General features: G+C 41.1%; 3 protein-coding genes and 2 long non-coding RNA genes across 8 annotated transcripts; 2 read left to right on the top strand and 3 right to left on the bottom strand.

The window, feature by feature from the left end:
• The first annotated feature begins 6,867 nt into the window (after positions 1-6,867).
• Positions 6,868-47,104, top strand: lhfpl2a (LHFPL tetraspan subfamily member 2a). Of its 2 annotated transcripts, XM_034096173.2 has the most exons (4): positions 6,868-7,083; positions 23,026-23,091; positions 38,228-39,026; positions 45,948-47,104. In XM_034096173.2, the coding sequence occupies exons 3-4, from the start codon at positions 38,606-38,608 to the stop codon at positions 46,202-46,204; spliced, it is 678 nt and encodes a 225-aa protein (XP_033952064.1). In that variant the 5' UTR covers positions 6,868-7,083; positions 23,026-23,091; positions 38,228-38,605; the 3' UTR covers positions 46,205-47,104. The 2 variants fall into 2 exon arrangements, with proteins under 2 accessions (XP_033952064.1, XP_033952063.1); XM_034096172.2 differs by lacking the exons at positions 6,868-7,083; positions 23,026-23,091 and adding an exon at positions 34,383-34,478.
• A 3,049-nt stretch (positions 47,105-50,153) lies between these two features.
• Positions 50,154-67,393, bottom strand: LOC117455970 (secretory carrier-associated membrane protein 1-like). 2 transcript variants are annotated; one of them, XM_034095645.2, is made up of 9 exons: positions 67,148-67,392; positions 63,799-63,876; positions 62,915-63,016; positions 59,911-60,022; positions 58,172-58,300; positions 55,197-55,356; positions 54,619-54,720; positions 53,690-53,807; positions 50,154-53,182 (listed from the first exon to the last, which is right to left on the bottom strand). In XM_034095645.2, the coding sequence occupies exons 1-9, from the start codon at positions 67,205-67,207 to the stop codon at positions 53,033-53,035; spliced, it is 1,011 nt and encodes a 336-aa protein (XP_033951536.1). In that variant the 5' UTR covers positions 67,208-67,392; the 3' UTR covers positions 50,154-53,032. The 2 variants fall into 2 exon arrangements, with proteins under 2 accessions (XP_033951536.1, XP_033951537.1); XM_034095646.2 differs by lacking the exon at positions 63,799-63,876 and having other exon boundaries at positions 67,148-67,393.
• Positions 67,394-68,515: 1,122 nt separating this feature from the next.
• On the top strand, positions 68,516-117,999 carry ap3b1a (adaptor related protein complex 3 subunit beta 1a). 2 transcript variants are annotated; one of them, XM_034095453.2, is made up of 27 exons: positions 68,516-68,815; positions 73,781-73,856; positions 73,959-74,033; positions 76,202-76,297; positions 76,865-77,025; positions 79,499-79,565; positions 83,831-84,013; positions 84,598-84,753; positions 85,729-85,826; positions 85,917-85,971; positions 86,055-86,126; positions 86,568-86,630; positions 86,751-86,883; positions 86,986-87,095; positions 87,203-87,379; positions 88,684-88,870; positions 89,706-89,836; positions 90,722-90,881; positions 92,018-92,195; positions 94,056-94,203; positions 96,089-96,137; positions 96,572-96,675; positions 103,252-103,480; positions 106,867-106,951; positions 107,555-107,652; positions 110,322-110,460; positions 117,114-117,999. In XM_034095453.2, the coding sequence occupies exons 1-27, from the start codon at positions 68,694-68,696 to the stop codon at positions 117,265-117,267; spliced, it is 3,306 nt and encodes a 1,101-aa protein (XP_033951344.1). In that variant the 5' UTR covers positions 68,516-68,693; the 3' UTR covers positions 117,268-117,999. The 2 variants fall into 2 exon arrangements, with proteins under 2 accessions (XP_033951344.1, XP_033951343.1); XM_034095452.2 differs by lacking the exon at positions 68,516-68,815 and adding an exon at positions 72,094-72,840.
• LOC117455849 (uncharacterized) lies at positions 98,481-110,330 on the bottom strand. The gene is made up of 3 exons (XR_004553190.1): positions 110,281-110,330; positions 100,550-100,615; positions 98,481-98,515 (listed from the first exon to the last, which is right to left on the bottom strand). It is a non-coding gene; the product is annotated as an uncharacterized lncRNA (long non-coding RNA).
• Positions 118,000-137,226: 19,227 nt separating the features above from the next.
• On the bottom strand, positions 137,227-138,014 carry LOC139434864 (uncharacterized). Its single transcript, XR_011644168.1, has 3 exons — positions 137,879-138,014; positions 137,428-137,488; positions 137,227-137,313 (listed from the first exon to the last, which is right to left on the bottom strand). It is a non-coding gene; the product is annotated as an uncharacterized lncRNA (long non-coding RNA).
• Positions 138,015-139,983: the final 1,969 nt, after the last annotated feature.

Here is a 139,983-nt window from a genome sequence, read left to right as displayed (position 1 = left end):
AATGGGTTAGCAGTGTATTTCTGTTTCGAGGTTGAAAATGTGAGGAATTTCTTCACATGCACTTCACATATCCATTAGGTTATGGCTTCAACAAAAACTCCCACATGCCAGTCATTCATGAATGTGCAGTTCTCACGGAGGTGATTTAGATACAGTTATGGTGATATATCTTATATTTTCTTACTACATCATAGATTACAAAAAAATACTAAAGGGTAAGGAAATCTGAGACTTCCAATTGAAGGATTTGCATATTTGGAAGTTAAACAGTAGAAACTAATTTCCTTGATACATCCACCCTCTTTAACCTTTGGCCTCCTGGTGATTGACCTCCCACTGGCAGCCGCATGCAGACTACCACAGGAAATACTCCCTGCAGAGAGTGGGCAGCCCATCCTAATGTGGGCTGTGACCCTTGACCTGCCATGTATAATGATTGGCAGCGGAGCAAGCAAACAACAATGCTAGTGACCGTGGAAAACATAGCCCTGTTTTGGAGTCAGATGTCACCGACTCTTGTTTCCTTTATAAATGTGTTTTTTTGGAACAATTGTTTGACCTATCACTCTAAAAGGCAGCACTTTGTTGTTAATATTCAAGTTGTCGTTTGTGCTCAGCTGATGGCATAGTTTGATATGAAATCATAAGCTTGATATGAGTCTATCAGTAAAGGAATAATGGGAGTTTTTATTTTATTTACTTTGTTGCCAAGTGTTAAATGTTTAGATACCACTGTTATCTAGAAACGTGAAGCTACGGAGGGTTAGCTTTGACAGTTAGCTTAGCTCAGTGGTTCTCAAAGTGGGGGGCACGAGAGACCAGGAGGAAAAAAGTTTAAAAAAAAAAAAGATTTATAAAAAATATATATATATATCATATTTTGAAAAATTGATTCGAAAATAATATGATACAGTACAGTACTATTACGTCTGGGTCTCTGTGTTTCATTAGAGCTCGGCTCTGTGTGTGTGTGGAACGAGCCATTTTGTGTGTGTGTGCGCGAGAGAGAGAGTGCACCGGTACCAGAGATCGTTGTTGTTAGCTTCTGGTGCTAGCGAGCTACGCTAACGGATATACAGTAAGGAGTTTTTTCAACAACAAAGTGGAGGAGAGTCCTCTCGTGTGAGACTGAGAGACTCAGTGAGCTAAAGGACTCTCTCAGTGTTATCTCAGTGGGTCTCAAACGTTTTGGTCACCATTAATGTAAACAATTATTTCCGAGGCATACGTTTATATGATCATTATAGTTATAAAAAAATAAGAGAATAAATTAAAAACAGGTATGAAATACTATATGACATTAAAAAATGAATAAAGTTTAAAAGGGGAGTGATTTGCAAAATATCCATAAAGAAAAAGTAAATCTGTTTACAGGTCTGTTTCAAATGGATGTTGAGAGATGTATCCATAGACCTCTTCATTTTGCTCTCAAAGTGCACCAGATTGATGCTTTTAACTTCAATATTTAGAAATCTTCCCGGGGGAGCTTGCCCCCGGACCCCCCTATGTGAGGTCCACACACTACCTATAAAAAATAGCACTTTACCCCTGCTTACACCTATATGCCGTGAGCTGATTATCGAGCCTTCATTGTAACAGTCGCGGGTACGTTGTGTATATGCTTGGGGATTGTTGCAGTGGAAAATTCCACTCTAGCGCCCGGTACATTAATGGGAAACCCTAAATGTTTGAGCACCCTATGAAACGTCAAGCTACCCCACAGCACCCCCAAAATAAATCTCTGGCGCCGCCACTGAGCCTGACTATTTGTGTTGGGGGGGGCCCGACTTTTTTTCTCCAAAGGGGGGGCCTGACAGAAAAAGTTTGAGAACCACTGGCTTAGCTTAAGGAAGAAACAGCTAGTCTAGACACGTAACTTTTATAAAACCATAATCATTTTTACACCGTAGAGTTTTTACAGATCAAACAAAACATATATAATCTAGATCTAAATTCTAGAAAGAGCTAAGCTAGCTGTTTCCCTTGTATTGACCTTTTATTCTTAGCTAAACTTACTTAACTCTATATATAACTGGCTGAAAGGAGAGTGTATCTATTTTTCTTTGATCTCAAAGAGAATTTTTGAGTGGTTTGACAAATCAATTTCAACGCAAGTCTACTCTTAGCTTTCTCCAGAGCTTTCAACTCTCTGTCACATGGTCTTCATCAATGTATGGAGTTTGCTCTGTTGACATGTGCGCTTAATTTCTGTAATGATTTAATCCATAACACTTGATGATACAGCTCTAAATAAAGCCATTAAGTGACCTTTGAGTTGGGATTTTTCTGTCAAAAATAATGCTTCCAAGGCCCAGATTGAACTTAAATGCTTAATTAATGAGTGGCTCTTGAGATTTTAGGTCGTATTTCAATTAATTATTTACTTGGTAACAGTTCACTCCATATGGTTCACCCAAGGCAAATGTGTGTTGCCACTCACATGCTTAACATTTAAAATCCTATTCTTGCTTTTTAAGAATAAGAGGTTTCTAATGTAGGCTGTACACTCAAGTGCATATGTCTAAAAAAAGTGGTACCAAAGCGGCTGTTAAATGGAATTTAAACAGGGATGTTGATAATGGGTGACTACCAGAATACCACATGGTTATTTTATGTTTCTGGGAAAGCACTTCTTACATTGCTGAGGCTACAAATTTGTCATTCGCTTGTTCTGTTAGTTTACTCTACAATCAGAACTCTGCATTTAAAGATGATGGGATAGCTCACTTAATTAGATGTTGCCACTTCTTCTTAAACCCGAGGCCTACGAGTTTCTCAGCTCGACAGCTCACCACTTTAGCACTTCTCATACCCCGTGTGTGGTGAACAACCCCTCCTGTTATTCCATCTTGTCATTATGAGTGTCACAACTCATCTCTTCATATTTTTCAAAGTGGATTTGGTGTGTCTTTCACACTTAATCCTGCCTTTTGACTCGGGCATGTGAAGTCTGTCTCACAGAGTGACAAACACACTCTGATTTGCCTCTGCTGAATCAACAGTGGGATTCACCGCCTCTGACGTCGCCTCCACCCCTATACGTTTTGTTTTTTCAGCTGTAACAAAGCTATCTGTGCCACAACTGTGATGCCCCTGAGAGATATGACAGTGTAAAAAGATATGATAGCTGTCGTGTTGCTCTGATGTTTTGATGATGAGCACATGTGGGACACACACTTGGAAAAAACGTCTGCCACCCTTGATTCCTCTCTGGTATGTCCACAGGGAGACATTGAAGGTTTAAAGTGGGACTGGAATTCCAAACAAGATTGTGTCTTTCTGCTGCCTGACTGTGAAAACAGATTAAAATCATACTGACCAGTGCAGCCAGGAATGTGTTGAACCTTGAGGGGGGAAATCCAACAGCTCATCACACCTAACCAAACATGTGTTGGAATTGCACCATAGATATCAAGGAGGCCTTCTTGGTCCTAAATTGTTATGTAATTAACATTTTGTTTCAGATTCACTCTCATATAGCAGAAGGTGCATCTTATCTTGCTTCTTCTTAAATAACTTTTAAGAGTAATTACAGAAGGAAAGCTTTCGAAGATAATAACTACATTCCTTATTTAACATTATGATACCAGGTATTCAGCATGGGAATGGGCTTAGTATACGTCCCCTACATAAAAAATAAGATATTCAGTCACACTTTAGATTAAAACCCGCAAATTACAATTCAAATATTCTGTTAAATATATATAAAATACTTAAAGTGGTCAGATAAAGGCAATAAGAACAGGTGAAAATGTAATGGGACATTAAACAACAAACCAAAGTATTGGACAAATTCAAAGTTTGACCATTGATGAAAAGTCACCAAGTGATGGTAATCCATCCTGATATGGCAATCCATCTGATATAACACTAGTGTCAGTGTCATGGTAGAGCTAGAGGAAAAGTGTGAGGATAACCAAAGTCTGTATGATTGATCCTCTCGGTCCCATGGACACATCTGTACCACTTTTCATGGCAATCCAAACAATTAAGATATTTCTGTCTGCAGGAGGAATAGCTTGCCACACGTCTCAGTCAACTGGTCTAGGTTCTTCAACTGTTCTCTAGAATTGTATAATAATATCATTTTGAATAAAAAATAATTAAAGGCATAAACAGCAGTCTTTTTTCTACAATGTCCTTTGACATAAGTATGTCAGTGAATCATGGTTTTAAGATAAATGATATGATATAATATTGTATTGCCCAGTAAAAGTGCCGTGTCCCCCAGCAACAACCATACTGTACCCTGTAAGTACAAAGTAACTACATTTTCATTCATAAAAAATATTAACTTTTTCAACGTATTTTTATTTAACCCCTTTATTCCCTAACTTCTCCTTTTCTTGCCTTCTGAATACATATTTTTCCAGTTAGGTACCCAGAATAGGTTCATTATTGATCCCTCATATGTAGTAAATCATTATACTGTAATTGGTGGGTTGTATATTGAACAATCTTTCAAATGGCTACCAATCAGTTGAACAAGTGAGAATTTAAAGATCCACATTGGGAAGCTAACACTGTAGCTCAAACTGCATTTATTGGACGGATTCAATAATGTATTATTTGTTTTAAATTATATATTATATTGGTGTTTCCATTGCACTCTTTTGTGAGTTCATTATGATTGTCGAACTGAAGGTCAGTGAGGGGTTAACAATGATCCCAGGAACCAACTGATTGATAACATCAAGGCTGGTATTATTGACAATAACTGCAGAGCTGTTTGGCTCCCGCACAGAGTCATGAGACTTCCCTTGTGTTCTCACTGCATTCAAATTGGATTTGATTGACCGCGGAGCACAACAAAGAGGGCACAGAGGTCCTGGCTCCAGTTGTTCCCTTCTCAGTCTCAACATTCTCAAAATAGTCCATTTACACTCGTCCAGTGTCGTGCAAAGCATGCATCAATATACACAAGTTGTTGTTTTGCACTATTCCTGCACAGAATCACACTTAATTTGTTAAGAATAAAAGATTGGAGAGTGGGAATGGGAGATGGTGCAAGCAAAGACACATGTCTGGAAAGAATGCCAAGTCTGCTCTCTGCTGTGCAGCATATCAGACATGTTGGACCTGAATAGATGTTTAGCTCTCAGAATGTGAGGCATTGCCTGGTGTGAGCTGGGAGACTTTAGCTCAGCTGTTAGCCTCCCAGTTAAGGTTAAGACTCAGATTTAGAGAGAATGTGACATGATACCGACTACACCCAAATGTAAATGCTATGTAAATAGCTTGATTTAAGGGTGAGAGATCCTTAAGCAACAACTGCTTTAGTAGGTGCAGAATATGTTCAATGCTAACTATACATGAAGAGGAAGTAGATTGGTTGGAGAACAAACTATTCAGATTAATGTTGTAGTTATTGTTATTATCGTTTGGTTTCCATAAAAAGTTAACAATATCATCACGATCATCCATGTCCAATTTGATCCCATCAAAATCCTTGTCGAACTGTTTGCAGTCCAATAAGCATCAAGGTAACACGGTGAGGATCCATGCCTAACTATTCATTTGACTGAAGTGGAACACTTTTATATAAGCTAAAGATAACCAAAAGTCTGTAGATGCCTCAATATTGGCAATAACTGATGGAAAGTCTTCAATCCACGAATTATTAAAAGGACTATTCAGTTGATTGCATATTCTGACCATGAAAAGAAAGCCCTTTATACGCTATAGGAAGAAATGGCTAAAATAACATACACATAATGAATCAGGTCTAGCTCTTCAACCATATGGCTGATATGCATATTGTTGGTCCTATGGCAGAGATGTCATCTTAGTCAAATCCTCTTCAATTCAAACATGAATTAATTTGCATGTCATTTATTGTAAATCTAATGCACCTGGCTCTGCCTCTAATGAAACAGCAATTAAGGATGCTGTTTCCAGCTGCTTATAGACAGTTTAGATACAAAGTAAAAGCATCTAAACAAGCTTTAAGTAACTAAGTAAAAGTACTCAATACGCATTACGCAGATTGACCCATTTCGATATCATGTAAACTAATGTTATGGATTTTAGTTAATGATGTATTAATGTTTGACTGAAATGAATATCAAACGTAACCAGTATTTAATGCTTTCAAAAGAAATGGAGTGGAAAGAGAGTTAAGTAGCATTAAATGAGGCTAGGCTACTCATGTACTGAATACTAAGTTACTTTTCTATCACTGGTTAGTCATTATCCATTATGGGAGAAGTACTAGGTCTTGTACTTGAGTAAAAGTAGAAGAACCAGAGTGTACTTTGTTAAAATTAAAAGTCCTGCAATCACTAGGTTACTCAAGTAAAAGTACAAAAGTATTGGCATTAAAATATACTTAAAGCACCAAAAGTAAATAATACTCATTATGCAGATTGGTCCATTTCAGAATAATATATATGCTATGTTTTGATAATAATTATTGATGCATTAAAGTGTTATCAAAGATGGTAAAGGTGCAGCTAGTTTTAATGACTGTATACTGCAGGGCTTGTGAATTTACTCCAGGTGTAACTAATGTCTTATTTAAGTGTTGATTATATTTCACATCATTAATCCAAAACTGTAAGTAAAAGTTGTTCTGAAGTACAGTACTTGAGTAAATGTTCTTACAGTGTAGTTATTTCCCAACTCTTGTCATGATGTTTGCATTGGGCAATAGCTTTTATTGCAGAAATCTTGGTTTTATGCAGCTCATTTTCTGAAAATGAAAAACGAAATATATTTCATCGCCTGCAGCAACACAGCAGTGGCTATACACATAGATTGTAATTGTATATAGTGGCATTAGATAAATAATGCATGCTCCTGAGTGCAGAGCGAGCAGAGGCGATTGGAGGCTGTGGGAGGTAGCTAACGGCTGCAGTCACTCCCATCAGCGGTAGTCTGTCCGGGTGCAGAAGAGAGGGACGGAACCATTCATTCTTCTGTGGTTCCCGGAGGAAAAACGTGGAGGATGAAGAAGACACACTGAGATAAGAAAACAAAACAGGACCAACCACGACAACTGAAACTACACAAAGAAGAGGACACAAAAAGATTCATCTGGATTTCAGAGGCGTCGCTTAAAAAACGCATCGGCAGCAGTTACACGTAAGTAGTGAAACTCTTTTTTAACACGACTTTTCTAGAACAACAGAGACATTTGTTGCCTGTGAAACAAGCCTACGTTACAGAATATCAGATACACGCTTTGTGACTTTTTAACTTAGTGTTTCCACATATCTTATTGGTGTTATTTTCTCCAAGAGCTAATGTGAAGGGGAAACTCGTGGCAGGAAAGCCGAGCAGACTGATGCTTTTCCAGGCAATGCAGCAGCACATATGCCCCCTATTATGGGATCCAAGTGTGACAGTTATCAGTGAGAGTAACGCATTGAAATCGTCCATTATTACGGTTTTAATCAATATGTTGTCTCAAATTATCAATATAAGAACGGAAATGGGGTTTGAAGTTGGACTGTTGTCATCAAGAGTTGACACACATATTCAATTGATCATGATGTTGACAGCAAATCTTCACAACTCTTAATTTCAAATAGGGCAATTGTATTCCTTTCTTTAAAAAGTCAAATATCAACATAGTTGCCAGTAAATTAACAAACTAATCAGCTCTGATGGGAATAGTCATTAATTGCAACAGTTGTATACAAAGTATAACTTTAAACAACTATTTATTTGCTTTTAATTAATCCATTTAGTCAGACCATGTGCATCATTGCTAGAAAAAGATGGAGGGACGCATGTATGCACAAAAAAACTCCTGCTGAGTCTATAAATGTTGATTAAGGTCCTTAAAAGATTTCTCCAAAGCTCATATTACTGTTTCAAAAAAATTCTTGTTTTGTTTGACCAACAGTTTAAAACCATATGTGAACTTTACTATCAAATAAGGCTAAAAAAATAAGCTGAGAAGTAGTTATTGTTTTGTATTTTGTCTTATTACCTATTAAGCATAACATTCTCCCAGCTCTACATACAACCAAGTTTGGGGTGTTTTCCACGGGGGGCCTATCAAAAGCGTCATTAACCTCAAAACACCTGATCCTTGCACCGTGTGACAGCGGATATATTGAAGGTCTAAGGTTGCTCTGCTGTTCTTACTTCAAGAGAAAGTCAGTCACTGGTCTTGACAAAGTGAAACACAGATTCTTGTCTCACCTGTAGACCTGTGTTTGTGTGCGGAAGAGAAAAGGCACCTGGGGGCTTTTCCTTTTTGTATATGAACTCTTTGGACCATCATTTAACCACATTTAGGAACAATGTTATCTTCATAGGAAGAGCCCTGCAGTACTTTGATTTCTCTCAATAAGAAGCTTTTCCACGTGTGATGCTTACAATGTTTTAAAAGGCAAAGTGTTCATGAGGGATGTTGTGTTTTTGATCCAAACCCCCCAGTCACTGATTCATGTGGTAGGAAACATCAGAGCCTGGACTGTCTTTTTCCAACTGGAATTTGCTTTCTCTGCAACTAGTTCAACACAATAGATGGTACTTTAGTTGTTATTGTTTTCTTATCATGCTAATTGTTGTTGTTCAATGTAGTGTTGTCACTTTAGTACCAGCAGCGGTCTCGCTCATGATTCTATATTCCGTAATTAGTTTGAGACATTTCTTTTTTTTTCAAAGCTTCAGATGTTTAATGATGCTTAGGTCATCACTAAATGAGTGACTAGCATTACAGATGGTGGTTTGTTGGAGTTCACTGTCAGGGTTTGCCAGTGGTTTGAGTGTATGTGCCAGTGCACGTGGTCCCTCAGGGCTCTGTGTTTGGTCCATTAAAAAAGGCTGGCCTTCTTTCATTACGACCCTTAGTTTTGGCCACAAGAAAAGCAAAAAAAAAGTTTGTTCCTCTCTCTTGGCAGCATGACAGCGCAGATGCTTAGGGAAAGTTATTTTATGTCTTTTTTTTACTCTCTTTTCCTTAACTAAATGATAAACTTCCAAAGCATGGAAATAAAATATTACCAGCCTCGTTTTCGGTGCAGTTTGGGGAAAAAATAACTACTCCGCCATTCATTGAGACCACATCATCTGCCTTTTGTGCTTTTTCTTGAGCTTTTATGACAGTGTTTTTGTTATTAATCCAGGATGCTGGCTGCAGTTTATGGGATTGGGTCAGCATATGTCTCCTGGTATGAGGACTGTATCATTGGAGGATTTGATCTACATCTTCTCCATGCCTGATGGAAATCAGACCTGGGCACTATCAGTGTGTGCTTGAAACCATAGCCAGTGCTGTGGTGTCACCATGACCAGAGTGTGAAATCCACTAATTGAACGGCTGCTCTTGTGTCAGAGGTTAAACCAGATGACTCCGGCCGGCTGGGACTAACATCTGGAATACAGTTTGTTACACTAAAGCCCTGCTGTGGATATCCTCCAGTTTAGATGGCCCTGATAACAAGGCTGGTTTATATGCATCGTATTTCCTCAGACTACTGTTGGACTCTTACATGGAGTTAGGATAATCGCTACCCCGGCAACATCTGTTTTTGACAATCTGTGCTTTTTTTTATTCATTATTTAAACCCGACAGTATTCGTTTGTTTCTCAGCAAGTGCGGTTAATAAAACCTTCAACAGGAGCATCCAGGAAACCAACACACACAGTTTTTATTTGATAGTGTGTTTCTGTACTAAAGATTGTTTATTTGGCTCTAAAATTGACGTAATGTAAGGAAGTAGTCCTAACAAATCAGACAAATCTTAACTGGGTCACATTACGTTATAAGGTTTTCCATTGCAAACTTCTAAAAGGAGCTGTGTGTCTAAGTTATTAATGTTTTTAATAGAGCTGCTCCAGAGATGGTCTGTTTTACCGGTACTGGAAAAGTCTGTGTCACAGTCTGAAAAGCGTCCGAGAGGCTTTGTTCCCGGACATGTTCCTCTGTTATCCGTCTGAGGGCTGTCACATAAAAAACTCAAGTTTGAACACATTTCAATCTAATGTTATTTTTCTTGATTTAATTTGAACTCAACCTATGAATCCAGCCGAAAACAAAAATGCACAGTAGATATGATGAATGAACAAATTCTTCATCCGTGCCATAAGCAAAGAAATAAAAAAAAAAAGCCTAGTTAGCTGGCAACAGGACTTTCAAGCTGAAGAATGTGCTCATTGAAAAAGATAGTATATCATTTGTTCCCGTCTTTCAAACAGTAGTTCCAGTTTCGATTAAGAATATGAAGTGATCGCAGACAGAGAGCTCTTACTGGTTGTGTCCTTTGTTTATACCTTCTAGTACATTAATTAATGAATTAAGTCACTGAAATTGGGTCTGTTAGTGAGTCGTAATGTTAGTTTTGGTAGCTTTCCAAATTAAATGCTCATCCCTACCCTCCATCAACCTCTGAGTTTCATGTCAGTGAGTTACTGTGGTTTTACAACTTGTCAGAGAGCAAAACTGAAGCTCAAACTGTATCACATCCATGTGAAATGTAACAGTGTCCAGCAGCGTTTACATGATGAGTTTTCTCATGTGGCCTTTTGTTCTGAAAGGGGTCCGACCTATCAGGCAAAAGGCACTTTTTGATGTCTTTTTGATGTCTTTTATACATAAAGATGTGTCCCCGGTGTGTCGGGGAAATCACGCAGCGTCAGAAAATAAAACCCTCTCTCTTTTCCTCCGTACTCAAATCTCTAAAAACGGGGCTACAACGGAGCTGATTCAGATTTGTGTCCGATATGACGTAATATCGGAAATGTAGGCTGGCTTTACACCCACGGCCCTATCAGAAACGTTGCTATCAGAAACAACGCCCGACTGTTTTGGACGTAATATGGTCGGTGCATGTTTGCATTAGCATCTCTAACACTCAGAGCTAACCTGTACTGCACAGAGCATGTGTGTGAAGAAGCAGGACATAAAAAGGAACTCACCTTGTGGTATAACCGGCAAGAGAGAAAGCCTTTGAGCTCCAAACTGTTTCAGAAATAATCCTTGATAATCCATGATATGGCGTTTCATCGCCACGTAATGTGCCGGTAGAATCTCCCGCAAGAGCTCAGCCCCCTCCTTTTTTTTATATAAAAGCTTTATACCCCAAATCAGCACTTTTGAAACAGGAAGTGAAATAGAGGGATATGAGGCATGGCTAGAATGGGTGATCTGTTTGGTATTTTGAGCAAAACACTTCATAGACATGTTTTTTATATATTTGTATATATCTGAGACCTATGCTACTGCCTAAAAATAGCATGATAGGTGCCCTTTAAACCACTGATTTAACTCTCCTAACCCTCCACAGAATGATACGAAACCTTCGTGTTCTCTTTATGTGTGTCTCCCCCCCCCCCCCCCCCCCCCCATGTGGGGCAGTCATGCACACTGATTAGATTAAGCAGCGCTTGAGCTAATCACCCTTCCCTCCTCTGCTTACTCCTCGCCCTCCATTTTCTCCGACTCTCTCTCCGTCCTCTTGGCCCCCCTGTGGCACCCAGAGATGAGCCTCTCCTGGGGGTACATCTACCTCCAGCGGCTCTACAGCCTGCCGTTTACTGGGAAACCAGCAGGGTGTGGCCCTCCATAATAACAAAGCCCTCATCCTACACTTGTCCCCTCTGTCTATTGAGGGTATGTCTGTGTGGAACATAGCCTCTCCAATAGAAAGAGACATCCAAAGAATGACTTGTGGAGGTCAGAGAGGGGGGAGCTGGACCCCCCTGTCGGGTGAAATGAGGAGAAAGAATCTGCAGTGGGTTTAGTTCCTTTGTGGCGAGCGGGGGGTCAGTCTCAGGGGAAAGCACGGTAGACGGACGGTGCGTTTTGCAGCTGCATGGCCCCCGGCACTATATCTAGTCCCTGAGCAACTGCAGGCTCATTAAACTCTGCTTCTTGTGTTCAATTCAGTTTGTGGCTCTTATTCAGCGTTGCATCTCCTGTGTTTTCCTTCCTGCCAAGCATCCTGTATTTTTCTTTTAACCAGCTAGTCTTGTATCAGACATGTTTGAATATTGATTAGCTGGAACCGTAGTCACTCGGGGAGCTCAGGCTCACAGCTGTATGCTAATCATTAAGGGTTATGACCCTCCACAATAGGCAGTCTGTGTGTAATGTGCGATAAGGCGGTATCATATGCTCAGTTTGGCTTAGGTCATGGAAAAGGCTTTAAGCTGTATGGAGCAGAATACACAAGATTGCACATTGTGTTTGTGTAACAGCTGAATGTCATAATTTGCTATCAAGCTGTAGTTGGTTCACAGTTTGTTTTAGAAAAAGACAATCAGCACAAAGAGATTTAGTCTATTCATCAATTTATTTGTAAACGGGGGTTGTAGCTTATTATTTTTCATTGACAAAGTTTCATCTTTAAACAAATAGTTTCACATTTAGGGAAATATATTCACTTTCCATAAACAAGGGCAATACCACTCTCGTATGCTAATTGTGAAACTAGAGCTAGCAGGATGTTAGCCGAGCTTAAAAGCTAATCAGGGCTCTTTCCAAAGGTAAATCAAATAGAGGACTAACACCTCTAAAGCTCACTTATTAACACCCTGCATCTTGTTTGTTTAATCTGTAAACAATGTAAGTATTACACAACGTTATCAAAAACCACTAGCCTCCTGCTTCTATTTTTTCTAAGTTAAGCTACGTATCTGCGTGCTAGGTCTAGCTTAGTGCAAACCTAAATGAGTGTTGTCAATCTTGTCATATACAGTAGCGGTAGCTTACCTCCTAGCAAGAAAGGAAATCCGATAATATATTGAACTTTTGCTTCAATAAAAAGTCTACATTAGGTGGAATTAGTACGGGTTCAATGGTACAAATGATATAAACTGATAAAATAAAGTAAATCCTCACATTTAATTGTCATTTTTGTTAGATAAATGAACTCTTTCTGTCTAAGTTTCATCATGCGTTTAAGATCACTCCACTCTTTCGAAACAACAGACATATGTGTCTCTATCGCTGTCCTTTTTATTGTCTGCTAGTCTAAAATCAATCAACTAAACAACTCTAGTCATTTAAGGGAGATATTGATTGACCTTTTAACTTAAGCCTAGCTCCAAAAATCCCCTTGTCATACTGGTCAAGCTTCCACTTTCACTTGCTTTTACTGTAACTTCTGAGCACAGAGTAATATGGTTTCCATGAGGAGGGTTTCACCAGCACCATGGAAACAATATTGTGTTTTGGACTGGACGGTCACCGGTCATTACCAGCCCTGCCACTGGTAGCCAGAGAGCAGCAGGACCAACGGCTCAACGCTCCCTCTGTCTTTCTCTGCATCCTGTCTTGGCCGATTTTTTAAATAGTGGTAACTCATGCTAAAATATAAAGCAGGTCATGGTTTGACCTAATCCTGCTCACATTACTAACTGTATTCATAGTAGTTGACCGTTTCCCCCATTAGTAACTGTTTTTATAGTTGTAAGAGTTTCCTTTCTCCAACAATAGCGTTTTATTTCACAACGGTAATGTTGATTTTTAAACACAGAAGCAGGCTCTATTATGTTTACACGGCAACCATCAATTCACACTCCAACATCTATACATGGGTAATATCAGAATATCCCCTTTTGTGTTTTTTTGTTTTTAAAAGTCTCAGTTTTGGGGGGAAAGGTTTAGCAGAACGTTTTAAGGGGTGCTTGTGTGCAAAACCCTGGAAACTTCCGTCAGCTTTTCCTCTAATCTCCCCTCTGGTCATTGAGCAAAGGTCTGCCTAATGGCCTGTGCAGCTGTGAATTGATTTGTAGTGTGAGGGCTCTGCAGGTGAGGGTGACTGAACTGGGATGGGATAATGTTACAGCACCTGTGGGACCACACAAACTTCAGCACACAAACTAGCCTTGTTGTGAGAGTTTTTTACCCCAATGTTTTGTTGGTAAATTGGGAGAAAGACTTGGATTCTTCCCTATGATTTTAAAACACGATCAGATCATACACCCCAAAGCTCCAGCCATTATAACAAGCTGATACAAACAGGGGTAATTGAATTAAATCGGCATTTACCCGGCTTGTTTTCCCAGCCACAGATGCATCCTGTTTGATCCAATCTCAGGTATGATCAGCACCGACATGACTCCGGTTAAATCAACAGTTTCAGGTTCAGCCCAGAGTCAACTCTCCCTTCTACACTGAACTCATAACCTTTCAATTAAAGTTATTTACCAAGGGAAAGCATCTTTGAAACAATAATAGACGCTTCTGCAAGCAAAAGTGGGTGTTTCTATAATATTTACCCCCAACTGTCTTGATCGGGTTGACATCTTGCTCAACCGAAGCCTTCATAAAAGATGCATACTTGCAGGGAATGAGGCATTTCTTTGTTTGCTGTTGTCATTTGGGCCGGCCTTCGATAGTTAAGTGGTATTTGCACATCTGAAGACAGCAGGGATTACGCCGTCCCTCGCTGCGAGGCAGAAGGGAGAGTAAACACAGGCTCAAGAAAAGGGATTCACAGAGGGCAGTAATGATAGTCTGAAGAGACAGAGCGGAGCATAAAGGAAAACAAGTTTCAGAGAAGAAAGAGCAAAGAGCAGAAAATAAATGACTGAAAGAGAAGGTTAAGCTTTTGTTTCACAATTAAGTTCAGCGGCTCTGGTCAGACATCTGTGATCCATCTCCCAGGGGCAAGAGTCTGGAGCTGCCTTTGTGCCCCCTTCCTCCCCCTCCTCCCCCTCCTCCCCCTCCTCCCCCTGCTCCCCCCTACACCAGCGCCATGACTTCCCTTTGACATCCTCCGTGCCCCAGAGACCATTCACTCTGTGGGGAACCACTTTTTTAATAGCTGCCTCCGACCTCCACGAGTCATGTCGAATATTTACATCTGAGAGGCTCATATCCACACGGATTTGGTTTTGAAATATTGTTTTTCCTCTGATTTTCCCTTCTTTTCCAACTAAGCTGACTTTTTTGACTATTTAACTGAACCCATTTGGTAAACCGTCTCCAAAGTGCATTGATTTTAAAATATCTGTACTGTCATTTAGGTGCAAAATGAAGCTATTCCAAAAGGCAGACAGACAGACATGTGATACACCTTCAACAAACAGTGCCGGTTGGTTAAGACAACTGCGTGAATGTCTTCGTATTCTGTTTTGGTTTGGCTGAGCACACATTGTACTGTAGCTGTTCATTGTCAACATTTTCTCTCCTGATTTCATTTTGAAAACCTCAAGGCACCGATCTGACTTATCGAAATGAGCCAGATAATGTCATTTATAGCAGAAATGTTACATAATTACAAAGACAAAAAAACAGTTGAGCGTTAATTGTTCATGTCATGTGATTTTAGTTCCATAATGACAGCAATCGATTGATGCGTTGAACGCTTTCATTCTTGGCTAAAACATCACTAAACTAAGGGCACAAAGAGTAACATGTTAAATAATGTGTTATAAAACTTTAAAGGGTGTTTAAAGTTTCACCCAAATTATACTTCTTACTTACCTCTAGTGGGATCTAGCCACAGACCTCGCTGTAAATGTTTTTTTACTGGAACTACTTTTCACCTAAGAAATAGTCCCTATGAAAACTGTTGACATAGTAACCTAGGACACTGTTTCGTTAATTATTCCTCGCTAAAATGTCGCTTCTGATTGCATTTAGCATCACAAAAAAGAATATGTTTACCTTTCTTTGATTAGGAAGGAAGCAGAAAAATCTCAGGGATGTATGTTTTTGTTTTCTGATGAATTGAGCGGAAAATGCAAGGTGTGGACCATAAAACTTTCAACACCTAAACGGCAGCTAAATTCAGGCAGTTTAATGGCCCTCATGCACTTTCCAGATCATGTAAACACTTGGCATCTTCTCAGGATGGTTAGGCACGGTAAAGCAGTCGTTAAGGCTCCGTTACTGAAGGGCCACTAGATTCCTGGGGGCCAATGGCCCGTGACACTAGTGGGAATCTTTATCACTGTGGGTTCACAGGTTCAGAGGCTAGACAGGAAAGATGATGCCTCGAAAAGACAATTACAGACATGATAACACAATCGAGCGAGGCTGCAGCACATATACTTTTGAGAAAGGAGGGGTGTGTGTGTGTGTGTTTGAACTCACGTGAAACCTCTTTGCACATTATGTCTGTCATCATGTCTGGGAGAAACTTGGCGCGCATCCAATTCAGAGAAATTACCCTCCTATCCACATTAAAGGGCACTTAATACACCTGTCTGTTATCATATAAAGATAGAGAGAGACCTTTCAGAGACCTCAAACATGACTTCACCACATCTGAACAAAGAAAATAAGTTGAAAGTCAGTTAAAAGTCATATGTTTTCAATCTCTTCTTCTTCTTTGATTCCATATCTGTTACTTTTTTTTGCCTTAAAAGCGCTTTATCTCTAATAAGAATTATAAACCAGCCTCGCTGAATGCAGCCATGTGTTGTGTTTAACATTCAGCTAACAGACTAATCACTGCAAGGTGATGTCATCTGTGTGTGCGGTCTGTGGTTTACAGGCAGAAACACACACACAAATGTATATGCATGTATGTAAGCACACACACACACACACACACACACACACACACACACACACACACACACACACACACACACACACACACACACACACACACACACACACACACACACACACACACACACACACACACACACACACACACACACACACACACACACACACACACACACACACACACACATACGAGAGGAAATTGGATAGAGAGTGTGGATAATCATTGCATTAGTGCAGAGTGTGTAATGCCTGAGGGAGTTAAGAGCACCTCGTGTTTTACTTCACAGACCCAGGTCTTTTGTAACGGCTTGTGTTAAGTGTTTTTTTTTTAGGAGGTGGAAAGGGGTGTGTGTTTGTGTTTGTATCAAAGAGAATTAGAGAGATAACCAGGGAGATAGAGCTGGACGTTAGTGGTGTGGGATCATCTGAAGATTGATTTTTATGTTCAGATTATTCTTTTAAAGAAACTAATGACCATATTTAAAAAACACATCAGAAGTAAAGCCTTTCTTTTTCTTTAAAAAAATTCAAAGGTACGTGAAAACCTTCAGCATAGATTAATTAAGCTGCAGCAGCTAAGGCTAACATTTTATGCAGCTTAAAGTATAGTAAAATAAATAAAAGTTTCCTTTAAATTCTGGGCCATTTACGAGTGAATACAGCGACTAAAGCGTAGTGTTTTGTTTCCTACTGTAAAAAATAAGTGGAAATGTGCTAGTGTTTTCATACTTGACTCCGTGTCTGCCTTTTTCTATTGCAGCAGTAGCATAGGCTTATGGGTAATGTAGTATTAAGACCTTTCCGTACCAAAATGACACGCAACATGCTTTCTAAGAAACAAAATCAGAATAATTAAACTTACTTTTACAGGTTTGTTAGATATTTTATCCGCCTCTGTTCACCAACATTGAGGAGATCGTTTTTAGAAAGGAAACTTAAATGCATATAAACCATCTTTATGAGCGTCAGCGTTGTTTTTCGCCCCCAGTCACTGTCAGCAGACTGAGCTCGCACCTAAACCCGAAGCGGAAGCTGCACAGGCTCCAGAACCCGACGGTTTCTCCTGCTCTCTTTGAAGAGCTCCTGGCACGGCTTTCAAAGCCCCTCTGTCTCAGCGCTGGCTCCTAAAATAATGTGCTGTAAATGTAATACAGCTGCCCAGCTGAGCGGGAACTGACGATGCTTATTATTCTCCAGAACAATAATTGCTTTTATTTATGCTCTTTTGCGATTTTTCTATTCAACATTTCATGAATTCTACACGACCAAGTTAAGCGTCGTTATCAACTAACACTTTGTGTTTAATTTCGGACTGGAAATATTGTCCCACATGTACGATACTCAATCCACTGAGCGGTTTATGTGGTGCTGATGCAGCAACAGTTTGATAGTCCTGTAAAAAATGTTCCAGTAAAACACACACACACTCACACACTCACACACACTGCCTGCGGAGCAAAATCATGAAGTCATTGTTGGTCGTGTCTGTTTTGTGTTGAATATGAATAGACAGCAGCTGTAATGTCCATTGATTGTTCCAGTCTTTAGACAGGGGGCTTACACTTCCAAAATACGCATTGTATTTCTCTAAACTCCAAAAACAGCTGTTCAGATGAATGTTATTTCCTAAAAATCTAGTTTTTACACTCTGTACTTGAAGTATTTGGCTTTTGGATCAGGTGTACAAACATCTATCTGTGTGTATTTGTACTCTTTAAATATTTGCTCATTCTGCGATTGCTCTAAATCGCTTGTTTGAACACTTTGCAAAAGCAATGCATTGCAGTGATTTGTGTTAGAGAGGGAATGGGTCTGGTAAACTGGATGCTTCCTAACACCTGTGTTTTGTATGTTAGCCTCAGGGACGAAGGGGGGGCTGGTTCTTTTAATGAGAACACTCTGTTTAGCCTCACATACCTCTCATTACTGCCCAGAGAGTGAACAGAAGAAGAGAGGATTGGAGCCACGAACGGTAAACAGATGCTCCCGGTACCGGAGGATGCATTATTAGTGCTTGACGTGTCACAGTTTTAATAAGTCTCCCTTGGTTAGAGATTAAACAGAATCCACAAGTTGCCCCTGCATGTGCTACTGAAACACTTAAAGGGATAACTTTTTGGGAAAGCAGTTGGAATTAGTTTCTTTCTAGGGCTTAAATGAGAAGACCAAGCTACAGTTAATGTACCCCAAAATAAAGACGAAAACCGAAGACAGTTTGGCTGCAACCTCCATTAATAACAATAATTTTCACCATTGATACATGTGCCATACAACCACTTTCTTTATTAAAATTACAATGCAAGTACAACTCTATTTATATAGCAACCTTCTCAACACGAATGTACAAAGTGCTTTACATACAGTACACAATACAAAATGCAATGACTGACCAGACTGACCAGTTTCCTTTGAATGGAAGTCCATGTTGTTGGTTAGCTGTCTGAAAAGCATCCGGGCGGGGCACCCTGATTGAATATGTTTGATTGATGCATGGATTTTCAAGATGATTTGTTTTAAGATACTGTAGCAGGAAAAAATGGTTGTCAATACATACTTCCACACAAGAAAACGTCACTAAATGTCTTGTTTTGCACAATCAAAAGTCCAGAAACAAAAATAATGCAACGTACTATCTGATAATAGGAAGAACACCAGCAAGTTCTCACAATTGAAAACCTGAAACCATCAAAAGTTTGGCATTTTTTGTAAAAAAAACAACATTTTGACTGATATATTATATCATTGCAGCTCTAGGCCAAATGTAAAAAACTAGTGCCTCCAAAGCTCAGTAATTAACATTTTATACCTTGTTTTTTTTAAACTGAAACCAATACTAACTCCATGAAGTTTGTAATCTGGCAATAACCCCCCTGTATAACCACAACTCTATGTATTAAACATAATAAGAGTTGCTGGTAAGAGGTAGGTCCCCTTGCTTTAAGTTGTATCTCTTATATTAAACAGATATGAGAGAGATACCAGTGTCTCTCTTGGCAAGATAGAAAATAGGTTGATAAACCAAATGTTCCTTTTTAAATGTTGACCATCCAGCTCCCCTGTTCCCACAGCCCCTACATACTATAAGAAAGACCCTTTTGTGGTGGGCCTGGCTGCAGTGAGCATACCTACAGACATCCCCCCTGTCCCCACATAATAACCTGCCTCCAGCTGTGGAAGCTTCACCAGCTCCGCTCCACACAACCAGTGCCTTAACTAAGAGGTATTTCCAAGTTTTCTGCATTTTTTTTTTTGGCATCACTTTAAATGGTCTGCGAAGCAGCTGGAATGCCACACTTTGGGAAAATCCCTTCAATTTTTGTATCCACTTCTGTAATTGGAAAAGGCCCAACAAAGAGTTACCCTACAGAGTTTCTCCTCAGGACAAAACTCTACTGAGGCTGTAGGAATATTATTGTTTTTTTTTTCATTCACAATTTACTGTTATGTTTATCCGGCCCTTATCTCTGTGGCTGAGAATTTCGTGGAACTTATCTGTAAAATTGAGGTTCCTGTTTTCATCCCCTGTGCTTCATCAGTTCGCAGCGTTAGAAAAGAGATCAGCCAGTGTGTAAACTACTCACAATAACATGTACAATGACATTTAAACGATCTAACTAAAACACCGCAGATGTGACATCAGGTTGTATAGGGCTCTTTCTCTTCCCCCCTAAGTTAATAAAAGATACAGAAGTCTAAACGTTTCATTCAATGATTTAGAGGCCTGCAGTACGGTTGGTATGTTGTTTATTAGTGTAGGGATCCGTGGGAAGCTTCTGTGGGAGTTTCTGTGTATTATCTCAGGCTTATTCCACGGTTTTTGTAGCAAATTCACTGCTTGCTTTTCCACTGTTTGAACCCAATGCTAATGTTGATTATACCTTATTCGATTGCGTTTAATTTCCTTATCAGAATATCACTTTACATAAAAACAAAGTCAGTGTTTTTCGGAAAACGCCTGCTGCTGTAGGGCAGGCCAGGACATAAGAGGATAGAAACATGTTGTAGCTCTAGAAGTCATATGTTTGGCAGAATGATTTACAATAGACAGTCTATGGTTAATTGATATACATTTTGTTTGTTTATGAGGATGCGCCCTGAGCATGCTGATAAATGAAAAGCATTGTCACAGAAACAATGTCTTCATTGTGACGTCGGTCATCTATCAGTACACACATCCTCTTTTTGAGATGTACCAATCTAATCTGCTCCATTTATCCAAGGGAAGTAATCATGTGCACTGTTATTGGAAGGCTCTGCAATCCTGTACATGTTGTCACTATTGAGTTCAGACTATTGACCTGACTGTTAACCCGGCTGAGTGCTGCTCTGTCTGTACAGTAACCAATAAAAAGACTCAACAGGGTTGGGTAAACCGGGAACAGTCAGCCATTAGTTAATTATCTACAGCGTGATGTATGTGAGTCATTAGTATGAAGAGGCAGTAACCTGACCTGCTGCTCACTATGTTGACTTTACAAGGCTCCTATTGAGGTTTCCTTAGTCAGCCCTTAAGGACAGATTGCATTCTTGGATCATGGATTAATTGATGCTGTGATTAAGTAGTCGTATTTGTAGCAGTGCTTCTGCTAACTGTTGTTATTATTGAAGGGAGATTGCCTCCACCAATGTATGAAGATATTCTTTTGCTTTTTTTATGAAACGCAGCATTAAAGCAGCATGATTTTCTGCCCACTTAGGGCATAACGTAAACAACACTTTGACATTTTCCTTTTAGTGTTGTTTAAGTGAACAAATAGTTGCCTTTCAAATATGCAAAAGGCACAGGGCAAGAGTGTCATTCATTGTTCAATCTCTGTTGTAGCTCTGTTTTTGGTCTCCACCACGTCCTGATGGAAATATCTGGCTCTTCAGCTGCTCAATAATACACTGTGCTTAATAACTTGGGTCAACTGCTGTTTTAGTGCTGGGCAGGTACTGTAGTGTACAGTTAGTTTATCAAAGTTGTTTTTCTGGTGAGATGAACCAAAACTGTACATTTAAACGTCCTGTAAAACCAAAAGAGTGGGCTAAAAAATGTCTTAGTACTTTTTAGAGCTGGGGGGGAACTGTAGAGTTGTGTGATAATTCTCTGTGGGATTATCATTGGGGGAAACCTCATTTTATACATGGTCATTTGAACCACTGCTAATAGAGATGTCCCGATCACGTGATCGGGGATCGGAGCCGATCACGTGATTTTCAAAAAATCGGGGATCGGGATTTTTTTTTTTTTTTTTTTTTTTATAAAATATTTTTTTTAATTTAATGTTACAAAACAAAAATGACCATGTTCACGTCTTAAAGTCATCCTGAGGACTAAGTTTTGGTTTTTCTTTTGGTCTTGTTTTCAGACCTGGTTGCTTATTTCTCTCAAATCTGGCAACAGAGTGGGCGCAGTGTCTAATAGTAGCAGTAAGCTAACGAGAGGCTACGTTCAGCTGGTGACTCGGGAGTCGGGACAGAGAAAATGTCAGGAGTTTGGAAGTATTATAAAATTGAAAGCGAAGGCAGTGTAACAGCCAGATGCAATGTTTGCACGGCGGAGGTTCCTCGTGGTGGAAAGAACAGAGCTACGTTCAACGCGACCATTCTAATACGCCACCTGAGAAACAAACACCAACAACAACACGGCGAGTACACAGCGGACACTCAGGTAACGGCACTGAAACAACCGACACTTTCAGAGACTTTTAAAAGGAAAGAGAAACGGCCCCAGAACAGAGAAAAGGCCAAACAAATAACAGCCAAGATAGCTGAATTCATCGCATTGGATGACCAGCCGTTATCTGTTACCTTTTTTTTCTCTTAATGCATTGCATAAAGATCGGATCGGGAAAAATCGGTATCGGCAGATTGTCAAAATCAAATGATCGGAATCGGATCGGGAGCAAAAAAAGGTGATCGGGACATCCCTAACTGCTAATATATAGAAATATTGATTTGGTTCAACCTACTGTACAAGGAAAAGAGCAAAAGGGATGTATCGCACAACAAGGCCATCCAGGCACTATTTAAACCATCATCTAGTGAATAAATGTGATCATAAGATGAATACTTGCTTAATCAAAACAGCCTTTTGAGTTCTCACAAGTTGAAGTTGAGTAGAAGCAAAAAGCTGAAATGTGTTGTACACAAAGAAATGAGTTAAAGTTAGTTATCCACCAGTTGGACCCATGTTTCAATATCTCTGTTGATTTCAGATTGAAATGAGGTTGTGGGGAAATGGATTGTGGTTTTGAAAGCACCTTTCGCACAGGGTTTACCATTTATCCCTCTTAGTGATTTGGCTGGATTATATAATCCACACACAATGTGTTGTTGTGCTAAACATTATGCGACTTTCCCACAGGGACCCACGTCACATCAAGCGAGGTTTGCAAGCATCAGCGTCTCTTTTTTTATGAACATGTGAAACAGTTTAAACGTTTGTTCTCCAGGTGCAGCTGCTTGTCCGTCTCAGGTTTAGATGGAAAATACCAGTGAGCTAAAAAAAAGATGCTCATTAAAGTTGTGGAGCCACCAATGAGTGAAGTGTGTCTCTCCTGAGATGGGATGGTTTTGTGATTTGGACTCATCGCTGCATTGTCCTGCTGTCTCCACAGGTGGTGAGAGGACTCTAACGTCATCTGGATTCAACTGAAGAACTCGTCTCTGCGTCCACACCAGAGGTATGTGTTGTTTTTGTCTGAGGTGTATTTAATTTAATTGCATCTCCACTCTTTAGTCCACTCACATGTTCCTTTGTGGAGCTTTTCCTCTGGAGATGTAAGACCCTTTGGAGTTGTGTCGACTAACAAAACAAGCAGAAACGTGGCTTCCTGCTTTTCTTGTTATATTATTGGGGTTCCTGGCACCTGCCTCTTCCCGGTGGAAACACAAGCTGTTGTCATGGCCCCTATTGTACCGGCAGGTGTAACATCACTGCGTTAAAGTTAGCTTCTTACTGTGAGCAATTGCTTCCAACACACAGTCATCTGTGGAAGTCACAACCGTTTTGTTTTTCTTTATTTGGCATTTCCCCTGCACTTTTCTCACTTGTTTTAAGTGGATGATGCTCTGTTGAAGAGTTTGCACAGTTACAGTTTTGGAGTTGTTTTGTTTAGTTGTCAAGCCAACGTCAATCAAATCTGATCCACACAGATCTGAATACAAGCTTTTCTCTAAACTCTTTATGTATTAAAAAACTACCACGAATGTATTTAAATGTATCTGAACTAGTTTCTTATTTTGTTGTTGTTGAATTTGACATCCATTGCCTTCAATGTATTTATATAGAAATGGACATGCAGCTAAACACAGGGACAATAAAGCTGAACACGGGTATCACATTTTAATTACTTTTTACACGTATATATATTTTAAAGTGTAGACAACAACAACAACAACAACAACAACATTTACATTTGTAATTAGTAACACATGGTTTGGGCTTTTAATTGGGGCCTCACAATTTGAGATTGATTTCTTTTTTGGATACATTTAATGGCATGTGGAGTTAAATCAACCATTGATTTATAGCCAAACCTCATGCAATTGTATACAATAGCTATAAGCTTCTGGATTTCAAGGACAGCTCAGCATTTGCAATGCTGTTGAATTTTGTGTTTCGCTTAGAAGTGTTATTTATCTTATTATCTTTTCCACTTAACGACCCTATGAGTCATCTTGTGTCCCCCGTGTTCAATCCTGTGGACTGCGGCCAATGTGACCTTTAGTAAACTGAATAGGAAACGGCATCTTAATCAGCTCCAAGTTCATGCTGTTGTATCTTCATTGTCTTCCACGCTGACTGTCCGGTGTGTTTATCAGGATGAACCAGGAAGTTGGGGGTGTTGGTGTGTGGGTGCCTGTTTTTCCAATATGGAGGAAAACAACGTGGTGAGAGATAATGAGCAGGGACCACCTGTGAAGGTCATTTCAAAGTGGAAAGCCCCCTGCTAAGATAACAAACGGAATAATAGTTTGTCACTTTGCTGCTAAAATAGGGAGACTTTATGTCAGCGGCCCACTTCCTGTTATCTCACACTTGTTTTTGACTTCACTTGTTTTTGTCTTTCACATAAACGGGAACAGGCTGCCCCTTAGGTTTAACCTTTGAATTCAGTTTAAACACACTTATCAGGAAGTTTGATAAAAAACTCATGTGTTATATGTTAATACCCTAAGCTGTTATCCAGAGATCATTTATTCTGGAAATATGAGACATGACCGTTTTTTATTCATCCTGCCATGTCAGCTTTTAATCAGACACATTGTTCCTATTGTGTCTGCAGGATACCACAGCGGTGTCCAGTGTGAAGTAATCTTTTTATATGAAAAGCGGGACTCTTTGTCTGCAAGTGAAAGCATTTACACATCTCACTTTACTCCCCGAAACCGGTCTGACAATAGCAACACGCTTCTACATTTCTCAGCTTCCCACCTCTCCGTTTTGTCTTCCGTGTCTCCTTTTCACTCAGCTTCTCTCCTCATTTGTCTCCATCCCTCAGCTCCTCGCCTCCCACTCATGTCGTTACCGTGATTTGCCAAGGGCCTGCGAGCGGGGATGATATCACTTGATACTTTTATTATCCGAAACTCGAGAGAAACCCGGTGCCAACGTTCCTCGGCTGTGCTTACTTTTGATTTTTTAGGAGGGTATCGGGTTAAGCATGGAGTGCCCACCAACGGCAATGGTTCTGCCTCCCTAGGGGCGTTTTGATAAAGCGGCCATCTCAGTTTGCAGGGGAGTTAGGATTAAACTGCACTCATCCCAAGCACAAAACACGGTGAGAACAATGCCCTAGAGAAGAAGGCGAAATACCATCCACCCGCCGCAGCAGAGCGGCTGATTTCCTGAGTCTGGCCTGGAAAACAAAAGGGATTTGAAGTGGAAGGACTTTCCTCCTGCGACCCCTGTGTTTACGGTCCCCGGGGCTGTTTGAAGGGCTAAGGTGGGGCTGGAAATGATTAGGCATAATGGACACAGTGTTAGGCCTCAGGGCCCCCAAACTCCGCAGCTCTTTAACAGTGGGAACCAGAGTGAAGTGCCGGGCTCCTCAGGGCTCCCCAGAAAGCAGCACTCAGGAATTAGGTGTCAAGAATGTAGCTTCACATTTCTTGGTTATTATTCCTTTAACAAAAAAACGTAACCTCTGGCAAATGTCAAATATCTGCAAGGTGATATACTGTCAAATGTATTGTTAATTAAATGTCGCATGGAAGGACAATTTGTAGTTAATGTACTGCTTAAACTGCCTTAGGCCCAGCAGGGATTTAAGCTACATGCTCATGCTTAAAATGATAATGTCCTCATGCTGTTTAACAGCTATAATGGTGACCTTGGTAACAACTTTCTTTGGCGTGTTACCATGCTTTCTTCTGCTAATTGGCACTAAACACAATCACACAGCTGAAGTGTAAAACATTCTTAAGTTTTGAAGGAATTTGAACATAAACAAAGTATTTTTTAAAGTGAATATTTTAATGGGAATGCTGATACACCAATATCTGTTACGGTTCTTCAACAAAACGTTCACATGTAAGAGATGTATCTCTCATTCAGAACAATGAAAAGGATGAAGAATGAAATTACTGCACATCACCATGGAAACCTTTGATCTCTGTTAGCTCAAATATAAACACCTGTGTCAATGAAACACGATGATGTCATAACTCCAACTGAAATGCTCAGAGCAGCAGACTTCAGATAATGGTTAATGGTCCTGCCCTCAACAGCTCTACATCAAATATGATGTTACGTAATGTGGTGTTACTATGGCAACGCATCCCTCGCCATAAAACAGCAGCGGACTTCAGATAATGGTTAATGGTCCTACCCTCAACAGCTCTACGTCAATTATGGGATGTCATCATATGCCGTTTCCATGGAAACGCATCCCTCGCCATAAAACACGATGTCGCTGTAACCCCAATGGACACGGTCCGATCGCCCCCCAAATTTCGCTTGTATATCACCGGTCCATGCCTCAACAGCTCTACGCCAAATCTGAGATCTCACCATAGGCTGTTGCCATGGAAACGCATCCCTCGCCATAAAACACGATGTCGCTGTAGCTCCAATGGACACAATCCGGTCCCACAATCTTCACCTGTGTATCACCTCTCCATGCCTCAACAGCTCTACGTCAAATCTGACATCTCACCATATGCCGTTTCATGGAAACGCATCCCTCGCCATAAAACACGATGTCGCTATAACTCCTATGAAAATGTTCAAAAAGTGCTCAAACTTCACATGTGTGCTAACAGTCCAGCCGTGAAGACATCTACAGGACAGTTTTGAGATGTATTCAAATGGAACGATGCAGCCATCAACACATCTAAGCATATTATGGGGGTGTAATCAAATGCCGTTGGCATGGCGACAGATCATTCGCCATCAAGTTAGTTCAAAAGTTTGCAGTTCAAATATTCTGCTGCTTTTCCAAGCCTTTTTACTTTCTTTTCTTCTCTTATCACACATTCAAGCCCCCAGTGTTCATGTATCATTTCCATCTAAATTCTTCACTTTCTTTCTACACATTACATTTCAGCATAGCAGTTTAGCATCAGCTTTTCAGCCTAAAGCATTCCCACTAGCAATTTCTTCAGGAATTGCACTCTCTAGTTGGATCTGATGCTGGCCCTAGATTAAACTAATGGGATCATCAAATGTTTTACAATTTATCCTTAAGGGAAACATGAGTGTCTTGACTAAATGTTATGTTGATCCATCTAATTATTGGTGAGATATTTCAGTCTGTGATTAGTAACATTATATTATATCTTACATCACTAGCCTGGCAAAATCTGTTATCTACCACAGTTTTTAAGTTGAAACCCCCCGCAGTACTGTTTGTTTTCATGCAGAAACCAGTTCTTCTGTTTTGGTTTCCGAACAACAAACAGTAGTGACAGTTGCCCTGTTGCCATTGTTCCGTGTTATCTCTGTTTTGTTGCTGCTCCTCAGCCTCTTTAATTCTCGGCTCAAACGAGCAGGCATTGACATTCAACTGCTCAGAGATGCCATGCAGACTGAGTCAGACCAAATACAAAAAAACTCTCCTTTGTGGCACAAAACAATCTTTCAGAGTCTGCGGCGGTCCTGTTGGCCACCCACTCTGAGACCGCTGCGATGTGTCAGATGCTCTTTGTTTTCCATCACCCTCTTAACCCTCGTGCTGTGGGCCCGCCATGCGAGGGCTGTTATGGTCAACACGAGAAGATGAGGGATTGTTGACCCCCGCCTTCCTCCACAGAGGCACAGCTGAAGAATTACACCCCCCCCCCCCCCTTTCGCCTACTGCAGCGACTCCTGCTCCACCTCACCACTCAAACCAGACTGACACACAGTCACTCAGATCGTATAAGCAGATGTTGCCAGAGGGGAAACAGTTGACCAATCGCAGCGAGATCAAATAGAAGTGTGCATGTTTTGTGTGCCCAGGTTCACATGTGTGTTTTTATTATGTTCTACGCATGTATTTGGAATATAAAAAGACTCTTGGGAAAGGTGAAACTATTTTCTTTTCGCCTCACACGGCTTGTTTCTTGAACTTTCCCTCTCAGTCGGAGGTGTTATAAGGCCTCTGTGCCTCTGTTAGCTCCTCACCTCTCGCAGGTGTACTCCCTGCTGACCACAAGCCGTGGGATTGTTCCCCGCTCCGGTCTCTGCAGTGTTATTCATTTTCCCCTTCCTCTCTCTTTCCCACGCTCCTGTCTTGCTTCCCCCGGAGCTCCAGTGTTGGGATTTCCTCAGCTTCAACACATCTGTGTGTTTATGCTCCAGTGGTACTCCCCACAGAAAGTTCATAAATTAACAAATATGCCACGGAAATATCTCTCCCACACTAAGAGATGTACATCCACCTCTTTTGACAAGACTGCGATGGATAAAAATGATGTGGCGTGACCTCGCTGGGGAAATGTATCTGTCGGCTGTCATATTAAATAAATGGATCGATGTCAGATATATGAATGAGGTGTTGGCAGTGAAGATATTGTATAGCAGGAAATATGTCATGCAGCTTAACGAGAGGTGTCCTATCAGCAAGTGACTTTTAACACCTTCAATGTTTATGTTAGGATCATGAATGGAGATGGTACAGGGGCTGGATATTGTTATAGGACTGACCCAAATGTGGATGTTGCACATAGTATTGAAACTGACTTAAAACGATCTGGATTGAATCATCACTGAGACCATTTTTTGTACTGACAACATTTTTTATTTATTGCGAAGCTTTTGGGTTTTTTCCCATTCTAGTAGTTTGTTATATGTAAATGGCCTGCAAAGGCTACACTAAGATAAGATGGTACTTTATTGATCCCAATTTGGGCATTTTACAATAAAATAATACAAATCCTTGTGACAGCGGAGCTGCAGCAGTCTGTTGGAGAAGGAGCTCCGTTGTCTGTCCAGCTGCAGGTGGAGAGGATGGGTGGGGTTATCCATGATAGACAACAGCCTGCAGTGTCCTCCTCTCCACCACAGCTTCAAAGGGGTCCAGCTTGATGCCGATGACAGACCCAGCTTTCCTGATTAGTTTATTGATTCTGCTGGTGTCACCGGCTCTGATGCTGCCCCACTAGACGGCACCAAAGTTCTGTCTGAAACGTCTCCATTGGACTCCTTTGTCTACTTCTATAACACAGTGACATCACTATGTAAAACTCTCGCTTCTATTGGCTCGCGCTCCAACAATGCTTAGGGGTGGACCAATCACAACTGAGCCAGCCAGCTAACCAATCAGAGCAGACTGGGCTCTGGTTTCAGACGTAGGGTGAAAAGAGGTTCTGCAGCACAGGCAGTATGAGAAAAATAAAGAGCTTTTTGAACGTTAAAGCATCAAGACATGTCACAGTAGAGACACAACATACAAACATGAACCTGACCTGAGCATAATATGTCCTCTTTTAGTTTATGTATGATGCATGTTGTAGTAGAGTGGCCTGAGACTTAAAGTTTTCATTGACAATAAAGCTTCTGAATCTTGAATCTTAATATGGCTACTTGTTTAAGAGAGAATTAAACATAAGATGACCTTAGCTTCTTTTGATATGGAAAAAGTGATTCATTAGTAGAGAACACCCAGCCCTGCCCTGCTTGTGAGTTAGACGTTAAACATCTGCGTGCATGTGCCCGTTGATGGGCCTGAAGCAGCCGTGGCCTTGAAGTGGCCAGATGGTCGTAGCTGCTCCCAAACTGAGCTCAGGCTTCTCTGATTGCACGGAGAAACACATGTATAGCAGTGAAGACTCCCTTACATCCATTTGTCACTCAGGATCTGCTTTCAGACGGCATATTTGAAAGTTAAAACGGGTAGGCTATACTGTTTACATCCATATGTTACCACCAAGTGTGCTATCGGATGCTTGACTTGTCTAGACATTTTTTATTCACTCTAGAGAGTTTGGCTCTTTAGCTGGGGAGCTGCCATTATTATTATCCTTAAGTGGAAACTCCATAAGCTCTCATCAGGGCCAAATATCCATCTGTCCATCCCTCGTTTCCATCTCTTTCCACACTGAACCCTGCATAGCCTCTTCAGGGTGGCTGGAGTGATGTAACCCTCGAGCAGGCGCAGCTCCGATTAAAAACACGTGCAGATAAAAAACCTAATTTAGATATCTGAGGCACGTCCGGGAATCATGCGTCGACAGTGACACAAGCCAAACATTTGGTTTCTGTCGTATGAAATCACTTTCTTGTTGAGCTTGAATATCCAGCTTTCAGGTTTATAGACTTAAGAACACTTTTTGTTGTTGTAATGTTCATAACTATGTGTTATGGTATCACATGAAATCTACAGAAAGGACGGGGTCCTGACATATGCTGTCTGTACTGTACAGTTGTCAAGCTTACCCCATGTATAAATAACAATCTGTAAGTAGTGACATTTGTAAAGATCTTTGGAGCTTGCTGCTTTGCTCTGCGGTAATATAATATGATACGGCAACACAGAAACGGTGTGGAAAAGATCTTGAAACAGCTGGAAACGTGGAACCGACAAACTATCCAATGCTAATTTGTATTTAGATAAAATGTGATTTATTAGTGGATAAAGTTTTCATCACCTTTTTCCAAACCAATTAAGAATGTTGAAAAGCTTAAATACAACAACATTTTATGTGAAGTAGAGCTGCAAACGATTAGTCAATGAATTGCTCTGTTAATGAATTAAACAAAAAAATGTACAAGCAAAAAGTCATAAAATAAGTGTTTATAATATGAGAACTTGCAGCTGATCTCTTTGTTATATAACTGTTAGACCGACATAACAACACATTTGAAGATGTTATCTGGACAATTCTGGAAACTGGGATTGTTATTTGCAAACTTAATGTGAAGTAAACTAACTGGATTATGTCATTCTATGGTTTACTTTAAATGGTGTGTTTCAAGTAAGAAAATATTGTGAAACAATTGTCATGTTAATGCCACTCCATAAAACACTGTCATCCATATCTTAGCTAAATTGTCAGATGCTTTTCGTTTCCCTGACTTGTTATCTGACTGTTTTCAGCCGGCTTTGTTCCACTTTCTTTAGATCTACGAGATACTATTGATCAGAGTCTGACAGGGTAAGATGAATTACCAGCCAGACTCCACGAGTGCTCTGTCTAATCTGTATGACGGATGATGTAGCCTGGCGTGTAAACATACATATGTGTGGATGTGCTGAGGAGGACTTTCTCCGCTGTCTCCTCTGATCCTCTGCTCTTTGATGTGAGGGCCTGCAATGTGTCCGAGTTCCTTCAGCAACGTCGGCTTTCCATTAGCCTGTAAGATGGTATTTGGTCAGTCTCTGTCTGATCTGCATCTCCAACAACATGCATCTCCAACAACATGCTATCTGGAGACGAGCCGAGGTCCGCTCACAGGCAGGTTGACTTCTGAAACGACTAACAATATAAACAGGGAGCATTGTTAAGATATTTGAGAAGCAATTGACTGTTTGCTAAACATCTTCCTCCAACTGTGGTTGTCCCTTCTGCAACTAAGCTTGTTCAGCTTTGGATTCTTTGGAAGAGTCTTTTTTTCTTTTAGTTAAACCAACTTTCCGAAACCAGAAGAGCAAACAAAATGGCAAAGGTTTCAACTGTTTATCAGCTTGAAGTTCATAAGCTACGAATTACTGCTAACCAGTTAAGTATTTACAGTGATGATAATTAGTGGTCTCCAAGGCAGAGGAGCTGCAGGTCACGTCAAAATAGAAGGTTCGTGGTCCTGGATGGTAGCCTATTGTACAGTATGAATTAAGGTTAAAGTAAGCAGCTCTGCTCTTCATTGGATTTGTTAAAGGGAAGTTTACAGTGCAGCCGCGTTAGCCGCGTTAGCCACGTTAGCCACGTTAGTGCTATGTTTGTTAAGCCCCAAGCCAGTTTTTCAGGTCTCAGGCTCGAAAATGACATTCTCAGAACAAATGACTATATCTTCACTTCTACAACAAGTAAATTAATAATCTTTTTTCTCAAAGCAATGATAAACCTGAGTTGGATGTAGAAAAATCAGAATCAATATATAATTGTTTTATTTTAAATGAAATTCAGATTGAACATAGAAAAATGTAAATTATAATGGACTCTCCTCCACCTTGGCGTAGAAACAGCTCTTTATATCCGTTAGCATAGCTAGCTAACCAGATGCTAATAACAACATTCCACGTTACCGCTCACGCACTCACAAAATGTGCTCGTGCCACACACACAGACAGAGCCGACTTTGAATGAAACACAGAGACCCAGAAGTACTTGTACTGTACTGTATATCATATTATTTTCGATGGCTTTACTGTATAATCAGTATAACAGACAGGGCCGTCCCTGGCCAACATGAGGCCCCACGCAAAGTTATATGATGAGGCCCTCTGTTTCGCGAGCGCCACACTAATTGCAGCGCATAGGTGCGCCGCATTTTCGACTCAGTTGAGGCACCCTCCGCAAGATGAGGCCCCCTCCGCAAGGTGAGGCCCCACGCAGTCTGCATGATCGGCCTGTAGGAGGGACGGCCCTGATAACAGATGAACAGATCGGCACTGGGCTTTGTGGGAGGTCTTCAAGTAACAAACTGTTAATTGTCTGATTAATAGAGGCTATCTATCTGCTGAACATTGAAGAGTTAATCAAAGAGTTAATTCAGCTAACGTTAGCTTGATTGGCTAGCTAGCTCTACCTGAATAAAATCTGTTACTAACAGTTTGGCCAAATCAACAGTTGCTTGCTTTAATGGGGAGGTCTACTACAAAATATTGTGAATTTCGAGTTGTAAACTACTTGTGCTATGCAAGAAAGGTACCTTGACAAAGGTATCAAAGTAGAATTTTGGGAACGGTCCGTTGTTGTTATACTGGGAAAAGGCTTTTTAATGATAGTTTAGACATTTAATGGAGACTTTGTGTGACTTTTAAAATGGCCCATTAACTATTCCTATCCAATTCACAACTGTGTGAGGATAGGTCACCAGGATTTATTGGAAATGGGTCGAAGGAGAGTTTTAATTAGGTTTAGAATATGCATCTGGGTTGAAAGGAACTGTTTTCCGACTGTTTTGTCTTGAACTTCCATTCAAACTGATAAGAAAGACTTCTTCCGCAGCTTTCCACGCTGCTTTCAAGTGATTTGGCCTATCAGCTTCCCTTCCTGCTTGAGCCGGCCTCTTTTTCCGTTCTCATATGGAACTCATTTGTCTCCCCTGTGTGAGGGAATACAAAAGTCAGACGGACACTGTAGCTGACTGCAGTGTTGGCTAAACGCACCCCAGTGCTGCTGTAAGCAATCCTGGGACACTTTGCTCCCATCAGCCAGAGAGTGATCCATTATTCAGACAGTGAATCATCCGCCCTATCAGTCAGATAACTGGTCATCCAGGCAGCTATCTAATCTGTCAGATACTTGTTGTTAACTGAAGAAGAAGGGACCAGATGTAGCCTATGTTGTTCTTGCATTTACTATAAGTGGAATTTTCATCAACTTGTAGGGAAGTTGTAGGCTCACTTTTTTTCACTTGTTCAAACTCTTGCCATGTACGTATGTGTTTTCTTTATGCAGACTATAGGTAGTAAAAATATTACTATAGTGTAGGCTATAAAGAAGTGAATTCTCTGCGAAAGTGCCAAAAACTATAGCTAATGCAATGGCGATTTTAGGCTGCTTCAAAAGAGGAGTGACATTCAATAAAATGCATAACTTTACAACAAACATGTTTACTGTTTGGCACAACATGTTCATGGGGGAATTTTGTTATATGACTTACCGTTTTATTTTCAAGTTAAGGCTTAAAGCTAAAAAATGTAGCTGCCTTTGAGTGACAGGTTGGTGCTGTTCTAAGTTGAAAGCATTTCAAATAAATGTATTAGAGTTAAAGTAGAAGATTGTATTCGAGATCACAGCTAACTAAGTAAAGTACCTACAAATTCAGTACTTCAACAAATAATACAAACCACTATTGGTATAGCATACTTCTAAACATATTTTAAGGTATGCACAAAATAGAAATAGCAATAGTATGCATTTCAAGTATACTAAATGACACATAACTGTGATATGAAGTGTACTTAATCTACTTTTAAATACACTTTTATAAACTAAAATGACGGCCAATTAAGTCTGACAATTCTAAAGCTAGTCCACACAGAAAGTGACAAACGGTGTACATATTTGCAGACTTAACCTTGTGTACTTGAGGTTTTTTTGTAGAGGAAGTGGAAACGTACTTCTCATTTAGGCTGATAATAGGAGGTTGGTCTAGGCTGATTGAAAGTGTGCAGAGAGCAATGAAACAAAGCACGAAGGAAGGTGAGAGAGAGGAGAGACCCTCTGCAGCCACAGCTCGTGTTATTTTAACCCAGATTCACCACTGAAATATGGCCACCATGTGGACCCTCTCAAGAAGTGTGGCTCCAGTATCGGGCGCAGCCAATGAGAGCAGAGGTGGGAGGAGGGACGTGGGGAGGGTCTGGGAGTCTAGAGTCAGAGAGAGAGTAAGGCATTAAAGTGTGTGAGCAGAGGAGGAGAGTCAGGGCAGAGACGCTGCATCTCCAGAAGAGCTGGACTCACGGACCAATGGAGACAGGTTTGTCTGATTTCCTTAATGACCCTGCTTTAGTTTGGTCATTTCACAAACTGAGAGGTGACAACTTCAGTCAATTATTCTGTCATTAGGACTCGTGGCTGATGTGATGGTGTGTAAATATTGAAGTTTAGGTTTCAATCCCAGGCGCCTGGATGCTGAGCAGATGTGCAGAAGTGTTAGGAAAAGCTGGCTCCTTAGCAGTGGAAACCCTGACTATGGTCTCCTTTTGTTATTGGCTGCAATTTTCCTGAAATAATAGACTTTCTTTGTCTCGCGCAACACGTACACTCCAGAGCTAAGACATGACTAAATCAGACTGATGCCTAAAGTAAGAAATGCTGCCTTGCTTGCCTTGACTTATATCTTCAGAGCCATTATTTGTAAAGAAAGTGTGTCCTGACTAGTATTTGAGGTCCTCTGTGACCAATCATCCCCTGCATTCCCTTTCAGTAGCTGCAGGGGCTTCTCATTCAAACAGATCCTCACAGATTATAAGCGCTGCCTTTGTTTTAAAATTGCTTTGCCGTTGGGTCGCATCAGGCAAGAGAGTCATGGGCTGGACTTGCAAGAAAATCAAAGCGGCATCCTTCTGAGTTTGTCCGTGGGTAATATTTAACCGAAGGAGTTGTAGATCCTTTTGATTGCAACAGGTTGCTGAACCTTAGCTGAAGAGGTCTCTCCTCTCAGCATGTAAACCCTACATTAACCCCTCATCCAGCTCTAAACAAACACTCTCCATGGCGACGCGTCACTCCAGTCGTGGCATGCCCATAGATATGTAGATTGTTTCCGGTCAGTGGCAGCGTGGAAAGGCGTGTCCTGCTGTTTTGTGGCTGTGATAAGAGAAAGGCTGAGTGGACACTTTGAAACGGAGGTGGAGAAGCAGCATGGCTGGAAGGATAACAATGTCCACTGAATTGCCGTCTGATCCAACACAGTCCAGTTTCAAAATATCCCAAGACATATTTGACGGACAGAATGACATTTTGTGAAGACATTATTCCCCAGACCTTCTTATTGCCCCAATGAGGTTTTGCCTTTTTAATGATATGTCTTTACAATTATTTGATAGATTACAAGGACATTTGGTGCAGATATTCGTGGTTTCCATAGGATGAACCCTTCCAACTTTGGTGGTCTTCTGACTTGTCCTACAGCGTCTTCATGAGCTTTTAAAGGCAATAGTCTCCACAAAAATGGGATTGTTTGTTGTGAAATTTGGAACAGACATTCATTCCACCCTCGGGATGAATGGTAATAACTTTGATGATCCCCTCAATATTCAGGAGACCCAACTTTTGAAATTTGAATACTTTGTTTTATGACCAAATACCTACAACCAATGACATTCCAATGAGCCTCAGATGATACATTTTGAGCATGTTAGCTTCCCGACAAAGCCTTTTGTTCATGTTGGTGTTAATGCTGTTCCTCTGGGACCAATCTGACGTCTTTAACGAACCATTTAAGTTAAACATAAATTTGTTTTATTGAGGTCTCACTGTGGAGAAGTTTCCTTCCTTCTCACTCTTTGGGGGGCATGTTTCAGATGGCAGGGAGTCTTGTAAGTGTGTGCGGGCATGGGGGATTAGCGTTGGGGGTCAGCGGGGTGCTGGGTGCAGACTGAAGCTTGTAAACCCTTCTGTGTGTGTAAACCGAGCCTCAAATAATCCTAGGTCTCCCCCCTGGTTACTCTGGGACTATAAAGGACATCGTAAATCCTCCTCGTGCCTACCAGGCTTCATTCTATCTTGGGAAACGTCTGTTCATGATAACTTCTCAAATCTGTCTGGGAACAGTGAGCGGACGTCTGGCCGTTCGTAGTGACAAATGCAAGGTACATGAATAGAACCAGACTTGTTTTAGATCTACTTACCCACATGCAGTGACAGCTTTAGACAAATTGAAAGCCACTAGTGGGTACTATGTAACTGCCAGGAATTTTCAAAGGTTAAGTGTCCAGGTCTTCAAACGTCCATATATCCCCAGCTGGTTCAAATTGCTTTAGTTCCAAAGTGTTTTCAAACAATATTTATGTCAGTAAGGATTTAGTATTTGCAACCGGCCAGCAAAATGTTTGACCCTCAAACTAACGACTGCCCGTTTGTCTTAAATCCGAACGTCAAACATGAGTCACGTCAAAGGACCTCTGGGACTTATCTGTCAACGGGAGAGAGTGTGTGAGTGGGAAGAGTTTGAAACAAGTCCAGCGAGTGTTTGTGAGGCGGCATCTGTTACTGCATCTGTTCATAGTGAGGCAACACATTTTTAAAAACTGACTTTGTTGAAAATCTGTAAGTCTGTGCCTGTTCCTATGATCTCATCTGTTTTACACAGTCCAAACACCGTTGACGATAGCTCAAACACACGCACACACACACACACACACGCACGCACACTAAGGCCTGGAAATGAAGGGAACCGTTGTTGATATCTCTACAGGATGACAAAGATCAAAGTTTGTGTAATGCTCTTACTCACACACTTGCTGGGATGTGACCACAAGGGACGACCGTGGGCCCCGTGACCCTCGCAGTAAGGGCGGACAATGTGGGGGTCTGAGTGATGGAAACCTCGCAGTGCGGGCGGCACACGTGTCAACAGCGGCCCCCGGATCCCTTTGCCAAACCCTGCTGGAGAATGACTAACAGACTCCCAAGAGGCGGCAGAGAAAAGAAAGGAAAGGAACAACTGTCAGCTCTGGCTCAGGCCTTTATTTATAACATGAGCACAAAGGCCTGTACAAGGCTCTCCAACGTCTGTGTTGGAGTGCATGTGCTGCTCATATTTGTGTATGTGTATCATAGATCAAATCTCCATCTTTTAAATATAACTTTAATAGAAAACGTTTTTATCTCTTGAGATCTAACAGAAACCCTAAGGGCATTAGATGGGGTCGATGGAAAGGCACTTTATTTTTGTTTCATTTTACTGGAAAAAGTATGTTTTTTATAATGCAAAACTTTTTCTGGCGATGGTTCTGGATTAACTTAATCAAACAAAAATCTCATTCATGGAGTAAATAGAAGGCAAATGATTCTTGTGCTATTGTTTTTAATGTTTTACACGTAGTAATATGTATTAAGTATGTCTCAAATGTGGCTGCTTAGTGTGTCTGTTCATGGTGGACGATGTGGGCTTTTAATGAAGCGACACCCGGCTCCCTCATTGTGCTGTGATGTCCCTGACTCAGCACAGCAGCCAGTTTGATGTCGCTGAGGTTATCACCCGTCATGTGACAGCCGCTGTGTTATCTACTGCTGACTGACCCCGGGTCAGCTGTGTGGGCTGCTTGATGAGAGGCCTCGGGTTGTTTTTCTCTCTGTCTGCATCCGCTTCTCATCCCGCTGCTTCCACGTCTATTTTAACCCTCCCCCTCCACGACAGGCATACTGTTTTTCTAGTTTTCATCTATGCAGCCTCGGTCATGACGATCCGCTGGGAGCAGAGAACACGACAAGTGCCCTGATCACAAACCCTTTAACATAAACACAGTGAAAACAGAAGAGGCCCACTTCAAATGACCACGTACCCACACAACTCATTACACTGATGATCTACACCAGAGGCCCTCCTCCTCCTCCTCACTCTCCTCTTTCTGCTTCTCCACATATGACAGGGGAGAAACAGGAGATCTGCACTTCCTCAAATAAAACAACATTTACTTAGAGTTTCCTTTGTACATGCAATTACATTGTATACATGCAATTAAATCACTCAGTGTTCTGCGTCTCTGTTTCATCTCTTAGGTGTGTCTGATGTGACGCCAGCGGGCTGGCTCAGGGAACACAACTTCAATACAATGTAGACACCAACAAGCAGACAGAATAACAGTCTGAACACCGAGCCAACAGAAGGAGGTTGAGTTCAAGGAGGAGGAATAACAGCTGTGTCGAAGCAGAAGATAAGAAGAGAAGGAGAGGGAAGCAGCAGACTGTGAATCATTGACTTGGACCTTTTGAGTGCAGCGGTGTCACCGACTCCTTCCTGTGAAGTGTTCACTCGCACTCAGATCTTCACCGGAGAAGGATCACAACCTCAGCTCTCGTCTTTGAGCGCCTCTCGCCCCTCTCTCCCACCTCTCTGCTGAGTAGTAGTCTGAACAGAGGGAGACTCCAGCCGTCAGCATGTGCCATGTCATCGTCACCTGCCGCTCCATGCTGTGGACTCTGCTGAGTATCGTGGCCGCGTTCGGAGAGCTCATCGCCTTCATGAGCACTGACTGGCTGGTGGGATTCCCCCGAACCCCCGATGCGGTCTACGGCCCCCATGGGGCCACCACAGCCGGAGAAGCCTACAGGCCCACTTTAGGCATCTACGGCCGCTGTATAAAACTGCCCCACCTGAGGCGTGGAATACTGTGCGGACCCTACGCCATACACTTTGGGGAGATTGCCAGCGGGTTCTGGCAGGCTACTTCTATCTTCCTGGCTGCAGGGATCCTGCTGCTGTGTGCCGTGGCCTTCATCTCAGTCTTCACCATGTGCTTCCAGAGCATCATGAAGAAGAGCATCTTCAACGTGTGTGGACTGCTGCAGGGGATCGCAGGTGAGCACATGACATGTCGTTTTTAAAGTGAATGTATATCCAAAGCTTCCTGCCTGCAGAAGAGATCAAACACTCCCTTTTGAGAATTTGTATTTCTGTTTCAATATCAAAGGTTCAGAGGCATCAGACATCAGGTTGTCGTTACACTTAATCAGAACCGTTTGTTGTACGGGTGAAGAGCTTCAAAAACCCACTCTTGATGATGTTCCCGTGTCTAAAGATATCGGTTACCTATTGCTATTGTCCATCTGACCTTCTTACTCAAAGATGTGCATGCGTTTTGCACAGTGACGGGCCATTTCATATGTGCATTGCAAAGACGCATCCCATGCACCCGTATCTGCTTGATCTCAAAGTCCGATTTAGAAAATACATTGTGCTAATGATGATGCAGCCAAAAAAAGGCCCTTAAAATGTCTGTAGCTGATCTTAAAATGTCCCTTTTAGAATTATATTTGAATTCAAGTGGCAATACACTTTATAAATGTAGATCCAGGAGGTTAAACAATAGCAAAGAGAAAAGTAAGAATGCTTTTGCGATCCGCCCCTCTCTGAACTGATCTTCCAGTCATCTGAAAGCTAACGTTTGTCAGGCCTCTAATTGTTTCTCTTCATTCCTGTGGCGTCCAGCGTTCATCAAGGTAAATGAAAAGCTCTACTTTCAGCTCAACACAGTCATTACGAGCGCCACAGCTCCCACCACCAGAATGATGTGTTTGATTTGTGTGGAGCCTTATGTGAACTTTACCCGAGCAGTCAGAAGTTTAAAACCCACGGTGGCTTGTTTCCACCCTCAGAGCCGTCACAGGAGCGACTGCCACCCACATATTTACTCGATACCGTCAGCTGCATATTCAGATTCTTCATTGGCCTACAAAAGGAGTTGACTGCGCATGCGTATCTCTGTTGGTGTGAGAAGGATGTGTATCCATGGCTGTGTGTTCAAGGCCAAATCTCATGACACTTTGACTCAGTGTGGTGAGTTATGAAAGGGAGGAGGCCATGAGATCATGCTGGCTGAACCTCCTCTTCCTTTCACAGACTTTAACTCTGGCCTCTGTGGTGATTATGGCTGTCCTCCCCCACAGTTGTTTATTTGGTGCCTGCCCAAACAGAAAAAGGTGGGCGTGTTGTGAAGGACATGCCAAGCTGTAAACCCAGCTCTGAGCCGGCCTGCTGACCTGAGAGACTGCTTAGAAGTCTAAAGGGAACCATGAAAGACCTCTGGAAGGCTCATGTGAGAATTAATCGGGGCACAAATGGCCATTGTCTTCGGTTACATTTTCTTCACATATCTGGCTGTAGCTGCATTAGTTACATGTAGGATTGAGCAATATGACAATACTATTGCAATACAATGTTTGGCCTTCAGCCATTGATACCAAGGTTACTAGCCCTGTAATACTTGAAGGTAATCATGGGCAATGTTGCAAATCCGTTTTGTGTGTGTACTCATTTGCCTAGACACACGGGGAACTATGAGTTCTCTGAACATTTTGTCACGACAGTCAGGACTGTTTTTGTGGCTGGGAGTCTGGGTTTCTTCCTGGATTTATTGTAACAGTGTGAGTGCAAGCTGAGCAGCTCTTCTTTTACAAGCAATTTTCTAAACCAGAGCCAACTTTCAAGCCTCCAGCGAGGCAAGCAGTTGTTCCTACTCAACAGATTTTGGTGGAGTATTAAGTAAGCTGAACACTTACTTTTGCCTTTTGCCTTCATAGTTACTTTTGATACATCTGTACAAAGTGAGGCATCTACCTTTCTCATCATCTGAAACATTTTTCTTACATGTTTAATCGGCAGCTTTTGACTTTAAAAAATATTTAACATCAGCAAACTACTGTACTTTATAATCCATAATTAATACTCATACTTTTTTACTTGATGTGTTTTTGGTCTCGGAATAGAAAACAAAACCAGATTCCAATATAGTTCTGACTGGATAGAATCCCGATGGCATGAGGAGCGTTTAGCTTTTTAGAAATGGTGTCTGTTTATAGACACATCAACACAATACAGAAATAGTGTTACTCAACCTGTAAAGCCCTCTGTTTACATATCTATATAAAGCACCGGGAGTCTGGCTAAGGTAATGAAAGTGGGGAAATGCACCGCTGAGTCTCATTGTGGAGAGGATGAGGATGAGGAAGAGGAAAGGGGGCGAGAGGGGCTTCAAACAGACATTGAGGAGTCGGGAGGGTTCCCTTTGTGCCTGCTAGGCTAAAGGCAGACAACCTTTTACTCATTCCAACGGCAGGACGAGATAAGAGCCAGAACCTGTTCACCTTCTCCAACGTCAGTCGGTTCATGAGAGGCCTCGACGTGTCGTTTTGTGAGCCCTGCGAAGGATATCACTTTGAATGATATCCACCACACTGACTCTCTGCTAATCACTATTTCCACTACTCGTGCCGACCCTCCGGTAATGAGAAAACCGAAGCCAGACGGCAGATGTTTGGGGAAGAGATTGACCTCAGATGGGAAGATTGTGATGCCGTTGCCAGAGATGGTCACGTCATTGCACTTGAGTCTCCAAAGCCTATTAAACTAATCTTCTCACAGACTGATGTCACTTGTACTTCTGACTCGTTTGTCCCCTACGACACTCTCCCTGCTGGACACAGCGTCTCGGGTGCCATTCCACTGACTCAGTTTCAGGTGGTTTTAAGATTCCAGCTGAAGGTAAATCCATTCCTTTTGCTTTACATAATCGAATGGATAAAACAGACGGTCTCTTTTGCTGAGGGTCAGTCTGGTACACTTTTGTATCCTGCAGCGCACACTTGGAAATCCCCCTTAATACTTCTTGTACCCTTTAAGTGAATTCTCTGTACGTGTTTATTTAATCACCGTCGTCACTCGCGTCGAACTTCAGCCAAAAAGGATTAGAGACAAGACGGCAAACAAAGTTGGCCGTAAAACTGTCTCCAGTTCTTGTTGCGTTGGGTGTCGAATGCTTTTATTACCTGCTGTAAAGTTTCCTTCCAGCCGTGAGTCAAACCTCATCACAGGTTTCACCGTAGACCGTGACTCAGCCCGGGCTGGAACTGAGGGAAACGAAACCAATGTTTTACAGGAGTGACGACGATTCTTACATAAGATAGTGTTGCTCAAAAGAATAAAGCTATGGCTGATTAGACATGGGAGTCACATGCATGCAATAGCTTGTACTGGATATCTGTGTGTTCGCAGAGGATGTGGGGTTGTTTCATCATCACTAATCAATTGAAACGTAAATGGTCCATAAAAGGAAAGCTTTTGGGATTTTTCCACGGCAGCATTTACGGTCAAAGATCTCAACAGCTAGCATTTACAACCAATAAACCATTATTCAATTGTGACACTTAAATCAAACACCCTAAGCCCACTGTGCATTTCCTGCTCAGCCGCCACAGAAGGAGACTAGCTGCTGAAGGTAAAGAAGCCTTTAGAAGCTAAAGGGTACGGTATTTAACTGTTGAGACCAAAAACAGAGCTCCAAGAGAAGGACAATGACAGAGAAACACTCCTTTTCAAAAACAGAACTTTTTGCCTCAACAACTTGGTCTAAATAAAGCAAGTAACTCCTGCTGTATCCTCCTGATCTCAACAATCAACTTCTAAATCTCAGTTAAAGTATGACGTGATTAGGGCTGCACGATATTGGAAAAAACTGACATTGCGATATTGTCTTCCCCGGCGAGATATATTGCGATATGAAAAAATACAGGAATTGAAGAAAAGACCGTTTTTTTTGTCCACAAACCATCCTTTCTTGAACTTTAATGCTATACAATTATTATTGTATTTTTTGAACTATTTAACCGGATGAAGGATTTTAGTCACGGACATCTGGATCTTAAATTATCAGAGCAACAAGCTGAGCTAGCTCGGTTATCCTGCTGCAATCTGATCAAGAATGGTTGTGATTGGTGGTTTGCTGTCACTCACTCAAGTACACCTGACGTGAGAGCCGCACGAGTTTTCCTTTTGTAGCAAGCAGCAAAATAATTGTAACATGACGTGTTTGAGTTCATTTGCCTACTTAATATCACACGTCCTGTGATGTCAATATCGCGCATGCGCATAACGCGATTATCGTCACGACACGATGTATCGTTCAGCCCTAGACGTGATGCTTAAATTCAAGCCAGTGTCTAAACTTTGAACCTGAAATAAATGTCCATCATTAGAGACTTATTCTTCGTTTAGAATCACTTTTTTGATTTCACAGTATTTAGATTAAAGTTTACATCACTTGTCCAATCAGGAAACAGTATATCATGAAGTGAACCCCTTTATCTGCAGACAAGTTCTATTCTTGAAATGCAATAGTGTATTATATAGTTTGTTACAAAGGCTAAAGTCACTGTGTTCCCTCAAGAGGAAGTTTCTGGTTTCAGACAGAGGGTGAAAAGAGGTGCTGCAGCACAGGCAGTATGAGAAACATAAAGACCATTTTGAAAACTAAAGTATGGAGACATGTCCCAGTAAAGTCACAAAATACAGTTTGAACCTGAACATGAGCAAAACAGAGCCCCTTTAAAACGTTTTTTTTTTTTATTAAGTCATTTTTCACACAAAATACAAAACGGTTGATAAGTCTAGCTTTCTTAAATTCGACTTTTTCTACTGTACTTGTACTTTTTGAACTAAACCAAATAATGATGAAATCGTTGCCAGTACTTCCCTTTGCCCCCGCCCCGTCTCTTCTGCTTATTTTCTCTTCCTTTGGATCCCAGAGCTTCTTTTTTCCTGGAAAGAAAAAGATGGTCCTGATTTCCTGGAGCTGAGTGCAGACCTGCTGTGCTATATTACAGGGTGGAGGCTGTGGGAGCAGAGGTTAGAAAGGGGGAGGAAGGGGAGGAGAAGGGGGGGTGGTCTTTGGTGGCAGCTATCAGACATGGATTGATGGTGGAGAAGTGACAGTTTGGAAGTTAAGGGAGACAAGAGCCAGTGCAGAGAGAATAGTGAGGGTGGAGTGCGGTGGGATATTAGGTTAGAAGGTCCAGCTTGTGTGTGTGTGTGTGTGGGGTGTGTGTGTGTGTGTGTGTGTGTGTGTGTGTGTGTGTGTGTGTGTGTGTGTGTGTGTGTGTGGAGTTGAGAATTAAAACCATACCTTCAATCCATCACTGGAGCTGGTCTGGACATCAGGGCAACATGTGGAAAGAATTTATGACCTAGTTTTAATTTACTTGTTTCATACGATATTGGGCGCTTTAAGAGGGAGAAGAAAGGAAGGAGAGGGAGATTAGGAGGGAGTAAAAGAAGAGGGAGACAGTGTTACCTCCACATTTGTTTTTATGTAGCAGAGCAGCGAGAACTGCTCATCAAAGGAGAGTTTAACGACTAGAAAATCTCATTCCCTGACTGCTTCATTTATTGTCTATAATTACATTATTGTAAATGTTTCCTCCTGAGCTCTGATTGGTGGAAGGCCCCTTGTCTGGTCAGCTGACTGATCAACTGCAGAGCCGAAACCTCATGATTTAAATTAATGTATGAAAGAAGGTTGTTTTTTTGTGTATTTATAATCAGCTGCATCTATAAGATATGGAAGCCTGTTTGCGCCACGGGAAAAATAAATGAAAGTCAATATATTGACTTAGCTATCTCAATATATTGAGTTATACATTTTTTTTTTATTTAAACAATTATGTCAAATACAGAATAAGGCACATAGACATCAATGTTCATCATATAAGCGGTACAACTTTATATTAAGGTACACAAATTAATCATCAACTAGTTGTTAATTAACATGCATATAAGCAGTATATTGGCAATTTATTAGTCATTATAAAACACTTGTGTCATCACTTTAATATTAAAACTTGTAATTATTATATTTTAATAAATTGTAGAGGGATCAATAATGTTTCATCTTAATCTTAAACCTCGCAGCTCAATTATGGAGCTGATTATATTTAGTATTTTTAAACTTAATCTGCAAGTACCTTAAATTGTAAAGAGGAGTTGAACTACCTTAAAGTAACGAAAAAAATGTGCTGTACTTAGTTACTTTTCCACCACTGTTTTTTCCGGTGTCGTATAAAGCTGTTGAGGATAAGTCACGGCGGTAGAAGTGGGTCACAGTAAGACAGGAAGTGACCTCATCCTTCCACTGAGACGCAGGACACCGGGGGTCAGCCGGTGGCGGGAAAACCCTTCAGGTCCCTCCTTCCTGTTGTTCTCCTCACTCTGACGGGCAGGAGGGTCTAGACCCAGGTCTCTACTTCCTGCCTCGGCAGCTGCCGGTCCGGAGGTCTTGTTGTGATTAACTTCACTCACATGTAAGGCCGATGCAGGAAATCACTTCTGCTTGGTGCAACATTTGTCTTGTCCTAGTGGGATGCTTCGGATGCTACGATGGCACTGATGGCAGGAAGTGTCTTCTTACCAGAGAGGGGTGATGGTTAGGAAAGATAATGATAATTATAGATAATGCTGGATTCATTCAGAAACTGGAGCACTTTTGATCTACTGTGGGGTTTTGCCCTAGAGATGTTGATGTTGGTCGGTTCTATCAGGTATTTTGGTTCAAAGGAAGGTGAAGGTAGTCTGTTTTTAAATGTAGGTTTTCAAGCTTTGAAGCACAAGTCTGACATTAATTATGAATGTGGAGAAAACATCATAGTGCCTTTTTTTTCAAACTGTCTGGATACACCAAACTAACTAACTACAATTTAAGTTAAACACCTTGTTATGGTTTATTGCCTTAAAGAGGCCTTGCTTTTAGAAGGTGGCACTTTAAACTAGTTGTCAAAAACGGAGTTTGACAAACAATCTTAATTCCAGGTCAATGAAAAGAAAAGCCAGTAAGTGGGTGTGAGTAAATATTTCCACGGTCAAGAATTTACTTTCGCGCTCACCAGTACGTTGGTACTCAACAGTCTTATTGTCTATCAGTTAACACACCCTGTCATGTTTCCCTTCCTGCAGGTCTGTTTCTGATCCTGGGGCTGATGCTGTACCCCGCTGGCTGGGGTTCAGACAAGGTGCAGCTGTACTGCGGGGCCGACGCGGCTCCGTACCGGGCCGGGCTGTGCTCCATGGGCTGGGCCTTCTACACCGCCATGGGGGGGACCGTGCTCACATTCCTCTGCGCCGTGTTCTCCGCACAGGCCGAGATCGCCACGTCCAGCGACAAGGTCCAGGAGGAGATCGAGGAGGGCAAGAGCCTCATCTGCCTCCTCTGAAGCCCAGATACTTTTGTCCTGTTGGGAAATGAAGAAGAAGAGGCGAGAGACACCTGCCCTCCTGTAGTTTCTCAAAACACTGGCCTGTGACATGGAGGCCCCTGCGTTGTTACCACTAGACCGGACTCTGTTTTGTGATTATGTACGAGGAATCTACAAGTGCCAAGTTTTTTTTCTCAGTGTTTGTCTTTCAGCCACTAAAGATGCTGCGTCTGTCTTTGTATTCGTGTTTAGCCGTGTGGACGCCCAGGGAGGCTTTGTCTGTCTCCACACGCTCTGTAAATAAGTGTGATTATATATATTTTGTACATAGTAATGATCGCAGAATGATTGGTCAGCTTGATCCAGGCTGGGCTGATGATGACACTCTTGCCTAAAAAAGAAACACAGCCTGCAAAACCTGGATGTGTAAACTGTGTGTGAGTATTAACTCAACAAGGGAACCACTACTCAGTCAGAATAAACTACTCGCCGAATAAATGGCTTCAGCTCAGAGTGGATGTCCTGTAAAGCTTCCAGAATGTACTGTTATTTGAATGATAAATGTGTTTCAGAATCAGAATACCTTTATTAGTCCCACAGAGACCCTTGAAATGTATCGATGGAAGTTCTTTTTCACACAGACTGCACAAGGACGGGCAGAGGAAGCTCTCGGGTCCATTTTGTTTGTCCTCTATTCTGCAAAACCCTGACAATGAAGTGAGCGTTATCTTTGCCTGAGCTAAAAGTAGACTTGTGAAGGGTCTGTGTCTGCTCCTCTTTCAGGAGACAACTTGGACATGAATGATGAGGACACACATGAAGTATTGCTGTTAGTAATGTCTGGTTTCAGGGAGTCGTAGATAGTGTCCTATCTGTTCCCATTTGTTTCTGCCAAACGAATAAAGAGAAGGGAGACAAAAACAAGGTTTGGTTTCAGTTTGTATCCAGTAGAAGCTTTACTGTGGGTAAGGAGCCGCCATCTTGGTGCTGAGACCTCGGTTTGGCCCTTGAGGTGTGGGTGGGAATGTTTTCCAGCCAGTGGGTGATCAGTTTTTCCACTGATGCAGAACTTAACTCTGTAAGTGTGTCTTTTTATACGTGTGCTTCATATCCAACCAAATACATTTACTTAAGTACTGTACTTTAAACTGAAGTGCTTGAGTTTTACAAATAAATGAACACCCGTTACAAGTCCTTACAAACAAGTTAACACAATGCTGATTGAGCCTTTTCCCTTCAGGGTATGCTCTCTGTTTTTCACATTATACCTGAGTTATGGTTTTGCAATGGTGATGCATTTTACGTACGGGATATAAAGCGTAACAGAAGCTGGGACCAATGCGGGAACTCCTAAGAAGCACCCAACACGGTTATTGGAGTATACACTTTATGTAAAAATCTAACTTGCTGTTAGAGGAAGGATTGAAAACCTCCCTGGAGGTGGAGGGAGCAGCAGACTAACCTGCATATGGCAACCTTGTTATCAAAACAGATTCTTATTTTAACACCAAGCAGTTAGCAGGCATGCATTACTTTGGAAGTCATGGTTCCACCTGAGGCCCAATATGCACTCTCTTTGAGCTCAGCTGTTAGTCTCCACCATCTCCAGAGGGAAACATTCGGCTGCTAAATGCTTCACCAGCTTATCTCAAACTGTGTCTGTCAGCACTACGAGGCAGTGAGAGTGAACTAAAACGGTACAAAAATGTGAGTCGATCAGCTAAACAATCCTAAAAACCCGCTACAATGCTCCATAAAACCACAGGACCTGCAGATCCGGGATAATTCATCACGAGGACCCCTTCAACTGCTTTCATTTGTTTTTCTCATCCTAAAATATCAATTATGGCTCTTTCAAATGAACAATACATTTCTCTTCTCTTCCTTAGGAGCTACTAAATGTGTGTGTGTGTGTGTGTGTGTGTGTGTGTGTGTGTGTGTGTGTGTGTGTGTGTGTGTGTGTGTGTGTGTGTGTGTGTGTGTGTGTGTGTGTGTGTGTGTGTGTGTGTGTGTGTGGTCTAGCATTGCTATACTTGTGGGGACCTACATATGTTTACATAGTCACGTGTGGGGACTGGCTTCCCTTATGGGGACACATTGGAGGTCCCCATAAGGGGGATCATTAATTTTAGGGTGAAGACTTGTTAAGGATTAGGGTTAAGGGTAAGGGTAAGGTTAAGGGTAAGGTTAAGGTTAAGGTTAAGGGTATGGGTTAGGGTTAGGGTTAGGCATGTGTTGGTTATGGTTAAGGTTAGGATAAGTCTCCAGGAAATGCATGTAAGTCAATGTAATGTCCCCTGAAGTGGTGTGTGTGTGTGTGTGTGTGTGTGTGTGTGTGTGTGTGTGTGTGTGTGTGTGTGTGTGTGTGTGTGTGTGTGTGTGTGTGTGTGTGTGTGTGTGTGTGTGTGTACACATCAGAAGAGTCGCTCCCCAGATGTTCCTCCCTCCATGTGGACTACAGAGCAGCCTCTGGCACAACCCTGTGGCTCCCTTCCTCCACTAGCAAACTCAAAACTAAACACAGCGCTTGATGATTTCCAGATTAGACGCATGACAAATGTGACGAGTGCAGCAGAAACTTTTGGCCTCTTTCGGTGCCAGAGGCTTTGCGTTTTCAGGACTTGCTGTAGAAAGAGTTCCTTTTACATCTCGGACAAGAAGAATGAATGTATTCTCATGGTGATGCCAGTAAATCATTATCTTTTAGGATACAAGAAATGTACTTAAACGTTTAAATTAATGATTTACACTGTCAGTTCTCCAGCTGATGTTTGCAAATCAAAGTAGATGGAAGCTATTAAAAGTTTAATCCTGTATGTCATCCACGGTAATCCACTTCCTGCGCCCACTCAGCTGAATGTCTGTGGCAGCTGTGAGCGCAGCAGCTGACAGCAGGCTGTTTTCACACACTGTAATGTATGGAAGGCATTTAAGAGGAGCAGCTCTGGGGTCTGCTATTCCTCCACTCTGCCCCTTCCTGTTGGCACTGAACTGGGTCTGCTTCCAGCTCCCTGTTAAGTGAGAGTGTTGCTTTTGTTTCATTTCACAGGTTTGTTTTAGCCAATCAGCACTTGGCCTGCAATTGTCTTAAAGTGTGAGTGTTTCTATGCTGCCAGCTTTTGCCACTATGAATAGTACTTCAAAAAATCATATCATGAATTCATATCAAAGTCAGGCATACAAGATTAAAACAAGTCAAGTAAAGATAAAGAATACAACGAAAAATGTTGTTCAGTTATGGATAAGTATTGGGTTAAGATTAGTTAGTTAAAGCCTATCTTAAGATGTTAACATGATCCAATGCAAACAAAACTTTCAAACCATTTTCAACAACAAAGTATACTATACTAGCATTACAGAAATACTTCATTACATTATTCTTTAAACATGGTTTTTACTCAAAATAGATGTCTGTATGATGTGTTTTAAAAATATTTTAGAAAATGAATGTTATCAGACTCAAAACTGACTTTTGGATCGGGTCATATACTTACTGCTTTTATTAAGAGTAGGAATACCAATGCTAAAGGCATCAACCATTTTTGGGCCATTTTGGAACAGCCTACAAACGTAACATGAGTTCTATTGCTGACACTTCCCATCCATATGTTATGTTTTTTTTTCTTGGTTATTTGAATGTTAGTATTAAGCCTTCTTCATGCTCTATGCATGGTGACATTCTCCTTTGCCAAGTTATTTAAAATGTTTGCCACCTTACCGTTGATTCTATATGAGAACTGACTTGTTATCTCTAATGATCATTCCTCCAAACATTTGCAGTGAAGGGAAACTATTCTGTTATTTGATGACTACTGACCTCATCTGGTTATTAGCTGCTGGTGCACGCCCACTCACACCCTGCGTTTGCCTTCTTAAGAGCATGGACCCTTGTTTTGTCTGAATGATTTCCCACATATAGTACAAACATAGGTATGAATATAAACAAAAAGAGAGAGCTTGAAACACATACAGAAGAAGAGTTTAATTCAGTGTTAATACAATAAATATACAAAACTCAAGTTACTCAACATGCGATTGAAAGTCCAACCAGAGTGCATCTTAAAATGACAACGAAATCAAGAGCGAACAGCCGGCCATCTCGTGATAAATCTTACAAAATATACAAACATCCCTTTCTATTTTCTTTTTTATCATTTCATTAAGAGTTGACTTCTTCGAGATGCTTCTGAATTGATTTAACTGTCAGTGTTTCGACTACAGTCCGTGTTGATCATGATGCTTAAGCCACAGCCCATCTACAGCACGTCACACAGTTCACAATCTAAAGGCCATTCTCACATATATCATGTTTTCTTAAGCAAGTCAAAAATAACAGCAAATACTGTAAGTGCCACTCCGTTAGATTGTTTTTGAGGAATCATCTCACGTTGATTCGTACGTACATGTACTCAGGAATACACATGCACTGGTTCAACTCAACCGGTGTGAAGAGATGAGATGTGAGCAGAGAGCAAAACAAGGCATGTTGCAGGAAGCTTTAAATAAATCCAGAAGGATCACAGACCCACAGCCAGACTCTGCCCTGCACACAGACTTAAAGGCCAAATCCTCTCGATTTACACTCCAACACATCAAACACATACAAAGGCTTGACTGGTTTGAACATGAGACACAACACACAGAACAGATCAGACACATTCAGACTGTGGAAAAGCTTTGCAGCTCTTACTAAAGAAACATGTAGAAAGAGACACTTTAAACGCATTTGAGCAGATCAAATACATTTGAAAGTCTAAATAACCAGGGATTTTAGGAGACTTCAAAAAGAATGATCGATGCAAGTCTTCAGATTTGAGTTCAGTGATCGTCAATCCACAATTGTCTAATTATAACTATGCAAGCAATTATCGGAGCATTACATCACCTTTACTGGCCCATTTGTAGCCTCTTTTATATTGCAACATGTTGATTTACAGCACATATATTTAAAAACAGGGTCCAGTTAGTGTTTAATTTCATGTGTGTAACCTCATCATGCTGGTAAAGAGCACGTCCTGAGAAAACTGAGGTAAGTCTCCGGGAACACAAGAAAAGCTGGAGACGAGTTACACTTCCCCCTTCACAAAAACTGTATAAACATGCATCTGTACAGGAGAGTGGATGTTAACGGTGTCAGTATTTGCTTCTGAGGAGAGGACATGACCAGGTAGGCTTCATGTGTGAACGATATTGAGCTCAGCTGGTAGTTATGGACACAATGAGCAGGAAGGCGAGAGGTCGTTTTATAAATATCCTTCCTTTTGCACAGTTTACAGTGTGCAGACAAAGATTTAAAGTGCAACTTGGCAACATTTCACAATGGATATGTAGACCGTTATAAGCTAAATATTTAAAGCGGATAACAACTCAAAAGCGAACTTTAAAGTGACAGTTCACCCAAAAATACTTTGAGTATCAAACACTGTTGTTAGCGGGAAAGGTGGCTTTTAAAATGTTACAAAGTCTACATCATACAGCAATGGAGCTTAAACGACTAGTCAGTTGGTTAATGGACAGGCAGTTATGAATATTCATGAATGAGTCCAGTTATTTTTCAAGTAACACGACTAAGACTCTACAGAGTAGCGATGCTTTGTGCTAAATGCTAACAGCGTGCTAAATGCTAACAGCGTGCTTGTAACATGCTTGTAATGACAATGCTAGCAAGCTATTGCTAAACCATGTAAGCTTAGCTTGTTAGCATGCTAATATTTTTTTATTTGCATTAAAAAGTACAGCTAATTAGAATGTCATTAGTTTTGATCAAACATCTAATTTCACAAATTGAAGTGTAGACCTTTAAAATGATTACTTTCATCAGGAATGGGACGTGCATGTATGTGCTAAAGTTCATGGCCATCCATCTGATGAATGCGAATATATTTCAATAACCATAAATGCAAACCTCACGATGGGACGAGAGTTAAAGTCAGGGGATCATCCACGTAGGTAGGATTTATCCTCTGAGGAGCATGAAGGTCTGCACGACATTTCAATAAATCCAATGATCGTTAAGATATTCCTATCAGGAGCAAAGTGTTTTTCCGGCTTGAGAAAACAAAGAATTTGAAGATTTTTTACTTGATATATTATTTGATAAATAAAATCACATTAGCCCTTGAGTCTGTAAACAAAGTAGCGTGTTTGATACTGACATGTTTAAATGTGGGTGACCCTTCACTCTAAAGAAAAACAAATTCTGAGGCAAGCAGAAAGTAGAAGGCGAGGCAGTGAACTGGAATGCACGGCATTCATCTTCAACAGTTCATGGTCAGTCCACCGTGGGGCAGCAGTGATTAGTTATTAACTCACCGCAGATCCAATCAGAGCGTGCTGCTGCTAGAGATTTGTACTATTAATACATTAATTTAAAAACAGGAAGGAGAGATTAGGCTTATAAATCAAGGTAAGGCTCGGATGGATGGTAAACCAATAATGCTGGGGAGCACCTGCAGTGAGAGGGACGTTAGAAAGACTTGGTTCAGCTACATTAGAATCTGTCTACGGAGGACAGACGGACATTTAAAGAGGCACACAAACATTAATTCTTCAGTTGGCCACACACACAAACTCACACAGAGAAAAATGGTGGAGTGGTAGGAGTGCAGAGTCTGTGATGGAGCCGTTTGGATCCTGCCTGCAGTGGGTGTTTTATCACTGAGATTACAGGTCATGGAAGGCTAGCCGTAGCGCCGTCACATGAAACACTTTGATATTGTCAGAAGGCTGGGGGACTCCATGTGTTCAAACAAGGACAGTTGGCTCAAGTGGAAGCTGGGTGTGAGGCTGTGAGCAGAGGGGGAGGGAAAGGGAGGGACGGAGGGTTGAGCGAGCTCTCTAGACCAATCAGATCTGCTCCTTGAAGGCTCCTTGTGCCGCCCTGGTGGTGGCGTTAGCAGCGGCCGTCTGGACCGTCTTGTTGGACATGACGCCGGTGGCAAACTCCTGCTGGGCCTTCTCAAAGCTGGCCCCGGTGGTCCGGTACATCCCGTGGACCTGATGAGGAAGAGGAGGGCAACAAGAGATGCGTTACAACTGAGCAGCAGAGTACAGATACTCGTGTTTAAAAATACTCTGGTAAAAGTACTGACTAAACTTCTTTACTCAAGTAAAAGTAAAGAAGTATGGGCTTTCGAAATGTACTTATGTAAAAAGTACCCATAACTGTTTTATAGAGTACCTGACCTCCCTTTATATGAATAGAACAATAATGTCATTGTTAGCTAATGCTGAACAACGGCAACATGACACGGATCGTGTTCAAATCAATGACTCTAAATAATAATGATCACACCACCAAACACACATTAAAACTAAAGTAACAAACCTGTTTTGAAAATGTAAGAAGTAGAAAGTAAAGGTATTTGTGTTAAAAATGTAAGAAGTAAAAGTACAAAGTCGTACTGATACCAGAAAAAGTTACTTAAGTACAGTAACAAAGTATTTGTACTAGACTACTTCCCAGACTTTAATGGCAGCTTCATTGTGTTCCTGTGAGTCTACCTTTTTGAACATGATGAGGGACATGACAGCCAGCGAGGTAAAGAGAGCAGCGATGAGGATCATGATGATGCCCACCGGGACGCTGCGATTCAGGCCGGTCAGCGCTGAGATCCACCCGCTGAGAACCAGGAAATGAGTGATATTATATATTTTTCGTCAGTCAACAATGTGGCACTGTTGATTTTTTGACACCACCCTACTGTTGTAAATACTAACCAGAGCATTACATGTGTAATGATCCATAGCTGAAAATAGTCCCCAAAAAAAAATCGCTTATTAGCACAATCTGTACGGAAAGCTTGTATGTCCAGCTGTTTTGGGTATTCCTAGGGATTTTAAATACATAATACATGTTTGAGATTTGTCTTCAGGATAGAAAATTGTTTAAACTCCAAATGGTTGTAATATAAGAAAGTTGGAGATGGAGCTAATGAATGTTGTCCTATTTACATATATTTCCCGTATTTAGTGCGTCAAAATGTCATTCAATTCTTTGTTTAGATTTCCCTTGCAGTACATGAAAGACAAAAAAAGATTTCGAACAGCCCAAATGGTGTCTTTAAAGAAATCCTCCTCCAACTCCAACCTTCCTGTACATGCCTCCTGGGGGTCGGGATTGTGTGCGTTAATAGCTTGCATCCGTATTTGCTATACTGTTTCAATTGCATTCGGTTATTTCTGCATTCTTATCATGTTTAAAAATAACTGCCGTTGCTGGATTTGAGATAAATATAACTTATGTGTAATATAACTGATTTGTTACCCCCTTTTCTGCCAGATCAGCAAACAATGATTAAACAATAAGAAAAAGAAAGAAAATAAAGGATTGATCTGGACATTTCATCCTTAAAGAAACTAGATGTTAAATGAACTTCAAGGTTAAGAAAACAAAAGTAGAATTAGTCACATTCCTTAATGATTGTTCTCACCTGGCGCCCCAACCAGCGATGCCAATACACTGGAGAACGTAGACGCCAAACTGACAGATGTACACGAAGAAGAAAGCAAAAAACTTGAATGAGCTGTCACTCCTGCAGAAAGAGAGAACATCTGGTTAGATGCTAGAAATAACCTCTGTGGTTATCACATACATCAGAGATTTCACGTTTCATTCTACGGCATTAAATAAGTCCGTTAATACCCACTGTGTGCATTATAAAGCTTTCACTGAAAAGGCTATTGCTAATAAGTGGGATTACTAAACGTCATCATGCCAAACACAACTTAAGCCATTTGTTCGTGGTGCAGTCCGTTTGTAGTATAACATTAGCATTTTACTTCTGGTGATTTGATTCCATCTTAAAAATCACAAAAGTGTTTTCCCTTTGTGAATATGACCGTGTCAGTTTCTATATGTATCACTAACTTCGGTTTGCCACATGTCTTTTTTCCAGGAACAATCCAAAATCCAATTGGAAGTTCCTTCTTCCCTTTTGTAGAGGTCAAATGTTCTGTGCTGGCCTACCTAAACACGTCGTTCCAAGGTCAAGACATCCGTGTTCTTTACCTGAATGCTCCATAAAGGGGTCTGTACCAGCAGACGAAGGAACACGGAGTGAAGAGCAGGAACCAGAGGATGGACAGGCCGAAGTCCACTCCGCGTGATGTGTCCACACAGAACCAGGCCAGGCAGCCCACCAGGTTAGCCAGCAGCGTCCCAGTGTGAACTGGAGAGAGAGAGAGAGAGAGAGAGAGAGAGAGAGAGAGAGAGAGAGAGAGAGAGAGAGAGAGAGAGAGAGAGAGAGAGAGAGAGAGAGAGAGAGAGAGAGAGAGAGAGAATGCAGTCAGGGTATGGATGGGGCTTTCAGGGACAGTGGGACAGTGTGGCAGCCTCAAGGTGTCACTGTATATGTCAGAGCTCAGAAAGCAGGCTGGTGTCTGGCTACTGTACAGATAGTGTCCAGTGTCCTCACACTGCTGCACACTGACACTGAATATTTCAACATGTGCAGGATGGAGAACTACGGAAGCCCCGAGAGGAAAGTTGTCCATGTTGTCCATTTATTTTGTATGATCCGAGTCGTTTGCTTTCCTGTGGTCATGACTTTTTTGAAAAACAAATGTTTTGGATTATCTGGATAATTTGGCTGTTTCCTGCTGTAATACTTAAGTTGCCACAAGAGGCTGGCATGCACCACAGCCCCCATAGCCGTCAAATAATGACTCGCCAAATAAAACCGTTGGAATAAGCCTGCCATTGTACTACTAGTATTTGCATTGCACACAGCATTCCCCTCTCTTCATGCTATCTGTGCTCCTCCTTCACCCTGGGCCTAGCATCACCTAAGACACTTGTGATTGGTTTGTAGAAATACAAACAAGCAAGTGTGTTTTCCCCTAGGCTTTGATCCTGTATAAAGTGTTTAAGTCATGGATGTTTAAAGTTTAACTTCTTCTTATTTGACTAATATTAAAGTTGACTTTTCATTCAGGAAGTATGACGCTGCGCTGTCAGTATGCTTCTCCATGTTTGTGATTGGTCGAATGCTCCAGATACCACCCCTTTCATGTGAACGCGCACCTAACTAGATAGGACACAGCTAGCTTGAGCGATCCACTTGATAACCCGCGTCGTAGGACCGTTTAGCGAGAGCGCGTATGTTTTGGATCAGGCCAACCGGCTAACTCAAACATATCCAGGTTAGGTTGAACCAGCTTCGTGGTACAGGCCCCTGGTTAAGTCACAAACACAAGAGAACACGATTTTGATCAGACTAGGAAATGGGATCTCGAAAATTCTTTGTCTCTCATTTGCCTCAGAGCTTCCAATATAATACACACTGCCTTCATTGTCATGGCCTTGTACAGTAACAGAGTGTAGGAATGAGTTGATTTGACATCACAGTGTGAAATATGACAGGAGCCTGCTTGTTGACACAACAGGAGAGTGGGGGGTGGGGCTGATGTGTGCTCAAGATCCGTTTCAAGCTAAAAGTATGAAATTCTTTGCTTATCTCAGAATAATCTGCGTATGAACTCAAACTGAAGGACGGGGGATAGAGACATGGTTTCTACTGCTCTCTGAAGTCTGTATCCAAACTAACCTTTAAGCAATCATCTGACCAATACTTCCTCAGACCACATGCCTGCACCACGTGCCCTCGTCATGTGCCGAGTGCCACTCCAGGCCATTCATTCCCGGGATCCCAGTGAATTGTAATTTTTGAGCACCAGTAGGAACCGCTTGTGAAGCTTAAAGGGGGATACAATGCAGTTCTTCTTATTCAGGGCATTGGCATAGGCTCACTGTTTAAACTAATGCATTATCTTGTTGATGAAATAATATTGAAAATACAATTTGTCACCAATTTTTTTGTTTTATTCAAAAGATAATAAATAGCCTTTGTTAAAGTTTCTTCAGAGTTCAGACCAGCTTTATTTGCAGATCCAAACGTTTGTAGACGGACTTTAACCCTATAGTGTCGTACAGTAGTAGCTATGAAGACTACATCTTTTTTATTTCACTGGAGAGTTGGAAGTGTTTCATTTCGGCAACAACGTGTGGGTGGATACAGCACGTGTGAACAGTGAGTGTGAACACCTAGAACAATCTTCCATAAAACAGATATTGCCATCTGTTCCCCAGAAACCTTGACCAAATTAAAAACAAGCTAAGTGACAACCAGGCTCAGTAAAATGCTTTCATTCTGCTTTGGTTGTAAAATACATATAGTATTACTTTACATTCATATACTAGCAATACTACTTTCCCACAAGTAGCAATCTAAAAGAACTTCGAACTAGGAAGGACACATGTAGGAATTTTACAGATGTTTCTAAAAAAGTTGGTTCCCCAATTTTGTGATAGAACCATCTATGTAAGAAACTCACGGTATGAAATCAAACATAATTGTTGCATTAATTTCATTTCAGGCCGAACAAGCTCACCTACACATGGTGAGTGTGGAGGACACCAGGGTTCCTGCTTAACAGTGATCTAGTACGCTTCAGTGTCTCCTCCATGATTTCCTGTTTGTGTTTTTATCATGTTCTGTTGCCTATTAGCGTTTTCTTTTTTAACAAATTGTCCTTTGGCGCCTAAAATAAAATGAATTATTATTATTATTATTAAAGGTGAAATTGCTATTGAGCGTCTTTATCATGTCTATTTTTAAGAAATGGATGAATTAAGGTTACAAAGATGGGGATTTATATGATGAATAAAAGGCTGGAACTAGCTGTTCATCCCCCACACATGATCTATGGTCGATCAAATGTACCACACATGGATGTTTCAATTAGATGATCTTATCCAAAGTACCAACAGCCACATATATTGACTTTATTATCACATAAGACAGAGAAAGCAACAGATCCTAGGGGAAGGTTTAACTAATTGTTTCAGTGCTAGATGACTGGAAGCAGATTATTTTGGGTTCATCTTTTACGGGTTGATTCTATTTCTTCATTTTCATTACAATGCAGCAGCACAGACATTCTAAGTATTACGGAACAACATTTGATTGAAAGAAAGCGACTCACACATCCAGAGGTAGTACATGATCTTGAGGGTCTTCTGGAACTCCACAGGGATGTCCACTGTAATGTCTTGGTAGAAACAGGGCCCCACGGGGAACTTCTCTGGGAGGGGGGGCCAGTTGTTTTTCCTGCCTGCAGGACAAGAAAAGACAAAAAGAAACGTAGGTTCATGTTCGACACTGAAAGGACAACTTATCAGTAATAGCCTGCATGTCCAGTCACTCTGCTGCATTAACAGTCTGTAGTCGTAGAAGCTCAACAGTAGACATATGGACAGGGATCTGGAGAGAAGCTTTGAGAATCTGCATGAATGTTTACACCTTATGGAAATATGCTTATTATATATTATATGTGCTTTTTCTGCAGGGATACATAGGCTGCATTTCACTTCGGTTAAATGGATTCCTTGCGTCCCTCACTTGCGTCGTTTCCCTGCGACTAGTCTCTCCCACCAGGGAAGCATGGAGAGACGCAAGGAAACCACGAGAAGCAGGGAAATGAGTTTTAAGAGCAATGGGACGTCCTTTCCTCCTGAGCATCACGTGAAGCGACGTCCGTTTGTGATGACGCCGCACAGCTGATCGCCTGACAGCAGCTCTGTCCCCGTTATTTTCACACAAATGTATAAACGAACAATAGTTTGAATATTGATTAGAGTGCACAATAGAAATAAAATAATTGAGAGAAGAAAAAGAGATATGTTATCTATCAAAACCCAGTTATATTAACATTCATTGGATTGCACACTTTGTCTGTTTGTGTGGATATGTAGCACATTAACATTTTAATAGCACTTAATGACTGACTGAATGGAAATGAACATAAATGAAAATGTAAAACGAAAAAAGCGATCATGAAAATGTTTCCGATAAATGAATAAAATGATTTTTGACCACTTTGTTGTTCAGATATATCACATATTATTTGTAACTAAATGAAACATGAATTGAAACAAACCACGGTATAAACTGAGGAGTGACTCTCGTGAGTTTCATGTATTTTCTTCACTCTTCAATTAGTGAGCGATACGCAGTAAGATTTCACCGGAGGATGGTCTGGTGGTTCCTCGGTTATCGCTCCTCCATTATCGCTCCTCGATCCTCCGGCACAAATAAGGCCACTGGGACGCTACTCAAGATGGCGCAGACAAATCAACTTCCGGTGAGACCGAGGAGTGAGGAAATGAAAAATAAGAGAAGTGAGACGTAGCTAGAGTACAAGTTGACTTAAGTGTGTGTGTAAACAGCTCGTCCCAAGCTAGACCTCTGAATTCGACTTATGTCACTATTACTATTAGTACTTATTATTACTACGGTCTTTTTCGGGTATTTTCTTTTTTATCACTACTATTAATGCCATTTATTTGACAGGTGCAGTATCTGCATGGAGTCTCCGCTGGTTGCCTTGCAGTCCCGTGGTGAAAAAAGACTTAAGTCACTGCAGGTAGGTTACAAAATCATTTGTAACATTTAGACGTGCTTCTTTTTTACCTTTGTATTGACCCATGTTGTCTTTTTCTCCCTGTACACAGTCTTTATGCTAATCTTCTATTTTGTCCATCTTCATATTTACCTTACAAACATGAGAGTGGTAGTGATCTTCTCATCTATGTATTCAGTGTTTAGCAGAATTAAACAGATCCCACTCTGGTCTCAATAGCAGGAAAAGCTGCACCTGGACCTGGAGCAGGGAAAGGTCATTTTGAGCCTGTTTAGATTGAGGAACATGTCCCTGCTGCTGACCTCCTGAAGCGCTGAGCGACTGCATCTCTCTCTCCCTGCGGTCCAGCTCCGCCGCCTTCCTCTCCAGCTCCTCCTGCCTCCTCAACAGCTCAGCAGCTGCTCCCGACTGCTCCTACACACACACACACACACACACACACACACACACACACACACACACACACACACACACACACACACACACACACACACACACACACACACACACACACACACACACACACACACACACACACACACACACACACACACACACACACACACACACACACACACACACACACACACACACACACACACACACACACACACACACACACACACACACACACACACACACACACACACACACACACACACACACACACACACACACACACACACACACAGATACAAGTACAGAAATATGTTTCTTCAGCTCTGTTTTTACTTTTGGAATAAATCCAATTCTCTACAGGGGAAGCACCGGCAGGAGGAAAATACATCACAACAACTTGTTTCCCAGGAGGCTGCCGGCAAATGAGATGCACCATCAAAAGTGATTTCCTCCGCCTGCCTGCTTTCTCTCCGACTCCGTGGTTCCTATAGCAGCTACAAAGCTCAGTCCCAGACAGAAACAGCCTCCTGTGGAGAAGCTCTTCTGTGTGCAAGCGCAGCATGACGCCTGCTGTCATGTTATGTATTTTCTGCCTTCACTACAAGTCTCTGCTGGTGATACAGGACTAACCTAATACACCTGCTATTATATTCTGCATGCTGATGGAGAGTATAAAGATGTGTCTGTAAAATCTACAGTTTCTCAAGGGAACAAGTAACAAGTAATAAAGTTGAAGAAATTCCAGTTTGTGAGATCAGGGTGTCATGAATCACCTCTGTGAAACCACGATTGGGTGGAGACTCACCTGTCGATGCAAAGGGGAGGAGTTTAGAGATGGGAGGTTATTTAAGGGCTGGGTGTGATCGGTTCGAACCCTTTGACTGAGGCCATGCTGCCACTCCTGTGTACAGTAGGGATGCGTACCGAGCCCCGGTATTAAACGGGCCCCGAGGCTGAATTATTAAAGACCGTTAAGCTCCGATGTTATCGGTCTTCTTATCGGTACTGGAGACGTCTAAAAAATATATGTCATGTATTATTGCTACGCAAACATTATATTGCAGTTTTAGTGTCGCCAACTCCGTTTCTAATATGCAAAAAGACTGCAAAATGCGTCTTTATTATTATTTATTTTTAGTATTTTCGATCTTTCCAATCCAGACAAGAGATCTCTCTCTCTCCCGTCTGTGGACGAGGGGGCGGGGCAGTTTACACACACGCAGCTGCTACATGCAGCCACACACACACACACACACACACACACACACACACACACACACACACACACACACACACACACACACACACACACACACACACACACACACACACACACACACACACACACACACACACACACACACACACACACACACACACACACACACACACACACACACACACACACACACACACACACACACACACACACACACACACACACACACACACACACACACACACACACACACACACACACACACACACACACACACACACACACACACACGGAGGAGATGGCGGAGAGAACGCGCTCCAAGGTGGTTAAACTTTACCCGTCTCGATGTGGAGAATGCTCGTTGCTAAAAGTGCAATAAGAGTTTAGCATGTAAGGGCGGTAACACGAGCAATGCGTCTAAACATTTATCAAAAGTGCTCCAGATCCAGACGGAGGAATGCACCGGGTTCCACTGTCTTTCTAGCAGCTCTGTAGCCCCGCCCACGAGTAACGTTTCCACGTCAGGTGTTATGTATGCTAGCTGCAACACACAGAGTTAACTACATTCATGGGTTAATGATTAGAGGTTACTGAGTTATTTATTTTGTTAAAGTTTCAGATATTCTGTTTACAGTTCTGTCATCACATTATTTAATACAATTTGTTAAAACACTGTTGTTTCTTTTGATGTGAAATATTATTTATTTCATTTAAATAAAAAGCAATGTTAGTTTTGTTCACAATTTGTTTAGTTTTTTCTCTCCAAAAGAACCGATAAGAGTACCGTTAAAAGACCGGACCGATAAGCGGTATCGATGAAAGTAGTAGTACCCGATACTCCATCATTATCATTCTGAATGAATGTGTTCACTACTGTAGCGAGATGGCTGCCTATAGAGAACCGCAGTGACGCGTCCTAAAGCCCGGAAGTAAGTTAGCCTTTACCACGTCCGGTTCCTTCGCCAATAAGCAAAGCAATCTCTCCAGAGGGTTTTGGAAAATATCTCCAAATAAGGTCTGTGGTTGAGACACGCTGAAGAGACGGATCACGTTTTGTTCTACGACATTAAATCCATCAGCTGTGACCCCGCTGGTGATTTGTGAAGAGTTTACGTGTCTGAAAAACGATGGTTGTTACCGAGTGGCTGAATAGGACTACAGAAGTTGTCCGGGCCGTTTTACGTCATTACACCGAACACGTGAACACTCTAAGTTTGTTTGCCCTGTTCTGCTTGAAAGCAAGTCCCTGCCTCCTGCAAAGTGTTCAAACACACACTTCAACTCGTACCATTTACAATCTGAATGTTTGAATATGGATCTTAAGTTGGCGTGACGTTGAAGCAGCGACCCTGCTGTAGTTCCTTTATAGCATAACGTTAGCATTTTGCGACTAGATGCTTATGCGTGGAAAATGATAAAAGTAGGATAGATATGTGGAGATTATCCGGCTGAACAAAACGTGATCCGTCTCTTAAATGTGTTTCAACCACAGACCTTATTTCCAGCTATTTTCCAAAATCCTATGGAGAGATTGCATTGCGTTTTGACGAAGGAACCGGAAGGAGTTTACTTCCTGGTTTTAGGACGCGTCACTGCGGTTCTCTATTGTGACAATGATAAGGAAAACTACATCACATGTCATGTTTAGGATACACATGCTTTTCTACACCAGGTGTGGTCAGTGTCACCTGTGACTGTGAGTAGGCTGGAGGCTCCTCTGTGGGCTTCATGATGGCGGGCTGCGTGTTGAGGGTGGGGGCTGCAGTCTTGGGCGCCACACCCCCAGGTGTCTGCGGAGGAAAAATAGATTCATTTAAATGTGGATGTAACAACAATTTAAATGAGAATGATATGGCACAAAACAAAAGAGAGTAGCCTTCGCAGTATGTAACCTTCTGCATCAGGCTCACAGTCAATTATAATTAAAACCACTAAAGTTGATCAACTGTGAGCATGTTTACCAAAGGCTGCTTTTCTCTCATAAAACCTCTTGGATCAATTCATTTAAATAACTTTTAGAGGACTGAAGGGTCAAAAAATATCCAATATTTTACAAGCAAAAAAAGGCAGAATTTCAGGGAAAGTCAGAAAAAACATCTACATTTCATTTAGGGAGGCATGTGGCGCAGTGGGCTAGTGCGTTGGTGTTGGGATCAGTGGGTCACAGGTTCAAACCCCACTGCAGTCAGCATGTCGTTGTGTCCCTGAGACTCTTCACCCCAAAGTGCTCCTGTGGGGATTGCCCACAGTATTGAGTATGTAAGTCGCTTTGGATAAAAGCGACTTACAAGTGACGTGTCATGTAATAAAATACAGTTCTAAAGCTCTCTGACAATTGTGTGTGATTCTTACTCTTTGCTAAGTGTCCACTGCTGGAAGTTATACTTGTGTTATTTCCCATTCAACACAATTGTTTGGCAACAGCAACCATTCTATTATCCTGGATCTTTTTTAGAATTAAATCAACCCTTTCAATCCTATTAATGTTTTTCAAATGTATTTGATGTATTATCCTCATGGAATAGATTTGAATGAATCCAGCGGCCACTGGATTATTTAATAAGGTACTCACTGGTTTGCCATCTGTGAAGGGATTGTACTCCTCTAGCCCCGGAGGAGCAGCCTGTCGTACTTGTGTCACTGATGGATCCTTTAAAAATACAAAAGATATAAACATAAATCGTAGAAGAAAACATAAAAAGGAGGGGGTAAATAACTCAAATGTTATGAATAGTTTTGGTATGAAAATAGTCATTTTTCAAGTCTATCCTTGTGTTTTCTCAAGGACAGGAGTGGAAATGTCTGAGCTCATGCGAGAATAAATCCCCTCCATTATTCTGTCAAAGGCCAAACAACCCTCTTTATTCAAAATGCAACAGGCCTATAATTCAATACTGGCAGGATGATTCCAATCATTTCCCCGAGAAGACTTCTATAAATAGTCCTGGGTGTTCCAGCTCCAAAAGACATAGATAAAAAAAGACTTTTTTTTTACTATGCTGCGCTCTGCACAAAAACACTTCCCGATCCTTTTAGGCACATTCTGGATTTGCAAGACAAGCAAATTCAAACAACCTTGTTCACAACATTTGGTGAGTAACAGTTTTACTATATACGATGCAAACACAAAGTGAAATGGAGGATCAAGCTTACACATTAAGCAGAAGCCTTTTAAAGGGTGACACTGGAGTGAGACCGTTTGCTTATAGGGTGTATTCAACTACCAATTGCCAGTAACCACACACTTTAAATACATGTACATCGTTTAGTATATTCTGCCTCCGTTTGCATGTAAAAGTCTGTTCCTGCAGGCATCAGTTTATCACACGTTTCTTATTAGAAGCTTACCATCAGCTGCTGTCAGTCACACTCTGCTTTCATTCAAATAGCTGCTGAAGATTACCATCCACTCTGCGTATTCATGCAGCACTCCCTATGCAGTCTCAGCGCGGTGCGCTCCCTGTCTCTTACGACACACACACACACACACACACACACACACACACACACACACACACACACACACACACACACACACACACACACACACACACACACACCCACACACACACACACACACACACACACACACACACACACACACACACACACACACACACACACACACACACACACACACACACACACACACACACACACACACACACACACACACACACACACACACACACACACACACACACACACACACACACACACACACACACACACACACACACACACACACACACGTCACCAGACCGGGGTCATAAATATTTGAGGGTATGTTGCGTTTAAAGTTTAATGTCGCCCTATTGCACAGCCAAGGAAACACATGCGTATTCACAGAGTGTTCATTTTGAAATCTAAAGTTGGGAAAGAGGGAAAATAAGATAATTCACCTGATGCAGATCTCACTGTATAATTTAAGAAGGATGTATTTCCTGACACCTAATAATGCATCAAATTGTACCTTTCATGATCCTAATGTACAGATTTTATGATGCATTCGCTGCAAAAGTCCCACTAGCTGATGACACATTATCGAACACGATGCCTGCTGTATGGTATTCTGTACGTAACACACTGCTGAGTCAACAGGATGAAAACCAGTTGGAGTCCAGGCTCTGTACGACATGTTATTAAGCTGTTTAACCTGGCACAACGTGAAATCCAAGCTTCCTTCTATGACATTGGAGCGTAATGCTTTTAATAAGCCTACATTGAGATGAATAGGCCAAATCCGAATGAACAATCTATGCTTAACTGGGAGTGATGAAATGTAGCTGCCAGCGGGGATCCTAGCACCACATGTCGCCATGACAGCACCATATGATTTCATGAAGTATTGAAGATAGCTCAAGAGCAGGGAACAACGCTTCATTTTTCCTCAGGCACAAAAAAAGACAGCCAATAAATGACAGGAAATTGGCAGAGCAGCAGGGGTTCACTAGTCATGTCAGTATGTTAATGAGGCCCCATGAATAATTCACCTTTCATGCGTCTGTGCGGGTCAAACTGTGCCAAGGACTCGGCATCTTTTACTTTCATACACTGAAAGAGCAAGATTTGGAAATGACTTTTTAGAATGAGAAGAATTATTTACTGTGGCCGTGTAGGACTCATAGTATGTGTAGGAATATTCATAATGTTTCAGCCAATTTATATTTCGTCATTCAAATTTGTTCTGGTTTTATTTTTGTTGACATGTTAATCTAAAACAATAGATCTGCAAATAATTGTAGTTTTTTTTTTACTCTTAGTCTTCAAATGAACCTGTGCATTAGTGGAAATACCAATCACATTATACTAAAACACAGGGAGCAGTCATTTGATGTCCCGTTTTGTCCGACCAACAGTGCTTCAACCCTGCTCTATTATCTTGGACATGTTACATTTTAATTGATGCTTGTTAATCCATTAAAAAAAAGAAAGAAAGACACGGAAGAATAAGAAACAACACATATGTACGCTTAAGTAGCTGAAAGCATTGGTATTTCTGCTAAAAATGTGTCATTTATCCGAATATTTGCTTGGTTTATCAATTAATCACATAAACGTGTCATCTCTAATGAAATGCCAAATAGTAAGTGTACTGCCAACGCCAATGATGAGAACACCTTTACATGCCTGCTGATGGAGGGAGGCACTGAAGGGCTAAAGAGCACATGATGCTTTCACATTACAAGACACTGTTCACACAAGGCTGTCCATTCGTTGGATGTCTAAATACAGCATAATGGAAACCTTGCAGTGAAACAATATAGTTACTGACCTAATGTATGTCTCTATAATTTACTGACAAATCACCAAAACCCTGTTATAGTAGCCTTTTAAATGGGTTCTATGCAAAAGCATCCCATCAAATCCTTCCCCTCGCGTTGAGTTATTATTAGCACATGTCGTTTGGTATAGAAAAGCCATTAAGGGTATCTAAAGCGATGGAACATCAACCTAGATGCCCATCAAATCAAATATGCATGGTTACAGGAACCTTTGAACAGCATATAAGTGTTTAACAGATATGTGCTTTTAAATGTAAAATGTGATGGAAGGGAAGGTGTAAAGACGGTGGATAGTTGTATATATCACAAAGAATAATACACCATACACCCTGCAAGTCACAAATAAGGCTAAATAGACATCAAGCTAGCTAACACAACATTGCCTGGTTCATTAACGTGTTATGTCACACCGAAGTGAGCCATACTAAGTGACAGAGTGTAATTTAAGCTTGACAAGTGAATTAAAAACGTTTTGCTAATCACTGCTATTACTTGTTTTAAACACATGTAGCTTTATCACAGCTGCATAGCACTGAGCAACCAGTGTCTGATTTGCCAGGATGTGTAACGTTGTTATTAATGTGAAATAGTGCACAAGCTAATGCTAATGGCGCTAACGTAGCTAGCTAACGTTACCTGGAATGGGTTGCTGATCTCCGGGTCCGCGAACGGGTTGCTGTCGAATCCTCCTGACATTATCCAACCAGGATGGTTTTAGTCGTTTTAAGACTTAATAATTATATATACAGTGTATAAATCCGAGCAAACTGCTTCCAAAATACCGACTCGTTTTGACGTAGACGCAAGAGATGACAGACGGTCGGAGGTGAAGTGTTGACTCAGTACAGAGATACTATCAGGCTGGATGGGATTGGTCACCAGCAACGGATCACATGTGATACAATACTGACGTATACGGAAGTGAAGAAGCGTCAGGTCACATGTTTTATTTGTGTGTTCGAGTTTCTTAATTGTTTTAAACCCCTCAAATTAAAAAGCAATTAAACTGTTGACCGCAATTAGAAAAATATGATTGATGTAAAAAGCCCTAGCCCTCCATTTTTGTAATGTGTATTCTTGACTTCTGTATGCATTTGCCCATTTGTTTCCAATTAAGGTCTATAAAAGAAAAATAGGCATAATATTTGTATATATATAGTGTGTATTTGTTTCTTGATAAGTTCGAAGTAACCAAACAACACCACTGGGAAGAAGTAATATGTTACAAGTTAACGCACAACATTACAAATATAACTGAGGCATAAGTACAACAATATTTGAATAAAAAACAATTCAAATTGCCCACAAAAAGTAAAAGTAATCATTGTGCCCATTTCAGAGTATGAGTATATATTAGAAGGTCAACGAGGTTATGAATATCTGTACAATACTGAACATTCCATTCTTGTACCTTTCCACAACTTTTTCAGTAAACACATCACATTTATTAATCCTTACATAATAAAACCAATCATACTAATTTCAAACGACCAATGCTTAATCCTTTGTAATCTGATTTCTTATACACACATAATCAGACAATCCTTTTCTGCACTTGTGGCCTCATGCTTTATAATCAGGGAGTATAGCTCAATTTACGTGACGCCTCTTGACAATACAATTACAAAATGTGTCCTTTGGAGGCAAAGAAGAAGTATTACAAATGTACAATTCTACCAATGTACAGGAAGTTAGTACATTTACCAAGTAACTTTATTTTTACACTTAAGTGTTTCTACTTTTACTTTACTTTTCTAAGGCATGGGCAGCAGGTTACTTTACGTTAAGTACGTAAGACAAGTACGCAAAAATATTCACATCTGATAAGAACTATGGTGCCGTTGTTGCCTTGTCAACGGGGGCGTTATTTCACATAGATCTATATATTCTAAATGAGATAGCAGTGACAGCCGCTCTGGGAATTAAACCGGTAACAGTTAACTGTTGTTTCTAGATATTCCAGATCTATGTGGTCTCTGCAGCCCTGTCATGTGACACCAACTTGTCCAGCTCACACTTCCGCTACTGCGTGTAAAAAAAAGTTGAGGGGAATCTCGGAGAAGTTTGCCTCTGCAGGAACTTTTTGTGCTACGTAACACTTACACTTTCGTACGTTAATGCGCAGTTTTAAAAGCCGAATTCGCATTTAGTTATCGAGGCAAGTCTTGTTTCAACGCTGAGCATGTCGACGATCGCCTTGTACAATGACCAAGGAGGAGCGGAGGCTGCGATGGAAGCGGGGCAGGAGAACTCCTCCAGTACCGCCGGAGCTGCCTTTGGACTCTTCAGCTCTGACTTTAAAAAGTAAGATAGCTTAACATGTGTTCCTTGTGCTGTCAATAGTGTCATTTTGTGGTAAAGTTAGACGGTTGTAGTACATTTTGTGATGCTAACTCCCTGTGTAGCTGACTTGAAAAGTAGCCCCCAGCATCATCAACAAGCTAGGCAGTGATGGCGACCGACTTTATGCCATGGCACTGTTACATGTGACAAATACATCATTTTTATGTGGCTTGTGGGGGGTGTTCGTCCCTACTGCTTTGCTTAGTTTTCAGGTTATTGACTTCAGTAGAATTACTAATACCACAATATGAAATACCACCAAGTAAACAACTCTGGTTATCTTTTAAAACTGGTAAAACATATTTAAAACCCATACATTTCATTTAAGTGCAAGAGCTGAATGTATGTATTATCAGCTAAATGTTCTCAAAGTATGATGACATGTAAATTAATGTGTGGAGTAAGCCCTGGTATACACATACAATAACACAAAATAGTATCCATATATACAATTTGCAGTAATGAGTGGACTTGGAAACAAATTATATTGTAAAAGGTATAACCTCATTTAAACAACAACGACTAGTCTTCATGACGAGCTTCAGCAAACACATATTTAACCAGTCTTTCATCATTACACAGTGTTTCATCAAATGTGTACCGATTGTCTTCAAAATATAATTAAGGCTTCACTGAATGACTTACACTAGTGTACAGTGTTAATAAATGGACACACAATCCACATATTGGCAATCAAATTAAATGTGTACCCATCAATATTTTTAAAACATTCTATTACTAAAACCATTCTGCATAAGCATAGCATGTGCCAAAATGTAGATAACATATGGACAGGATACTAAAACACTTAGTCTGCTTTCTGTTTAGAGGAGAAAAAAGGCATTGCAGTTGAACTTGAATAGTGTTGCCTGTTTGAGTTGTTATTCTGTAAACCACCTGTTTTATAGCTTTGCCAAGTCACACTTTGTGCTTTATTAACTTGAACGGTTTGGGATACTTTCAGGAAACTGGTAAATGGTCTGTACCTAAATGTACACATTCAGACTGTTTGCTACTAGAATTTGTTGGACCTTTTTGGACATAATACACCAAATCAGTTTCTGATAGCTATGCAGGTGCCCATGGATGTCTGTTTTATTTCCAGGTGACATTCTTTAGAAAGACTTTGGGAAATAAGTTTCCTAGTTTCGGTTTTAACTTCACGTCTCAGACTCAGTTACTGTCTACACATAAGTAACCTTCCTCTTTTATAAAAGTGAAAATGGATTGTCAGCTTGTTTTGAGTTTTATCTCAGAAACCTACCACTAGAGGGCAGCCAAACATCAGTGGAACCTTGCTTTCTATTTGATGGTCAAGACGTTTTTCCTGCAGCTCAGACCCTCTGATTTAATCCTCTATGGGTGAATGAGAAGCTTCACACGGCAACAGCCTAACAGTTGTAGAATTACGCTGCCCTGTCTTCTTGTTTTTAGCTGTCAGTGTGAGCTTTAATTTGTTGATCCCATCAAGAAATGCTGTAACTAACCTTAAGTCATCAGAACAGTTGTTTGCGTATTCTCTTCAGCATTCAGGATTTGACCCATCATTAATGTCTTTTTGAATGACATTCTCTTGCCACAGTGTTACATGTTGCTTAGTGTGCTTAAGTGAACCTCTAAGCTGTCTCACATGACCATAGATCTACTCACTTAGGCAAGGCTAGGTCATAAGTCCGCCTGCATGTAGGCCAAACTGGGAAGAGCAGAAAATGCATGAATGATGCTTTTGTCTGTGTGTGTCTGTCTGACTTAAGCCTGTGCATCCTACGCTGTGTCCACATAAGTGTAGCACGCAGGCTTTGTCTTACTCAGCATGTATGTTGCATATTGGTCAATTCTGTCGTTCTGCTAATGTTTAATCAAGTTATTTGAAATTCCTGAATGTTTGTCACGTGTGCAGCAGCATTCCTGCAGTGTTCTGTAGTGTTATAGTCCTCTTCTCACTGCCTAAAGGCTCTATGAAAGGTTTTAGCCCGGCACAAATACATGTGACTTATTTATTATCTCTGACTAAAGAGAGATTTTGCTGCGGGCAAGTGGTTTGGTTGTATAAATGTTTAAATTATACGTTTTTGATCTACGTTTAAAGTTAAGATTTTGGATCTTTCACTTTATTTTCAGAAAAGTTGTTAGCTGTTAATTATGTCCTGATCAGGGCACATCGAGCACTCATTTTCCTCATAACAATACTTAGTTCTACCAAGAAACACTACCATTTAGATATTTTTCAGTGTAACATATGCTTTTTTTCCACATAATAAAAGCATACCGTTTTTTATTTTGGTTTTCTACCATCTATAAAGGCCTTATTTAATTGTAAAGCTCTTCTACCGTGAGGCCCTTTTGTCTTTTTTCAGATGCTATATCTGCTAGATATCTATCTAAAGTTTGTTTTTGTGACCAGTGTCAAGAAAGATACTTTTAATTCAACATTGGTGAGAAGTCATACACTACTAATCACATTTGCTACAGCTACTAAATGGACCCTGTGTTGAGATTGTTTTGTCTGTCACAGATTGTCACTGTGAAAAGGACATTGGCAGGGGTAGTGGGGGGGGGTTACTTGTTCCTATTTTAGTTTAGGCTTAATATAGTAAAAACATTTATTAAGTTCATTTTTCTTTCTACATGAATAGAGGAACACATGCAAAGGTTCAGAACATACGTTTTCTCTGCCCCGTTTTAAGTCATTGTTAGTTAAATATAGCATGATAAAGTTCCTTACAGTTATTAGTTGTTTTATTATTTATTTGGCCAATTCAATTCATGGTCGAGATCAATGATAAAGTCCTAAATGAATGTGAGCAGTTATTCGGGAAGCAAAAATAATAATAATAATAATAATAGCTTTGATTTATATAGCGCCTTTCAAGGGACCCAAGGTCGCTTTACAAGTAATAGGGCAAAGAAACATAACAAAACAAAAGTCAATCTTTTTACAAAAGTAAGAAGTGAAAAAGTGATTATTCTATTAGCTTGTAAAAGTGACTGGGGTTGTTGGTCCGTCAGTTTCTCCCAGAGAGAGTAAAGCGCCTTCTGAACCTTTCAAATCTTAAAGGGTATTTCCTGACATTCAGCTCGGTGCTGTTATCTTTCATGAAGGCCTGTCCTGTTGGCAGCGCATTGTATGTGCGCTCAGCGGTGTCGGGCTGAAGTTGACTATTGTGCAGTGGAGGTGATGAAAAGTAGCTCTGTTTACCCACCAGTGTAGATAAGGCCCTCCTTTTCCCCTGGAGGGAAGTGACCACAGTCCCACAGAGAGAGAGAGACACACATACAGGCAGAGAGCAGGTGAGAGGTCTGAGAGGAAAATCCATGGAACAGAAGCAAAGAGAAATGTAAGAGTGGACCCCAGCTGACCAGCAGGTAACTTCAGAAGAAACGTGGACTACAGCAGAAGGAGAGAGGTCTTTCCCAAGTTAGCAGGCACTACCCTCAAGCATGTCTTGCCATTAGCGGAGCTGACGGCGCATCTTGTGACTTTTTTTGCCCGTGAGAAGAGGAAGGGAGAAGTGAATGACAGGCACGAAGCCAGTGGAGCCCGAGCCGTCCCTCCACTCTCCCCAGCTTTGACAGTTATGAACAAGAACGAGTCAAGAAGACAACTGTAAATAAAGCCAGGGCACACAGCCTGAAGGAAAGTAATTACCACAGCTCCGTTTCACTCTTCAGTTACTTGAAATACAGTCAGTTGTGCAACTTGTGTGTGTGTTTGTGTGGACTCTATTCTTTTAGACAGCACACACACACACACACACACACACACACAGCGAGGGCTGGTTGTTGAGTGGACTCCAGTGACTGCCGTGGAGGAAAGCCGGCATGGATGTTAGTTTCTCTTCTCTGCGCTCGGAGGCCGTGGGAGCCATGAGGATGGCGCTGGTGTCGGCGGAGAACCTACAGCTCACTCTGAAGCCTGAGCCCAGTCAGGAAGAGCAGGCACTCACACACAGCACGAGTAGCATCGAGGAGACACACACAGCCGGGTACTGTACCATCACAGCCCTGTGACGCAGACATCTGTGTTTTTAGCTTCAATTAAAGGATGTTGTTGCATTGTTGTATTCTTACTAAATGGACTTTGTTATTTCCGTTCCAGAGACAAAAGAAAATGGAAGTTTCAGAGTATTTTAGGAAAGATGAAAGACTTCATTCATTTATTTTTGACTGAAAACAGGCATACAGTCACATGTCCAGAACAAATCAGTTTTCTGCTCTCTCTCTGAAGTTCATGTTAGTTAACTTTATTATCCAGAGTTTTATCTTATTCCCAGAAATACAAACCTATCCTTTATTTATTTTCTTTCACCTATTTGTATGAAAACAATAGCTACATTTTAATGTTAACTCTTGTACGTTTTTGTTCTTCTTGCTTTAGCTGAATAACTATGTTTGTGAATGTCAGTGCCACAGTAACGAGACATTATCTCTAAGTGTTTGGCCTCTGTGTGTAACAAACAACCCGTGTTGCACTGTAACAATGTGTGTTAGCATTAGCCTATCATGAGCATCGTCAGATCTGATTGCAAAGCTAATAGCAGCTAGTGGCTAGCGTTGTGGACACCTATGCAATGTCTTTGGCTGAAATAGATTTGATTTTCTTTTGGTGCTTTTAACATTTGGGGGTAGGTTTATTGTGTGGCAATCAAAGATGAAATGTTATCTGTGTGTATTGCTAGATTATTCATTTACTGTTAGTCTCCTGAAGAGCAAATAATGTACACAATGTTTGGCCTATCGGAGCAAATGTGACTGCTCGCATGTTAACCCTGTAATCTGTGGAGCTGACACAGATGTTGTGTCTTACAGCACCTTTGGTCAAGCTTTGACCCTTCAAGCTGATTAGTCAAGTCGCCTAGCAGTGTTTGCTAGGCTTTTTCTAATTTGACCATAAAACGTGGAAATAACACTATTTTCTTTCCTAAGGAACGAAGACCTTAAAGAGATGTTGGAGAGCAACAAGGAGTCGCTCAAACTGGAGGCCATGAAAAGGGTTGTTGGGGTGAGTCTTTGAAATATGTGTGTGTCTTCTCTCAGGTGTTCAGTTTACTGTCTGTGATAAGAAAGGTGGATAACACTCTGTATTGTCTGATTTCTTTTTCAGCTAATTTCCAAAGGCAAAAATGCATCGGAGCTGTTTCCTGCTGTCGTGAAGAACGTCGCGAGTAAGAACATCGAGGTATGACCTTGTATATCACAGAACAAATTCCTCATCACTGTTTTCCTCTTTGCCAAAGTCGTTTTTTATGATTCATTAAATTCTCGTGTCACACAGCACGTTGGTGGGAACTTCCTCACTTCAATATTTCAACAGACACACTTGGTCAGATAAGTGTAAAACCGACACATAAATACTTTACATTTAAATACATTTTAAATAAAACAAATAAAGTCTCTTTTATGCAAGTTCAATAAAAAAGTCTCTTTTATGCAATTTAATAATCAATGATATGCTCCACCATATGCAGCTCTAATAACAAACTAAGAGATACTATACACCAACGGCATTCATGCTTTTATATTTTTTGGGCAGTTCCCCACAGGTTACCTCAATAAAAAAATGGCTGAATTAATGAATGAGAATGAATATATAAAAAATATAAATAAAATAAAAAAGGGTATTACAAGTCTTTATAGTAGCTCAACTAGTGTTATTTCTTCATCTTAAACAGTGGCTTAAAGATACTCTGTAAATAGTACTGCACTAAACCACAGCAGAGTTGTGCACAGCCTCTCCCAGTGAATGACCAAACACTAAGCAGCAGCTCAAGAGGGGTTCCCATGCCCGTAGCCTGTGAATATTGATTAGCAGCAGCGTTCTAATCAGGTAGCACGAGGGGCAGCATGCTAGAGGTGCTGCTCGGAGCCCGGCGCTGTGCAAGGCATGCAGCCCAAAGCAGCTCGTGGCAGGGCGGGGGAGCAGGTGGGAGGATGTAATTGGCAGTAGAGAGCCCACAGTCACGTCTCCTCTCTCCACCCTCGTACACACCAGCTGCTAAGGTAGTGCGGTTTCTTCCACACTTTACTCACCTACAGTATGTCTCTCTAAAACACCCTCATCTCTTGTCTCCTCGTCACTGTGAGCTGCTATTGATCCCTGCTAATTAGAGATCAGCGCAAGAGCATGCAACTTATTGACAGTGTTGCGTGATTTCATATTGGTGCGCTTCATTTGCTTTAATTATGGCTGCACTTCAGTTAAAAAACACACTTCATACATGCTTGTAGCTTTCTTTGGCACGCTTGTTTCAGTCTTTCATGTCATGCAGAGACATTTTATTTTTTTGTTTGATCAAATTCATATTTCTTTAAGGCAGAACAATTGTATAATTTACATACATACCACATAAAGGAACATACAGACAACTCCCTTACAAATAAACTAACAAAAAACTAAAATCTCATAAGATAAACACCCCCTAAAAAGCAAATTCTTAAGAAATGAAATGTCCTTTTGATGCTGAGCAAGTTTTAGAGCCCAGACTTAACGGTTCAAAATGAGATCAGCCGTGAGCTTTGTGGCCAACGAAAGCAGCCCCGGGGGGCAGATGGGTTGCGTCTGCTTTTATAGTGAGTAATGCCGTTAATTCCAGCAGTAATGACCAGAACGATGATTGAGAACTGTGCTGCACTGCTGCAAGTCAATACTCACTGCATTAGGAGGCATGCTGCTGATTACCTATTACACTCTTGCCGATTGTACCTGAAATGTAACCTTACCCCTGACCTCACCCTTAAATCAGTTCCTAAATGAAATTATAAATAGATTCTGGATTAAATCCTAATTTCTCCTAATTTCTATTATCCCAGTTCCTGTAGTTATGATCCCACAGGCGGATAGAAATCAGTTAGTCTTTTTCTCTGACTTAGCAGACGAGCAACCTTTGGCCTGAAGTTAAGCTTGTCAGAAAACTGGACAAATATTATCTCAGGCTTTCCTGTGAAAGAAGAAGAGGCATGGAAGCCAAAACACAAGAAGGGGGGGGGGGGGGGGGGGGGCACATAATTCAATAGCCATTTCTGAAAGGGAACACAAACTCATAGCCTCCTTCTGTGCCTGAAGCAACACTGAAGCACATCTGCTGCTGGAGATATCAAGACAGGAACACTTTCTATACTCAAACACAAACACACTGAGCCCCATGCTTTAAGTCATTAGTACTGTTCATGTTATTCCTTTGATAGCTGCAGTGATGGATTTTAACACGCAGCACGTCCTTTCACACAACCCTTCTAAAGTTTTATATCACAGCTGGTTTCCTAGATTTTTTTGAAAACCCAAGTGCGGCATTAATTCCCCTTTCCAGCTGTTAATTGATTGCTGTTTTATGTAATTGTCCTTCGCAGCTTAAGAAGCTTGTGTATGTGTACCTGGTGAGGTATGCAGAGGAGCAGCAGGACCTGGCTCTGCTCTCCATCAGCACCTTCCAGCGGGCCCTCAAGGTAACGTTTCGACCCCTCGACTTTCTATACTTATTATTCCCGACACTGTGAAAAGCTGCTATATTTGAGTATAGATACAGGCTTGGAAAAACTGATATTATTTATCATTTAGAAAAAATGTATGTTATCGAGTGTGTGTTCCTCTTGTATATTGACTGTGTATTTTCTGGCCTTTGTACCCTAATAGCTGCAATGTTAAACATATCGTTTTGTTAGAATCGACATTAGAGGTGCAACTAACGATTATCTTCCTATTAGATCAATCTCCAGATGATTTCCTCAGTTAATGGATAGGACTATAAAATGTCAGAAACTAATTAAAAATGTCAAATTCAGTTCCTCAAAGTCCGTAATCTCCACATTTGAGAGGCTGTAAGCAATTTTCTGCCAATTTTGGATGAAATATTGATTTAAATAAATATAACAGTTGGTGATAATTTGTCTATGTAATCAGACGATTGGCGATGCTCTATCTGCCATGTTTCTTCATTATCTCCACCAGCTTACCAACATTTATTAGTAGGCCAAACTGACAGATTTCTTTCTTTTTCTGTATCTCTTTGCCAGGACCCAAACCAGTTCATCCGGGGCAGTGCGCTGAGAGTTCTGTCCAGTATCCGGGTCCCCATTATTGTCCCCATCATGATGCTGGCCATCAAAGAGGCGGCAGCTGACCTGTCCCCGTACGTCAGGAAGACATCGGCCCACGCTATCCAGAAACTCTACAGGTACACTTCTGTGCTTCTGATGTGTTTGTAAATATTAAGGCTGCAACTCAAGCTGCAGGTGGAGCCAGTATCTGCTCCTCACCTTGACTGGCTCTCCTTACCTCTACTTTCTGAGCAGTTAATACAGAAACGTTGGGTAATGTTGATATAAGGAGGTTTTTCTTGCAGTTATCTACTCTTATCAGCTGAGTCTTTCTGAGATTGGCCTGAATCAAAGAATGAATGAGGACTTGACATTTGAGCAAAGTAGTAAAACTGAACCGCATAGCCCCCGTCCGCGGAAACTCAGCTAACTGACGATATGAACCATTTTTACCGAAACAAAACACAAAAGCCAAGCGTTTTTAAAACTATTTTTGTATTTACTATTTACTTGCACTATATTTCTGTTTATCTGTATTATTGTGTTGCACTGTTGGAGGAGCCTGTGACCTAAGATGTTCATCGTCATAACTACTCTGTAGCTATGTTCGTATGACAAAATAAAAACCTTGAACCTTCTGAATTAGCACATAACGCACTTAGCACATAACTCACGGTAGAAATATTTTATACTTCATCGGATCTGCACATACAATATATCATATGAAAGCTGAGCTTCCACAGATTCCAATGGTATAAGTATCATCACTGTGCGACCAGACCTCAGGGCAGCGAAAGCCAGCAAGGCAACACAGAACTTCACTTTACTGGGCCAAAACAGCAAATACGTCTTACCTTTGCTGTGTTCTGATCAGAAGTTGTGTTCAAGGGCATTACAACGCATATAAACGCTGCTGAAGGTTAATCCAATGTCTCTGTGTCACTTTGAAATGATTACTGATAATCCACCATAACATTTATGTCAATAAGAGTAGTTTTCATATATAGCTGCTATGAGAGCTACGAGAGCTTCCGGTTTTGGGTATGCTGGCTGCGCATCACTCTCATTCACCAATGGTAATGTTTAGCTGTATTTAGGAACTCCCGCTCAATTCTATTGGCTCTAACGGTTCAAAAGAGGTGTCAATCACCAAAATCGACCAATGGGTTCCAGAGATATGGCAAATCCACCCAAATGACCCCAGAAGTGTTTTTTTTTTTTTAACCTCTCTTAAAAAGGTCAAATATCACTTGTTTTGCATCAATCTTGATACAGGTTACTTATTATATGTTATAGTTTGGATTCCTAAAGCTATTCGCCTACTATCCCATCATCCAAGGGTGGTTTTCACTATAAGTAATGGGGGTTTTTTCAATCTGATTTTACTTTAAAATAAAAACATCTATATTGATTCTGACTATTCTACATCCAACTCACAGGTTTATCATTAGTTTGAGAAAAAAGATTATTAATTTAACCCTTTTAGAAGGGAAGGTATAGTCATTTGTTCTGGGTATGTCATTTTCGAGCCTGAGACCTGAAAAACAGGCTCGGGGCTTAAGGGTAGGGTAGGTAAGTTTGAGAAACCGGCTCGAGATCGCTAGAATTTGAAAATACACAACCGGAGAAAATCTGCCACTTCCTTACAGAGCCCCTCCTCCAACACACACGAACGTGCACATGACCAATGAGGGCACGAGATAAGTTTGTGCTCCGATGGAAGGCTGACAGGCAGGTAGCCCATCCAATCCAGGCCGGCTAAACGGATTGGATGTACTTTTTACAGTATTACGGCTTCTACAGATGACATTTTTTTATGGATTTTTTGTCAAAGCACTTCAGATATTCATTGCTATCGGGATGTTAAGAGCATTCCATGGAATATAACAAAAAGTGTATCTCGAGCCGGTTTCTGAAACTTACCTACCCCACCTTTAACAGGTTAAATTAATGGATCAGTTGCATATGTGATTTAAAGTCTCACCTATTAACTTTAAAGTGCACTTTATTGATTTGGCATATTTGTATTTAAGTCTTGGAGTGTATGCTCTATTTAGTGCCCCAGGTAGTGACCATGGTAGAGCTGCAACTAGCCTTTATAGTTCTTATTAAATTATAGTTTCATCTATAAAGTGACTGAAAATTATGAACATTGGACTTCTTTAATATCCTAAATCCCTAGAAGATGTATTCAATCAACAATCCAATACCCTTAAAATATTAATTTCACCCTCGGATATGATGTAAAATCACCAAATCACCAGAATAAAGAAACTTCAACTAGAGAATGTTTGGAGCTAAAAAGGACTAAAATGATGAATCGATTATAAAAATAGGTGCAGATGTCTTATATGCCAATTGACTAACTGGTAGATCAACTTGTTACAGCAGTGTCTGTTACATAGGAATCATTGAATAGTACTGGTCAGTCACAGTCTAGATCAGAGTTTAAAACATGCTCATTGTCAGTTGATGTGACACCCAGACACCGAAGTATTCAGAGCACACAGAGGGGACGTCATTTCATTTGTAAGTCCATCAAGTGTTCATGTTATGTGAATAATTGCCATTCCTTAGTTCTCTCTCTCTCTCTCTCTCTCTCTCCCTCAGCCTGGATCCAGAGCAGAAGGAGCAGCTGATCGAAGTGATAGAGAAACTATTGAAAGACAAAAGCACAGTAAGTACAAAGTGAGAGCTTTACAGTAAACGTCCCATGATGAAAAGCGCAGGCCACTGGAGGGCGCCCCAGTCAAGCAGTTCTCCTCTCAGCGCTCCATCCCACAGCTCATTCGGCAATGCCATGGTTTGTTAACACCCACTTAAACCCACACATCTTCAGATGCTCCTTGTTAAGTTTCCATTTGGAAGGAATCTTCGCACTGATGCTAGTGTCAGCTTAACTTTCTCAAAGGCCAACTTCTTCTCTTTCCCCCCCCCAAAATGGACCGTAATGAGTCGGAGTCTCACATTTGGTGTTTAGGCCGTCCCAGACACAATACAGGCAGCCCATTATAAGTCAGCATGCAGCACATTAATTTGAGGAGGTCACAGTGAATACTAAGGGTGTTTAAATGTCAATTTCAAATATGTAGACGTTGGCTACAAAATGGGTTTGTACGTGCGAGTCATGCACAGTTTGTCGTGTTTATGTATTCATAGGGTATACCTATCATTATACAAACAAAACAAGGCAGCTTAGGCCAAGGGGGGATGGAAAGCCCAGTACCAGATGCATAGCATATTTAGCCCCGGACGCTAACGAAGACAGATGACTTCTCCCCCGTTGGAGCCCACATTGTGAGGCTGGGGACAGGGAGAGAGGGCACTATCATCACACAGATGCACGAGCACTATCAGTCGCTGATGAATGGGGGGGAATCTAAACATAGTGAATACGTAATGGCTTTCTAGCTATGCATTTTTAAAATGCTAAGTCGCTACGATGAAGCATTTAGAAGTCCCGCAACAATGGTCAGTCCTCTTGCCATTTATCAAAGGCTGAACATGTCGATGGGTCACAGATTTGACTTATATATTTTCAGTTCACCAGTCATGAGGAGAACTGCGCTGCCGAGGAAAGTGGTTGTAAAATGTTTTACATTTGAACATGTTTTTTTCTTCTTATTTCGTTTTTTGACAATCACCAAACTTGCTTTTTATTTTTGTATCTTTACCAAACACCAATACAAATTCCTTGTGTATAAAAATATACTAATTCTGTGAGTTGTTGCATTTTCTGTGTGAAAATGACTCACACCTACAAGCAATTTACACCGTAGTTTCTGCATAGCTTACTTCATGTTTTAGATACTGGGTAACTACACTACTTCTACCGCTTTCTTTACTGTAGCAGGAAAAGCGTAGCTAATTCTGATAATGATTGTTTAGATCCATCAAGTGTCCTAATCCCAATGTTATTAATTACACCTGCTTGTGCTCTAAAAAAAATGCTGTAAAAGCTTTATTGCCACCTTAATGTATCAGTTCATCACCCATATTTCCAGACTCTGAGTTATGTGTTAGTGGATCGATTTAACTGCAAATAAGTGAATTAATTTAGGAAACTGGTACTTAACTGATGTCAGTGTGCTGCCTGTAGCACACGGAAACATTTGCTTATTGTTCCAGTGTGTTTCTGTCCGGGCCTCCTGACATTTACCTTTACAGATGTGCCTGTTTGGTTAAATGGCTGTGACACGCGGCGGCCTGCTTATAGGCAGGATGGTTTAAAAAGAAAATGGGACGGGCCCGATGACAGAGACAACATAGGAGTTTGTGCAGCTGTTTTACCGTGATGGATCTATTATCCAGCCATTACAAGATAAATGATCGATCCCTCCCACCACCCCGCCCCCCTGCACCCTCGGCAAAATTGAAATGAGAACAGAAAGGAGGGTGACGGGGGGGGGGGGCTATGATAAGGGGCTAGGTGTGATGCCCATTCATTTAAGAGGGGAAAAAAGTAGGGAGGAAGGAGAGGAGCGAGGGAAGGGAGGATAGGCCGACCCCACACCGGGCCATCAATCAAAAAGCCGCACGTTGTCTCTGGCGTGATGACCCAGCACTTTCTGCCTCCCTGGCACCCTAATTAGAATTCATAGCAAAATAGATGCAAGGAAACGGTTTGGGCCCCTTCATAATTTTATAGGAAATTTATTGTTATTAGAAGAACCATTTGCTTAGTGTGATTTTTCCATTACCGGCTTGTCACGCAGGCTAGATAATACGGTCGAGGAGGGGGGAGGCGGCGTATGAGCTCCATAGATTGGGGTGTCAGTTTTGTTGATGGTGCATGTAGTTTACCTTGGAGCTGTGTCTAATGGGGGAAGCTGGTGGAGAATGCACAAAGCCTTGCAGCAGGATCCACATGCTCAGAAACACTGCTGCCTGTAATAGCCTCAGAGACGGGGGGAGAGGCCTTGGGAGAATACCAGGGGAGAGAAATACATGCTGAATTTACTTTATGTACTCCAATTGACTGCTTTGAGTGTGTTTATTGGCAGATATATTAACTAAAAACACCAGCGTTACGTCAAGCTGCTGCAAAGCCACTTTAACATAGCAGTAATACATACATAGCATAGTAAAGCCATGATTTTGTTTAGTCTATACACTGGTACCTGTGAACATTTGTCATTGGAACTACTTCCCATTACTCCCTATTAGGCCTGCAAATAATGATTATTGTCATTTTCCACCTCCTTAATATTTCAAAATGAATCATTCGTCTATAAAATGTAGGAAATATTGAATAATGTACATCTCAGTTTCCTAAAGTCCAATGTGATGCTTTTTAAATGTTGTCATTTTTTCAGTCGAAACCCCAAAGATATTCTATTTCATACGGAAAACAATCGTGACATTTCATTTTGAAATGCTGCAAAATGTATTTATTATTGATTATTTTCTTCTCCTATTAATAGACTAATCCATACTGCTGTAGTTACCATAACAACAGTTTGTATCACGTTTTGTGGATTATCGAGAATGATTATATAAATTGGATGTCTAGGCTTTCATAAATAAGCTCTCAATTGCCAATTTATTATTTATTATGTAGTTTGCTAAAAGAAATGCAGTCTATTAAAACAATAAATCATTTTCAGTACGATAATAATGCGTCGTTTAGATGTGTGCTGATCAAATCCTTTGAAGGATATAGTGTTAATTTAATCTGTATTGCACACAAAAGGAGGTATTGTCTGTTATATAATAATTTAAGTTATTGTTGATATAAATAGGGTGGACATAATATTAGAAACAGCTATGCATATAATGCAACATATCTCAAGAGCATCATCAACTGCAGCCTCCAAAATGATTATACAGCTGAATCTACACCTCCTTTATCTTTATCATAATATGCATTTTCATGCCAGACTGTTGGTATTACGCTAGCTTGATCATGTTATTACACTTACTGGATCTACCTGCACGTGTCACTGTTTAAATGTAACTGGAATTGATGTGGGTTGTTCCATATATTTAACTTCATACATCGGTGCGATGCCATAAAAAGCAGTTGTTTGATCCTGCAGTGATCCATTCATCAGTATTAGTGTGTCGATGTCAGAAATGCTAATCATCACTCGGATTTAAGGTCCAGATTTCTCAGAGAATATACAGACGGCAGCCGTGCACACACACACATATCATACACACACTCACACACACAATCAATGCAGGCTCATGACAATGCTGATGGGTAAATGCACCGGGTTCCCACAGGGCCAGCGGGGCCAGAAGGCTTTAATTGGGAAGACCAGATTCTGCTGCCTCTCTCTTCTTCTCCACCCTCGCCTGCCCATGATAATGCTGTTTGCATATTAATACACCGCCATGTCACTCACTCAGTCTCACAGGCAGTCAGTGAAGCCAGCACGCAGTTGGGTGGTGGGGGGGGGGGGGGGCAGCCAAATGGGTTAAAAAAATATAAATACATTTTCTCTCTCAGCTGCTGCTTCCTCCTTGGCCGCCTTTCTCTGTAAATTGAACATAAAGTGGGTTTTGTTTGTGAGAAAATGTTAATTCGTGGGGAAAATAGGTATCATTGATGGATTTAGTTCACAGGGTTGAGTCAAATAAATGAGTTAAAAATTCAAGTGCAAACTTCTTTCCTTCTAATTATCAACTACTTAGAGGCGGAACTGTGCGTATTGTAATGAATGGTTTAAATTGGCCTTTTTCTTTTTTAAAGAGGAATTCTCGTGTTTTTCCTTCTTCCAGGGTCATATCTGTTAACCAGTCTTTATTTCTCTAGAGTCTTTAAATTACCACTTAGTTAGAGTTAAAGTATTTGTTCAATTTGTCTGCTACATATCCTCTCAACTTCCATTAACTCCAATGCTAATACTGGAGAGGAATAGATACAAAACAACAGCATTTCCCACGAGTTGTTTATTTTTTACATGTTTTTCTACTTGTCTCCGTTCCTTTCCGTAGCTGGTGGCCGGCAGTGTGGTGATGGCTTTTGAGGAGGTGTGTCCGGATCGCATTGACCTGATCCATAAGAACTACAGGAAGCTGTGTAACCTGTTGGTGGATGTGGAGGAGTGGGGCCAGGTGGTCATCATCTCCATGCTGACGCGCTACGCCAGGACGCAGTTCACCAGTCCCTGGAAGGAGGTGAGGCACTCATCACCTGAGGAAGTGTATACTTACTTGTGTATTTATCTACTTTCAGGAAATAGTCATCAACAAATGCACTATATCCAGCTGTTTGAAGAAACTACTAAAATGACAACAGGAAGACAGGCTGGGAATTTCCAAAAGTATTTAGAGAATAGCACCTCCCTTATCCAATTAAAAGTATAATTATGTAAATGTTTATACTGACACACAAATCTGGGGGAAAGTTGAGATTTGATTTCTGTATTTAGATTTAAAAGATTGGGTATTTAAATGATTTTCTTTTTTGACAAACAACATTTTTGAATTTGAAATACATTCAGATATTATCTGCACAAAAATGATTTCTGGGTAAATGTCAAATGACTCCTCTATAGAAGAGAAGTTAAAAGAATAATTAATTATTGTAGCACTGGAAAAAAAAAGGTTACTATAAGAGAAGTACTGTCAATATACTGTACAACTCTGTGTGTCACTCAATTTGCTCAATCCACCTTGGCGTTCGGGCAATTGTATCTCACAAGAATCCTCTGAAAAACATTGTGCTTTCGTGTGTAATGTTTGTGCTGTCTGCGTTTCAGGGTGCCACATTTGACGAGAACAATGATAAGGCGTTCTATGACTCTGATTCGGAGGACAAAAAAGACAAGACGGAGGCCAAGCCTTACACCATGGATCCAGATCACAGACTGCTGCTGAGGAACACCAAACCTCTGCTGCAGAGCAGGAACACTGCTGTGAGTGAGCTGGACATTTACACACACATACAGCCACATTCAAGTAGTGTGTGCTGCTTAAACCTGGATGAAGGTTTCTGAGTGCTTCCTCTTCTCGTATCTCAACACGGCTTAAGATAAAAGCTACTCTGTAGTCTTATACTGTATAGATGAGCACACGCTTTTAAATCCATTTCCCAGCAGTAATGCATTTCAAAATACCTTTTCTTTCTCCAATACAACACCGACCCTAGAAACAAAACACACACACACACACACACACACACACACACACACACACACACACACACACACACACACACACACACACACACACACACACACACACACACACACACACACACACACACACACACACACACACACACACACACACACACACACACACACACACCTGCCTACCATATTGTAACAAACAAGATAAAACACACCGTGAGTGCAGATCTCCATCACCCAGGAGCCTCAAGGTCTCTGTAGCTGTGTAGCAGCGGGAGGACAAATGCTCCCAAATGAAAGTGTTGATTAAAATGTGACATGCTGTGTCTTTACTCGCGACAACACAGTGACATCCTCCATCTTCATAGACGCCTGAACCTCCTTCATTCTGCCTGCAACGATGGACACACGTGCGCCTGCTATTTAAAGCTCCGCTGAAAAATTACCTTTTATACTGTGAAGTCGGGTCATGAGTGCTTTTGTAGGGCTCTAAGAAATGAGTGTGAAAGTATTTTATTTTAGCATAGGTAGACTGGGGGTACGATCTGGATGGTGGTGTAATAAAAACATGGAGCTTTCAAGTTACAAGGTGCGTTTCTCAGATTTTATTAAACATTAAATAGAGGAGAAGTAACATAAAGTGGGCCGCACTTCACAAACCCCCAAAAGCATAAAAGGACCTCTTTTCAAAGACAGATCTTGGAATGTATTGAAAGGTTAAAATGCAAAGATATCCAAGTGAATTCCTTTGTGTTTTAGGTGGTGATGTGTGTCGCTCAGCTCTATTGGCATTTGGCCCCTACGCAGGAAGTCAACATTATCACCAAGTCACTGGTTCGACTGCTAAGAAGCCACAGGTAATCCAGAATAAAATGTTCCCTTAAAAAGAAACGACTTCCCGTGACACAGTGTATCCATGTCTGATTATTTTCCTTTCTTTCGTGCAGAGAGGTGCAGTACATTGTGCTTCAGAATATAGCCACCATGTCCATTCAGAGGAAGGTGAGTCTGCTTGAGGACTTCAGAACAATATTACTGTCTTGATTGATGCAGTCTGCCTAATGGTCCGAATGATCTCCAAACAGGGGATATTTGAGCCCTACATGAAGAGTTTCTATGTCAGATCCACGGATGCAACACACATCAAAACACTGAAGGTAACGACCAGTTTATCTTCTGCATTACGGCATACTGTTACACACTATGGGCTCAAATGAGGCCAATGAGACATTGAGATTGGGGAAATGATGTTCATAAATGATTTCACACTGTGGTTGTTTATCGCTCATTAAAATGCTATCCAAATATCTGCTGGAGACATTGAAGTTTGTAATGTGTAGAACATATTGGTTGTGGACACAATGCGCTTGCAAATCAAAGGGGAGGTCACATCAAGATAATTGCTGTCATGAACAGAGCAGACGTTTCAAAGTTTGAATTTAAGCCGAACCGAAAAGTTGTTCTGCTTTGAAAATGACACATTTCTACATGTTTAGAAACTGTAATACTTTTTTGCAGTTGTTTTAATAGTTAATAATGCACAATATGCTACATTTCACGACTTAAAAATCCTACTTCTACATTCCTCTCCTTTGTAGTTGGAGATCCTGACCAACCTGGCCAACGAAGCCAACATCTCCACCATTCTGAGGGAATTTCAGGTTTGTGTTTTCTTTCTAAATTCTCCCAGTAATTGACATTAAAAGACCAGGGTTACTATTTGGGGTTCTACGCTTCCTGCCGTCTCCTCCTCCTCCTCACTTTCTCTTGCCTTCCTTCAGACCTATGTGAAGAGCCAGGACAAAGCGTTCGCCGCGGCCACCATCCAGGCCATCGGCAGGTGTGCCACCAACATCACCGACGTGACGGACACGTGTCTCAGCGGTCTGGTGCTGCTGCTGTCCAACAGAGACGGTACGAGACTTTCAGTCATGATTACAAGTGTCTACCTTCCTCTGTATATTACGGTTCTCTGACCGTCTGCTGTCGTGATAACTCGTTGTATTGTCTTTGCAGAGACCGTGGTGGCTGAGAGTGTGGTGGTGATCAAGAAGTTGCTTCAGACTCAGCCCACCCAGCACAGCGAGATCATCAAACACATGGCCAAGCTCTTCGACAACATCACTGTATTACTCTTAGCCTGCATGGAAGTTTAGAACGTTTCCAAAAATGGCATTGTGACACCATAATGTTTCGACTCTAACGGCTCCTTCTCTTTGATTGTGACGTGCAGGTCTCCATGGCTCGTGCCAGCATCCTGTGGCTGATGGGAGAGTACTGTGACAGGGTGCCAAAGATTGCCCCCGATGTCCTTCGTAAGATGGCAAAGACTTTCACAGCCGAGGAGGACATTGTCAAGCTGCAGACGGTCAACCTAGCAGCCAAACTCTACCTGACCAACTCCAAGCAGGTACATTTAATACCGTGTGTGTGTGTGTGTGTGTGTGTGTGTGTGTGTGTGTGTGTGTGTGTGTGTGTGTGTGTGTGTGTGTGTGTGTGTGTGTGTGTGTGTGTGTGTGTGTGTGTGTGTGTGTGTGTGTGTGTGTGTGTGTGTGTGTGTGTGTGTGTGTGTGTGTGTGTGTGTGTGTGTGTGTGTGTGTGTGTGTGTGTGTGATGACGACGACCTGCACATGTAGGAATAATGGAGCGAACGAACGCTAATATCTGAAATTAGCATCTGCATGATTGTAGTAGATAAATCAAATCCCTGTTGTCTAACTGTGCGCTTCTGATTTGTCCTTTTTTTTCTTCACAAGACACGGCGTTGTAATATCACACTTCTGGAAGTAAATGCTCAGTTTAAATATACAGCAGTGAATGAGACAGCTTTAACGTAATGGAGCATCTCTGCGCACAGCTTGGTGTCTATAGGCCCATTCAGGGAAATGGGGGTGATTTTGGCCTCTGAGCCGGGTTTATGAGCCCAGACGCTGCCTCCTCAAACGATCATCATTACACCTCATGCTCCTCGTAATGTGTCGGGAGAGTAGAGAGGAAGAGAGGAAGAGACAAAGACAATTCAGGAAAGGGTTCAGGTTATAATGTGGGCTTCATGGCGGCAGTCATTTTATGATTTTATGCCTGCCTAAATAATACATGTCGAAAGCTCTGTCTTGCTGTTTTTGGGCCAGTGGAAGGGTACTTAATTCACCCAGACTGTGGTAACGAGGAGACCTTTTCAAACTGGTGGTATACCAGGTATGTGCCTACTATTTATCCTTGTTTGATCCATTTCTGGGAATAGGACAATTGTAAATAATTCACTTTTTGATGATTAGATTGATACCAATCATTATGTTCCTTGAGTACAGAGCTGGAGCCAGAAGACAGTTATATTAGCTTAGAAGACTGGGAACAGATTGAAACAGACTGACTCTATCCAAAGACCAACACTTTAAAAGCTCTAAAACAAGAACATCTTAAATCTAGTTTGTTTAATCAAAACAAAGACAGTTAAGTAGAAATGACTTGATGTGGTTTTAAGGGGAATGTTGTGCTCCAGCTTTTGTTCTTCTTTGCAAGAAGCGAGCTGGGGCGTTGGCTTCCTGCAACTTCAAGAATGTCGTCATGATGTTTTCTTGGCCAGCAAACAAATAAGTGTCTTTCTTAAGCCGGATCATAAACCACCAATCCTTTCCCACATATGCTTGCCTTTTACTCCCGTCCTCCACTCTCTTCACTTTCACCCCCCTTACACATCATCTCTGACCCCAGACTAAGCTGCTGACCCAGTACATCCTGAACCTCGGCAAATATGACCAGAGCTACGATATCAGAGACCGAACACGCTTCATAAGACAGCTGATAGTGCCCAACGAGAAGAGCGGCGCCCTCAACAAGTACGCCCGACGCATCCTACTGGCCCCCAAACCAGCCCCTGTGCTCGAGTCTTCCTTCAAAGGTACTAAACACACATTACATCCTCTAAATAGGTAGAGGTTTTAAGATAGAATACCATTCCTCTCACGTTTGGTTATTCATCTAAAGCTAATCACTGAATCCATATTAACTGGACCTCTATTTCACATCTAGTGACTCTATTTCCTGTAGTATGCAAAGTGGATTTAGACAGTAGTTTTATTATTCTGGTGTGTCTTTCCCTCTGAAGGGCAGTTAGGTCAGACCCCTTTACCTTGGACTAATGAGATGGGTAAATTATTGAGCTAATGCTCACCTTTTTCAGACATTGGGAGAAAAAAAAATCTCCTCATTTAGCTGTCTCTTTTTTCTCTCTCTCTCTCTCACTCTCTCTCTTTTCTCTACTGAAGGGACAGAAACAGCCTTCAACACCATTACAATTCAGAAGCAGTCTGCACCTACTGGATGTTTATGGAAAGTGTTAACCACCCCTGTCATTCTTAATATTCACAAGAGAGAGAGAGAGAGAGAGAGAAAGAAAACACTAAGGAATGGCAATTATTCACATAACATGAAAACTTGATGGACTTACAAATGAAATGACGTCCCCTCTGTTTATGTGTGTACAAAAGCAGAGAGCTGATTTTCAAACCATGATACCTATAACCTATTTCTTGTATTAAAGGTCTCTATATGGACACAGTGACATTAGGTGGCTTTTCTTTTATCCTCCATATGGCTATTTCTTGAAATATGCTTTGTTTTTGGTCGTACCTTTTAATGTTAGTCTCCATTTCACTAAAGTGACCTCCTCCTTGCTTTACACCACTCTCGTATCTTCAACCCAGTGCTTTTTTGTCATTTCCCTGTACTTGCAGATCGAGACCGTTTCCAGCTGGGCACTCTCTCCCACAGCCTCAACACTAAAGCTGCAGGATACCAGGAGCTCTCTGATTGGCCAGCTGTTGCTCCTGATCAGTCTGTGAGGAACGTGGAGGTCATTGAGCCAGTAAGAAAACCAACCTTAAGGCCACTCTCCTTATCGTAGTTTTACCTCCTTTGTGTATAATTCTAACACACAGCTGTTTGTGTATCCTCTCTTAACTGTCAGCATCCCTGCAGAACGAAATCGTTCTCATTATGTCTGACAGACATTATTGAAGCGCTATGGTTTCATATTGTTTTCACGTTAAAGCAGTGGGTGTTAAAAGTGCAAAAATGTTTCCTTTTTATATTACGAAAAATATTGTTTGCTGGGTTTGGATTGGGTTCCATACTGCTCACAGGTGAGAACTTTTTCAATCGTGAACATTTTAAGAACCAAACATTTAAAAAACGTAACGGCTTTGTTTTTCAGTGAGGGATATTATTGACTGTGTTGTTTTTTCTCCGAGCACCAGCTTTATTATTGTTATTTCGTAGCACCTAATGGGGATCCTAATAAAACAATTAACAACAACAAAAAACTAACACAACAAAGTTTATTTCGAGCTTTAAGTATAAGGTTGATTTAACAGAGAACAAATCTGGAAACTTGGGAAAAACGGATTGAAACTGACTCAATCTGGCTAATTGACGAGTTCCATTGCATCCATTAAAGCAAACAAGAGGTATAAGGCGTTTATATCCAACTCTTTGCAGACTTCTAATGGCAACACAGTTTATTTTGTTAGTAGTTTTTTGGCCCGTTAGTATAGTTTTTTTTATAATAATGACATCGCAGTATAACTAGTTATGTTTACATTAAACACCTATTAAATAAAATCCTCACAATTATTACAATACTTTAAAATCTGGTTATTCTACTAGTATATCTCATTAGTCCAATCCCTAAATGATAAATCTCAGATGCTGGAATTACTTTAGCTCACATCCTTTCTATGTATCTGTGTAGGTGCAAGAGTGGGCACCATCGGTTGGGAAAACCAAGAAATCAGGAAAACCCAAATATGCTGACAAGTTCTACTCGGACGATGAAGAGGAGAAGAAAGAGGAAGGATCTGAGAGCAGTAAAGACAGCAGCAGCAGCAGCAGCAGCAGCAGCAGCAGTGAAGGTTTGTTTTCTGTCTCTGTGTTTGAAAGCCCATGTTTTTGTCTCACAGATTTATTTTGACCAAAAGTTTTGTTGTTGCCTTTGTGAAATAGTGTATAGTATATACTTGAATTGCCTATACTATATACTTTTAAATCCAGGCTGAAGACTTTTCTTTTTGTCGCTGCTTTTAATTGAACTATTCATATCTTAAACTGCACTGTAACTTTTATCCATGTATTTTTCCTTTTAATGTTTATTTTATTAGCTTTTCTTTTTTAATGCTTAATGTCTTTCATTTTTTGTAAAGCACTTTGAATTGCCTTGTGTTGAAAAGTGCTATATAAATAAACTTGCCTTGCCTTGCCTTGCCTTGCCTTGCCTTGCCTTGCCTTGCCTTGCCTTGCCTTGCCTTGCCTTGCCTTGCCTTGCCTTGCCTTGCCTTGCCTTGCCTTGCCTTGCCTTGCCTATAGAAGTTATGATCATTAAGGTTTGATGACACGTTTGGTCACTTGTGGATAAGTCAAGTGCAGTTGAATACTACAGGTCCAAGAATTCAAAGCAGTAAACACACATTAGGCAGCTACAGCTAGAGCAACTGATGTGTCTGTTTACAGTGCAACCAAACAAGAAGTCAGTTAATGATGGCCAATCTTATCAATCTAAGGGGGGATTTAGTTAGTATTGGCAGTAAAGGAATACAGCTCTGATGAAATATTAGGAGAATTAACAGTGATATCAAAAAGCCAACATCACAACAGAATGCTGGATTACACGCATGACAAGGCGAAGCAAGGCAGGTTTATTTATATAGCACCTTTCAACACAAGGCAATTCAAGTTGCTTTACAAAAATGAAAGACATTCAGACAAAGTTATTTAAAAACAGTCATTAAAAAGATAATCATTTAATTCTTTAATTTAATTGAATTCTAAATCCTGCGTATATTCCTGTGAACTAAAAACATGGACAAGAATTTCGTACTCTGCCACTCCAAAAATATACAATATAAAAAGGTAAATTCAGATTGTTAATTAGTTGATTCTACTGATAAAATGCCGACTATAGAAGTTATCCAAACAGTGTTTGATTTCATGAAAATATCGAACTTAAATTCACCAGTCTTTGATATACTGTTTATACTAACGTTCTGTACAGAGTCCGGCAGTGAGAGTGAGGAGGAAAGCAGTGAAGAGTCAGAGAAGACCTCCAGTGATTCTGGAAAGAGTTCCAGTGGATCTGAGAAAAGCTCCAGTGAATCTGAATCTGAACCAAAGAAGAAGAAAAAGACCAAGAAGGCACCACAAAAGAAGAGCAAGCCACCTGCTGCTTTCAGGTACGGTTAAACCCCTCCCACCTGTGTGAGGCTGGAAGCAGGATTTCTCTTCCCTGCGGTTTGTGTGTCCAGAATCCAGATGTTTCATATTTTTCTCTTTTTCCTCGTAGTTGATTAGACAGCCGTGTGAGAGGAATCAGAGGCGTCGTAAACAACAGATGAGCTTTGCTGAATAAATAAGCTCAAACCCACTTTTGTTAACGTCTTTCGCTATTTTATAATATATACCACAACCTAGCTTCTTGCATTTTATTACCTTCTGTTTAGCTAGTACTTCATCCAATATGTTTAACAGGAAAGTGTAGATTAGTTTATTTGTACCTGTTGCTGTCTGCACCTACAGCAAGGGTGAAGATTTGGAATCACATTACACATTAGTATTGTTTTGTCTTCAGTAAATCCTGTGACAAATACATTAGCATTTTTGTAATACAATATGACAAAATCTCTTTGTAGATCTTATGCACCAAATAAAAGGATACATTTTAAAATATGTTCATCGTATACAACCACAATCAGTTTCAGCAAAAAGTTTGAATTGCATGTCCTTTTTAACAAACAAGACTCTAGCAGGAGCAGATAACATGTTGTAAGTCCTTCGGGACATATACAAAACTATAAACACTCAGTCGAAAGGTTCACCACATGTAATTCAATTCAAAGAACAACAAATCTTACCATCTTTCTCAAAGGAGATTACAGTATAGTCAATGAGCCATTACACACCTATTGTACTGTACATACACCTTCTCTGTAACACACACACACACACACACACACACACACACACACACACACACACACACACACACACACACACACACACACACACACACACACACACACACACACACACACACACACACACACACACACTCACAGACACACGTATACACACATACCAGGCTGGCAGAGCTGCTAGAATATCGTTAGTGTGATTCCATTAACAAGCTAATCAAGGAGAATTTTCCTCCAGTAGCGTAACCCACATTTACATGGCTAATGGATAATGACTTTTGATTGGTCATTTAGCAGCCTGGTGTTGCCAATGAATGAGATTTGAGTCATTACTACTGAATATGCTCACGTACACTCTCGAACACACTGGCACATTTTTCTTATGCACTTCTACTTAATTTGCTCACGGACACACACAGTCACACACATTGTACCTGAATATGCTGTGTGACAGGCCGCCGGCTGACCCTGTTCTCTCCATTAGAGAGTATAATTAGAGCAACTCACCCCAATGCTCAAACACACACAAACACGCACACACACACGTACACACAGTAATTAGAGCAGCTCACCCCAGTGCTTCCACAACAAACACAGCATAATGCCCTCATTATGGCCCAGTCATTTCAGGCAGGGCCTAATCATGCCCACAGTGATTTATATCACTTTTTCCTGTTCGCCGCAAATGAAATCTGTAGGCCAAATTAATACTGGCTTTTCATCATCGCCCAAGTTAAAAAGCCAGTTACCGTCACAATTCCTCTCATTAATGTAATGGCAGAAAATCCCAGGCAGGCGGAGTAAACACTTATTATCGGGACAAATTGAAGAGGGACAGAGCAAGTGAAAGAGAGAGGAGGAAGATGGAGAAAATCTTTTTGAGTGAATACAACATTGAATTAGCTTCACAAACAAAAACAAATTGATCGTTGTTGTTCTGGCCACGCCACGCTCAAGCTTTTAGTTCGGATGGAGAATAAATTCAAAAAAGTTTGTTTGCCTAATGGCTTCCAGACAATTTGTTCAAACTGAATCAATGGAACCCGTGTGAGTTTTATGAAAATACTAAGCAGTCCTTGAATTCGCATAAATTCCTATTTTCTGTTCCTATGTGTGTTTCAGTGACTCGGATGAAAATGGAAATGGTCCTGTCGCTCAGGCCAGCAGCTCGTCAGCTGAAAGCTCCTCCGGGTCAGAGACAGACTCCGAGGACTCAGACCCCCCCGCTACACCACAGAAGAAGAAGAAAGACGTTAAGTCCAAACCTAAGGTGACTTGATTCAGTGCCGAGAAATTGATTTCATTTTGATATAAGATAAACAAATGGTTTTACAGAGGAGATCAGAAGAATCATTTCCTAATGGACAGCAATGTGCAGACTAGAGTGAGCCACACACATCCGGATGTCCCAAGAATATAAGAATAATATTTTTCTGAACTGCTTTGATATTTTTCTATTCTACTGTATAAAGAAACCTGGTATATTCCCCATGTGGCGAAAACGTCAAATCACAATATATATTACAGGGTGCTAATTTTTCTCCTGTGGTATCAGGTTTATTTAGTCTCTAATTTATTTGTCCCCTTCCCGTCTTTTTCTTACCTATAATACTCATTATTTCTCACCCGTCCCTTTCCTTTCCTGCACTATGAAATTCTCATTTCATACATTTTGTCATTTGGACTCAGCCTATGAATTATGCATCTTTCTCCCCCTCTCTTTCTAAAAAGCTCTCTCTTTCTCCCTCTCATTTACCAACAACATTTCCGTCCCCATTACTGCCACCAAGCGTCAATAAGAGACCATCTCATAAGATACGGCTTCTAACTTTATTGTTTGTTTTAATTCCTCACTCCCGCCACTGTTTTTGATTCTCCTTCCTGTCTGCTCAGCCTAGAGTATGCAGAGTGGAGCCCTGGTTGGTTAGGAGGGTGTGCAGAAAGGTTGATAAAAGTGCTTGCATGTTTGAATGCATTTGTATTGGCCCTGTTCTGTTGCCAGCTACACCCCTTGGTTGTAATTCCCACAAGTCAACACCTGACAAGCCGCTATAGTCTGGGACACGACACTGTGCATGACTGGTCATTAAAGATTTCTCATGTTGTCAAGTTCTTCTGGGTTTTGGCCTGTTTTCAGTGTTATGCCCACACTAGAGAGGCTGGAGGGCAACAGAGGTCGCTTGGACAACTCGGATCCTTTCTTTTTGTCTTTCTTTTCTGCTCAGCAGTTATTTTTATGTGACACTTTTTGTCAGAATCTCATCAGGTTGAAAACCTTCAAACACAGAGGACAAACAAATGTTAGTTCACATGCATACAAAATCACAAACATTTTGTATGCCTCATTGCATTATTTCTAATAATAATAATAATGCAGTCACATTCCATTCTCAGGGTATTATAGTTCAAATGATAAATTGTGAGTTATTCTACAAAACATCATTAACTTAAATGAATTAATTAGAAAGTCTCTTTCTCTACTTGAAACCAAGCAACCCAGAAAACCTCACTGAACATCATCTGCGCTGTCTAAAAATATACACTACACAAAAGGAGCGCACACAAACCACGTAAAAGCCGTCGATTGCGCAACAGCACTCTCACACAATAAGGCAACAGAACAAAATACATTTAACAACGCAGAAACATACCAACGGCGTCTCTGGAGCCTCACACACACTGTCGCCAACTTCTCCCTCCCTGGCTTTGGCAACAAAAGACCGGCCATCACAATTCCTGCCCCTTTTGTTGCCGTGTTACCGGAAGCAGCATTAATATGTTTTAATAACAGCGCGCTTCTCATTAAGAAAAGAAGACTACGCGATTCAAAATAAAACAAATACCCCCTTGGTGTTGAACAATCCTATCACAATAGTCACCTAAACGAAAATACATACAAATAATTATTTATCAGTCCGTTTTTCTCAGATATTATTATTTTTTTTTCAATATTGACTTTCGTCTTGACAGATGTGTTTTATATAAGTGCAGAGGATTAGTTGTTAGAGTGAACGAGAGACACTGCCTGAAGAATTGAGCCAGTCTGGCTGCTGAATAACACTTAACACATTTCCGTACTTTTGTTTTTAGGTGTAATGTATTTCTGTAATGTCCTTGTGATATGTAACTCATCATCACGTTCCTGTGTTTTCCAGGCGGAAGTGAAGTCCAAGGTGGAAGTCTCCTTACTGGATCTAGTTGACTGTGAGTTTATCTTTTAACCGCTGTAAATCACGACATATTTGTTTGTAATCCAAGCTTCTTTTTGTAAAGTTTTTATATACACACAATCAAATGCCGGATCTTAAAATGTACTTATGGTCACAGACCCAGCTTTGCAGTTCAGCTTGTTTTAGTTTTATAGCCTGTTCTCTCATTAAAGCCTTTTTCAACAGACCAAACACTAATAGGTGGTTTTCTAGAAATGATGTGCTGAAATAGATGTATTTTCTGAGGCCACAATAGTAACAACAGTACACTTTGGTATATACTTTTTTATCAAATAAGTTTTACAGTAGTTGTAATGTCTTTGGATGTCTCTCTGTGACACTATCAAACATAACCTTTGATACTCATTAATGCAAGTTGTACTCTATTCGTTGTTGGCTTTGACATGTCTGCTTTCTGGGTCCTTTTAGTTTCTCCTGCTCCCACAAATGCACCACCGTCTTCGGTCATCTCCTCCAGCCTGCTCTCGGACCTTGAGGGCCTTTCTCTCTCCAACATCTCCTCCACCATGCAGGTTAGTGGTGGTATACTTGGTGTGTGCGTCTGCATTAGAGAACACACAGGATGACATCCCCTTCATCGCCGTGCCTTCAGAGTCATTTGTTCCTTCCTGCGTGACACTGATATAGCAGCGCAGCAGCGTGTGAGATGCTGGAATGAGCCTCTCTCTCCCCTGTGCAACATTTCTGCTCCAGACGCCGACTATTGACCTTTTCTGCCTCCTAATATTTATAGCCAGTCAGCGCGGCACAACTGCGCTTCCTGTTTCCTGTATCTCTTATAGTCTGTCTTTCTCACCCTCGCCGTCTTTTGCTCGTCCAGACCCTTGAACTCTATTTCTGCGTCCATCTATAAGTCCACCCGCTGTATTTCTCTCCCCCTTATCTCTCTCCTCCTCTCTGTCACCTTCCATCTCTCTCTGTCAGATGTTGCGTCCCTTGTGTCTCGGCGTTGTGTATATCTGATGGTTGACCTTTCCTAGTGTGACGGCTCCTTTCTCTCCTCAGTGTGTGAGCGACTCTGCACGTCTGTTTATTTTGTATCTTGTCTCCCCCCCCCCCCCCGTGAGGAATATGTCAGACCATTCTTCCTGCGGTAGCTGTTTCTGTTGTGTCTCACAGCCAGGTCTGTGCTAACTCTGCTGTTTGAATATTTATCAACAGAACACTAATGGTGCTAATATGGTTTGAATACGTTCAGCATTCACACAGGTGTGACATTTGACTTGAATTTGATGTATTCAAATAGATTACTCATGATGATGAAGGTGGGCTTCAAGACACGACAATGTGTGATTCATTCATGATGAAAGATTCATATTTTTTACATTTCTTTGATCGATCATGTGATCAGTTATCAATTAAAATGTCTTCAAGAATCCCATCACAATTTCCTATGGCCATGATGGAGGCAAATATGAATATATATATATATATATATATATATATATAAAAAAACAAATAAACAATTACCCTGCTATCGATATTTTGACAATAGTGTAGTGTGTAGTATGTTTGTGAAAGCTTTCCCTTTTTTGTTGGTGATATTCATCAGTAATATAATAAGGTAGGTGAAGGCAAGTAATAGAAAAGCTTGAACAGTCTGGTAAGACATTCAGAAATCTCATCACTTAACTGTAATGCCTTGAAAACCAGGAAAAGACACATTTGCCATATAATATCCCAAATCTAAAACCATATTGTTTATCTTTGTTTGTATGAATTATACTTTTTTTTCTTTTTTGGATGAATTAGTAGAATAAATAAAAAAGATAAAAAAATATTTAGTCTTACTGTATATTATGACATGAATATAATATTATTTAACAGCTGATTCCTTCTGACATAAATGTCAGTTTCAAACTAAGTTTGTACCGCGTACATTTGCTTCTTTGCTTTTCTCAGTTACATGAGAAGATCAATACAACGCTCACTAATACACGGTACATTTAAAGTTACAGCCAATGAACACATTAAGACCTGAAGAATGTGGAGTCAGGAAGCCCGTTTGATCGTAATAATATATTAAGACAAACTCCCTTGAAGTTAAAGAGTTTCAGGCAATCTTAATGTGATGAAACGGTTCATTTATTGTCCAATTAATTGTTAAATACACGATGGGAAACTTCAATTCATCATGTTAAAGATGCTTTAAAGTGACTGATTTATCCAAGTCTGTGTTAACTAACATTTTTCAAACAAATGTCTTTTCACAAGCAGTCTGAACTCCAGCTCCGGTGGTGTGCTCAGCTCTATATTCTGTCCACCCATCAGTCCTGCGCGCCTGTCAGTCAGTATGATTGACAGCTGCTCTCAGGCCAGCATTTATTCAGCCTTGTTAGTCGCTCTCTCCTCCTCCTCAGGTGAAGGCCATGGAGTAATAGAGAATAGAAATGCAGATTAGAACAGGGAACTTTTTGCACATCAACATCTGATTTAGAGTCAATTCTATGCATAAATACATGATGGGCATCGGGATTCATAGACTAGGGTAAATAACCTCACCTTTATTCACACTCGCCCCTCCCCACGCATGCACACGATTACATATCAACACACACACAGTAACACACACACACACATATTGGCCCCAGTGTCATTTCTATTTCTCAGCAATCTGCCCACAGAGGCAGCGAGTCTGTCTCAGCTGAGCGCTCGGGCCCTTTTAGAGAATTACTGCATGGTTATCAAAGGCATTTAGATTAACCCTGGTCACTGTCTGACCCACCTCCTCTCCTGCCTCCTCCTCCTCTCCCCAGTTTCTGCATGCTACCGCTCTCTCTAATAACATTTTGACATTAGGATCTCTCACAATGCCTCTTAAATCCCCCCCACCCGAAACCTCTTCCGACCGCTGTCCGTGTGTGCGGCGGGGCGGCTGAGGCTGATAACTTTTCATTCATAATTAGCAGGCAGCGAATGGGGCTGCGTTGGGGGGAAATTGAACTGTCAGTGGCGGGGCGCACGCCGTTTGACCCCATCACGCCCAGAGGGGGCCATCATAATTTGTTCATTTGGTGTCCATCAGGCAGGCGCCAGCTCCTCCCCCTCCTCCCCCCTCACCCCTCTGACCTCCCTCGTAGTGGGCGCTCTGGGTTCACGTCTAATTATGAATCAGCAGAAGGACCCCAGGCGCCACGAATATAGCAGCCCCTGCCCTCCAACCCTCCCGCTGCCACTCAAACTGCGGAGATTGCCTCTTAAAGAGAAATAAATGCCCACACAGTTGCTGCAGGTGCCCGGCGCAGTGACTGGACGGTTTGGGAAGTGTTTGTGTTTTAATGCAGCTGTAGCAGCATTTGTTTTCTTAGTTGTGTGTGTGTGTGTGTGTGTGTGTGTGTGTGTGTGTGTGTGTGTGTGTGTGTGTGTGTGTGTGTGTGTGTGTGTGTGTGTGTGTGTGTGTGTGTGTGTGTGTGTGTGTGTGTGTGTGTGTGTGTGTGTGTGTGTGTGTGTGTGTGTGTGTGTGTGTGTGTGTGTGTGTGTGTGTGTGTGTGTGTGTGTGTGTGTGTGTGTCACTGCCAACATTGCTGTGGTATAATGCCGCTTATGTATTTGTGATGAAGGGAATATTCAGACCCTGTGCCAAAGCATAATGAACAGTACTATAGTATAAATATACAAATAAAGTGCTGCATCAAAACATACATCTACTTTTAGATTCTAAAAAGTAAGCAACACTAGGAATTACAACGATTTGAAAAATGCATTCTACAAAATCCATCAACCAAACTAACTTCCACATATGAAAATAGTTTTTTTATTAACTTTTAAGAACTCAAAACTGGACTTAAAGTATATAAGTATATTTTCCTTTAAAAAAAAAAAAAGTGTGAAGTAGCAGAAAATGAGAATTAAAAAAAGTATACATTTCTTGGGCACTTACCGTATGTTTATTATACTGTCACAAGTGAACTAACAATATTAAAGAATCTCTTAACATCATGTATAAAACAATATTTGTGAAGTTTAATTATTTTCTAACATTTGAAATGACAAACCATGATAATTCTCTTATTATTCAATAATTGAAATAGTCATTAGTGGGTTCCTATGTTCTATTACATATAATGCTAAGACAAAGAAACTGTTAGCAACTAAATGAAGGACAATGCTGTTTCTGAATAACAATCCTCTATTATTGCTAATAGAAAATGTCAAAATTAATCATTTTAAAATACCTAATTTACTGACAAATTGGCATAAATTAAGTAACCTCTGTCTATATGCGCCGGAGAGACTTCTTGTTACATTAAAGTAGTTTAAGATGGCTGTAGTAACATTTATTTAATCCAATTTGTAGTCAAGGTCCTTGTGACGCCCCCTCAATTAATTGTCATCTCCTGACTGAGGGGAACAATTAGGGCCTAAAGTCAAACATGTGTCCCTTACCTTAATCCTCACACCTCTTGTAGAGCATAATGAAATCCTGTCCCTGGTGCTGGAGACAGACGGGCTCTGAAAAACAGAAATGGATTTTCAATATATGCCCATACATCTCTCACCACTTTCTTTTCAAATTGGCCCTCTTATGCACACGGCACAAGGCTACCACAGCTCCAGTTGAGCCCTTTTTTTGAATATGTCAGCTGGATTTTCAGGTCATTTGCGATTGAGGATGCTGGGAGCGTGGCGTCCGGGCTCTGAAGGTGACTGGTGTCTGTGTCATCCATCACGGGAGCTTCCTTTAAGTTGATGCATAATAGAGCCTCTCAATCAACTTCCTCGCTCATTGTCACCTCCCTCCTTCCTGTCCAGGGTGGAGAATGGGAGCCAAAGAAAGAAAGGGGGGGGCCTGACAGAGAAGTCAAGGTTACATCCCCCTCCATCTCTTATTTACACTTGAGGTGTTATGGGCTTACAGGACAACAATGGATGGAAGAGTGAAGGCGCTTGCTGGGGCGCTAGTGTCAGGCTTTAACTGTCCACTGTGTCCAATTGGTGATAATAAGCAGTTTGAAGCGCTGTCCTGTCTCTGTGCCTTGCTCGGTTGAGGCGACAGACAGGACCTTGAAGCCGGATGTGTGTGTCAGGGAGGTAAATCTCTGTTGTGATGGTGTGGCCAACATTATGGTCAGCTTTATCGACACCGACTGCTCTGACACATCCAAAAGTGGCCCAATAAATTTGCGGCGGCGGCGTGACGGGCGCCACCGCCGGCACGGCAACAAATGTTTGTTTGACCTCTTTCACTGGTCTGGTCACCGGAGACACCGCTGCTGCGTCAAGGGGACTGAGAGATGGTGGTGGGATCGGACAGTTTAATCTCCGCCTGATGCGATGCGGGCAGACTGTAGTGTGGAAGTGTGTTCTACTGGTGCCAATATGAGGCCTATTCTCCCCTAACTTGACTTACATATTTGAAAACGGGTCATAAATGCATTTAGTTTCCAGTTTATAACATACACTGAGCTATGTCTTTGTTCTTTTAATAAAACTATTAAAACATATTGTAACCTGGCAACAAACGGTGCAAAGCTACTGTCATCACAGCATCACCAACGGAAAACTAGAACATTAGTTTTGGTCTCTGTATGCGTTCCTATTATTGGTCATACGTTCACTGTAGTGACCTGTTTTCTCTAAATCCGCACACGCACGCATCACGTCAGTATTCAGATACTTCCCCTGCTCACAAAGCGGAGGTTCCTTTATGCTTTGACTTATTTGTAGTTCCATTTCTAAGTAAAAAAACCTAAATGTAACATTCTGGACAACTTCACTGTGAAACCTGTTGGTTTTCGAGGTCTCGCTGACGCATGACAAAGTAGCTGAGCGTTTTACGGCGTGTAAAGTGAACACATTGAATCTCATCTCCGCTGCTCTTGTCGTATGTCAAAGCGATTGTTCATCCTCACACGGCACATGACACGTCGGAGGAGGACGCCTCGTACATCTCTCACTCGAGTCAGAACACGCTGCCAGTGTGTCCGGCTTCAATAACACAATGTACCCTGACAGCACGTCTCCACTGTGCTTCTTCACATCATGAGTCATATCATTAGCATAACTATTGCTTGCTATTAGTATTTACAGAACCTGGTGTTTCATATAATCCTTCAAGATCTTTGTATTTCTCTCCCTTTTCTCCCTAGTGTGACTAAACATGTGTTAAAAAGTAAAAAGCTAGTTTCTTAGTCACTGAACTTCCTCATTCGCAGCAGTGTTGCTCCGTGTCAGCGTGTGCATGCGTTCTCCGCAGGTGCCGAGTGCCGCATCGGGTGTGAAAAGGCTTTGTTCGTTGTGATGTTTTGAACTCATTAGTGCCGTCTCTCTCATGCTTTTATTATGTTTCACAGAGCAACATGTTCAGTGCGTGTGTCGCGTTGTGTGAGCCGGACCACCTCATCTTTCTCACGAGAGCCGACACGTGTTACAGTCAAGTGAAAAAACTGAAAGTGTGAACAATGGTCCTTCCAAGTAATGTTCATTTGAAAGAGAATGAAAACACCAGCCACTAAATGCGTCTCCTTTCTTCTCCACGTCTCTCAAAGGTAATTCAATTTCCTGCCTCTGAAAGGGTAAAAGCTCCCTTTTTAAAAAGACCTGCGAGCGGCAACTTTGCCCCATGCAGGCACTTGTGTTTCTATTCATTAGAGGTTGTTTTCATTCCGCCTGGTTTGACGGAGCATCAGCCCATTTCCATCTAACTGGGCTGATTGAGGACACGTCTTAAATGGGCTCCTCTTTACCCCACAGAGTTAATGAAGGGAGGGGTGGTGGGGACTTATCAGCCAACCCTTGGTCCCACTCCACTCAGAAGTGCCGCACTCTGCCTGCTGATTGGACACGGTGAATTGCATGAATCGAGGATAGAAAGAGTGGACATTCTTGTATTAATCTGTCCTCTTGTGTGGATGCATTTGCACCGTAATGTACAAGGCGTCCCACATAGTGTGTTGACGTGGAGAGCTTCTTTTCTTTGCAATGTTCTCTCGTCTTCCTGCTGCTCTCAGTCTGTTGTTCTTCCATTCATCCAGCTCATATTTGACTTTATTCTTCTGATAATCGAGGAGTAGCTGTCCACGTAAAACCACCATTAAAGTCAGTCATTGTTGAGGTGTATTCATGTCTTATTTCATGTATCCTTCTAGGTCACCTCTCCATCTTTCGGCCCTGTGAAAACCTACGAGCTGCTTCACCATATGACCGGAAAAGGCCTGTCAGCCAAGTACCATTTCCCCAGGCAGCCCTGTTTGTACGAGCCCAGCATGGTGGCTGTTCAGGTCATACTCACCAACGGCTCAGACCACAGCCTGGAGGAGGTCCACATAGGAGAGCGCAGCCCAGCGGGCCTGAGCATCCACTGCTTCAACACCATCGGTGAGTAGCGCCCGTGTCACATACTCCAGGTGCTCCAGGAAAATCCAATAATGCTAATTGATTTTTACCATCTATAAATTGATCTTTGTAACTAAAGTATAAATAGCCTTATATGTCTTCTTACTTTGTGCATTAGAGCTCCATTGTTATCCAAAAACTATAAATAAACACATTAATGTTGCGTTGCGTGGTTTTAATCTCACATAGACGGTCCCGTGGATGTATCTGCTGCTAAAAACAATTAGCATACGTTTGGAATGTCACCAACCAGATCCTTATAAATAGTCCTTTTTTATTTTGTATATCAAATACATCTGATTGTTGGAGATGACGGATCATCATATCATGCAACATTACTTCAACCAAATGCTTGCTAGAATATAAAGCTGAGCAATATTTCAAAAAGAACAATGAGAATTATCCACAGTTACATTTTAAAGTATACTGTTGTATTAACAAATTCAATCTGTGTACAAATACTTTGTTCAAAGGTTCATCGCCATGGTTCGTCAGGTTTTTAGATTGAATCTTGTTTTCCAGTTGCCCAAGCCTTGCAGGTATGGACGTGAAGTGCAGCATGTGGCTTTAGACTTTTTAAATTTTAATTATTTGGCTACTGGCCAATAATGAAGGGACACACGGAGCTCAAACGCCAGCCACAGTAGTTTTGCAGATTTCATTTGATATTTTTATTCTCAATTATGTAAAGAACCACATTTAATACGACATTTACAAATGTGTTGTCTCTCCTTTTCATTCATGATGGCCTTCTGACATTTCTGCAGCTCCACCTACAATATGACTGTTTTCTCAGACAGATTTAACTGATCATTAAAGCCTGTTTGCTATCAGCTCAGCAAATAGCCCCGTCCCATTACTCCCACCCTGAAAGCAGCCGATATCACTCCAGCTACCCTGTTCATTAGTATCCATCAGAACAAACAAACATGCACCATCTCCATATTTCTCGTCACACTGCTGCATGATTTCTACACTCAGTGTAATATAAGATGGAGGGAACAGTGCTCCCTCAATATGTTCTTCCTCATGCACACACACACACACACACACACACACACACACACACACACACACACACACACACACACACACACACACACACACACACACACACACACACACACTCGGAGGTGGTGTGCGGTGGAGCACGTTGAAACAGTCGATTGCAGGCGATTGATTGGGCATTGAAGGAACTCAAGCAGCCAAACAGTGGGTAATTTGGATCGATTGAGCTCGGCTACTGGCGAGTTGTTCTGGATAAGTTGCAGAGGATGAATACGGACAATGCTGTGTGTGTGTGTGTGTGTGTGTGTGTGTGTGTGTGTGTGTGTGTGTGTGTGTGTGTGTGTGTGTGTGTGTGTGTGTGTGGTGTGTGTGTGTGTGTGTGTGTGTGTGTGTGTGTGTGTGTGTGGTGTGTGTGTGTGTGTGTGTGTGTGTGTGTGTGTGTGTGTGTGTGTGTGTGTGTGTGTGTGTGTGTGTGTGTGTGTGTGTGTGTGTGTGTGTGTGGTGTGTGTGTGTGTGTGTGTGTGTGTGTGTGTGTGTGTGTGTGTGTGTGTGTGTGTGTGTGTGTGTGTGTGGGATAATAAATGACAGGGTTTATTATTTGTGTTAGAAATGTTGCGTGTTGGCCCAGCAATGCATTCATTTCCATCGGTGCTCATCTCGATGCGAGTGCTTTTTAAGTTGGCCGTTTGAAAGGAACATGTTATTTGTGTTTTGAGCACTGTTTGTGGCCAGTGTGTGTCCCTAAATCATTTAATATTTGTCCTGTTAACTAATTAGTAGCACCTAGTTGCCGACATGTCCTCTGCCTATAATATTGTTAACACACCAAATTAAAACACTTCGTTATGTCACTGTGTTGTCCTCTCTATTCCTAACATTATACCAACAAAAGTAATTGCTAGGATCTGGGGACAAAGGGACATAACAGGAAGACCATAACGGTCGTTAAAGAAACAACTCGGTTGGCTAAATGGAGGACAAACTGCTGAAGATGGTACAACACTGTGAAATCACTTTTTTGTGCCATTTTCTGGCGCATATTTTACGTTTTACCTTGAGATAAAATGTCAAGAAAAGTCTATCTCAATCTCAATCTCAATCTTTATTTATTTATATAGCACATTTAAAACAACCTTCGGCTGACCAAAGTGCTGTACAGGGCAGGCAGTAACTACAATAGTGAATAACCCAATGGGAATACGATAATAACAACATAATAAAAAGCACAATAACTAGAAACATATACAAAATAAATAAATAAAAAACACATACAAATATAAAAATGTAATGCTCAACTAGTATTAACAGTTTTCAACCCGTCTGATTATCTTCGCCGCTCCTCTCTCATCTCCATTGTGACACTATTGTCCCTGCATTCCCACATGGCAGACAGTACTTAGGTCAGTAAAGGGTTAAAACAATTAGATGGATAAGTGTTTAACCCAAGTTGATCAATTCTCATTTAAAATGATTAGTATGACAGTTTGGGGAATGTGCTTCATTTATTTCCTCCCTAGAGTTGAAGGAGAACCTGTGAAAGTCTTGCCTCTGGACAATAAGGTCAGCCAGATGTTGTTAGCTTAGCACAAAACTGAATAGGTGGAAACAGCTAGCCACGATTGTAACATAAAACTGGCTGATCGTGTTATACCTCTCTTATTAAATTGGTTACATTGTGAACATCCTTTGTTTGTACACATTATTATAACTCACTATTTGCAGTTAGGGTGTGTAAGAGAAGCCGGGAAGGCTGGATTGGAAGTGAGTCCATGATGGCTCTGTTTTCCGAGGCTTTCCTCTGGAGTCTCTCCTCCGTCTGAGGAAAGAGTTGTACAGTAAGATAGCCTCGCTCCACGGAGAGGGAACACAGGCCGACTGGGGATGTGTCTGTCTGTCTGTGTTCTTCTCATCCTTAACCTCCCTCCCCCTCCTCCCCCACTCAGCTGTCCAGACTCTCTCCTCAGCATTTTTTGCCTTTACTTAACTCTGTGTCGAGCTTGCATTTCACCCGCTCCGTCTCCCTCCCTCACCTCGTCTCTCTTGATGCTGATGCTCTCTTTGACAAGCCTGTAGTTTTGGAAATATGCTAGTCCTTCATGTGTTGTTTTTTTTCTTCTCCCGAGGCTAGAGGTGTTGGGGGATGAGATTGAAGGATAGATTTCTCACACACGGTGGCCTTGCTTTGTGAAGTAGAAAACACAAGTGGTGTGGATGCCTGTCTGTTCCACTCTGCTGCTGCCCTCCTCCTCTTCCTCCTCCTCTTCCTCCTCCTCTTCCTCCTCCTCCTCCTTTCCTCACGTTTCACACTGTGCCCTTGTCACTCACTCTTCCTTTTTTCCTCTCCCCTTTTCCACTCTCAGAGCGGCTGGAGCCAGAGGCCTCGGTGACGGTTTCCATGGGTATTGACTTCAGCGACTCGACACAAGCTGCACACTTCCAGTTGTGGTAAGACAACCTGACACACTCGCATCAATCAAGCTTTTTCTCTACATCTTTTTCACTACCTTTTCCTGCTCCTGCTCTCCCCCCATGTCTCCACATTCTTCCTCACATCTCCCTTAAGTGGCTCTTCCTCTTACCTTTTTCCCTTTCTCATTTGTTGTTTGGTAATTTTCCTTTTCCTACCTGCTCTGTGCCGGCACTCCCAGGTGAGACATCAGCCACGATTGATCCGGGTTCCCTGGGATAACAATTATTCCTCCAGTAATCAGGCCCAGCTCAAATTAACCTGCTGAATGCCATCGGCACCGCTGCTCAGCTGATCAATAACCTTATCAGAAAATCTGTTCAGGATGGGGGGAATCAATCTGGCCCAACATGCCATTCACAGAGCGTGGTTTGCGAGGCAATCGGAAGAGAAACGTCTAATACACAAACAAAGTGCACATAACACGCACACTACCCCACACATCCTAACCCGGTCACTCAGACTAAGAGGAACTCAAATTTCATAGCATATGGGTCCTAATTTACAAGATGTCTGCAACATGTTAGATATCCTGTCAATAAGTGACACTTAAGTAATTGTTCTGGTGTTGTCCTCTTCAGCACCAAGGAGGACCAGTTCAGTGTGTCCATACAGCCGGCTGTGGGAGAGCTGTTGATGCCCAGCAGCATGACGGAGCAAGACTACAGCAAGGAGCAAGGTGGGTTCCATGAGCAAAACAACTTTAATTGTTGTTCTACTTATACAAAGTCTCCGAAGCACATGAGCTGTTCGGAATACGTGCTTTTACTACACATGGCCGTAAACTAGGATAGTTGAAATAGGGACTAAGCAGAATGGCTAATAAGTGACACACTGCTATTCTAATGTCTTAATAACATTTATTAATGTAAATGTAATTTAAGACCGTTTGGTTACATTTCAAATAGCTTTCATATTTGCGCAATTGAGTGGTATGATTAAAGTTGAAGGCTATATTTCTGGTATTTATAGCAAATCTTACACAACCTAAAATGTGTTGTTCCATTTCCTACGTGCATTGTCAACAGCTTAAAAATATATAGTCTGATTTAAAAAGAAAAATGGAAATGATTTTCTACATTTTTGGGTTTTAAGTCTTCTTTTGCAAACGGTGCATTTCATGGGGATTATGTTCCACTGCGGGTGAATACACATGAAGTGCTTTAGTAGGTATTTACAACAGCAGTTAATGTGGGATCGACTTAAAGTAAACTACAATGCACAGGTTCAATATAGTTAATGTAGCCTGATCAATAATGGATTTCTGATGTCGATAGAAATAGCACATTATGCCCTATAAATACATGGATGACGACAACAACAAAGATATAGAATATGCCATTTAAATATTCTTTAAAGATGATTTAATTGTCAAAGATGAGTCTTAAATACATTTACTGACCTAATAATACCTACATTTTACTTGACAGAGGTTGGCCTTTTAATCTTTAAATTTGATTTAGTGTTTTTATATTGTATGTAGCATTCATAAATTAATTTTATAAAGTGAAATAAAATCCTAGTAGCGTGCAGCAAATAGCATTTTCCTCACCATCCTTGTTATTAAGGCACAATGCTTCCCTCCTCTTATGAAGCACTTAATGGTATGTCACACACACACACACACACACACACACACACACACACACACACACACACACACACACACACACACACACACACACACACACACACACACACACACACACACACACACACACACACACACACACACACACACACACACACACACACACACACACACACACACACACACACACACACACACACGTAGAGCTACATTCTGAGCCATCAGTGTGTTGTAAGTGGCTGCTTAATGCTGCTTCCTCCTTAATTAATCTTCATTCGCTGTGTTTTGAGCTCTACTGAATACACCTTGCACTCAGACACAAAGCAGAGGCACAACTTCCTTTGCTTGAGCCTTTTTCTCTCTCTAGCAAATTGCAGCTTTATACCATTTGTGTTAAGTTGATTAAGTCTTTCATTTACAGGTTTTTCATTATATTTGCCTTTTAAGACCAACTAACTTGTACATCTTTATCTCCATTCTTATTCTTAAATCATTGTATATTACTAAGTGCACATGAACTGGCCAGTTGCCTTGTCTCTTTCTGAAATATTGAAAAGAGCATTTTTTTTTTTATGTTGGGGAAATATTTTCCAAGGTCCATAACTTTGACCCAGTTGATCAGTTCATGCTGTCCTGACTGAGCACACGCACCTGTAACCTTGGCTGCTGTGCTCTCAGTGTTCTGTCTCCCTGTTCCTGCCTGCTGGCGTCAGCTGACAGAGGTGTTATGATTCTATCCTGTTATGCACAATGTTGATTATTTGCTCTGAACTAGCTAAGTACACGGGTCTGGGGTAGAGATCTTCAGAATTGACGAGGCAACTCTACCGTGAAGTCAGAACCTCTGGCCCTTTGACTTGTCTTGTGAATTCTCCGGCCGAAGCTCCAAATAAACCGTCAGTGTTTGCCATCAAAGCTCCAGCTCTCCTCGTGTCTCTCTGAGTCCTGACTCCTATTGCTTCAGAAGTTTCCCCCACACTTTAAAGTCATAATCAAAATCTATTTTATATTGATGTCCATCCAGCCCTAAAACCAAGTCCTAAATCCTCTGTATACAGCAGGTTAATGGACCTCTTATAGCCATAACACTCAAGTATGGAATTGTACACCCTTTAGTAAATAAAAAATACTGCTATATATGAAGTCTAGGTTTCAAGCTAAAGTCTTAGAATAAATATTATTTCTCTTGTAATGCTATTGTCTCTTTCCAGAAGTGATGACCCTGATTCTGCAAGATAATCCAAACACATTATTGTGAGCAGTTGCATGAAGGAACGATAGGCTTGATTTGATACAAAGCCAGCTCACGTCAGCTCGCCAACGTTACACACACTGTGCCATTATTGTTTACATCTCTGCTTTCAGCGTAAAAGTCTGTTGCAAATTAGTAGATTATTGCAGGACGCTATGGTAAAACTAAATACGTCCAACAATAAACTGTTCACACCCAGGTCTGTGGATTATCTCGAGTAACCGCGTCGTGATTTCTGTGAGTAGACATTGCTGTTGAGTTTTTAAATGTGTTTTGGAGCTTTGAGTACCAAAAGGCGAGTGACATCTTGTTCCATTCAAATTGACAGATATGGCAGATATCTCTTACTCTTGGCAATTCAAAGCAGTCATAGTTAAGATATAACACTAGAATACTATAACACTAGAAGAAGAATATGTATTTCTGAACAGTCCCTTTGATTGTACTGTTGTACCAGAATTTACCTTCGTTTTTTGTCCGTTGAACATTTATTGCCTCCTCTCAGGTAAGCTCCTGGGCATGAATGAGACCTCGGCAACCATCACCATGGCAACAGCAAACACCTCGAGACTGGCGATTAGCAAGCAGGTCCTGTCGGTGTGCAACGTGGGAGAGGTGCCATCCAGCCAGAACACCGTCCACAGGTGAACTGTCCACAATACACACAATATCTTTTATACACTATGGATATGTGAGGTTTTCATCGTCTTAAGAGACACTACTGTCTTTCATGTTGAATCCTGGAGCAGCCAAAGACTGAGAGCTTTTATAGAGCATTTCATACTAAATGTAATATTTTGAAACCTACATTTTAATAGGATTTTTAAAAAAAAGGTTGTTTGTGTTTACTTGAGTTTGTTCATTAACATTAAGAACTATCTGATATTTAGTTGAATAAAGCTTAAGTTATCCCTACCCTCTATCCCCTAACAAGTCTTGAGCACAATAATTAGTGCTGCAACAAGTTAATCTAATCTGTTGATCACTTCCATAAATGTAGTGTCTGAACAATAGTTTAAAATCCCTCACTATTTAATTATCAGTCGGACAAAATCAAGTACCGTACTTTTCGGACTATAAGCTAACGGCCACTAGGGAACCTCCTAAATCTATGGATTTTACAGGTAAAATTAACCACCTTTAACCCTATGGGCTCTATGACCGGTCCGCGCCCGCCACCTCTAAGGGGCGGGCTCCAGCAAGAAAAGCTGGAGGCCGGAAAAGAGTGAGACAGGTCGCGCGCCAAAGTAAAAGTGGAACCGAGAGACAGAACGAGAGCAAGACAGATGGACAATTTAGCTGCTGCGGCTTTTATGCAGGTGCGCTTTATAGTCCGAAAAGTACGGTATCTCCTGTGTTTAATTGAGTTTGGGCTCCGACATTAAGAAATATTAGATATTGATTATTGTATCCTTCTCAAAATGTCATTTTTGGTCAGGCACTTGTCCAATAATATGGATACAAAAGAGGCCCATAACCTGCCAGGCTGTGTCCTCTTTATTCAGCCTTACTGTCTCAGCAGTCCTTTGAGCGTTAATCAAAATCGTACTTATACTCTATTTTAAGACTTTGTTTGTTCTGTCGACGATAGTGAATGTCCTCTTTATAATCTAATGTGGACTAAAGTTTAACTGTGTGTGTGTGTGTGTGTGTGTGTGTGTGTGTGTGTGTGTGTGTGTGTGTGTGTGTGTGTGTGTGTGTGTGTGTGTGTGTGTGTGTGTGTGTGTGTGTGTGTGTGTGTGTGTGTGTGTGTGTGTGTGTGTGTGTGTGTGTGTGTGTGTCCCAGCATACAGACATGCCAGGGGAATGCCCTGAGAAGCCTGGCTGTGTAATTGGTGTACACAGAGTGTGCTAATGAGCTTCCTCCTCTGTCACGCACACCCGAACACCTGATAGATAATTACACCTCCCTCTCTCCCTCTGTTTCCTGCTCTGTCTCTCTTTCACTTCATCTCTGCGCCCCCATCTGTCTCTCCCTCCGCTCCGCCATCTCTCCTTCACTTCCTCTTTGTCTTTCACTCCATCCCTCTGCGCCATGAACCGTCCTCCTCCTTATACTCGTCCCTTTTCTTTTATCACGACATGTCTCCTGTCTCCTCGTCTCCTCGTGTTGGTGATCATTTCTTTTTCTTGGAATAGAGGAAGCATTTAGGATAAGTAAAGGACAGTAAGGAAGTCAGAGTGACTGAATACGAAGGAGGTGGTAGCACAAGGGCACCGAGCTGAAGGAGTGAGTGGAAATCGATGTGAGGCAGTGGGAGAGGCCTGCGTCCAATAAGCCCATTCTCCATTCAGAATAACCAATAGCTCAAATGACTCCATGCTATCAATCTCTCTCCTGCCTCCGTGGCCCATTGTTTCCCCGCAGCCTCATAATAATGAAGACACCATGTTGTCCGCTGGTGTCTTGAGGATGACCGCCTCTTCCACACTGCCCTTAGGAGGTCCATTTAGTGGAGACGATGGAGTTCCTTGCTGGAAACAATCCTCAGTCCTTGTCTCCTCAAACGCTACGAGGCGGATTTGACAGCCTCGTCTTTGAGAAGTTGTCTCAAAGATCTCTAAATATGTCTCTTTATGGTTTTGAGTTTGTGCTAGGGATTGCACAAGTAGGTCCTATGTTTGATTTGATAGGATTAACAGATGTGATTATTGCTTTTATTCCATTAATGCCGCAATAGTTATTTGATTATTGCATAACGACTAAATCATTCAGCAGCCATTTTAAATAAAAGTGTCAAAAATAGTTAATAGTTTCAGCTTCAAATGTGATTATTTTGGACTTGTAGTTAGACAAAAGAAATGGGTCATCCAGTTACTTTGTTTGGATGCAGCTTTTTTTCTCCATTTTCTTTACGATATCTAAAATAAAGAAAATGTAGCATTAGTACAGTAAGCACAACTGTATGGTTAATTGACACGATATTGTTTCGATACCCACACATTCATTCGGATCAAAAGAATGGTGCAACAATATGGCTTGCAAATAATTATCTTTTAAATTATTAATAAATCTTAATAAAATGATAAAAAGCTTATCCCAGATTCCTAGAGACAAATATGACATATTCAAGTGTCTGAACAATAGTTTACATCTTTACATATTTAATTAACAGTAACTAGAAGAGCAGCACACCCTCACACAAGGAGCTGGGATTATTTGGCCTTGTTGTTTGATAACTAACTAAAACAATTAATTATTATTGATTACATTCCTGACAGTCAACTAATGGTTTTTGCACTGGTCATCTTAGCAATGGTGTTTTAGTGTGTTGGACTGTGCATCATTTGACACACACACACTTGCAGAGCAGAGGGATCGATCTGATCGGATACACCCACTAAGAGCTTATCGTGGAGGTCACTCTGCATTACATGTGATGTGTGGGGTGACCTCCTCCCAGGACTCCTCCGTGTTCTCCTCTGATCTCCCAGAGAAAGTCCTCTCTAATCCAGTTAAGGACACACAAAGTATCTGCCCTCAGAGGGGTAAGAGTTTGACTTTAATGTAGAAATAATTTACGGGGTTTATATCCTAAGACTAATACAGTTCACAGCTCACATCTCCTGTGATTTTAGGTGACCTCCTGGATGATGTAGTGCAGTGAACACCGGCTCTGTTTAACAAAGCAGCAGCAGCAGCAGCCTCTGCACTCCTCTCGCTTATCAGCAGGGTGCAGCACTGCTTCTCCCAAGCAGGCGCTGAGGCCGGGCGGAGGGGGATGCCACTGAAACACAGAAATTGATTGCTGGAAAGGAGGATGGCAATAAATCAAGCAGGAAAGCAAATGTAGAAAACGCTGTTCTTGTTTATGTCTAAACAGGCGGAATAGAATAAATGTGCTCTATTTTTCAGTCCGTTTGAAAGCAAATTTGATCGAATTTTGCATGCATTGCCAATCCTTCTGGTTAGAGCCTAATGTGGAGCGCGTTGATTTATAAGCTATGCTTTCTCTTTACTTTACACTTTGATATAATTAAATGATGTTTCTTGAAACACTGCATTTTCCTTTTTTACAATTAAGTTGAGTTCTTGTTCCAATTAAAAATGTAATTGACTATCATTTATAACCTGGGCAATTAAACGTGTGCTCTCTTTATCATTGATAGCTTCAGCAGACAGTGTAGCTTATGAGGCATCTTCCCATGATACAGAGAAGGCATTTGTATTTGTTTTTAATGTTGATTATTATTATTAGACAACAATATAGAGGCGATATGCCATCACATTACACGTTCAGGTAACATTTCCTTGGATCTTAGTTTAATTAAATTCTCCTCTTCCCATCTTGTTTCCCATCATCATCCGAAGTCTGTTTGTCCTCTCCTTCATTTCCCGTCCGTCTGGCCCCCCGCCCTCGGAGTGCTGGCTGCAGTCTGCCCGTATGGCCGAGCTCTGGAGATGCGTGGAGGGTTCCTGGTTGTAATTGGGGCTAATAGCTCTGGCCATCTGCCGGAGTCTGAATCTACCCACATGTGTTGGGCTGTGGTCTGGCCTCACTGACCACTCAGTTGAAGGACACTCCTCCACTTGTCCACCTGGCCAAGAACCAGCATGGGGCAATAATATCCAGCTGCAGCCACTGCACATATGGCCTCAGCTTCCCTGATGCTGCTGAAAGGCATCATGCACAAATCAAGAGAACCGTAACACTTAAGATGCAGGGGGCTTGTGTGCTCGCTGTGGGTTAAGCCCTGCGTTTTCTGCCGCAGAATCCTCCTTGTGCCGTGTCTTCTCTGCGTGAGAGTGAATGTAAAGGTGAAGCCCACTTTGTGTTTGCAGTGGCAGGGTGGAGGGGAGGCAGATGGCACACACAGGCTCTCTGCACTGAGGAGAATCACAGATAATTGGAGAGTGATGCTTAGCCGCAGCCCTGCCGATCGATGCCAATCCGCCCGCTCTAAGTCCAGGGGTTATGCTTTGCTTTTCTTTCCATACACTGCAATTAATCCAGTGTTTAGCCCTGAATGTGAAGAGTGCAGGGGAATACCAATGACCCGTTTAAGGCCCGCTTGTCCTTAATCTTTCCCTTCTAGTCCCTAAAAATGCACAGATGTTGTGTCAGGTGGGATGTTGGTCTGGTCACTGCACCTGAACATTCACACGACCACAAAACGCAAAGGGAGAATAGCAAACACGCTTGGAAATCCAACACGATCAAAACACATGCTTGTTTCTTTCACAAGCTCCCATTACAACACATCAACAAAGGCCCACAGCAGCGTCTCCTGAGACGGAATGAAAGCAGCCTCGGGGTAGTGTTAACTGGCTGAGTAAATGATAGATTTATATCCTAAATCCATTAGCAAAGCCACGGGGACCACATAGACACCTTAAGCTGCTGGCGGAGGGGGGGGGGCTTAGGGAGGGGCTGAAGGGAACCGGATGTTCCCTTGTTTGTTGCTAGTAAATGTTTTAATGATTTTAATAGAAGCAACATTGTTTGTGTTCACTTTGGTAGTGATTTTAAGGGTGTAATGGATTATGAGAGAGGACTGATCCTAAATTCATTTGGATTGATGTGCAACCCCCTGAATTATTTAACGAAGCAAAGAGGTGGGTATCTTTGAGGGAAATGAGTCCTCTTCTTGAATGGCTTGTGTTTCCTGCTGAAGTGGCTAATATTTTAATTAAGCCTGAGGAGGACTCTCGCTCCTCCCTGAGAGCCCCCTGATAAACTCCCTCTCCTCTGTTGATGGTAATTTAGCGGCTCCCCGGAGACGCTCGCAGACACGGTGGGTGAGCCAGCGCTTCATTGTGTCCCCCCCCCCGCGCCTCTCGGTCTTTAACGTGTGCGTGCTAATTGGTGGACGTGCTAGCCGCTCCTGCCGCGCAGCACGCCGCTCTGTCCACAGCCCGTCCTGGGGGGCCCTTCACAGGCTTTAGTCAGGCCTAAGTGGGGCTCTTTGTGGGCTGTTTGTCAGGCCTAAGCAGGCTGCCACGGGGGGTCTTTGTTGCCGGGATGTAGTGCTAAATGGAGGCAGATGGCTGGGAGTTGGCCACGTGAGGCTCCGAGATGCAGAGGGGAGCGGGAGAGGGGGCCCGGCTCGGCTCTGTCGCCCTCAAAGAGAGGGTCACACTGGGTCATAGCCCCTGTCTGCCTCTTGTTAGCACTCTCAATAGGGACCATGTGTGCCCAGATTTGCCCCCTAGTCTGCAGGGACAGTTTCCAAGGAAACAGGGGATGGAGAATTGTCCCGATGGCCCGGAGGGAGCCGGTGGGACGGGGCACCCCCCCCGTACTGGTGGAGAGGCTCCCACACACTCATAGACACCCAGAGTCCATAAAAAGCGGCTAAGCGCAGTTTGACTGGCGTGGAGGGCGTGTCCCCGCCTAATGGCTCCTTAGTCAGCGGGATAATGGCCTGTCTGTTGCTCTGCTCTCTGCATTTCCTGTCACAACGTTTTCTCTCTTTGTCTCACGCACTCATATAGAGCAATTACAAGGTGTGAGGTGTTGGAGAGTTTTCTAACGTGATGATTTACGGGGTTTGGGGGAGAGATGTGAGTGAAGTGTGTTGGCCAACATATTTATCAAATGAAGATGTAAATAGCCTGATGCTATTTACACGTTTTTAATACCCTTTTTAATGACGTAGGAGTCAACCACAGGCTGCATATCTCGGGGTTTTATCTGAATTATGAAAAGGAAATAGTGACATTGTGGCACTGTCTTCCTTTACTGTATAACACCAATAGAAATGTTTCATAGAAATAATTAACTAGGCTTACTTCAGACTAGAAATGACTTTAATTCTACAACAAACTGATGTTTTTCCTACTTGCAGAGTGCTTATCTTTAGTTTATATTTTTGAATACCATGACATGCCTGACACTAACAGGCCCCATCATCCTAATGATCGCTTTGCTTCATTCAATCAGGTTGATGGAAATACCACCATATTCACATCATCATTTATGCACATTCTAATAAATACTTACATGTCATATCATTTTCATAAGGGTTTAGGATTTCTCTGGGTTTCTTTTTGTCACCTTTGTGTCAAATGTATGTTTAGATATCTGTCTCCGTAATGTCAGCTTCCACCCGAACACAAGCGAATATAATTGTTGGTGGTTCTCAAAGCACAAAATAAGTTACCAAAAGTTAGTTTTCGTTCCGGGAACACTGGACCTGTCTCCGTAGATAAACCCCACAACATTCTGTAAACAGGTTTTTATAGGAACGATTTATCTGGAAGAAAGTAGTTCCATGGAAATCTGTTGGATGAACGTTCTCTTTAAGGCCGTGCAGCTCCGTGTTGAAGCTGACCCGTGTCCTCTCTCCCTTGCAGGTTTGCGGGGCGGACAGTCAGCAGTGGAGCTCTGGTGCTGGTGTGTTTGGAGCTGAAGGAGTCCTCCACCGCCCTGCTGACCATCAACACAGAGAAGAGCGTCATGGCATCCATGTTGCTCCGAGACCTCAAACAACCCCTCGTCCAGGCGTAGACTCCCCCTCCTCCCTCCTCTCTTTAGTGAAGGTACAGGGGAACCACACCTCGTAAAAGATTCAATACATTCTATTCCTCTGGTTTAGGACAGTTCAGGCAGATATTGCAAACCCATGGCACTTTTATCTGAAATACAGAAAAGACAATATAGCTGGAATAAACTGATCATACAAAGAATTAACTGGAAATACTTAAGAGTTTTTTATTTTGATCTGATTTGGGAAAAGATTGACCTGAATGGCAGGAATGTCTAAGACTTGAATAAAGTGATGATCCTCTTTGAACACACACAGAAGGCCTAAATATGACATTACTACATTTAATTATGTCCACAGTGGTGATTATTTCATATTCATGCCCTTTGTGGTTTTTTACCAAAGAATATTATGTACAATCAGCTGTACAAAGATGTTGGGAGAAACTGTATCCTGCAGGAATATTGTTTGCTCATTCTTTTGTGCCAAAAACTGAGAAAAGGAGGATTTTTTTTTTTTTCAATATTGAAGCCCATATATAAAGATTTGAAAATCTGAGCCAAACCATTAAAGCCTTTCTCCCTGATGTGGTTTTACATCCCAACCGTCGTGCTGCCCCCTGAATCACATGTTTTAAAGTGCCTTCTTCGTGAAAAATAATGTTATTTAGAAAAGTAATTTAGACTTAAATCAACAAGGTCGTTTTATTTGTATCGCTTTTGCTGAACAATAAAAAAGTGAATTTATTAAAACAATAACCTTTTATTTATTTGTGTTTTGCTCGTATTGCTGATGGCGCCTCTTCAACATCTCTCTGCTGTGATTTATGGTCCTTTTAGAGGATCGTGGCTGAATCACAAAGTCGTTAATGATGAGTTCTGCTAATTGGGAGGCTGAGGCGCAGACCGTGTACTCATAATTTTGATGAATCTGTCACTCCACCTGCTCACATATCTTCCTCCCTCTTTTCTCCCACGTTTCCATCAACAATTAACTATTTGTATCCAATGAACCAGGAAGTAGTGACTGCACAAAGAGTTCTCACTTCCACACTTTTTCATAAATAAACTAACGATAACACTGATAATAAAAGAAATCATGCAAATCATAATAAATATGAACTTGTAAAACTGCTGATTATACGTAATACGTCAAATCAGTACTCTGTAAATACAACGTTATTTAAATCATAACAGATTCATGTCTGACACCAACAACAACAATTAAAACATAAGCTGCTGTATTCTATACTCATGTATTATTTTTTACATTTGAGTCATACAGTTAAGCATCTTCTTTTTTGACTTTTCTGAAAAATAAATACCTGCCAAACCCAGAAGGTTTTTAATCAACCCGAAGCTTCAATGGTTCTGCCCATTCACTTTGAATGGGGTGACGTCACGCTTTGCCGAACTGCATTGTGGGAGCATTGCTTGCTTCAAAAGTTGAGCAATGTTCAACTTTTGAAGCTTCGACGAAAGCGTCAGCCAATCAAATCATATGCCAGTACAAGCTCTAGTCAATCAAACCACGTGCTTGTGTGTCCGGGGCGGGAGATTCATGTGATTGGTTGTTGGTCGAGTTTCAGACAAGCTTCAACGCACGCCGCCGTGTGGACGCTGCGTTACTGCTGTAATGAAGAATTTTCAGAAACCTCAGTGTTTAAAAATATAATACAAATATTATGTCTGCTGCACGGGAAATACAAATTAAATCTGTTTCTCAAGTTGCATCTGTATTAGCCGGAAATGAGCGAATATGTCTTTGCTTAATTTGAACGTGAACCAACTTGTACCCATTTTACAATCAGTAATGGCTGTCTTTATTGAAGTTAGTCTCCATTATTTCATACTAACATATCAAATAACTTGCAGAAAGGACATATGTCTCTGCTGTCTTCCCGGATTAGGAACTACAGTACCATCACCACTTGTGTGGGGAAAATGTATTTTTCATGCAGCCTAATGACTTATTTCTTCATCTAGATCAGGGGTTCTCAACGTTTTGATGAGTGAGAGCCAATTTAGGTACCCAATATTGGATTGAGGGCCGCCGAAGAAAAAACGGAACACAAAATAATTCCAAAACAAATCCTTTCTTTATTGTACTAACCAATTACCGCAACTCGCGAGATGCCTAGTTGCCGTGCAACCAGTAGTCTAGCAAACTTTCCACAAGCTGTCATTCATAATTTAGGAATGACAACCCAGGGGGCGCAGTTTTACCATTCTTAAATTCCATTCTAATTCTTACTAGATACAACCATGGAGGATTAAAAGATAACGCATGCATTTCAGCGTGTCACATTAACTATCGCGGGCCGCCAGAAACATTTCCGAGGGCCGCCATTGGCCCGCGGGCCGCACTTTGAGAACCCTTGATCTAGATGGTTTGAAGATTCTCCAGAACATCTGTACGTTTTGCTTAAACACCTTCTGAGCTTTCGAACATATGAACTAAAAGCCATGGGTGCTTAGCTCTTTAATTTGAATGTAAAGTAATGCAGAACATGAGAGGCTCGAAAAAAAAGATGACATAAATTGCATTTTCTGATTTAGATGTATTTACTCTAGGTCACATCCTGGTATTGAGAATAAAGCAAACCAGCAGTTCAGCAATACAAAGTGAAACCCCCAAACTGCTGGCCCCTTCAATAAACCAACAACATTAATATTTAAGAGAGTCGATGATAGCACTTTGTGTGCCGCAGAGCAGTGCTAAGAGTCAACAGCACAACCACGTGATTGTTTCTTTGCTGCAAACTGTAGAACACCTCTTACGATACACGATCAAGTATCCGTGTACACTGATGTATTTTAATATTCAGTAGTAGATATATGAGGACTGTGCTTTGAGAATGATGTACAGTAAGAGTTTCAGCTGGTGAGTAGAGAAGCTCTTAGCAAACTGAAGCCGCCTTAGACAGCTGTGCAGTGCTGCTTATTGTCGGGTAAAGTAGTGCAGATGTACGTGATGTGTTGTAGCTTTGAGGCGGCCGGCGGCGTAGTGCTTTGCGTCTGGCTGTCTTTTCCGGCTCATAAATAGCGTCTCTCTGAGGGTTGTGGTGAACACCTGTTAGCTCATCTGTCACAGGAGCTCCACTCGCATCCATCACCTCTCCCTCTGTACTCATTCCCTCAGCCAGCTGTTCCCATCTCACACACAAACACACACATGAGCTGTGTCAGGCCTACCAGATGCACACACACACACACACACACACACACACACACACACACACACACACACACACACACACACACACACACACACACACATGCACATCATACAGATCCACCGCCACAGAGAAGATTTTCAAACTTAACTCCACATTTCACAACTTACTTTGAAAAAAAGAAACTCACCTACACACATCGTTTCACCATTTAAGGTAGCGACACAGATGTTATCTAATCTTTGTCACATTTTAAGTACTTTTTTTAAATGTAAGCTTCCTTCCTTTGTATTAGATACAAAAATAGTGTAGAACTGCACAGGGTGATCTGTGAGACGACGTCTGTTTAGCTGCTGATGCTAACATGCGGACATGTAGCAGTATGATATTCACCGTGTTCATCAGCTTGCTATTGAAGCTGAGAAACACAAAGTAAAGCTGAATATTACGGCTATGTTATTTTATACAGTATTTGATCATTTGTTAAACTATAAAGGAATGCTGGCAGAGAAGTGAAGCTGCTATAAATGATGTGAAAATGCCTCGAGTGACATGTAGAAACAACATAACGGTGTGAAGGAGGTAGCTTGTAATGAAAACCTTCAGAGAACTATCCCATGAACCTCAGCTCCGCTTGGCTTCACACCGCTTTACAGTTGGAGCCTTTGATTTGCTCTCCGGCTCACATCTTTACAGTTGTACACTGTTACTCTCACTTGCTCTCATAAACTCCTTTCAAGCAACATCAGACATCTCTTCTCAGAAAATAGCTTTAAATATATATAATGCTCCAAATTACAAAATGATTCTCTAAAACTATTTGTCTAATACTTTTGATAAAAACCTTTCAGTTCTTTTGTTTTTAGTGCTCACTGGCAAATGTTAGCATGCTAGCACAGTGAAAAGAGATTGTAAACATTACACCTGTTTGACTATTATATATGTATTTTAGCATGCTGCCGTTAGCATTTAGCACAATAACCTTACAAAGCTGCTATCATGACCTTAATCTTGTTTGTTATTTTTATCATGTTTTATATTTTGGACCTTCAGGAGCTATGTAAAGTAAAGATTAGGTTTAAATTAACTCAGCATAGGGTGGCTTCATACTGATAGATGCACAAGGAGGGTGTGTGTGTGTGAGTGTGTGTGTGAGAGTGTGTGATCCATCTCCCGGTGTTGGCACCTGCTATAATAGGCTCTGGGGAGGGAATGGGAGAATAGGGGGGAGCCTCTCTCCCCCCCCCCCCCCCCCCCCCCCAGCTCTCCCTCAGCATTGCTGTGCAGTGACAGCTTGATTTCTCTCCCTCTCTGGGCTGCAGCGCGGTGACATGATGGGCCTGTTCAGCTGGTCTTATTACGCTCTGTGTTTGGAGAGAGCGGATGGAGGGGACGTTATGGGGGAGATGCGGGGGGGTAAGGCAGAGGATCCCCAGCTGAGGAAACGCCTGTCTGACCTTACCGCTGAGAGCAACTTCTCATTAGCCAGTGTGTCTCTGATCAGCGCCTCTGACATGCAGGCTGAGATACAGGCACATTAATGCTAGCAACGTATGGATTTCCTCCTTTAATATAGAATCATTTGAATGGTTTTGTCATAACAATAATATCTAAATTATTTGCTTTCAACTGTTCATAGATTCTTGCACTTCAGCTCCGTCTCCTACCGGATTATCAATAACATTTCAAGGAGCGTTAAGAGGAAGACAGTAGCCGTTTTAAACGCTAAGCTAACGTTGTCAATACAAATGAGACGTCCTGGTTATGCTAGGGCTACAACTCTTAGGTTTATTATAAATAGCTTACAAATATTATTTCTAACTCTATGAAAAACTGGATGTCACATCATTTCTTGCTCCTTCATTTAAACAAACTCCGATGCCGACCCTGCTACAAATAAACACCAGTTTGATCAAGTTACAGTAATTCCCGACAGCTGTGTGACTTCCCAAAGTTTGACAGTTCATTTTTAAACATTACTTTTAATTGGCATCTGAAAGAAACCGCCCAGACGGCTTTTTAACCAGAAACAAAATTAGTTGTTTTTCTGTCCACGGCTTTTACATCTCGGTTTTTTCTTCTTGTTTATTTTAACGTTTTGTTTGTCAGGCAGATTGTTCAGTAGGCTGCAGCTACTAAATAACTCAAACTACAGTAGGACATTTAGCACTTGTTCCTCTTCTTCTTGAGCTTTATTTGAAAAATGTTCCTACTAAGGTTTTTCTAGTATGAGTTTGGTGTTTTTTCCTATCCGGACAAGGGTCTAAAAACAAGGTGGTGTAAATAACACATTTGATTTGACTTTATAAAAATCTCCTTATTATACTTAAAAGCAAAACATATTCCTAACCTTCTTCCTTGTGGTTTGTTTCTTTGGTAAACTGTAGAGATGTAACGATATATCGAATATCGCGATAAATAAGTGTCTCAATACCGTCGTGAGACTGACCAAATATACCGCGATTTTTTTTTTTTTTATTAAATAATTTTTTTTTTTAGAAACCTTTATTCAATCTCTTTTTCAAGGGAGACCTGTCCAACATGGCAGCAAGTAGGTTACAACATGAACATAAAACAACAGATAACACAAAAGGACATCGTATTTACAGGGCTACATGTACACACCTAGAGACATTGACAAGTACCAACAGTATATTTATATCTCTGTCAATAAGCCTCACCTTCTTGGCAAAAACTGTATTGTTTTTGAAGTGGTGGAGAGACAATGCACAGTTTGACCCACTGCTGTCGCCCATGGCCAAAGCATATCTCTCTGTCCCAGCAACATCAGTACCAAGCAAGAGAGTTGTTTCTACAGCAGGGGATTTTGTAAACGCCCAAACATCCCAGCTTCTACCTGGAAATGTGGACATGCTCATATTCCTAACAGATAACCTTGATGACGCTGAGTGAGTGAGTTAGAGTTGAGTTACTTGAAAAACTAAAGTGAAACTTGATTTATTCTATTGCAGGGTCTGATTATTATATTGTTGACACTTTAAAATACTACTATCCTACTAAAATGCTGTACAAATCAGATGTATTATTTAATTTAAAAAAAAACTGGAAAAAAAATAATTACAAATTCACATTTTGTTCCTTTATTTTTCAATATCGCGATAAATATCGTACCGTGGACTTTTTATCGCGATATTATCGTACCGTGAGTTTTTGGTATCGTTCCATCCCTAGTAAACTGCATCATCTCCCGGGCGCCGTACATAACAATGGCAGCCCACTGCTCCTAACACTAGGACGGGTCAAATGCAGAGAAACCGTTGCGTTACTAGTACCTGTGCTATGTAATGACGATACAAATAATTCTTCTGCATGTAGTGGAGATTTATCAGGACATTGTTTTTAGACAATTGTGAACCTGCCCTTTCAAATGTTAAGCTTGCTTTACACGTGCATCCCAACTGATTTCTGTCTGAAACTGATTGTTGAAGGCTAATAAATAAATGACAGATTGTGCAGCTGATCATTTCACAAGTCGCTAACACAGTTAATCCTCTGGAAACACAAAATGATGTTCCCTTGACGAGCTAAACACAACCTGCTTGATAATGGGAGGATGCATGACATCTGAGGGAAAGGTGTCATATCCACACAAATACGATTTCTCCCCCAAAACAATCAGTGAGTCACTCCAGCAGACCCGTGGGAGCAGTAATTGTGGTGATTATGCTTACGTTGATGCTTCACGGCTATTTCTCCGTCTCCTGTATTGTAATTACATTTTCTCTCCTCTACTGAAGTTTCTTTTGAAATGAATGCTTCTTTGGAGCATAGAGACTAATGACTACATGTTCCCCCGCTGAAATGTTCAATCAGCGGCTCATTAGAGGGACAGACACATCCAGCTCTGCTGATTTGATTTTTCACTTTCCTTTTTGGTGTCCCACATTTATCAATCTCCAGTCCAGAGGAGATGAGGAGGGAGAGGCTTCTGACGGGGTTACAGGCGCACACTCCAACATGTACTTCATGCTCTGAGTCGTAAAGGTTAGAGTAACAAAGCACTCAATAAATACTTCCTCAGTTATACAGAATACTGGGAATCCTGTTGGGGGAAAGGAAATAGTCAGTCCTATGTATATTGGTGCTGTGCTGGAAAAGGTACTCAGACCTTTTACTTAAGTAAAAGCAGTAATGGAATGTAGTACATTTACTCAAGTACTGTACCCAAGTAAGAAATGTAGGTACTTGTACTTTACTTGAGTATTTTCACACTAAACCTTTACCTGACTACATTTTGAGGGCAAATGTTATACTTTTTACTCCACCATTCTTACATATTTAGTTATTTGTTATTTTGAAGATTAAGATTACTAATACAAAAATATATTAAAAACACGTGTGTATGTATTATTAAAGGTTAAGCTACCCAGTAGTTCATGAAGAAGTTCAAATAAACTCCTACTTCAATAAGTGCAACATTGGAGTGATGCACATATAAATGCACCAATAATATAAATACTATAAGTAAAACATATCTGGTTCTTAAAATGGCCATTTTGCACAAGGAGTACTTTTACCTTTGTACTTTGTACTTTGAAATGCTAATACTTTTACTTAAAGGTGGGGTAGGTACGTTTCAGAAACCGGCTCGAGATCGCTAGAATTTGAAAATACACAACCGGAGAAAATCTGCCACTTCCTTATAGAGCCCCTCCTACAACACACACGAACGCGCACATGACCAATGAGGGCACGAGGTAAGTTTGTGCCCCGATGGAAGGCTGACAGGCAGGTAGGCCATTCAATCGATTGGTTGTACTTTTTACAGTACTACGGCTTCTACAGATGACATTATTTTATGGATTTTTTGTCAAAGCACTTAAGATATTCATTGCTATCGGGATGTTAAGAGCATTCCATGGAATATAACAAAAAGTGTATCTCGAGCCGGTTTCTGAAACTTACCTACCCCACCTTTAAGTACAATTATGAATGCAGGAATTTAACTTGTATTTTTACACTTAATTATTGCTACTTTGACTTAATAATCTGAGTTCTTCCTCCAACTCTGAGTAAAAGGAGCAATTTTTCAATTGTAAAAATACTCTTTTACAAGTAAAAAGTCTTGCATTCATAATCTCACCTATACAAAAGTATCAGAATCAAAATATACTTAAAGTACCAGAAGTCAAAGTTATCCGTTTCAGATCACATTATTATTGATGTGTTTTCCATGGCTGGTTATATAGTAGAGCCAATTCATATTGTTTCATATACTGCTGCTGGATATTTTAACCTATAATTACAGGTCAAATGATATTGATATGTTTATAATCTAAATCTATAAAGAAACTAAAGCTCAGATAAATGTAGTCAGGTAAATATTAGCTTCTAAAATGTATAAAGGTGCCATACAAGGTGAAATACTCCTGATGTGTTGTGATAATGACTGAATCATTTCCCTTTTACAGCGCTATAAGCGGACTCTCGTGTTGACGGAACACTGGCTTTATGCACTCATCCGCTCTGCGCCGCCACTCGGAAATCTTGACAAACTTAGCGTCGGAAATGTTTTGAAAGGCTGTGCTTTCATTACATTGTTTACCTTTCATTGTGTGTCCTTTAAAGGAGACGGGGCTCACTGAGGGCCATCTTGCAGGTGCATTTAACAATTGACTCATGCGTATGTTTCCCTAATAATGAAAGCCTGCACAAAAGAGCATTTTCGGTAGCCGGGAGAGAAAAAAGACCCACCAGCCTTTCATTAGCGTTTGATTGCACTTTAAAAAACACTCAAGTGCATTAAAAAGTGATCACACAGTCAAAATGGAGATTGGCTTCATTAATAGTGACTCGGAGGTAAAAAGCTTGTGGATTCACACAGCAGAGGTAAACACATGTTACGCACACACTCCTCTACACACACACTGCTGTGATTTATTTGTGATACAGATGCAGAGCTGTTGACAGGTTAAAATGAGTTAATATAAGTTAATAAGTTAAAAGGGGTGAGGAGAAGGTGAGTGCTGTTAAAGTGCTCCGCCGTCCTATTCAGCACCAATTTGGCCCCATAAAGCCTTGCACTAAAACAGACTCCACCGACAGAGTGGCGTGTTAGTGGAGCAAAAAGACACATAAACCAGAGATCCGCGCACACAAAAGCCCCCTCGCAGTCTCTAGGCGGCCCTAATGAAGACCTGTGTGTGACAGCGCCTTCACAATAAGCCAGCGAGTGCCAGGCCCCTCCGCGCCACACAAACACTTTGCATCTGCATCAGCTTCCCTCTCTTCAATGATTGTAAAAGCCAGAGTGGAGTCTGGAAATCAGAGAAGTGCCTCTGTGTCCCCGTGTTGCTGTTTGGGGTGAATGAATGTTTTGTGCCAGGAATTGACTTTGTTTGGAAGATGGAATATGGCTTTTATTTTGTATGATTTTGCATACTCGCCACACATTTGCTTCTTGTTATTTAGCGTTGACCGTTTTCTTTTTAGAGCATTTTAATCATATTCCTGGACATATTGATAGTAATTAGAGCTGAGTCAATTAATCCATTGTAGAAAATGCATATCGACTTGAACGATTGTAGCCAAACTTCAACATGTTTTAAGATTCCTGCTTCATGAACATGAAGTGTCGTTGTGGTTCTTTGTCCTAAATGAGAGTAAATTGGACATTTTGGATGTTGGAGTTGTCATTTGAGTTCTTGCAAGTTTTTACTGTGATATTTTGATTTATAGACCAACTGATTCCCTAATAATAATAATATATATTGAACATTAAGGAATTATAATAATCGTGATTATCTTATATCCTTGAGCTTTCTTTCATACATCAAGATATATTTGAAACAACACAAATTAAATACAAAATATTGAAAGCAGATTTAAATTTGAGATAGAGGTTTGAAATGCACTTGCCCCTAATGCTTAGAGACTTCAAGTTGGACATTATCTGTGTAGGGGAAGAATTCTTCCACGTTTTAGTTTCTGAAAAATAGAATTGCAATGTATAGTGGATTTAATCTATTTTAGTGTATTACTAAGCAAATAGTTTGATAATTGACCAGTTGTTTTAGTTATTTTTCAAGCAGTTTAGCCAAATATTCTAGAATGTATTGCTTTTCAATGTGACGGTAAATATAATATTTTGCTGCTCAGACAAACCGCTTATCTAAGGAGCTCATATTGTGCTTTGAAACTTGTTACTTAGGTACTTTCCACTGTTCCTGTCAGACTTTCGTTAAAACACAACCAACATACACACGATGAAAATAATCATCAATGTATCATTCTGAGATATTAGGAAGTGTGTAATGTAATTTGTTTCTTAAACAGGGGCTCGTTGAAAACAGATGCTACTGATGGAGTCATGTGTCTGCACAGTAACAGTCTACTGTTCCACACTTTATTATTTCTCTACCCTGATTTGAGAGTTTCCCAGTCGTCAGAGCAGCAGAGAACTTGCTCTGGTTTGCCTTCAGTGAATGCAGAGCTTTGGTCATGTGTTTGAGTTCAGGTTGTGTCACTTGCAGTCATCAGTATCCTCTTTTAGATTTCACATGTGACTCCTGTCTAATCTGTATGTGTTGTGCTCTGCAGCACGGCACCATAACGCTCCGGCCTCTCATCTGAATGCTAATTTGCCATTTAAAAATCCTCCTCTGCGCACGGAGGGAGGGGGGGGGGGGGGGGGGACTGGATGAATTTGCTAGAAATCACAGATGTAGAGAGAAACCTGGCCTCTCCCTTTCTTCCGCAGCTCTGAAGGCTGCTTAATTAACCCGGGGCCGGCCGGCGGGGCGGGGCAGGTTTCCTGGACCCAACTCTCAGATTTAAATGCGCATCTCATTTCCACGGTGCTGAACATGCACACGCAGACCCCTATTTAGCAGAAAGAGAAAAATAAATGTGGAGGGGGGGGGGAGGCAGTGTTGCATTTCTCCTCCCAAATCCAGCATCTAATCCCCTGAGAGGGCCTCTGAGGGGGCGGGTCCCGGGGAGTCACTTTTGGGGAGTTAAATGCTTTTGGAAAGATCCTTTTGTTTGCACCACGCACACAGAGGAGATCTTTTGAGGCACCTTACATAGAAAGTGACTGGCCTTTAATTGGAGTGGTCGGCGAGCAGTTGTCATATGGAGATATTTGAATAGAGATCGTGTGCAGCACTTCACCCAAATCCACTGGCGCTCAGGAGGGGGAACTGAGGGATTAGATAAATGGACTCAATCAGCCAATTAACACTTTAACCGGCTCCAGGAACATGCTGGTTAACATTTGAAAGGATTTGAAAGCCTGGCCCACTTGTGCCGCCACCTTTGTCACCTTGTGTTAATAACAGATGTGTCATAATACTAAGGGATTACACCAGAGGAGGTTGTAATCTTGTTAGGATTACAATTGTGATCGCGATAGAGCTTTTAAGAAGAAGTGGAAGAAGAAGTACTCCAGAAATACTACAGTGTTCAAATAATGTTACAAGTAAAAGTCATGCATTTATAAGGTTACTTGAGTAAAAGTACGAAAGTATTGGCATACAAATATACTTAAAATTCCAAAAGTAAAAGTTATTAATTAATTTCCAATTTCAGAATAATATACTGTTTATTAAATTACTGGATTATTATTTATGTAATAATGTGTTCATCACAGCTGAAGAATATTTGTAATGACTTTATATACTGCTGCTAAATATCCTGACATATAACTTTACATCATAGTTTATGTATTAGTTTCTTTATATGTTGTATTTGCTAATAATCTTAATCTGTGAAGTTATTAGTAACTCGTTTAAAAAATGTTTAATGTAATGGAGTTAAAAGTAGAATATTGGCTTCCAAATTGGAGTGGAAAGAAACACAAAGTAGCAAAACAATTGAAATAGTAAAATGCAAGTCTTTCAAGATTGTACTTTTGGAAGACTTGTGTAATTGTTACGGTACTTAGTTACGTAGCAGAACTGCTTTTAAGTTCATAAAGGGATGCATATTTGGATCAGTGCCAATGGTTCCGTTTTGTTTCATTTCTCACTGAAGATGATTTGGTACGAGGCTCGCAGGGCTGACAAGGTTACACGCTGCATTTGTTTGAGTTTGGCATCTCTAATCATGGCGTTTCCAATTGTGTGATTTATGTTCACCGTCCAATTGCGGGCCATGATTACGGGCCTGTTGGCGAGTGCAGTTTGGATGTCTGTGGTAGGCGAACAGGGGGAGTAAATGGGCGTTTTATTTATCACCGGTGCCACAGCCCCCCGGAGCGGAAGAGCGCCCTCCCAAATTGAAATATAGCGGAGTTTACTCTCCTGATTAGGGCTCTCTCAGCCCAAGGCTATCATCACTGAGAACAGCAGCCTGACACGTAATTGCGTCTGGATTAATGTGGCCCGGACTGACAGCCGCTCCCCTCCAACCAGAGCCTCCTCTGTAAACACCAGGACGAGGAATGTATGGCCCTTTGAAGGGAATTATTTATTCAGTAGATCTGAATATATAATTGAATAACACTTTATACAATGCTCAAATGCATTCAATCTGCTTATACTACCGTCTTATTATAGTAGTAAGCACTCTTACATATGAGTATTTACAAGTATTTCTAACTTTAAAAGCATGCAGTGTCATGTAGCTAATGTCATCATTTAAAAAAACGAATTCTATATGTAAATGCTAAATAGTCAAACCATGTATTGAGAGTAACAGATTTAAGAAGTTTATTCAGTTGAACAATTGCTTTATACTTTTCCCTTTCCTACACTTCCGTTAATCTAGGCTTACTTTAACAATTTGATAAAAGAGTTTCACATAAAGTTTTATTTAAATTGTATATAAGAGCAAAACATATAGTATAGCAGAATATATAAGCTGTGAAGAAGTGGTTTGAAGACATTGTTTGTTGAATAACTACAGTATTATGTTATTATGAAATAACTATATATAGTTATAACTGTAAACAAACTGATCTTGGAAGACCAGGCGTGAGATATTTATTTTAAATGATGAAAATGATCACCACAAATCTCAAGAACATACTGTATTCAAATTGCTGATTGTTTCCAACATCAGTTAAAATACTGTTGAGTGAAAAATATCACTTTTTCCAGCATGCTGACTTTAGCAATATGAACATAATGCAGCAACACATCCTCACTCCCAGGTCGGCCTATATTGACGTTATGTCAAGTCCCCTGCCGGCTTTTTCCAACGCAAGGGGGGGGGCCTTAGCGTCCATTTTCAACGCAAGGGGGGGGGCCTTAGCGTCCATTTTCAACGTAAGGGGGGGGGGGCCTTAGCGTCCATTTTCAACGCAAGGGGGGGGGGGCCTTAGCGTCCATTTTCAGCTTTCCGGGATGTCCATGTGCTTCTATGGACGCTCATGGAAGCACGGCATTCGTTTGTGTCGACTGCCCTTAAAGGCAATGTGAGCGTCCATTCTCATTGGATAGCGGAGAATTGTACACCCGGAAGTAAATATTCCCCTTACTGACGATTGATTTTACAGTGATATCTGCACTACTCATCGACTAAAAAACACCAGATTATCCTTGTTAATTACACAACATTGATTGGTTTAAATTGTGTGCAATGCTTTTGTATTTTTCCCCTTCGATTCGGAGAAACAAATCTTTTTTCGGAGTAAAGGGTGGCAGAAGACACTACACTACCCAGAATCCCCAGCTATCATTTCTCCCTGCAGAAAAAGAAAACATGGCCGAACTTCGTTTTATTCTGGGTGTAAAATGCCTATTTTAAAGTTAGTTTGGCCATTAAAATGCGTTTTGATGTCATTTGATGCGAGAAATATGAGTTGTTATTTCAGATTATGTGTGCAGTGGATGTACATGATCTTTAGTTTGCTAGTTATTACGAAGATTACTTCAGGAAATTGCGTCCAACGTTTTCATTGTTACCAAGGTGGTTGCTAGGGACGCTGCTATCGATATTATTTATGTTATGTTGTGTAACTGTTTAATGGTGTTATCTGTATTGCTACCCCCTTCCCCGTCAATGTATAGTGTTGGTCCACAGCGCAAACATATTAGTTTAACAAAATCCGCATCTAAAGATACGTTATTTCCCCTTGTGCAATTCCAGTCTCACATCTCACAGCACATCGTCATTAACAAATACCGGAAACAGACCGAAAACATTTTTAAAAAATAAAATAATACCTTATTCCGAGTGTGCTTGCTTTTCTCTTTGAAAGTCATCACATAACGGCATTGTAGTACACGGTTCGGCTGCATTAAATATTACATATCTGCCGTAGTTCTGTATTTATAGCCCTGATGAGAAGACAAACATGAGGAACTGAAAACGTGACGTGGATCATAAATATATCAGCCATTAAACAACATCTTACATTTCTTTTCACACAATACGTCTCCTTGCCGCCGTATCAACACTAATTCGGCTCACTTTTATATTTGATCCAATTGGTAGATAGGCTGTATTTACACCATAAAGGTGCACAGCTGATATAAAGAGACACCTGGTGGTTAAAGCATGTTATTGAATTTCAATATTTTTATTATTAGATATTAATAGGATCCCTATAAAGTATATTCATTACTCGTTATTCTCTACTAATAGTTAATTAAAGACTGTATATAATGACTATTTTGCACATCCCGTTCAAGATTTCAAGATGTTCTAAGGTTTATTGACAGATCATATAGGCCTAACACAACTATGGTGTAGTTCTGCATTGAATGAAAAACTTGGGTCGCAGGTTCCTCAATAGTGCATTACAAGACATCTATCAATATGTGTGCATACCTCCAGCAATGTTAACTATGTTGAAGCACTTATTTTAACTGATATTATACATAATGTATTAGACTCTTATGATGTATGCAGATATTTCATCTCCGGCCTTGTCAGGTATTGAACAATCAATAAATAAAGAACACAGAATTGTTAAATATAAAACACAGAATTTGTGTGATTATACTAAATGATTTTCAAATAAACACCACTGCATATTTAACTGTTACACATGCTGATGTAACGCAAATGTTCCAACTTGGGATCAATAAAGTATATCTTATCTTAAGCTGATCGATGGCTACTGCCATATTTGCAAAATGTGCCTCTGAACCTTGACAAGTGCATGTTTCAGGCTTATCAATTAATGTAATGTAATGTAATGTTATCAATTAACAACAGGAGGGGTCACAAACATAAGTCCAGCTGTTAAATAAAGCTCTTCTGACCTTAGCTGGCATGTGGGTATATATATTAATACTGCCCATTATGGGCACCAGCAATTTTCACCCATTTATTAATTATATGTTTTAAATGTGAGTGTTTCCTGTCCCCTAAACCTCCAGGGATGTACACAGTTTAATACTGGCAACTTCTTATTATGGGAAATACGAAAACGTCTTTTAAAACTACAACTCCCAGTAGAGACGTGCCATAGAGAACATGTTGCGAAACAGAATAGCCAGCATCAGCGCCATATAGATAGAAGAGTTACGACACCGGAAGTCCAAAAACGGTTATCGTCACGTGGTTCATGTAGACGAGGATCGTTCCCCGGAAGTTCATGGCGGGCAATGTGAATGCATTGATAACAGGAGATAGAACTACGATTTTTGTTAATTGTTAGTGAATAAAGGTTTTGATTTGCAATATTTATACAACAAATCGATATGTGTATGTATTTACATCAATGTTTTAAAAAATAAAATCGAATTTGCTAATATTAAGTGATAATATTAGGATTAGTGTGAACAACTAGTTTACATGTTACTAACAGTGCCTTGGTTAAAGAGCCTGTTGCTGTTTATTTATAGCTTTGAATTCTTTCAAACCAATATTATCTTCTTAAACTTGTATGGTAGTCAGGAGCATCACTTTCTAATGTTTATTGATACATTTAGAGGGAGGGGATCTAAAGTAATGCTTTAAAATTCAGATTGGATTCATTTCTACCATTTTCTTAAATTCATGGTAGTTTCAGTAATCCCCTGGTAATTCAATCAATCAATCAATGTTTATTTATATAGCCCAATATCACAAATGTTACATTTGTCTCAGTGGTCTTCACAGTGTGTACAGAATATCAGTATGACAATACGACACCCTCTGTCCTTAGACCCTCACATCGTACAAGGAAAAATTTCCAAAGAAAACCCAGTTTAAAGGGAAAAATGGGAGAAACCTCAGGGAGAGCAACAGAGGAGGGATCCCTCTCCCAGGACGGACAGACGTGCAATAGATGCCGTGTGTAAATTGAAAAGATAATACATTTGCAACATAGGTAGTCCAAATGTTTGGAAATGCATGTGTGTATAATAGGAAGATGAATCCACGAGGATATCCATCCAGGACCTATGATCCAGGACCACAGCCACGACTCAAGATCCAGCGCTCGCGATCCAGGACACAGGACCGCAGGATCATCCATGACTCCGGATCCCAGCGTATATAGACACCAAAAAGAAAGACATTTGGGGAAGCTGGGTTAATCGGAACATGAGAGTACACAGGTATAGACAGAGAGAAGGAAGAAGTAAGATGTCCCCCGACAAACTAAGCCTATATCAGCAAAACTAGGGGCTGAATCTAATCAGCCCTAACTATAAGCTTTATCAAAAAGGAAGGTCTTAAGCGCACTCTTAAAAACGGATAGGGTGTCTGCCGCCCGAACACAAACTGGAAGCTGATTCCACAAATGTGGAGCTTGATAAGAAAAGGCTCTGGCTCCCATTGTACTTTTAAAGATTCTAGGAACAACCAACAACCCTGCATTCTTGGAACGCAATGCCCTAGTAGGACAGTAGGGTATAATGAGTTCTTTAAGGTAAGATGGCGCCTGCCCATTAAGGGCTTTGTAGGCGAGAAGAAGAATTTTAAATTCTATCCTGTGTTCTATAGGGAGCCAGTGTAAGGCAGCCAGAACAGGAGTAATGTGGTCCCTTTTCCTAACTCTGGTTAGTACACGAGCCGCAGCATTTTGAATCAGCTGAAGCGACTTGATTGACTTCTTGGTACTCCCTGATAATAAAGAGTTACAATAATCCAGCCTTGAAGTAACAAATGCATGGACTAGTTTCTCTGCATCGTTTTGAGGCAAGATATGCCTGATTTTTGCAATGTTACGTAGATGGAAGTAGGCGGTCCTTGAAATTGATTTTATGTGGGCGTTAAAGGATAAATCCTGATCAAATATAACACCAAGATTCCTTACAGTCTCACTGGAGGCCAAATTAATGCCATCCATAGTTAGTATGTCTTTAGATAATTTGTTTCGTAGATTCTTCGGGCCAAGTACAATAACTTCAGTTTTGGTCGTGTTTAACATCAAAAAGTTTAAGGTCATCCACGTTTTTAAGTCCTTAAGGCAGTCTTGAATTTTATTTAGATGATTAATTTCATCAGGCTTGATTGATAAATATAGTTGTATATATAATCACACAACTGTTTTGCGACCGCTTTCTCAAGAATTTTTGAGAGGAACGGAAGATTAGAAATAGGTCTATAGTTGGCTAAAACCTCTGGATCGAGGTTGTGCTTTTTAAGAAGCGGTTTTATCACTGCTACTTTGAATGATTGTGGAACATAGCCTGATAATAAAGACATATTCATAATATTTAATAAAGAAGTGCTAATTAATGGAAAAACTTCCTTCAACAGCTTAGTTGGAATTGGGTCTAACATACACGTTGATGGTTTAGAAGAGAGAATCATTGAATGTAATTGTTCAAGGTTAATGGCTGAAAAGCATTCTAGTTTACTATCTAGTGTAATATTAGAACTTACGATTCCGGGAGCTGTTGATAACACTATACTGGTCGAAGGCAAGAGGTCATTAATTTTGTTTCTAAGAGTAACAATTTTATCGTTAAAAAAGCACATAAAATCATTACTACTGAGTGCTAAGGGAATAGAAGGCTCAATCGAGCTGTGGCTCTCTGTCAGCCTGGCTACAGTGCTGAAAAGAAATCTTGCATTATTCTTATTCTCATCTATTAATGAAGAGTAGTAGGCTGCTCTCGCTTTACGCAGTGCTTTCTTATATTCATTGAGAGTAATATGCCAAATTAAACGAGATTCTTCAAGTTTAGTGGAACGCCATATCCTTTCAAGTTGTCTAGACTTTTGCTTTATTTTGCGGGTTTCGGCATTATGCCATGGAGCTAATCTATGTTGTTTTATTTTCTTCTTTTTCAAAGGAGCAACAGAATCTAATTTTATTCGCAGCGCATCTATAGCACTATCAACAACATGATCAATTTGGGGTGGTGTACATTTTGTATAAGTTTCCTCCCCTACATGCAGACATGCTATCGAGTTAAGTATTGGTTGAATCTCTTCCTTAAATTTGGCTATAGCACTAACAGATAGGTTTCTGCTGCAAGAGCTTTTGACTAATGCTTTGTAGTCTAGTAACAGTACTTCAAAAGTTACTAAGAAATGGTCGGATAAAGCAGGATTATGCGGTTCGACTAATAGTTGCTCAATTTCAATACCATAAGTCAGAACAAGGTCGAGAGTGTGATTATAACAGTGGGTTGGTTTATTTACACTCTGACAGAAACCAACAGAATCTAATATAGAGTTAAATGCAACAGTAAGGCTATTTTTATCATCGTCAACATGAATATTAAAGTTACCTACGATAATTACTTTGTCTGTTTTAAGAACCAAAGTTGATAAAAACTCAGAGAATTCTGATAAGAATTCTGAATAAGGACCTGGTGCACGATACACTGTAACAAATAAGATTGGCTGCAAAGTTTTCCAGGTCGGATGCGTAAGACTAAAAACGAGGCTTTCAAAAGAGGTATAATTACATTTTGGTTTAGTATTGATAAGTAAACTTGAGTCAAAGATTGCTGCAACTCCACCTCCTCGGCCCGTGCCTCGAGCAATATGAGTGTTGACATGGCTGGGTGGAGTGGCCTCATTTATGCTGACATATTCTTCATGTCTCAACCAAGTTTCAGTGAGACAGCATATATCAATATTATAATCTGATATTAAATCATTTACCAATATTGCTTTAGATGCTAGAGATCTTATGTTTAAGAGACCACATTTAATCTTCCTGTTTTGTTGCACTGTAGTAGTTGTTACATTTACTTTTATTAGGTTATTATGTATGACACCTCTATTAGGTTTTACCTTAAATTGTCCTTGGGCAGACACACACACCGCTAATATTGGGTATTTTATTGGGTTCGGGATTCCTATGGGTGACTGCCTAGGAGAGAGCGCAGAGAAGCGTGTAAGACTGCGACTCTGCCTCCTGGTCTCAACTCCAGTTTGTCATGGATTACGTCCACACAATTGAGGACACAAGTTATCTAAATGACTAATGTCATCTTTATGGCTTTCAGAAAGGACAGGAGACCGACAGGTGACTATCAAAGGACTAGCAGCAGCAGCAGGACTAGCAGCATATGATGATGATGATGTTAAATGTGTTGTTTTAGGAACATCCATTGCAAATACATGGAATTCAATAAACATTGAATAGCATATCATGCAGTTTGTCGGTGCCTTTTCCTCCGTGTTGTCCTGGTGTGCTGTGCTGCCTCCTAGTCGCCACCATGGTTTGCTGTGCTGCCTCCTAGTCGCCACCATGGTTTGATGTGCTGCCTGGGGATGCTCAAATCGCTCAGAGAAAGGAGTACGAATGTACGGCTACCCCACTGACACAGAGCGGAGTAAAAAATGGCTGGCTCAAGTCAGCAGGAGCAATTTCACGACCAACAGCAACACAATATGTGATGTAATTATATACAAACACTGCATTTGCACTTTTTCACAAAACGAAAACCACACCATTGGGAAAGCTTAATGTTTTGTTTAATACAAAAAAACAGGGAAAGGCTTGAAAAACACAGAGTTGAGACTCAGGGTGCAGGGTGGGGGTCTCAGTGCAGGTATTCAGGCTCCATTGAATCCCCCTCTGGTTCTTGTGCTGAAAGAGGGAGTAACAGACAGGAGAAAGGGTTATACACACAGCACACCTATTGGATGGGAAATGCCTTGGGGAGATAAGGTGTTTACTTATATAAAACAGTATTAAACGTACCTTGTGTTTTCACTCTCACTTAAGTCCCTCTCCCTTTGCCATCAATCCAAAATCAGCTGAGCTGCAACATTATACAGACAGGTAATAATCAACATAATCACAAAGACACAATATGGCTCTGCTAAAAACACTCACTCTTACACGCACCAAAGTTATATTTATCTAATATTTAACTCCCTCCACCCCCGCATACAATCCCGTTTAGAAGCCCCTCTTCTCTAATTCAACATGTTGGACCAAATAGACATTAAGAGAACGGAATTTACAATTAAAAGGCTGTTCAACGTGTGTTGCTAACTTGCTTCGGTATGCTAGCTTAATCTGTTATCTGTAAACGTTCCCTAAATCTACTAATTTAGGGATAATCCACTGACATCCTTTAATACACATGTTCATTTGAATCAGATGGACTGATAATATCCGCAATATAAATCTTTAAACTTCTTCTTACCTTTAAAAGTCCGTCACGAACGGTGTATTATGCTGCAACTCCACAGCTCTGCTAGCCTTGGCGCTAACTTCCGGGGAACGATTGAGAGGCTCCACGATCCGCCATTGCTGTAAAAAAGTGGTCCATTGGAGTGAACGGAGATGTCGTAACTCTTCTATTAAATAGCTCTGGCCAGCATGTGTAGTTCTGGGGACGGGGTGGGGGGGACGGGGGACGCGGTGGACCCGTTCAAATCCAGTTTTGAACAGTCTGCCGTGGTTCCATCCCATTTCAAGTGCTGTTCGAGGCTCGGTAACCCTCGGAGCACACTCTCCAATCACAGAGCTTGAGGACTATCACGGGGTTTGTCAAACAGAGCACATGGTGTCCAAACGATAGCTGGGGATTCTGGGTAGTGTAGTGTCTTCATTGCCTTTAAGGGCAGTTGACACAAATGAATGCCGTGCTTCCATGAGCGTCCATAGAAGCACATGGACATCCCGGAAAGCTGAAAATGGACGCTAAGGGCCCCCCCCTTGCGTTGAAAATGGACGCTAAGGCCCCCCCCCTTGCGTTGAAAATGGACGCTAAGGCCCCCCCCCTTGCGTTGGAAAAAGCCGGCAGGGGACTTGACATAACGTCAACATAGGCCGACCTGGGAGTGAGGATGTGTTGAATGCAGAGGCACCGAGACAAATGCCTTATAGACATAATTAAACAAATCCAATGAAAATACCAAAAACTAACAATGTGGTGCCATTGATTCATACTAAAACATTATCTCTTCATTGAAAAAACTTAGGGTACTTTCCAGGTATTTTTTAGTAAACCTTACTCCAAAAAGATTTGATGCCCTATAGTATCTGGGGAAGCACGATAGTAGATGTGAGTTTGGAATCTAATGAACGAACATGTGCAGCAGTGTTGCTCAGTGTGTATTTGTGTATGTTTTTTAGCAACACCGAAGCTCTGTGGCACAAAGAAAGAACATCAATCCGACTTTGGAAACACACACTCATTATTGGGGTCAACGCATTGTTGGTTCTGGTATTTTCATGGGATTTATAACAATAAGAAAATATCACCAGACTTTAGAGCAGGGGTGTCAAACTCATGGCCCGGGGGCGAAATCTGGCCCGCGACTTCATTTTCTGTGGCCCCGCAAGAGCTTGCTTATAATATGTTTATTATACGGTTACATGCTGATTTACAGAAGCACGTTGCCCATAAACTGCATGTCCCACAATGCATCTCAAATATGCCTTTTTTTCTCCGAATTGGACTTTTTTTCTTCAAAAATGTACTCTTTTTTTTCAAATTGTCACTTATTTTCAAAATGTGACTTCTTTTTTTGATTTTGACTTTTTTTTTTCTTCAGAATTTGGCTTTTCTTTTTAAATCATTTTGTGACATTCTCACTGAATGGACTTGCAATTATTTGCCCGAGACTTCTGCTTTCAGACGTAGTTAATTATGAAATGACTACCCTATCGGATAATAATCCAATGCAGAGGCAATAATGTAATATAATACATTATTTTATATTATTAAATATTTATATTTTGATACATTATTTTAATACATTATTTTATTATTCATTATTTTATATTATTAAATATTTATATTTTGATATAGTCTTATAAAACTGGCCCTTTGAGTGGAACCATGATGCTAATGTGGACCGAGAGGAAATTTCATTTGACACCCCTGCTTTAGAGAGCCTCTTCTCTCACTTCTCACTTCTCTCTCAGCCCCAGAGGCTCATGGGAAGTTAAACTCCCATTACCTGTAAATGCAAAAGGTAAAGTTGTGTTTTGAAACAGGTGACCTCCAACCTCCTTCTGCCTCCCGTGAGATACAAGAACCCCCTTAACCTGAACGGATAGTGTGTGTGTGTGTGTGTGTGTGTGTGTGTGTGTGTGTGTGTGTGTGTGTGTGTGTGTGTGTGTGTGTGTGTGTGTGTGTGTGTGTGTGTGTGTGTGTGTGTGTGTGTGTGTGTGTGGTGTGTGTGTGTGTGTGTGTGTGTGTGTGTGTGTGAGTGTGTGTTTGTGTGTGAGGCCCTGGAGGCACTCACCTGAGCGTTACCGTACAAACCCTCCATAAAGCAGCGGCAGGCTGTGACCTTT

This window comes from Pseudochaenichthys georgianus, chromosome 12, assembly GCF_902827115.2.
Source record: "Pseudochaenichthys georgianus chromosome 12, fPseGeo1.2, whole genome shotgun sequence".
Taxonomy (NCBI): domain Eukaryota; kingdom Metazoa; phylum Chordata; class Actinopteri; order Perciformes; family Channichthyidae; genus Pseudochaenichthys; species Pseudochaenichthys georgianus.
This window is presented reverse-complemented; position numbering and strand designations above follow the sequence as displayed.

Bases quoted from the DNA above. Each gene is read 5' to 3' on its own strand.
- lhfpl2a (XM_034096173.2), top strand. From the start codon at position 38,606: ATGTGCCATGTCATCGTCACCTGCCGCTCCATGCTGTGGACTCTGCTG. The intron at 39,027-45,947 runs GTGAGCACATGA...CCCTTCCTGCAG, and splicing joins ACTGCTGCAGGGGATCGCAG to GTCTGTTTCTGATCCTGGGG.
- LOC117455970 (XM_034095645.2), bottom strand. From the start codon at position 67,207: ATGTCAGGAGGATTCGACAGCAACCCGTTCGCGGACCCGGAGATCAGC. The intron at 58,301-59,910 runs GTCAGCAGCAGG...CTTGTCCTGCAG, and splicing joins GTCGCTCAGCGCTTCAGGAG to GCAGGAAAAACAACTGGCCC. The intron at 53,183-53,689 runs GTAGACTCACAG...CTTCCTCATCAG, and splicing joins CCCTCATCATGTTCAAAAAG to GTCCACGGGATGTACCGGAC.
- ap3b1a (XM_034095452.2), top strand. From the start codon at position 72,677: ATGGATGTTAGTTTCTCTTCTCTGCGCTCGGAGGCCGTGGGAGCCATG. The intron at 74,034-76,201 runs GTATGACCTTGT...TGTCCTTCGCAG, and splicing joins TCGCGAGTAAGAACATCGAG to CTTAAGAAGCTTGTGTATGT. The intron at 85,827-85,916 runs GTAATCCAGAAT...TCTTTCGTGCAG, and splicing joins CGACTGCTAAGAAGCCACAG to AGAGGTGCAGTACATTGTGC.